This window comes from Echiichthys vipera (assembly GCF_963691815.1).
Source record: "Echiichthys vipera genome assembly, chromosome: 15".
NCBI classification, from domain to species: domain Eukaryota; kingdom Metazoa; phylum Chordata; class Actinopteri; order Perciformes; family Trachinidae; genus Echiichthys; species Echiichthys vipera.
In genome coordinates this window covers 23,399,123-23,543,301 of record NC_139840.1, presented here as the reverse complement: position 1 = coordinate 23,543,301, position 144,179 = coordinate 23,399,123, and the positions used below count along the sequence as shown (strand labels likewise).

The following is a 144,179-nucleotide window of genomic DNA, read 5'->3' as shown; positions in this document are numbered from 1 at the left end:
ACATCAGTACCATTAATGGTGAGGACAGTGAATCACTTATCAGGCATCATTTGCATAAAATGCTATTGCTCTGCAAGCACTCTATTATTTCTTCCAGTTTTGAACAGAAAACACAGCATTTGGGCACATTTTGATCCTTCAAGAGCATGTGTGCATCCCTCATTATACAACATACACCGTATATCCACTACCTGGAACACAGAACCTGAGCTGTTCCAATCTATTGGCTACCAAGTAATTTGCTTTACAGAACTAGAATTATGAGCAAAGCAGCCTAAGGCATTTACATGGAAACAAAAGGTCAAACACATCCCCACCTGCTTGCACCTACATCCACACAGTGCACAGATAAACACACAGATGCTAATGGTATTATTTAGCTTTCTAACAAGCAAACATGTGCTTCACACACATCTGCTTCTTTGGCTTGTGATCAGTCTGACTGCCTGTCAGGGCAAAATGAAAAAGCAGATGGATCAATTAAGATGCAGGGGTGATGAATGAAGGGAATGAAAAGAAAGACAGGGAAGGGGAGGGGCACAGAAGTAAGAAGAGGGGACGTCGGAGTACCTTGCTCTGGTGGCTAAGTCAAAACCTGATAATAGGATGAGGAAGCTTAGAGCAGATGGAATGCTGAGTAAGTGGGTTTGTTGTTTTTCTCTCACTTGCTTTCTGCTGCACAGAGACAGAACTTCCCCAAGGAAATATATTACAAAGGCCATCTGGCCAGCACTGGCTAGCACGCACATGCACACACACACACATGCATAAGCAGAGCGAATAACGACCACAAATGACCATATCATCATCAAATGGTACTATTGTATACCATGACCACAAAACACCTCTCTCTCTCACACACACACACACACACACACACACACACACACACACACACACACACACACACACACACACACACACACACACACACACACACACACACACACACAATGAGTGTCCCTACATGACCCAGATTCAGGCTTTAAAATTATGGCAGGTGGAGCCCCCGCCCTGCTGAAGTGGTCAGCAAATCCCTGAATCCCTACCGGTTACAGGGATTCTGTTATGTAATGTCGCCGACCTCTGACCCCCTATGGAGGGAGGATAAATGAGGATTTACCTCCAGGACCCAAGAATCACATTAAGTTATTAACATTTTCTGCCTCTTTACCTGTAGCCTTAAGGCTCTGTGACTGAGGTTGAATGAGCTGAAGAAAACATGAAATGGTGCACAATCAAAATTTGTGAAACCTGAAAATGTATCTTTGTATTAAAGTCATTGTGAATGACACTTACAGCTGACAGTTAAGTTGAGAGACATTTTTAAAAAAATCTTTCATGAGCTTGATGAAAAGCTGATGTTTATAATTTGCTAGCATGCTAGACAACTAGCTAATGAATGCCAGTTGTACAGCTCTTGCTCAGCTCAATCGAAAATAAACAACCAAATACTCCATTTAAAATTTGAACTGGATTTTGATATCTATTCCTGCAGTATGTAGCTTTTCCATTTCTTGATTTTGGTTCACACAGTATTCTACGCACAAATTAATTGAGCAGTGACTCGCGGCGGGGACTAAAGCAATCAATTTAAGGTATAATAGCTTATGTGGATTGAAGCGAGATACTGGAAGTAGTTCATAACTTACATAAGGCTACAAAACAGCAAAACAGGAAAGAGAAAAATGTCCAGGGAAAGGAACCCACTGGAGGCAACGCGGCAATCTGTCTCTGTTCCAAGAACTGGACGGTGGAACAATGTTTTTCTTCGCTCCTAATCGGGCAAAAGAATGTGGTCAAGCGGCAATTATCTTCTCCCAAATTACAGACCTTTTCTCTAATTTGCTTTAACATAATAAACGATCCTGTCCTCCGGGGGTAGCAGCAAATTATCCTCACTGCATGCTGATAAATACACACATACATCACTGGCCTACATTTTTACAGGCCTCCGGCTGCACCTTTTGGTTGTCTTTGATAAATATTTTAATTTCAAGCCATCAAATAATAATGGAAACTCCTAGAGTGGCTCGAGTTCGGAATGAATTCAGACACATGCGCTGACGCACAAACACTGAGAGAGATAAACTCACATTACGGGAAAATGGGTGAGAAGGCCCCTCTGGTCCTCAGTGACCTCAATTTCCTACTAGGTTCCCTTCATACAGAAGAACCCAGGGTTGTTTAAGAGATGCATTACACAACCAATGTCAGGCTAAAGGCGAAGGGCAGCATGGTCCGGCTAGGTCAAGGCCAAGTGTGCCAGTGTTTCTATTTTGGGCCCATGGATGACTTATTTAAATCATCCAACCACTGTGACGTCAACAACACTCACTGCGTCCCAGCGTCTGGCTGAGCAGACTCTCAGCCTCTTGTATATGTGTATGCTGGAGTGTGTAACACATTAAACAATGCCCATGCAGCATGCGCACGTACACACACACACACACACACACACACACACACACACACACACACACACACACACACACACACACACGTCTATCAGTAGATATACAGTATACTCAAAGTAATGTCTACCTGCAGTTTGTCGTGTGCCGCTCCCTGCACTGCAGTTGGGAAAATTACAGCTCCAACTTCATGTGTCAATCAGCTGTGAGTCAAGCCAAGAAATCACTTGAAGGAACAATCGCTGACTGTGAATGTGACAGTTTTTCATCTTATTTGGCAGTTTGTATTGCAAGGGAAAGGATGATTGGCCCGGCCAGAGTACATAAGAGGCCCCACAGCCCAAAGCCTTGGATGACTGACTGACTGTTCTAGTATGATCTTATGTGTGGGTGAGTGATTAAGTCAGCCCTGTTTGTGCGTACACAAGTGTATGTATGTGTGTATGCGTGTGTGTGTGTGTGTGTGTGTGTGTGTTGCTATGGTAACTTGGGTGTAGGTTGGGGTGCCCCACGGAGAACACTTGCAGCCTTTCCTCCTGCCACTGTTCATGCTGTGCCAGTTTGAGGTCACAACACACGTTAGGCAGCTGGACAACATCTGTCTGCACACCTGACTCTGTTTGTGCAAGTTTGTATCTGTATGTGCATGTTTTATCCATTGGCATTACCAGAGAAAAAGCCCAAAAACATGAGCATAAATTGGCAGATGATTTGGGACGCTGTCCAGTCCTCTCTGCCTCCCCGCACTGCTGATTGCCCTGGAGTTATTCCAAGCTTCCCGCTGGCCTGGGTCTGTTGCTTCAGCCTTAATGCCCTTCCTCGTATTAACACGCACAGACCAACAAATGTAATTAACTCTCTGCGAGATTTAACCATGGCAGAAAAGGGCCAGTAGAGAGAGGCGAGCAAGCAACAAAGAGCGCGAATGGACAGGGAGATTTGGAGATGATGACAGCTGCAGGGAGGAAGGGCAACGAAATTGGGGGTGAGAAAGGGAGGAGAGAGCTCACAGAAAAAGTGAAGAAGTGGAACTCCCCAGAGCTAAATGTAGCTGTGTGTGAATAATTTAACCTTAGGGGGAGAGCCCCTGAAGGCCGAGTGGACATCTGGAATAGGATGCATTAGAGATGATCCACCCTATACACAAATTAGACGCTCGACCTTTCCATCACATCATTAATAAGCATCAATTACTGCATGCCTTTAGATTTGGCAAATTGTCTTCAGTGTGACGAGGAGCTTTTTGACATGTTCTTATTGCTCTCAAGTTTTTCCTGCTCAAACAAAAACCATTACCACAGGGTCGTATTAACTCACTGACACTGAAAAGGTTGATGATGCATAGCCGTGGCAGTTTTAGCCCTTGCCAAACTGTTCTTGTTAACTGTAGATTTAAGGTTAACAAGAGAGTGATTTCCACTTTTCCCGAATGAGAGAACTTCAAAAAGGCTTGAGTACAACGAGCACCACTGCTTCTGCAGGATTGCCTGCGCAGTGTACACACAGTGACACACTTGTACGCATAAGAGCTAAAGTATGTACATCTCTTTACACTTGGATACACACAAATAATTTGCCCATCACAGAAATTGAACAAATGGCTTTTTCCATTTCTTGTGGAGAGGCAGTGAACCTCAAACCAAAAAGAAACGAATGGTGGCTTAAAAAAGGTGGTCACCAGAGCATAAAAAGACGGGCCGTCGGTCTAAACTGTACAAGATAAACAGGACAGAGTGACTGAGGCGCGAAGCTGACAGTCAGCAACTCACCTGTTTCCAATTGTCGAAAATTATGACTTTGCTGTCCTCGTCATCGACTGTCACTGAGTTCTCGTAGCCTTCACCTGCAAGCAAATACCCGTCAGCACATCAGAGTGTAAGGAGAAACACCACACTGCCATCAAATATAAATTAAAATACAAATATAGAGTCAAGACTGCTGCCTGGAAATGTTGACAAGTTAATCTATGTCTTACAAAATGTCCTTGACCTACTCTAGACACCTTAGATGAGATTCGGGAAGATATTTAAATTGGGTTATGAGGCCATGACATGTTTGGAAATTGTTACCGCAGCCCATTTTAGACATCTGCTGCTTATCTTTATGCGTGCATTCCTACCTAGACTTTTTCATACTCCAATTTCAGGATATGCCTGTTGACAAAAATTCAATACGTTCCGATTTCCCTAACCTATCCGTAGCATTCAACTGATGCCTTTTGCTACTGAACATGTAAATCATTTCAAAAGGGAGGAACAGATAAATATTTTTATCATTCAAAAATACTGGGTTCTTTTTCCAGTGGTGGACAAATATACATCCAGTAAAATATCGTTTTTTTCATGTTAGCAGAAGAGTGCACGTGGGATTGACTCAAAACAATTTACAGTAGCCATGTTTGTCTTAATGAAGGAAAACATCACTCAGTCTAACATACTGGCTCAGTGTCATGTCCAATAATATATCAGGCTTCACAGATAATACTTACTTATGTTAATGGAATCATTTTGTTGTTGGTTGGGACTTTTCATGGGATTTGTTGTCAAAGATAATAATAATAACACTAATTATAAGGACTCGAGAAAACTGGTAAATTACAAAGACAATCTGTAGTTAAAAATAAACAAAGATAAAAATGGTTGTTGACCATTTGACTGCATCGATAAAATTCAAGAAAATACACTACCTTTAATTGCATGACAGCTTTTAAAATACACATTAACCCAAAATAGCTTGAAATAGACTGGAGAACCTAGCTGATAAATGACATCTCTATCTTAAGGTACAAGGTGTTAATCAGGTCTTGCTGTCCTTTACTGGTAATTAGTTGGTGAGGACACATATTGATTGGTGAGGTGCTAAGCCACTCAGAGCTGATACGCTGCTAGAGCATCTGGTGTAAAAAAAATGTTAATTAAAAAGGTGCTGATTACTGTTTTTTTCCCCACTTAATTTTGATGTGTAACTTATAGAATTATTTATTACTTTGATCAAAATTCAGGAAAAGAATGGCAGCGCCATCATGGAAACAAGCTGTACAGGGTCTTTTGATGGAAGTGCTTTTTTTCTGCATTCATGATGCATGAATACAAGTGTACTATATGGGCAGTAATGAATACTGTATGGCCTGAGTCAGGGGCAAGTCAGCTTTATGCATAATGGAGAGAAGCTTCCTACTGATGCTAGCTCGACTGGCTGGTTGAGAACCAGGGCTGTTCGTCCTCTGTGCGTTGCAGTGAGCTGTATGACAGACTGAACTAGTGGCTGACAGAGGCCAAATACGGCTAATTTTTGCCATTTTAAAGGGAGATGTAAGATTGATTCCTCTCTCATATATGTCCATTAAATACAAATAGCAGCTGGTTAGCTTATGGTGCCATTTACCTCAATACCAGCTGATAACAATGTTGCTGTATTTTGTGCATTCAAACACTGTAGCAACATGTCCACAGATGAAAGATGGACAGCACTGTGTGTACAATTATGTGAGACACAAATAAGAAACAGTGTATTCCTATAGCTTTAACTACTGTTGATGTTGGCTGCCGCCATGTTGGATTTTTCCGAGGGGCCGTGCCTGCTGAAATTTCTGACTCCGAAATTCTGAATTCGGAGTTCAACTGGAACGCAGCATTAGCTCAGCATTTAGACTGGAAATGGGGGGAAAAACTTGACCTGGCTCCGTCCAAAGTTAATGCAAACAATCCAACTACCAATCATTACCATAACGTTACGTCTACATGCACTAAATAGCCTAACCTGTAGCCACATAGCTTAGCATAATAGCTGCAAAAGGGGATAAACAGCTGGTCTGGATCATCGTGACCATTTCAACTCCACACTTAATGTCTGAATGAAGTTTTTCTAAAGTTGAGACTCATTTTAAGAGGTTTGCCAGTGCGAAAACAGGTGGCCACAAAAAAAATCTCCATCAATCCCTATCAGTCTTTACCAAATGCTTGTGTCTCAGAGTCTATTGAGAGGGATCTGTCCGACTGCCCGGCCAGCGATAGGGCCAGCGATGACTTGCCCACGCCGTTCTGTCCCAGTAGCACTATCCTCAATGCCCCGCCGTGGCTGTGGTAAGCCGACTGGGCGGCTGTTGATTGGCTGAATGACTCATCCCGAGGCACCGCTGTGTCACTTATAGGCAACGTGGCAGGCGCCTCTATGCCCGGGATCCAATCGCAGTCCTCCGACACAGCCTCTTCCCTCCGCAGCTGGTGTTTGAGAGGCAGGGGTGTGCTTCCACGCCGCAGCGGGGGAGCCGTGGTGAGAAACATACTGTACTAGAATAAAATTGAGACAGATGACAAAATTACGTAAGTAAGTCACGAAAGGAGGACATTACTTGACCAAAGAGGCTGCAGATCTACCTGTGACACACTGTCTATTCTGGTCAGTGTTATCACTGAGTAATGGGGGAAGGGTGTTTCGACCGTGTGTGCGCCTATGTGTGTAAAAAGGAGAGAGGAGATAACAGCGGAGGTAAGTCAGATAAGTGGCAGTGTGAAAGAAAGATGCTGATGAAGGTGCAGATGGTGTCAAAGGGAAACCTACGAGAGGAGGAGGGGGACAGTGTGTGTGGGTGTGTGTGTGTGTGTGGGGGGGGGGGGGGGGGGGCAAGAGTAGCTGCGGAAAGAATGACACAAGAAAAGAAGATGCTAAAAGACAGCAGGTTGATAAGGACACAGACTCACACATACAGAGAAGAAAAGAAAGAGGTACATAGAGAAATAAACACAAGGGAGGGGAAGAGGAAAAGAGGCTGCAGCTGTGTGTAATGAGGGTTTAAATGCTCTATAAGGTGGCTCTATACTGTACAGTGTGTACATAGTGACTTCCACATGGATTCACATGGAAATGGGTCAGAAACAGTCCTGATCTCCATCCCTATAGAAAAGATTGAAAGCTGTCAATGGTTTTCTACAGGACAATAGTTTGGCTGAGAAAAGTGTGTGTACGTGCGTGCGCATAATAGCGTGTGTGTTTGCAGCCACAGGTCAACCATAGACAACCCTCATCAATATTAATACATCAATTAATTTAGCTCCAGCAGCACCCCTGGGCTTCTGTTTCCCAGCGTGTGCCTGTGGCTAAGCTAAGTACAGTATTGGTGCTTAATTAAAGGTATTGGCCCAGTTACAAGAACACAATAGAAGAAAATGAAATGCAATTCAGCACCACCACGGAGGAGCATGGACAAATTACTATGAGCTCAATGAGCACATCGTTGACACAGTGTCAACAAAAACACTATACGGTTCACAGATTTAGGATTTATCTCAGGAGGACTGTATTGGATTGTTTTATTGTACGGGTGTACCTAATAAATTGGCAACTCTGTCCGCCATAGAATAGACATTCGCAGCTTTTGCTTTGTTTTCATAGCATCCTTTACATACTGTATGATTATCATAATATAGCATTCATACCAATATACTGTAAAATATATGCAGTAGAGTAATTGCACTTCAGATAATATTTAGTATAATGTGTAGTAAAATACAGTATTGTGTAGTATTGTATAGTACAGCACAATATTGTATAAAATGTGATGTAGGGAAAGAGAACATAGCATAGTATAATGTAGTGTAGTATTGTACAGTGTGTAGTGAAGTATAGAACAGTATATGTAGTGTAATGTGATGTACTGTCATAGTCATATGTTCTTTATTGTTGTATTGTATAAGTATAGTAGAGCATATGTTGTGTAATATAGTAGACGATAGTGTTGTGTATGGGATGTACTGCAATATAGTATGGTGTAGTGTTGTGTAATGTATTGTAATGTATGTAATGTAATGTACAGTAAAATATCTAATAGTATAGTTTAGTATAGTATAATAGTATAGCAAAATACAGTATAATATAGTATAGTATAGTACAGTAAAATATAGCCTGGTATACTATAATACATTATAATATAGTAATAGTATAGTGTAGTACAGTAAGTGCCTAGTATAATACAATACAGTATAGTATAGTTGTATAGTATAATACAGTATAATAAAGTATAGTACAGTAAATTATCACCTGGTATACTATATTATAATATAGTAATAGTAGTGTACAGTAAATGCCTAGTATAACACAATACATTACAGTATAGTAGTAGAGTATAATAGAGTATGATAAAGTATAGTATAGTACAGTAAAACATAGCCTATAGTACAACACAGTATAATATATAGTAGTATAATATAGTAAAGCATAATAAGGAATAGCATTGTACCGTAGACAATAGAGTTGTGTATGTCATGTATTGCAATGAATATAGTATGGTGTAGTAATGTGTAATGTATTGTTGTGTATATAGTTGTGGGTATAGTACAGCAACATGTATATCTATGTAAGTGTATGCATGTATATATCTATCTACATCTATAACACGCAGTCGAGGTGTGGCTGCTTGTGTACAATAGCTGCTTACACACACACGCGCACACCCATACATCATTCATACAGGCCCACGCGGGAAGCTCAATTAGGTTAATTGAACGAGCTAATCAATTAAGCATGGGTCCTTTATTGTCAGGGCCGCTCAGGGGAGCTATACATGCAGAGACAGGGCATTCTGACCGCGGGCTGAGCCGGTGTGTCAAGGGTTAATCTCCTTCTCTCGCCATGCTGTCGAGAAACTAGGGCAAACAACAGTTCACAATACAAAATTAATACTACAGGCAATGTTTGGATTCCTTCGTCTTCTCAGGCCAATGGCACAGTCTGCGGCTTCTTTTCCAGCTACAGCCTATTGTCTGGTGTACTTTGATTCTTCCAAACTATTTTTCACTGTACGGCTTATAATAATGCAATGTAATAAAGTAATTAAAAAGGGAATCAATGGGATTATGGGCCACTGAGAGAGAGAAACAGATATACATTTATGGAGAGTAAAAAACACTAAAGATTACTATGAAGTCAACGTGGAGCAGCACCGACACACTGGGGGGAAATATCCTGCGAGTAACGGTGAAAAACGCTCCAAATCCCCCCCCCACACACACACACACACACACACACACATGATGTGACAGGGAGAAAGTGTGCTGCACAAAACAAGGATTAAACCTCGCGCTGTTCACATCAGAGGGTGTGTAGTGTACCTGTGTAGTCTCTGGGCTTTTGTGCAGAGCGCACAGGCTTGGTTTAGGAAAAGGTGGAGAAAATATGTGTGGCCTTACCTGGTCAGCCATGGTTCAATTAGTCTTCTCTTTATGGAACAAGTGCTGCAGTTGCAAGCGCCTCCGTCTGCTTCGGTTCAAGTCATCTGTGCTGGGCGCAGACCCGGCATCACACTCACAGCGGCGATAACAGACGGCGCACAAAAGAGACGCGCCACATCTCATTTAACATGCTGCTATTCTTCCCACTCCCGGCGCGTAAAATCCTCCTCCGGTGACTTTAAAAGGAGAGGTGCGGCGCACGGAAAGCTGGGATAGGTAGTTGGCTGGACAAAGAGGCTACACCTGCGTCTCCGCTTGGAACAAGAAACGAGTTCTTATGGGGAGAAGAAAGAAAGCCATCAGCACAACAACATCCCCTCTCGCCCTTTTGGCGCTCCAACGGTCAGCAGCGACTGCGCTTCCCTCCCCACCTCCAGTTTATACCTGCATCTCTCTCTCTCTCTCTCTCTCTCTCTATCTCCCCCCTCTGTCTTTCTCTCTCTCTGTAATGTGTGTATTGGGGGCGCGTCCTTGAGTGGATGTGATCTTCCTATGGGTTGGGTGGAGGTGGAGGAGGAGGGAGGGTTGGTGAGGGTGGAGCAGCGCCTCCGGTGTAAATGTACAAGTATGTGTCAAACTGTTCCCAGGGTGTTTTTATTTCAGGTTTGACGGCAGAGGATCCGTTTATCGTCGCCGTGAGGTGGAGCAGGCGAAGCGGCCACCAGAGGGAGGCAGAGAGACGCGTCTCGGAGAGGAGGAGAAGCGAGTGTTCGTGCAGTGGAATGAGGTTTTATTGTGCTGCCACTACCTCAAATGACCGGAATAAGTTGCCTGTGAGGATTTAAAGGGGCAGTCTGACTTTTCACTGAGTTTACACACGAAGGGCTTGTTTACTTGTCGTAGTTGGATAATGTCTACTGTGGGACTACTGGGGAGGAGCTGAAATCAGAAAAAAGGATGTTTTTTTGTTTTGTTTTCAAGTCCATCACCAGTGCTGCCAACATTACACCCCTCTGTGACTAACTGGAACTCTTAGTGGAAAATTCATTGGTTCTTATTCTTTACAAACCCCCTCTTGAACCAACAACATCACAGGCCCAGATCATATCTGTGAAATATGTGAGGAATAAAACCAGCGTCCCATAACACATTCAGTCCCAGACTTTAAACCTTCTTTGGTCATATCTCCCATCAGTTTTCTACTGGCTCTGACTGGACTCTGATAGCGATGGGGGGGGGGGGGGGGGCATCTGTCATTATACTGTATGTTGTAGACTGATTGGCACAAACGTTGTTAAGGTTGTTGTCTCCAAGCCAAGGTTGCAACTGCACTGCTATTACATTCACAACTTTATTGCTTTCTGTTGCCTTCTGCATGACATTCCTCCAAATGAATCCCCTTTAAGACGTTGTTTCCTCTCGCCATTCATGTTGCAAAACCTGTTATTATTCATTTATTCGTTGTATTAAAGACACATTGGTGTTCAACTCCGGTACCACCTGGCCTGACTGATGTTCACAAGGAATGCTCACATCTACTATCTTTAATATTAAATGAATCCAGCATAAATTAGAGCATCCTATGTCTTCTCTAACGGAAAAGCCAGGTGCAGTGAAATGCTGCTTGCCCTGTCTCCTAAAGTATGTTTTCATACATTCTCAATTAAGGGAAACATATTTACCAGCGACTGGCACACATTGTAAAACAGTCACTGTTTTAAACAAGTGGCTAACATTGTGAATTAAAACTACTTGCTTAAGTTAAGAAGACCATGATGATTCCTTAACTCTACAATAAGCTTTAACATAATGATGCAAGGACTTGGCGACCAACTTGACAAAATAACAACTAAGAAGTTCAAAGGTTTATTTTGTCTTAAAGAAGGGAACATGAAATAATTTTAAATCAAGTGTTTTAACTCATTTTTAACAAAGACACATTCAAAGCATAATCACAAACTGGTTTCAAAAAGTTTTTACAGCACATTACTAATAAGTGTTTGTCTTTGAAGTAGGCACAGGTCGCAGTGAATGAGCTTCTTAAAAAGAAACAATGGAGTCAGATGAAAGATGCATTCACACAGATAAATAATGACCATGCTTTAATATTTCTACTCCGTGAGGAACTCGGAGTAGAGCCGCTGCTCCTTTGCGTTGAAAGGAGCCAGTTGAGGTGGTTCAGGATCCTCTAGTAAGGGTGCCCCCTGGGCGCCTCCCCAGGGAGGTGTTCCAGGCACATCCAGCTGGGAGGAGGCCTCAGGGAAGACCCAGGACCAGGTGGAGAGATTATATCTCCACACTGGTCTGGGAACGTCTCAGGATCCCCCAGTTAGAGCTAGTTAATGTGGTCCTGGAAAGGGAAGTTTGGGGTCCCCTGCTAAAGCTGCTGTCCCCACGACCCGACCCCGGATAATCGGTTAAAGATGAGATGAGATGATGCTTTCTGAAAGTTTCTGAAAGGTAGCATTTGAAAAACACTGTGTTCCTCTCACTTTTTAAAACAAAAAAATTGACACATATCGTAGGTCTGTCTAGTGAGAGGAACAGTCATTCATGATGTGTGAACATGCTGGCATGGCTAAAGGCGTATTTGTAAATTAGTCTATATCTTGTTGTATTAAACAGATGTCAGTGAACACTATTCAAATCCCACAGGGAGGGTTAGATTGTGTTCAGTGACACTCTCTTAAGGCTATTAAGAGGTAAGTGTTGGTCTTTGCTGTCACACTCAAAGAATCAATACCTTTCCGAAATACCCATCTAGACGATAAAAAGTCCCTCAGTTACAATCGCTGTCCCCTGAACGCCTCAGAGGATAATCTCCTCTCTCACTTTGTAACTCTTTCTGCTCACCACTGTTCATAGCTGGCTGATCTCACTTCAACAGGCCTCCAGACACATGAGGGGCTCAGTAAACACACTGAATGGAAATGGGAAGGATCCTCTGACTGGGCCTGCTGAGCATGACTTACATTTTTTTAGGATTCACTAATCTGCAGACTTAATGAAGTCTCATCAGGACATCAGAGTTCACTTGTGCCTTTCACTGTGTGAGAGGATCACGGCGCACAGACGGATGACAGAGATAAGTGCTCTCATTAGCCGCGAAGACGGTATCAACGAAAAGCTGCCGTCTCCCGCCTAAGGGAAAGACTGTGTCATTATAATGTGCCACGGTGCAGTCTGGGAGATGTCAGGAGGTCAAGAGGTAACCATGGTAGAATTTATGCCTGTCAATTAGATGAGCACAGCAAGGTCTGAGAGAGAGGATGTATTTATGCCTGTCATCCACAGATCATAATGACACAACTGGGAGTGAATTACTTTTGGCCTTCTAGTTAAATTAAACTGTTGTAAATGAAAGATTACTACAACTTATTTTTGCACGTCTAGTTTTTTTGGACAACTTAGGTGTTTCACTATTTTGCTCTCTGAGACAAACTCACAAACAGAAGCTGCAGGAAGTCACTGCGCCCAGCCAAGAGTCTGGCACATAACCCACTGTAAAACCACAAGCTGTCATCTTAACACTTCATTTTTTTATCCTATTGATTTATTTATGAATTAAACAAACAAGATACAACACGTTAATTAGTGAACTAAAAAAGGAACTGATTTTGTTACATTCAGACAGAGCCAGAGAAGCCTGAGCTAACTATCTGCTGGCTGTAGCTTAAGACATCAGAGTGGTTTCTTTAAATTGAGTGCTACAGAGGTGGATTTTTTTGGGGGTCTACCCGGAAGGATGTTAGCATTGCTCTTGTTTCCTCAACAAGTAAACAATGGGATTTTTTCACTGGATTTTTGGGGATTATTGCAGAGAATATGCTCTGTGGTTTACACGTTATGTCAAGTTAGATGATCTTAACGGATGAAATGTGATTTTTGAAGCGTAAATGCAATCCCCAGAAGTAAAAAGCTAATGTTGGGCTATGACTGAACTACAACACCCACTAGCTTCCAACTGATTTCACTTGTATGGAGTGATGGATTTTGTAGTCTCATTTAGCCACTTGTTAGCTACCGCCTTTTTAAAGACACTTACAAGCTTCAAAATTCACAGGTATTGACTGAAGTTTTTTTTATTTTGTGGAACAAAAAATGTGTTCACCACAGACCTTATTTAAAGTATCTAAACAAAAACCCACTCAAAAAACCTACTGACCTCAAGACGAGGGAACTGGCAATCCAATAATTCTAACTCATTTCTGTGTTTTAGGACTTTTTCCTGCAGCTCTCTATAGAAAGTGAATATGTTTATTTCCCAAGATGTTGAACTACTGCTTTAAATATGTCTGTCTTGTTTTTCTGATTATAATTTCCATATTAGTTGCAAATCCAGCCCATTTTATAGCCTAATGCTGCAGGGTGGCTCCAGTGATTCCAACTTCCAAATACAGCAATAAATTGAAATCACTACTTCACATCTCTCAACATGAAGCTCGACAACAAAAAATCCAATTACTCGTCCGCAGTCAATTTGTCAAAAGAAGCAAGAACATGACATACCCTTTACATTATGATATTAAACCACTGCAGATGCAGATGGGCTCCACTTGTTAAGAAGTTATTTTCCCCATGCAGTCGTCTTTTGATGTGATTCTTTGTGTCAAATCCCAATTTAATAAGCACCTCTCCACGTTCAAGCTCAGAGCAAAACAAGACAGCTTCTATTAAAGCTTCCTGTGTCAAAGAGGCCTCTTTTCACAAGGTTATTGAGATGACACTGAATTTAGATATCGCAACCAAGAGCTTTACAGGGAGGCAGGCATTGCCCGTATCCCCAGTCTTTTTGATCTGTCAGACAGCTTAGTAATAGGGTTACAGGGTTAGGCTGGCTGTAATCTATTAGATGCAATGTATGATGTCCTACAGTAGCCCCATGAAACAGCTAAAGCTCTTTTCAAACTGTGCACATGCTATCTGTCATATTTATTAGATGCTCTTTTTTATTGCAGTTAGGGCATGGTTGTTTAAAAGCTCAATTGGGAATTTGATTTGTTTGCTTGGATGGTTTATGCCAGCCAATGTGGGCTCAGTCGATGTCCTTCAGCCCCTGAAAAAGGCTGTTAAGATTGGAGGTTCAGGTCCCACGTGGGGGCTCTAGAGATGTCTCTTTGAGTTCAGTGACCTGAATTTTTTAATGGACGCTTTGATATAAACTGTAACTCCTTTGTAAATTCCTTGTGAAATGTTCTCTCCAGTCATTTGAATTGCAGGTTCTCTTCCTCTGCAAGCTGCCTGGACAGTGATTTGCTTAGTGACTCTGGCATTGTGATGAGGAAAATAAACCGTGTGTTTTTATGGTACATAATGCATTCTGTTTATGATTCACTGTGATCCATCTGAGAGGCTCACACACTGTTGCCTAGAGCCTTTTTTTACATTTACTGTAATGTTGCACAAGCAAAGAGGACAAACACAATAGCATGTGTATACAAAGCATGTTGCGATTCATGTATTCGGCTATACAGTGTTTCTTGTGAGGGGAAACATGAATAGTTTCATGGGGGGCTGTGTGTACTAACTTTACTAAGTCAATGTGTGTGTCAGAGTATGGTGAGTTAGTGAGTGTGCAGAGGGCTGAGGGTGTGGCAGGCGTGGGGGAGGAGCAGGAGCAATACGCCAGCGCTGCACAGGGTTTTTTCCTAAGTGCTTATGAAAGAAGGGGGGCAGTAGGGCTCGGAGCTGACGCACAGCCGGGCGGGACAACAGGAAGTAGAGTGGCGGGTTCCAGCATGGAGCCAGACACACCAACAAAATGGCAGTCAGAGACCCCACCTCCCACAGCAGGGACACCCTTGTTTCTGTTTCCTCACTTGGCCCGGGAGAGGTGGCTGAGAAATATGATGATGTTGAAGATAGCTTACGCCCAAAGCTGCTGATGGGAGAAGCTGCTGAGCTAACATAAGGGGACATAACATTGACAAATTCAAGCGCATAATACGGCAACCAGCTTATTGCAAAAACCAGTGTAGAACCAATCAGCAGAGCGGTAGCTTTCTTGTTGCGCCTGTCGGCAGCCAGAGTGCCCCTGCAGCCGTGGAGGTGAGAGATGATGAGACCACAGTTGACGGCAATACAGAAGAGGGGGGCCACGTAATAAACCAGGAAAGCAGGGACCAGGAAGAACAGCCACTCCTCTTGGCCCACTGCCCATGTGCAACCCCCGTCAAAACTGATGTAGGTGACCTTGGGTAATGCCATGGTTACAGAGACCAGCCAAATGGCTACAACAGTGCATAACCTGTGGAAGAGGAAGACAGTGCATCGGTTTGTTTGTTGTGCAGGAGGATCACGTGTGTCAGGAAAAATAGGTCACATATACTTTAAGAATAGTGGCAGTTTGATATGATTGAATTAGCCAACAATTTGTTGATCTATAAAGTCTGCAATGACCTGTGATAAAGAAGAATGCTCATGTTTCTGCTTTTTGTTGGACGTTTTGATTTAATCCTCCTCTTTACTGCCTCTGGGTTGTTGTTGGTGAGCAGTTGACTCTGGCAGGCGACTGACTACATGAGACGATCACTTAAGCAACTGTTTGAGACAGTTGTCTCCTTTATTGTATCAAAATCAGATTTCAGGCTGTTAAATCTTTAAAGCTATTGTGTGGAGGATTTGAAAAGGGCTCTTTAAAAGAAAAAAAGGCTGAATAACTCCCTCAAACAGCTGGGTACTATAGCCGATACTGAAGTAAATAGCACAATTACTTCAAGACTATTTTCAGCTGTGAATATTTATCATAGACTGCCTAACTCCCGGCTAATCAAAAAATGGGCGAATATGTAGATGGATCCTTTGTTAGCCATCTGTGACTGCACCCAGAGCAGCCATCTTCTTAATTGTGCATAACGTTAAGCCTTAATTTAATTTAAATGGATGAGTAATACTAATTTATATTAATCTGCTCTGGTAGATACGTCTGGCCCCTCTCCCGTTCAGACAGATTCCCAGTCGACCTGGCCCTAGCACCAGGCTAGAATGAAGCTACCAAACAGTTACTAATGTTTACGGAACTGGTGTTGTCGGACCCATGCAGCCTATTAGGCTCACGGAACTCAGATCAAACTATGCAGCGCCGATCAAACATAAATCAAGATTCTGTTACTCTAAACACATTAGAGATTCGCTCTAATCCGAGAAGGTTTATGACGCAATTTTTTTCTTGCTTTTAAATGGTTGGTGGTTTAATGGAATATGTTGACAGTTAGAAAATAATATCGGCACTCTTATCTTTTAGGATACACACTCACACTTGTGTCAGGCTTGCAGGTGGTCTCGTCCGCGGTGCAACAATACGATACCTCAGCACCGACAACGCCGCCAGGCTGAAGATTTCCACTCCCACTGTCACAGAAGTCATGAACCCCAGGAGGACACAGGTCCCGCCACCGAGCTGCCAGTTCTGGAAACTAGCACTCAGAAGGACGCAGGGCAGGGTGAGCAGGGCGCCCAAATCTGCCAGACTGAGGTTGAGGAGCAGGATGGAGCTCGGTTTGGAGCGACTGCGGGGATTCCTCACTAGCACCAACCACAGCAGGAGATGACCTCCGACCCCCACCAGAAGAGAGACCAGGCTCACCATGGGCAGCACCACGGTGAAGGAGATGGTGGTGTTGGTGGAGACGACATTGAAAAGGAGATTGACTATGGCAGGCATGGTAATGGTATGACCATACAAGATATCACTGGGAGGAGACAGATTTTGAGACAGTTGGGCAGACGAGGAAGAAAGAGAAGATGGTGCATCAGTACCAGGGGAAAAAATGTGAGTAATTCTACGAAATAGGATTGAGGATGAAGAGGAGGGGAAAGGCTGGATGAAGGGAATGAATTTGCGGAATGAGATACAGGGGTCAAGAGGAGAGAATGCAAGAAGCAATGTGAGAAATTGCAAATGAGATGAGACAGGCGAGAGATGCACATTTAGAGGTGAGGAGAATTACTAACAACTGTGAGAGCAAGGTCGACAAAATCAGGAGTTTTTAGAGACACAAAAATTCTAAAGTCGTTTCAATCAACCATCTCTTATGTATTATTCATGCTTATAATAGTTGCAGCTCCATGGGTGCCTAATCACCTGTAATTCAGAGCTCACCAGGCTCTGACTGACAAGCCTGATGATCCAGACAGTCTAGTCCCCGCCCTCCTCTGAGACTTCAGCAGCAAATACTCTGTGGCATCAGCAGGTCAACTGCATCACAACACAAACAAGACAACTCACCTCGGCAGCACATAGTACGGGCAGAGACTTCTCTTAAAAAAGGGGAAGTGAGCTTGTGTGTTCCCAGGGGGATATAGTTTTAGGCTGAGCCCCCACAAGTAAACAAACCATTCATCCCCATAAGTAAACAAGTCACTTATTTGCTGCTAGAGACTTTGGCTGTCTACAAGCTGACATTTGGGAAGGTTTTCTGAATAATTGATTTTACATCAATGTCTGAGCAGAATGTGCAACATTTGCCCTGAATTTCAACAGTGTCGCAAACAGTTTGACGGATTGATTCAGCTGCTCCCTGCTGCATCCCACGACAACAACCTGAACAAAACAAGCCAAAACACTTTGAAGATTGATTAAATTAAAGGCTCTGGGAGTTGTCAACTGATACATGCAGGTGTTTCAAATGTCTAGACTCACATACAGTATCCAATTTGTATGTTGACACGTTTTCTCATCAATTATTATATGAGCAAAGTTAATGTCTAATTAACTAATGCTAATTATGTCACGGCGAAGTAAGAGTGAATCAATAAAAATAGTTCAACACATAAATGAATTTCTAGTGCAGCAATTTACCAAGCATGGTATCTTATCTGGGTGGCACGGTGGTGTGGTGGTTCGCACTGTCGCCTCACAGCAAGAGGGTTGCAGTCCTGTCCAGGGTCTACCCCGCCTCACGCCCATCGAGACAATTTTTTTCGTGTAACAACTATTAACGGAGAGACCGGTAGAGTCGACTAACAACCGAGTGTGGCTAACAGTGATTATCCACTTATACTGCTCAAAATAACACCAAACCTCTGCAGTAGCATGAGAAGAGTCCCTACACATAAAACAAAGCACCAACAACGTAGTTAGTGAACTACTCTTTATTAAAAGAGTGTTTTAAAGACTTACCTATAGGCCCAGGTACCAGCTCCTCTCAAAGTAAAGTCCATTCAAGTCAATTACCAAAGTCAATCCAAAAGGAAGGAGCCCATTGATGCTTCGGTTAATGTGACTTAACTGACGATGTGTGAAGAGAATTAACAGTAAACAGTCAGGCTGTTTTCTTGTAAATCCCACAGGTTTAGGTAAATAATTTAAATCCAGTGTGGGAAAGGCAGACTGCCACTACCTTTAAAAACAAGAGGTCATAGTATCAAAGGGATTTTAAGGATTATACCTTTAAGCCTCAAATTGTGTGTTTAATGGTGTGTGGTTGGTTGGTTGTAAACATAGCGATACAGTGCTATGCAACTAATCTATAAAAAGTTAAAACCCTGCATTCAAAATTATTCTTCAGTAAAAGAATAGAAGTATTGAAAATAAAAAGTACTCAAAGTATCAAAAGCAAAAGTATTACATTATTGGATTATTATTATTATTAATGTGTAAGTGGAACATTTTGTAGTTGGTTGAGGTGAAACTAATTTGGATGATTTCATACCATCACTTTTGGCTAGTTTAATATGTAATGATGCATCATATTATAAAGTGATCACATGTTGTGTATGTTAAATATGACTTAATATGTTGTAGCTAACACTGTTAAAGAAATGTAATAAAGTAAAAAAAAGTCCCACTGAAATGCTGTGTAGAAGTATACAGTACCTCAGAAGTGTCCAGTTACTTTCAAGAACTGACGATAGTATTTTTTATTTTTTGAAAATGAGTGTGGTGGTGGGACGCCTCATTACTCCCACTTTTGTCAAACCCTGATCAACTGTGTCCTCAAAACTGTGTGTGAGGGACAGATGGATGAACAAACGAACAAACGATTGTTCATTCCTTCATCCATCTGTCATGTTCGTGCAGTAACTCACTCACGCTTTACGTCCCTGTACCAATTCATCATCTTTGGGGGCGGGTGGTAATGTGAGCTTTAAAAGCAACAAGGTCAGCACGGCAGCTCAGTCGGTGATGTGATCAAAGAGTCAGCACTAACGATTAACTGTTGATTTTAAAATACAAGCCTTATATGAACAGGATTTGAGGAAGAAAACAAATCAGCAGCCTGCATCCAGACTTACTTTAACAATTTATAATATTGACGATGGGGCTTCATTGTGTTTATATTTTTCTTTCCAATCTGGTTTTATTGGTACAGCTGCAGCTGAATGAGGAATGAAGAGCTGAAGTGGTAGAAACGGCTAAAAGGGAAAGACGTGACAGATGAGAAGAGGCAGCCAAGAACGAAGAAGTGATGGGAAGTACAGAGACACAAAGTGAGCAACATGAAGCTCAACTAATTGCGTATAATTTTAGACCCATTGACCTCCAGCTGTGCAGATTTTCTGATTCAGAAGTTGTGACTTGTTGTGTGGCTCCGGGCTATTTCCAGTCCCACCACTTTCCCTCCTCGGCCAAGTATGGTATTTAATGCAGTTGAAGAGATCAGCTGAATCTATGGAGAGGAAGCTGTTGTGGCTCCAAACTTTACCACGACAATGTTGTCTTTCTTAAACCCTATTGGAAGGATTGCCATGATATTTGGTACAGACACTCATGGTCCCTGGAGGATGACTCCTGATGATTCGAATGATCCTCTGTGAGGTTTGTGGCTTTCAGTGAAATGTCTTCACAACTATCGGATGGATTGCCAAGACATTTCACACACATTCATTGATGAACCCCTCAGGATGAATTGTAAAAACTTGGCTGGTTGGTGTTCCCTTGGTTTTCAATCTAGCACCAACATCAGGTCGAAATTGTCCAATTCTCCGGTTGATGATCAAATACCTGTAAAACTGATGGTATTCCCGTCAGCCTCAAATGCACGCTGAACTAAAGACGTTGGTCCACAACTAACAACAAGCTCACAACACTAATGGTGATACAAGCGCAACACTCACCAGCAACAATCAGTGTCCAGTCGATCTGATCTGACAAATGGGCTTTTCTGCCTGCTGCTCAAAAAAGGCGGGGCGCCCGGAGAAAAGATGCTGGGTCCAACGCTTTTTATCTAGGCGGCAGCTTAAATTATGCTCTCTCCTTATTGGGAAAATTAAAAAACGGCAGCATAGCAGCATCATTTTATATCTAGTATTTGAAACCATAAATTAATTTATTTTTGAAAGGGTCAATTAAAAACCTAAATAGACAGCTCAACTACAGTGAACAATACATTGTTTGGTAAGGGTAGTCATGGGCACATCCACTGAAAAGTTGCTCACTCGAATCAGACCTCCCTTACCTTTATTGGCAACATTTCAGCCTCTTATCAGGGAACTCATATAGTCACGTCATAATAACTAAATCACATTCATATGTGCTACAATGTCCTCATCAAGCAGCCTTGTTAAATGGCACACATTAATATGAATAACGTAAGTAATATATACGGTATATATATATATATATATATACACACCATTTATATATTTATATTTATATATATATATATATATATATATATATATATGCGTGTGTGTGTGTATAAGTAGGTCACAAGAGAAAGCACTACAAATATATAGCAGAATACAAATTCCATCATAACAGAGTAACAGAAAAAAGGTCAAACCTCAAGAGTGTTCAAACAGCAGAAACCCAGCTGTGGCCTGTAGGCAGAAGGTAAAAGTAAAATACAGAGGTCTGAAATTCAAGCAGATCCAGGGGGAAACACAAAGAGGTTAAATGGATGCGCCTCACTTACTGTGTAGAGTGACCTGCTCAGGGGAAAAGCCCTCCGCTCACCAACAGCTGATGTGCTGTAGAAAGGAGAAAGAGAGGGCACACACCTGCGACTGTATCCCCTCCTCTTCTTGACTTCCAGTGCTGACCTTTGGACATGATAGAAGAGAGACTGCACTTTTTTTCTCTCCATCCATAAACATAATGAGCAAACCCAGTGCTGCTGACTATCTCAATGGGAGGATATACGAGTTCCACATCATCCATACACATTGAAGTATGTGGACACAAGTTGTGCTTTTGGTATGGTTTAAACCGTAGTTTGCATATTTATACATTTTATTTTTAAGGTATCTTATATATATTACTGTTTTGATGTGTCTGTGTAATGCTGCTGTTACACTTTAATTTCCCAGCTTGGGATCAATAATGTATTTCTATTCTATTCTATTATTTTATTCCAATAAAGAGGAATCTTAAGGCTGAAGCCTTTTCTTCTTTAAACATGACTTTGACCTTGGTAACACTTGGTTTTAAAACGCATTTCAGGGATTCAAACACAAGTCGACAGCCAAGACAGATTGCAGTTCACACCTGTGTCTATAATGCATCTCCCGCATTGCAGTGCACGGTGCTAGCTGGAGGTCTAGGCTACTTTATGCAAATCATGGGCGTCCAAGTGCGACCCGCCGCCTCTCGAAAGCCCTGAAAGTCTTTGACACTAACCGTTGTTGATCTAAAATGAAGACAGGTTCAACTGTATAGTTTATTTCTAGAATTAAATGTTTTTAGAAAGACATTCTGATGAACTATTTTTGTAGGGTTTCAAAACCAGCCGCCATGTTGGTCGGGTTTAAAAACGAGCAGCAAGCAGCCCACGGAAGAGAGTGTTCGTCCAATCAGGTGCAGCCTAGGTGCAGGTTGCAGGCAGGTTAATTTGTCTGTCAGTGGTCACTGAAGAGGCAAAGAGATAACTGCTAGTGACAAGCCCATCAAGGGTCCAATGTGTCCAATGCTTGGAGCAGCCTCCCACTCAAGCTTGCAGTAACTGTCACCAGCGTCATTTAGCGATTAACCAAACTGACGGTGAATATTCACGCATCTTATGAGCTTCAGAGCTTAGTGTGAAAGTCCCCAAAAAGGGGGCGTGGCCTTGGTGATGAAGTGATACTGGTCTGTTCTGCTTCATCAGCAGTACTGGAGCAAAACTGGAGTGAGAGATTTAGTCAACGCTTCAACTTTTTAAAAAATCTACTCTGCAATCCATCCAAAATCCTTTCACTCACATGCTCTGATGTCTGCATATTTTTGGCCAGTTTATCTTCCAGATGCAACTTCAGTGCTTTAAGTCTGAAAGTCCCCCCTCCCCTCTGTGGCTGGGTTACTTCTGCTTCTCTCCTCTAGGTTGTATATTCTCAACAAAATATCTCTACTCCTACTGACCTCACTATCACTCTCTTTTCTCACTCACACACACACACACACACACACACACACACACACACACACACACACACACACACACACACACACACACACACACACACACACACACACACACACACACACACACACACACACACACACACACACACACACACACACACACACACACACACACACACACACACACACACACACACACACACACACACAAACACACACACAAACACACACACACAAACACACACACACAAATGCAGCTTTAATCTCACTAATAGCTGGCAGTAGGTATTATGAGTTCCCAGGGAAAACAAACGGTTGTATAGTAGACAGAGAGCAGGGCGGGGAATAGGGTGAGAGAGCATTTGGAGTGATGCAGAGATGAGGAAGGAAGGATGGATGATGAACGACTGCTTCCACCGAGGGCCTACATGGAAGTGTCAAACACGCCTCCTCAGATCATAAAGATGGATGCAAACTGAGCAGAAGCCTCCTATGAACCTGAGAGGGAAAAACACAGCAACAGCTGTGTCGGTGGGAGATGTCTGAGTCGTGCAGAGTTCAGGATGGAGTCAGAGGAATGCAAGACTGTGGCGCGTTGTTACGTCACGTTCATTCTTTTAAAGGAGGCATAAAGTCGTTAATCGGAGCTATAGCAGGGAAATGGAGGCTGTAAAGTTTATGGGTTTACTTGAAGCTCTGGTGGTTGCTGATTTACAGCACAGCGGGGTTCAAACCAAGCAGTTTTACTGTGTTGGTCTGTTCATGCAGTTTGTCTTTGTCATATGTTTTGATTCATGAGACACACCTTTTTTTAATCAATTTGGTCAGAATTGTTGTTTACTCTGCTATTCTATACTATATACTACCATTTAGCCCACATGTCAAAGTACTATGCAATTACCAGACCACTACGATTCCATGGCTGAACCACCTATGAAGCAGTGTTTGCTATTTTGATAAAGCTATGTCTTCACTTTTTTGTTCACATTAGACAGTCTTAGCATTAAGCAAAGGCAGCTGACTACTTCTTTAATTTATCAATTGATCAACAACAATTTTGTTATTTAATTATTCCTTTGCGTTGAAAGGAGCCAGTTGAGGTGGTTCCGGCGTTTAGTAAGGATGCGCCTCCCTGGGGAGGTGTTCCAGCCACATCCAGCTGTGAGGAGGCCTCGGGGAAGACCCAGGACCAGGTGGAGAGATTAAATCTCTACAGTGGCCTGGGGGTCGCTCGGGATCCCCCAGCTAGAGCTGGTTAATGTGGCCTGGGAAAGGGAAGTTTGGGGTCCCCTGCTAAAGCTGCTGCCCCCGCGACCTGACTCCGGATAAGAGGCTGAAGATGAGATGAGATGAGATTTTCAATCAGATTGCAGAACTAATCGGAAAAATAAACTTGTCAAGTACGCCAGTGGTCAGAAAAAGTCAGACTCTGGATCAAGATAGGTGAGTCTTAAAAACTTTGCACTGTTTTGAGAAGTGATAGGCTGAGGAATCGAGCGGCCATTACTAGATAATTGGCACCAGCTGATGTCTGTGCTCACAAGGCAGATTAACAAAAATGTCGGCAGACGTCAGTATCAGGGCAGCAAGTCTTCAGCCAGCTAAACTATCTTACAGGCTCAAAAAAACTATCGTATGGGCGTCTACAGACACCACTCCAACTCTCGACTCTTGAGTAAAACATTGATCAGATTTGTCATTTGGGATGGTGCGGGGACAGTAGGCAAGTGTGAAGCCTTTTGGGGGCTGTACACACAGTTCTGAAAACCACGTGTCACATTAGATACAGCCAACTAATAAACAGAGACAATGCAGACAGAAATAGTTACATAAATGTTCATTTAAGTTCAGCAATTTTGCGTTTCATTTGTTATTACTCTATTATTTAATCTGCTGCTGAAGACCAGGCAATATGTTCAAAAAGCCCCCAAGGTGTGGCACAAACAGTGCAGCATAATGTCACATATGGTCTTTTTTTTTTACCACAACATCCAAATATGATCAACGGTATCCGCAGATATCTGTCTGTTGGTGCATTTTCCAAGTAAAGGCATTGTCATGTAAAAGCTGGGAGCATTTCTATGACAGGCACAGCTCCACTGTTGCATGAAAAACAAAGCATTCTTGAGTCCGCTTCCCCAAACCTTAATCACGCTGCAGACTACTTTCCTTGACTTCAAGCTTAATCTTTTTTCCACAGCACAAACTGCCACATGAAAATGAACGAGCAAAGCTGCCCAAGTGACATAAACAAAAACAGAAAATTGAACTTTTCCTTTACCCCCCGAAAGAATCTAGAGCAGCCAGTGTGGCTGCTTACAAAATAACCACTGTCTTCAATTGCAAGTATCGCAATAATGATCTAACTCATGAAGGTTTAAGCTGCACCTCAGCTAGCCTTTACATCTTAATGCTTTACATTGGACAGAAAGTGAAATAGGGAGCTTGTATGCATGCAGGTATCCTTGGTGTTTGGAAGGTGATATGGTACACAAGGTACCATGTTTATTATTGTGGTGACACGGGGATGCAATCCTTTTTTAACACAGAAAGCCACTAAAAATTATATCTTCACATCTTACAGTGGAACCCCTCCTGTGTCAGGCTTTGATACCTTTGATTGTGCTGCTCAGTAGGTGCACGGTGGAGCACACTGGCTCATACGAGCTCATTACTAGCTTTCCACTGTTGACACAGCGAGTCAAGTGGCTTGCTGCTGACCCATCTGCTGGTGCTGAACACACACGCACACGCACACACACACACACTTGGAAACATGCAGATAAGTGAGTGCACCCCTCACACCATCTGATACCCATCAAGATGAATGAGCTGGAATACACATTGTGTTTGTGCATGTGAACCATTTACGTTCACTGCAATGAAACATTCAGCGGGGCATATGGTGCGCATGACTGTGTGGATGGATGGAAAGAAAGAGAGAGAATTAACCCAGCTTATCCGGTGACCCAGTGAATATGAATGCAGTACCTCCAGGCTGTGATCTGTCCTGGCAGCGTGGGAGATCAGGTGACTTAAACGCTGCTCATTTTCACAAGACAAACAGGCTCGTCATTGTTTGGAACAACTGACAGGCCTGATCTCATGCCGGCCTGAGACAGAGAGCATGCAACACAGAGTGAGAAGGCACTGTAAACTGCTGTTTAAATGCCAGAGGTAGGAGTAATTAATGAGCGCGTTTATAGCCACAGTTAAGTGCTGATCTCGCTCATTACGGGTCTCTTCTAGACGCTCAAATGATCTCATCTGCAAAAATCAACATCACAACAGTTGTACCCTCATGCATATTCTGCCATCATTACTGCGGCAACAGTGGCTCAGATCCATGTTTATGGTAATGACAGTGCATGATCACTTGGAAATGACATGTCATTGGAACAGCAGGAGGTTTCAGGTCGAGGAGGAGCGCTCAGTCTCTGCTGCCATCTGCTGCTCAAACACAGGAAGTCAGTCAAAAGCTTGAGCTGGAGTTCTCACTTCATTAAGAAATAAGTCTTTTTTCCCTCATTTTAACAAAAAAAGAATCCTCTTTACTTTTAATTTCTTATCCCATATAATCATTCTAAGAGACATATTTGTCTTTGTTTTAGTTTAAAGAGTGTTCCATCAATTTAGTGTTGCACTTCAATAAAGTTTGGGCGACTGTGACTCAGTGTAAGAGTGGGTCGTCTTCCATTCGAGAGATTGGCGGTTCGATCCCCATCTCCACCGGTGCACATGTCGAAGTGTCCTTGGGCAAGACACTGAACCCCAAATCGCTCCCCGTGCTGCGCATGGGTGTGTAAATGTGGTGTGAATGGTTACATTAGATTAGATGGTATGTAGATGTCCACTGCCATCAGTGTGAATGTCAGTGTGAATGGGTGAATGTGACAAACTGTGAAAGCTTCTTGATTAGCCAGAAGACTAGAAAGGCGCTATATAAGTACTTATAAGTATAAGTCCATTTACCATTTACCACAAGAGCCACATCTTTAAGCAACAAAGAGTAAAGGTGACAAACGCCCACCTTTCAAACTCTGCACATCCAGTTTTCAAAGCATTAAAGTGCAAGCAGTTTGAAGCGAAGGCGAAAGTGCAGCCAAACTAAAAGTTAGGGATAGTTTAACTTTTGCGTGTACGTGTGGCCAGATCAGCCAATCAGTAGAGTCCTGTGACTCCTGTTACATGTTGAATTTCTTCCCGCTTGAAACACATCAACAAGGCAAATGAAAATCCACTGCTGTTAGGTGGGTTTTTGCAATAACCACCGCATGGCCACAGCTCCATACTTAATTTTCTCATCTAAGGGTCTGCAAAAAAGCAAAATAGTGTGATCCCCAAAACTGCCAACCATTCCTTTAAAAAACCATGGTTACCATGTTCAAGCCAAGTGAACCCTGAGTCCGTATTTTTTTGTCAAAAATTGTTGCACGTTTAAAAGTAAGTATGACCTCAAGTTCTGGCAATCACGTTTACACAATGACTCCATAACTTTTGTCCATCATTAAAGTTTTTGAAACAGGTTAAAGTTTCTGTGTTTTTTCACATCCTTAAAATTTTAAGTTTTACAACAAATCAGAGCCAATATCCACGCAAACATCGTCTGAAATACGAATACAGGTATTAATATGCATTTACAAATATAGCATGTAAATGTATATGCCGCGGAACACTTACCTTGCACAGCGGCTGAATTCTGGTGATAACACAGGATCACGTGAGAATTGCAGGTTCACGTCACGCTGAAACAAACCATCTGATGAGTCAGGTTAGAAAAACGCCTCATAAACATAACTTTCACTCATCCAACTGCTTTTGTAAAGTCAATTTTATTTATTCTGATTCATAGAAGCATTTTTAGAAAATATACTCACTTTCAGGCCTTCAGATTAAAACTAAGTGATCTACTGACGGACTTCAATACTCTTGAAGAGATGGGAGTGCTAAGTGCATGATAACACATTTCTCAATCATCAACATCAGCACACACCAGAAGGCATACTTACAAACACCGTTATCAAATGACATGTTATCACAAATAAAAACATGATTGTTAACTCGTAGTTACCACAATGGTTAGTGCAGTTTCATGTTCCGTATTTACATCTCAATTCGAATAAATACAGTACAAACTCACTTTTAGTAGTCACAGATTGTCAGTTAAAGACAGTGGGAGGAGGGGAGGGGGGCTGCTAAGAGGACAGTATTTTCAATATTAAATGATTTTGCACAAATGCATAAAACAGTTCATGATGAGCCTACTGGAGAGACATTGAACTACTGTTTGCTTGCAGGTCGGAGCTTCCCTTATGTCTGAGAAAAACCATAGCAAGTGCAACCAGTTAAAAACAGTGAGCGTAGCAGTACATGCATTTTTAGCAACAAATGTGCACACGGTTTAAAAAGGGAGGGGAAAAAAAGCTGCGGTTGGAGCTTTTTGTCATTTGAGTCCACAGTTTTAAAAGCTTGTCTCTGTCCAGTCCTCGGCGTTCCAGTCTTCCCTTCCCAGCAAAGTCCTCCTGCTCCTCTGGTAATGTCATAATGCATCTCTGTTACCAAGCTGGGGACTTTCATAACCTAAAGAAGCAGATACAGTGTCAATACGTGACTTTAAAGCTACACTCATTCAACTTTTTTCATTCTCATTCAATCAAGTGATTATGTTTTGTATGAAAGGTTACGATAGTAGTGACAAACCCGACTTTTTTTATTTTTATCACAAAACTCCACTTTCCTCAACTGTATTTCCATCAGCAGTAACAAAAACCCCATGGGACGCTACCTGCTCAGCCCCGACATGACAGACAACGTTAACTAGTGAGCATAGTGGACAGCATCTAAATGGTAAATCAGGAATTGAGGGAGACCAAAACAGAGCTAAAGGGAGAGTGATGTTGCACATCCATCATTTGAACACAAACACAACCCCAACTGAATGCTAATGTTGCTGTCAACGTCTGTGTGCTGCCATAATAAATGTATTTTAATAAAAGTGGATCAAATTACTAGTATGTGTGATGTGAAAGGGGTAACCCGTAGCCTTTTTGTCTGTTTTGGAACACTGTTTTGGATTTCTAGCAGCAACTCTGCTATGGACAACCTTCTTTTAAACCAAAGCAGACAGCTATTCCCAAAAACCTGCCACCTGCTTAGTACCAAACAGCAGAAAGACAAAGTTGGCATGAAGCTGCTAAATGCTAAAAAGGAGAAGGAACACTGGAAACACGACTCCAAATGAATGCTAATGTTGTTCTGTCTGCTGGATGTGTTAACAGCTCACCGTATCACTTTTATAAAAGGTGATAATACTGCCCATCCGTTTTTAAGCTTGTTCAGGTGCCCTCAAAGTGGCCACAAAAAAAATCAATTGTCCTTACACTTCCAGCATTCAGATTTGATTATTTACAGGAAACACAAATGTGGCCATTTTCCAGATGATGCAGTCTCATGTGTATCAGCCTACCGGACATATAAGCAGACAGGGCACAGAGGACTACTTAGCTTTCACACTTTCTATATAACTGGTTTTTATGCCGTCACTTGTTACATGTGGGACTTTTTCATCATTCTCACAGTGATGGTTAGTGAGTCCCATGCAGCCAGGGTTCTGATATACAGTTCTGCATTACAGAGGTAGTAATAGGCAGTGGTTTTTCCAAGTCATTAGAGCCCCTGCAAATCCACTGCCATGAGGTTTTCATCTTTGATACCAAACTGCTCAGTGTAGAAACTGATGATGAATCAGCTGAACAGGGCTGCCCATTATCGCAATAATGCAACACACTATCAAGAAGGAATCAGCTCAAATTAAAGCAAGGGGTGCTAAAAGGTCATTATTTGCTAAAGGGTGAGGTCCTTTCTTTAATAGCACACTTATCCGGGCAGTGTCAGATCCGGCTGCCATCTGAAAAGAGACGTTTCTGGAAAACAGCCAAATTGCATCTTTAAATTGTTCTATGATCTTTTTTCTTTGGTCAGCCATTTATAAAATACTCAAACAAGCATGCATTCAATATGTTAGGTATGACTCCTCCATTTTTTCTTTGCTTTTAATGGACTTCATAAAGATTTCTTACTACTTTTAACAAAATTAAAAATGGACTTTATCAGACAAAAAGATATTGCAATACACCTTAAAACCTCTGGGTGCAGACTTTTTCCTGCAACATGGCTGTCATACCAAACATATTGGCAGGAAGTGAAACAGATACATACACCCGGTCCCAGCAGGGCAGTCCAGAGATCTGTTTCTGTACTGGGGGAAACAGGGCTTTTTCACAGGGAATCTGCGATCTGAGGACCTCTCCAGATCGTAGGGGCTGTCCCGTTCCATGCCTGAGGGGAAATGGCATGAGACACACACAGAGTGGGGTGTGGGAATTGGAAAGGGTTGCAGTGATGTGGTACCACAGCCGAGAAAGCTCTACAGGCTTCGGGAGCACATCAAATAAGAGACTCTAGCTACTTTTATTTCTTCACAAATAACAAAGGCCTTGAGGCGTTGTTATGAATGATGTACAAAAGCAGCAAGATGGAATCTGTGGGGACATCAGACATCCATGTGTAGAACTACACAGCATGCATGTTGTGTAAATCATAGTGTGTACACAACAGGAAGGGTGCTGTAACCACAGCTTTAGACATACAGTACCTATGTCAAGTGAGTTGGACTTCCTGGTGTGACGTGATGTTGCTGGAAATCCATTACGACCTTCTTCCTCATCTGGATGGAGAAACAGTCGTCATCATCATCATTGTAGCGGCATGGATGTGTTGCTTGTCACTAAGAGGTAATGTGCGTGTCTGGAGGTCTATGTGTCTATGTGTGGGTGGAGTCAAGGGTTTGTGTGTGTGTGTGTGTGTGTGTGTGTCACTGGAGCTGACTGATTGCTTGATGAATGCCATCTGCGTCTGACTGGGAAATTGTTTGCTTGATGCAGAGAGAGGAGAGGCAGGGTGCTTATATTTCTGTTGACGGCTAAAACTTCTAACAATCATATAGTCAATTGCTGCAAGTTTATCCTTAAACTGTATGTAAAAAGTACTTTTCATTGAAAGGAGAAATACACCCACAAACTGCAGTGACAGCTTCACCTCTCCTCTTTGGATAAAGTGCGTCGGACAGAACTCTGTGTTCCCCTCTCAGTGACTAATTTGGGTTTTGATAGTCACAATACAATCATCATGCACAGTTATCGTTATCATCCAACTGGCCTTACCGACATCAGCCACTCTATTCTACTCAGATATTAGCATTAGAGCTACCATGACTAGACAGAAAAGAAAAGCATCTGAAACTTTTTCAAAAGTAACATTTTCCGACTACTGTCACTCTCCTTTCCTGTAAAGTAATATCTTTCCAGCACCTTGGCTGACAGGATGTGCTGCTTCTATCCCAGGCTCGGCAGATGCTGGTGGGCTTTCCCTCTCAGTGGTCCCCTCCTCTAGAATGATTGGCTGAGCAGGAGGAAAGCTCCTCTGGTCATTGGTCAATTCTTCACCTGGACAAACAGGTGAGCTTTTGGGAGGGGTCTTGGCCTTTTCCGGAGAAGTCTTGTCTCTTGTGTGATCGAGACTGGGCTGAGGGAGGAACACAGCATTGGTGTGTTATGTCACGCATCAGTCTGCTGCAGAAAAGTTAGCACAAAATGTGTGTTTTCTTTCTGTTTTTACGGGTTGTACCTTATTGAGTAGAAGAGGACGCTGGCCCTCTAGCCCGCGCGTTCTCTGCTTCTCTTCGTGCTTTCTTTCGCTCTGGTCTTCTTCTCCCAGCAGCCTTCCTGCCTCTTCTGATGAAACACAAACACAGTCATCAATCAGCCTTTAGGGCTTTGTAGCAGGGGCACACATTTACTGTCCAGACTGAAAACACAGACAAGTTAACGGAAAACAACAAAGAATCTACGATTATGGACGGGGCTACTTTACATTTGTTTCTACAACCTCGAGAAAAAATATGCATATTATCCTGGCCCCTTGTTTATATGTATATGCACATACATATGTTTATATGCTGATGGGTCGTCACTGATCATCTCCAGTTAACGAGGACAAAAAAGCAGCAGCTATTATTTATTAATTTAATGCTGTGCACATTTAGTACTAAGATGTTAATTCATGAGAAGATAAAGGTTTACTTTTTCTCCATTTTAAATGTCAACCTTTAGATTTTTACATTGATTTCATGGCATGACTGCGTCTGGCCTCGAGCTATTGTACAACCTCTTAATTCCCTTCTGTCCTGAGTGCGGTCTATAGCTATTTTTGTAACAAAGGAGGTTCTGCTCATTACAAAGTCTAGACTTGAAAGAAACCATAGCCTTTAACAATGACCCTCCCTCTGAAGTCCCAGCGTACCTTTGGGATGAAGACCATCAAGTCTCAAGTCTCAGTCCACTTACACCGTTATCTTTCATTAAGTCACCGTGACTTGCTTGAACAAATTTTTACCACAATCTAATTTTTGCTTTTTACAGCATTTTACTTTTGCAAATGTTTATATGTTTTTTTCTCCCAATATTCAAGTATAAACAGAACAGTGATACATCTATACATACATTCACAATTCATCATTAAAGCAACATTATCGCTGGTAATTATCATCAATTCAGCAAATGGATTTTGTTAAAAGCGTATAATTACATAGAGCAGTCCAGCTGTCTCCCTCATTTTACAGAAATTATACCATATACCATAGCTTCACAGTTTATCTGACGATTTTGTGTTTATCATAGTGCTGTGATGCTCGAAATTTAAAGGATTGCTTTATTTTAAAATAAAATTGTATTAAATATCAAATACCGCCATCAACAGTATCCAATTCTCATCGATACAGAATGGGCACTGATCATTTATTCAAGATTAAACAGAAGAACAGTCACTACATTAATCCTACATTTATATAAGATGTATCATTGTGAATGTACGTGAATGCATCAGTATTTAATAATTATGTTGCGATGCTGCTAACCAGGTAAAGTTTTAAAAATATGTAAACAAGATCACATTTAATCCTGTTGATGATCTTTTTATCATGTTGTTATTTTGTTGGATTCTGTTTTTACTTTGGCTGTTGTGAAGCACTTTGTAACTTTGTTTTGCAAAGTTTACTGTCATTTTTAATGTAATAAAGCTTGACTTGCTGTCTACGGTGCGGTACCTAAACTCTCCTGCAGGTGTCTCTGCCTCATGACAGCCAGACTGGGCTTTGTGCACTGTGGGGGTGGCTCTGGCCTCTGTCCGCAGGGGGCCACGCTTCCACTGCCACTATGTCTGTCCTCCTCTGTGTCGATCCGTGAGTCTGTCAGGGGTACGATCCTCTCCTGCCTGCCTGTCTCCATCTGTCTGTCCGTCTGTTGTTTGGAGGACACCACGTGGCCGTTAGTCCGAGTATCTGCAAGGACATCTGAGACTGTGGTTGATCTGTCGGTATCTTGGTCTGTCTCTTTGATGTCACAGTTGCTGCTCGCATCTGAGTCCTCGATTTCTGCTCCAATGCAGCTGTACACCATGCTGACCAGGTCTGTGGACTGGACAAAGGTAAAAAAAATAAATTAAAGCGAAAGGAGTATTCAAAGAAACACAAAAGTCATATATGTAGCTTATCATTTACTGTCTGGAAACAACAGAAGTGGGAGTGAAGTCTACAGTTGTAATCTATAACTAGTCTACATTTTGTAATTGTAGTGAATGAAATTTTCTACAAAATTAAATTAGCCGTCATTTTCCTGGGGATGTCCTCAAATCCCCTCAAGGCTCAGTGAGGATCCATGGGCTGCTTTGAGAACTAAAGGGATTTCGGTGTGTGTGCTTGTGTGTGTGTGAGAGAGAGAGATTTAAAATAGCAGATAGAGTCCTCCACACAGATAAAGACTGTGAATAGCAGGTGGTGGGCGCAGCATGCATCTATGCAGGTTGCTGTGATGTGAAACTAAACAAATAGTGAGGACAATGCTCCCCATTTTTGAGTTAGTTTGGAAGCACACAGAAAATATGTATTAAAACACGTTTTACTTAAATAAATAAATTGAATTAAACTTTTTGTTTTGCCAGATTGGTGCACTGTTCTAGTGGAATAATGCAACTTGTGTCAAAGGTCACAGTTAGCTAGAGCGCAGCACCCATGGAAACTAGTGTCAGTAGTTTCTTGCTGCCATGAGAGTTTGAATTTCTAGTTGAACAGTGGTCACATCATACTTAATGCAACTGTCCCTAACACCGTACCTGTCTTTGGATGAGGCAGGGGGGGCTGCCAGCCCTCAACCCATGCACAGGTACGCCCTGCATGGGCCGGGGTGAAGGCATGGTCCCGTTTGCTCCAGGAACAGTGCTCTCTGGCCTCCCAGCCTCCTTAGGGTGCTGAATCATCGAGTAGACGTTCTCTGAGGCGCTGCTGGAACAGACGCACAGAAAAACATTTTGATTGAATTATTGTTACGCACAATACGAGAATGCAGGCACTTTGAGATACGCAAGATTGATTTCAAGTGTTGTTGCATTCTGGAACGTGTCACCTGATAATCATAACCCAAAGCGAGTGTGAAGTGCAGTCTGAGCGTTGCTGCTGCAACATAAACCAACAAGAGAGCACTGACTCCTTTTGTTTGAGTTCACTTCTGCTCAAAATAACCACGGCTGACTAGTTTGATGAAGCTGTAGCTCAACACGTCTGTATCCTTATGATACTTTGTCACCTTCATTCAGACACACATCACATTGTCTGTTTTCTTGTTTTCTTTCTTCTGTGCAGAAAGTACGTGTTCCTCCGCTGATGCCAGTGTTTGTTTATGGAAAAGCTCTGATTAGCTCTTTATTGCACCCTTGAGGACTAACGTTTGTTACCTTCACACCTTAACCAGGAAAATGTTTTTGCCAGACAGCATTTGCATTAGTGCACTTGCATGGACCATGTTTTTGCCGGTATGAGGATGAGGTCTCTGAGAGGCACGGGATGATGTGAGAAACTTTTTGGTCATCTAACTTGTCGTTAAATTGACTTACTAGCTATATTATTACTATACTGGACATTAACAACCTGGATTTATCCTTAATAAATATAGATTTACTTTACACGACAAGCTCTCACTTCTTATATCATCAATCTGAAAATGTTAATGAACACATCCTTGGCCCAGATGCTGTTACCCTTCCCACACACTGTTCTGATGTATAAAGAAATAAAAAGACGAAAGAAATGGGTGCAGAGGGCAGCAAAGTGAATGCAACAGTGAACTCTCTCTTTGATTGCTTAGAAAATCTGCAGGTAAAAGACTATTTTGTTCTTTTATTCTCCTCTTTCAGACTGCTGTAGGCTGCTGCGAAACTAGGCCTGTTTGAGAGTCTAACTCATGTTGCTGCAGCACAGCGATTGCATCACCAGTTTTTTAGCCTCGCACAATTCCTTTAAGTTGAATATTTAAGAACCTCTGTCAGCTGTAACAAGCCGGAGCTCTCTGTGCCTCTTTCTCCTCCATTTTGTGTAACTAACTCGTCTTAAAGGTGAAGTTTACAAAAAGTGCCTACTGGGTGAATTTCTCTCCCCACAGTTATTAATCAGTGTAATCATTTTTTTTTTTAAATATATGCGTTTCCCACCTTGTACGTTCTCCTCAAGCAATGCTGCTGTCTACTTTTTAACTATGGTGCCCTTACGTGCTATAAATGCAAAGCCAAAGGAGAACAGTTGGAGACAGCGAAATATTTTCTTCCATTGAAATATTTATGAATCTATGAAGGGACGTTAATGCCCGGACTGGATTAATTTAACCACCATCTCATTCTCTCTAGGTCTGTGCACTTAAAAAGGTTTCAACTTTCATCCCCTCCTTCGACTCAGCCCCTGTGCAGAGATACGTACTCCGAGTCCTGATAAGAGATGGTAGAGTTGCGGTTCTTGCGGAAGCCGGAGAAAATGGACAACACACTGCGTCTTTTCTTTCTCCTCAGCGACTGGCCCTGATGGAGGGATGACAGCTGACTGGAGGGGAGAGAAAGAGGAGGAGAAATGAGAGCTTTATGGTAAAGACAAGAGTAAAAGAACGATTGGATATATACAGTAGGATCAGAGTGAGGGGTCATTTTGGTGAGGTTGATTATTGGTTTGTCGTGTTAACAGCAGACACCATTACGTGTTACTTATGCGTAATGAACCATTTAACAATTACACTTTTTTTTACTATTCTAAGTGTGTCTGTACAGATGGTTTAATTTATTTGACAGAAGGCAAAGTTTATGCTGCCTCGGTGAATCTTGTTCATGCACTGCTGGTGAGCATTAAGCAAGCATGTGGTTTGGATATAATGCTGTTTGAGTTGCAAATATCTGAGCCATGTAAAATGATCTTACAATCTATATCATTATTTTAAGCTAAAGTATGTACCCAAATAAATAATGTTTTTAGCTTAAGGACTGAGCTTCAGTGTGTCAAAGTCACCAAATGATTATTACACAAACCAAAGTCTTAGAGAGTCCCGTTACCCATTTTAATCAAGGTCTGTGTCACAGCAATGTGGGCTTTGTGACGGTGTTTGGTCTGTCTCTGTGGCGGAAGTTTCCACGGGACGAAGATCTCGACTTGGTCTCGACTTAAGTGTGCCGTTGGCTCTCAACTACAACTCATACTATTATTTTGCTGCTCTTGAAAACTGCATATTTAAAAGAAAACTCAAGTTCAAATATGATTTTTCATGCCAAAGAGGAATAAAAACACTTCCGACTCATAAATCACGCGTGAAAGCAAGTAGTTGTTTCTTCAATACATACAGTAATTGCTTTGCCACATGTGTATACACAGACAGTCAGTAGTGTCTCTTATAATACCTCTTATATGTGAGTCTTTCATGAGCGTTCGTGAGCCACTAACCTAAGACAATTTTCTCTCATTGCGTGATAGACAAAGTTTTTACTCTTGAATATAGAGAAACCCCAGAAACTGTTTTGCGAGACATCTGTGCAGTTCCAGTGAAAATATAGCAGTAAACAGCCGGCTGGACTGTGACAGTAAACAAGATGATTTATTTTATATTATGGAATATGTTCTGATTACTGAAAAAGGAGAGCTATAGATGAGGCCTTAATTCAGTGCAAATGGAACCTCTCTATCTGTGCCCAACTGCTTTAGGAGCATGCTGTTTTAAATCCATTTAGTATGAACTGTAGCATACAGGAGGGATATAGGTCTTGTGCAGGCACACATCAATATGTTGCTATTTTTAGAGCAGAGGGTTGATTTCATTTTGTGTCAATGGCAGATGTACCTCATAGTAAGACTTTCTCGTTTTATATCGTAATGTCGTATATTGTTTAATTATAATTATAGATTGTATTTCTCATCATTCCAACTCAGCATCTCATGATTAGAGCTTAGCATCTTGTAATTACAACATCTTTATGTGATAATATGATAGAGAAGACTATCCCATAATTATGATAAAAACGAGGAAACAATCAGACAAAGTGTGATGCCACGGGCTCTCTGCTATTGTTCCCTTCTTAGTTTGAGGTTTTTGGAAGTGCGCGCAGGAATTGAAAGTTAGTGGAATTGTTAAGGTGAAAAACAGATTTTGATTTACTTAAAGCTTCTACTAGCAAGCAAGCAAGCAATCTGTCAGATACTGAGCATCATTGGCATTTGTTTGGAGTTCTGTTTGTGAGCGCTAACTGGAAGTCTAATATTCACTCCCCTTTGAGCTCGGTTTTTGGTTTCTACTAACTCTTGAAGAAAATATCTTGCTCTTTTGTTGCTAAATGCTCCACTACAGTACGCTCACATCAGCTACTTGCTAACTTTGCTGTGACTCACCGGAACCAATTATATGCATTTGTAGGTCTAACATGTATGCCTGGTTTCCTCGTATAACATTTGCAACCTTTGGTGTTGCATTGTTTATTGACCCACGCCCTGTTGATCTGTGGAACAGTTAGAAACCATTGGCTAGAATGTGAATGGACCACGCATGATAGAAATGGGGACACAAAGACAAATCGCTCCACAGCGCCACTAGTGATCAAAAACTCCATAGGGTACTTTCAAATGCTGGGTGAGTTTAGACATTTTTTCACTGAAAACTTCTGCCTGCTGCAGCTGGAAGTGACACTGATGAGAGCACTGAGAGTGAACCAGAACAGTAATATTGTGGGTTGTACAACCAAATCAATGAGCTGAAAGATGCTGAAATGCTTTGTAGAGCTGAGGGAAACTGCAGAGTTGTGTGATAATATGTCTCACATGATTACATCAGGTTCTTGCATGCTTGGTTGGATATGCTCCTAATAGATGCTACAGAATAAAATATCAGGTTTCACTGATCCGGCCGATTTGGAGTGCAGTTCCCTTAATGTGTATGCTGTCCTCAGGGGGCCACTGTAGTATTTAATATTGCATTACTTAATGATTGCAAAAAGTGATTCGGCAAAATACCTGTCAGGTAGAACTCGCTTGCTGTAGAAATCAGGCAGTCCATCCTCCAGCATATTGACTCCTCCGTTCTCTGAGCCATGCTACACACACACAGATACATATATACACACACACAACAGGAAATGGATAGAATAACAGGATAACAATGATCAATCCGCCACGTTGACAAAAAGTTGAAAGGTTGACAAAAGGTATTATCATGTCAAATGGCTGGCTGTCAGAACTAAATCAACTGCCAACAAGAAGTCTGTTTGTAAAACAACTCCTCATCACGCTGCCCTAACTGAGTTTGTACCGATTTAGAAAAAGCTTTTCACAAAGTCTAAAAACAAACAAGTCGCTAAGTTAGAGGCTGCCCTGCGGTACCCGGGGAAATGACTGTGCATGATAAACATTTGAGTCACAGAGACAATGCAAAAGCTTTCTTACTTTAAAAGGAACTTATTTTTGGAAGTGCCACTGGCATGGAAAACAACATAAATAAATAAAAGTTCAGACAAAGCAGACAAGAGATTAAAAAAAAACGCTGAAACTATCACCTCTACACCCTTCTGAGCTCTTCTGTGAAATCACACAGATGTCATGCTGCAGCAAACATATACGGTGGGGCCGCTAGAACAATGAGGACTCTTAGGTTTTAGTTAGCCATAAAAAGTGCTAGCTGTGTTAGAATCTGGTGGTTTGAGATACTCAAACATTTCTTTGTGGTGTAGAAACTACCCGTCAGAGTTTTCCGTCACAAAAAGCTTGAGGGAAAGGTGATTCCTGCATACTGAAGCTCCGAATGAGATCAAAGGTTGCGGCGTTTAACAGCAACTTACAGATTCTTGGGGAGGGTGCCCTGCTCTGTGTCTCCGCGGTGGACGAGGCCTGACGTGGGTGACGTGACGCAAGGGTGAGCCGTTGGTGGGGAGGGTGGACAGACACTCCCATGACGCCGAGTGGGTGAGAGGGGCAGAGTGCGGTGGAGCAGAGGGGGTGGGAGATGGACTGGGCTCATCACCGAGACCTGCAATGAGACCAAATAAAAATGCATTTTCATATCACATTTGGGCCTACAGCACACTGCATATTAATCTGTTTTAAGGTTTGATTCCAATTAAATAGACTGAAGTTGCAATCAAATAATACCTTATGAAAGAGTTCTTACGTTACATTTTTCTAAACTCAAATATGAGAAGACAAATATATAAACCTTGTATGGCCTTTATTTACACAGACACGCAACTGTAGCTGCCCCGTGAGGCAGAAAATGGAGGGAAAATAGAGGGGAGCTGTGCCTTTCTTACCCCACTAGTGGGGCAAAAATGTCAAGTCTGGCCTGAGGGCGGTGTCACAGAAAAGACCATGTTATTTCTTAAAACGGGCTGCACACTGTCAATATTAGAATAAGCACAAGCGTGGGTGAAAAAGGTTAAAACCAGACTTGATCACCCATTTCTTTGGGGTGTGCAGCTGAAGTAAGCACAACACTTTCTCATTTTATTAACAATAGAGAGTCAATTGACCCTGACTGCTATTAATGTAACTATACGTGTTATGTGAGCACTTGAGGGCAATTAGCTGCCAGTCGAGGCACAAAAACTCACTCAGTCTGGTGGAGACGGGACGAATTCTTCTAGTTCTGGAGCTCCGCTTCTTTATAGCCATTGTGTCCTTTTGTCAGAGGAGATAAATGTCTCATGAGCAGTGGCTTTATTTTCAACACTATACCCAAACAAGACAACAACACACACAAAAAACAGAAAAGAATGAAGGGGGTTCTGTCTTGCAATTCAACATCAATCGTTTATTATCACCTCCAGTACATTTTAAACCATTAGCGTAAGTGTCCTTAACAACCAGCAATAAAGTGCTTTGACTTTTTATGCAGAGGAAGTCAGTTTGGTTGCTTTATAGCTGAAAACAGGAAGACGGGACTGTTCTTCCTGAAAAAAGCGAGGCAAAATTTGGGACAAGGTGGAGCGAATGAAAAGCTGATGAAGAAATTACTTTCAACATGTTTGTCCTCTTCAGTAACTGCACTGCAATATATAATATATACGTATTAAAGTGTCTGTATTCTGAAAAGTGCTATAAATAAAATGTATTATTATTATTACAAACACAAAGTGTTGTGGGACAGAGGAAAGTGCTCATTCTGACCATGGACTATTTTTACAATGAAAATATAGCAGCGCACAACAATAACTATAAATTAAAATGCCTGCAACAATAAGACCACACAGATCACTTATTGCTCTTTAGTTTGATCAAATGATTCTATAAATCTAAAAACTGTCTGTGAAAAATGGCCATCTCAAGTTCCAGGAGCACAAGGGGACATTTTCAGATTGCTTACTTTCTCCCTTCAACAGCCCAAAATCCAATAGTTCACAATGTATTATTTAGCAGTATTCAATTTATAGGATTTGCAACAGAGGAAAAGTAGCAACCAGCTGAAACTGGTGGAGGTTTTTCCCTTTCGCTTGACAAATGACTTCAGCTGATAATCAATCCACCTTAATTGTTGTCTTTCATTTGGTTAAAATAAACTAATAATGTAATTAAAAAGCAATTTTTTAGTGAGCCTACTGACTCACCGAACATACTCATATTATCAGCACGTCCTCAGACACTTACTATTCCCAAGTTCACGCCAAAGTCCTCATCAGGAAAATCCAGAGACTCGACTAATCTGGACTGTCTGATTGTGCGTCTGCCTGTCCCAACATCATCCCAACGCTTCGCCTGAGACACCTGCCGCAGCTGATGTAACACACAAACCAAAGCACAGACACACATACACAGAAATACGGTGTGATGACACCTGGAACAATATCCTTCAACACAATCTCAGAGGAGAAGTGTGTCCGCCTTCGTACATAAGAAGCTCACAAACAAAAGACAAGGCTACTTTGCGGCGGTTTGAAAATCCCACGAAGAATATGAATAAAGTACAATTTCGTGTGGAGTGATGCGTGATAGAGGACGCACTTGCACTGCAGAAAAACAAAAAAAGAAAATGAGATGGAACGGTAAAGGCAGTGAATGGAATGCAAAGCAGAGCTGGGCCGGCAGTGTTATTGCCAGGAGTCTATTTTTAAATCTCCTTTTCCACTGGCTTCATTTTAAACAATTGCATTTTATGGAAAGAAGGGAACCTGCAGGGTCTTCTCATGCCCTTAACAGCTCAAATGTGGTTGTTATGTTGTTTTGGAGTGCAGTATTCTTCTGAAAAAGCTGCTCTACACTTATAACCTGCATCCTGATATGGTAATGACACCCAGCGGCTCCAATACAGTGCCTACTTCGCTTAGAGGTACTGAAAATTAAAAGATACACAACCTCTTTAACAGCATGGGAGATTCAAGACTTTTAATGAGTCCTCCATGATACAGAAAATCTGTCATAAGAGACCAATAATGAGCTTTTGCACTTCACATCAAATTCCACTTCTGCAATTCTTGACTCATTAAACTGAATTTTTAAATAAATGTTATCATTTTGTCGAGTGTTGACTTTGACATTTGAGTATAATCTAGAGGCATTTCTGGGCAGACTCCTCATCGCTACTCCAATGTAGCTGGAGGCAGAGTTACTTATTAGAAAACATTTTATGTGTGATCTGAGGTATTCCACAGCAGACAACATGCTTTTAAAATTCACTGTATTCAGATTTAATCCATGAGTCATCTTACTGTCGAGAAATATTGACTCACAAGATGAAATGAATCATCATGTCGTACACGAACACTCTGCACAAATCAGTGAATGGTTTTGTTGAAGCGGCACTAAATTGCTCATGGATTATTATTCATACAGAAGCAATAAAAATAAACGTTTGCTTTTGGTGAGCAGCAACGAGATATTACTCAGAAACAGCGATAGCCCTTTTTTCAAAGTGTGGAAACAATCCAAACCAACAAACCAACCGAGAACAACACTGAGTTGGTTTGAATTTCCACAGATTTGAGCTCCTTCCAGCCAAAATGACACTGCAGATTTATGTCAAGCTTAAAGCTGAAGTCAGTAACTATCTCTGAAATGTGTTTTTTTTTTTACTCTGATATTTGGGAAAACTGTGACTATATCCTGACAGCAACATGAGACAGATGATTTGAGAAAAAGAAATGTGTATTTCCACCTCCACCTGCTTCTCCCTGTGTGCATCTGCAAGATTCCATCGCGGCAGACCTAAAATAGCCAGTCAGGGCCGAGCGGTCTCTGACGCAGAGTCAATGACTGCTTGTGAATTCTGATCAAACTGGGAAACTAGCGCAGCGCTGATCAAATAAGAATCAAGATTCTGTTACTGTATTGAGTATTTCTTGCATTAAGTGTTTTCAGAAACATATTATGGTGTAGCGGTTAGCTGTAAAATAAGAAACTTTGCCTAATTTCACAGTTAGCTCAGAGTTCATGAGAAGTTATTGACACCGCGTAAGAGACTGCTTGGCTCTTAATGGCTATTTAAAGTCGTTTGCGGTGGAATCTAGCAGATGCCATTGGAAGCACACAGGGAGCAGCAGGTGGAAGCAGTGTTACATGATTATCGAAACCTAAAATGTTGAACTATTCCTTTCAAAAATAATTTTAAAAAGTTAAATAATGTACTGTTTTGTGAATAAATAATTATTTGATCTACAGTTATAGTAAAGTGTGGTAAATCATTTTAAAAATGGGGCCATTGGTGTGTTTTGTACCACCCTGCAATCTTTGATGAGAAATGTGAATCACATCAGTATCATTCAATTTCATCATGTCCATAAATAATAGATTTGTTGTCCCGTTTCACATTTCAAGGTAAAAAAAAAACAAACAAACCTGAAAACCCCCACACTTGATCCTAAATCATCTTTGCTGTGAAGTTACAGATTCCGGCTTTAAACATGGAAACATGTTGTTCTACATGTCTACAAAGAAGTCATGCAGAAAAGGGTTATTACCAGTACCAGGGTTTTATGGGTATTGTACAGCTCTTGCAGAATCTGATCCACTATGGAGTTGGTCAAATAGGAGACCACAGACAACTTCACCTCCCTGAAAAGAGAGTAAAGGAAAACAGAGGAGGGAATAACAATTAAATCAGTATCTCTGCTGAAGTTCTTGGCTTGAATAACTGTCTGAGCAGCTCTCCTTCTTACTCCAGGGCTCTGTTGATATCCTCGGCCGCTCTCTCCATGAGGGCGTTGCGGATGGCTGAGCGAGGGATCGAAACTTGTTCGGAGATGGACGACAGAGGCGGGCTGAGTCTCTCAGCGGCTGAGCAGGACATTGGACACAGCTCGCGGCACAGAGACACCATCGAGTCCACCACCACCTGGAGACAGAGGATCCCGAGACATGCATCGCTACATTATGCAAATGTTTTATACATCTTCAAAAGATACACATTCCAACATATTTCATTATTCATGCACAGCGTTTCTTTATGTTTGCTTAGATTTTCATGCAGCTCCTTTTCTCAGACCTGTTGTCATCTTTTATTTATGTGCATTACAGCAGTCCACTCATCCATGTACCACCCGCTAACAGTCCATATAATCTGTTCGCCCTCTTCCACATGTAGCTTTACCAACTCACACCAAAGTTGGACATTTGTGCATGACCTGAATTATTGCAATTTAATTGAGTTTACCTTTGCAAATAATTAAAAATGTAGTCTTGTGCATGACAGCAAAATTGGAAAGCTCAAACAGAAATGTAAATTATGCTCAAATAAGACGAAATTCAGTAGAAAGAATCCCAGATTCCTCCCCGGGGTGTGCTGCTTTTTATTTATTTATTTTTTTTATAACTGCTCTGTGTGCCTGAACAGAATGGAACTTAAAAAAATGTTATACTGCTCCAGCCCTGTGAATTTAAATGCCACTTTTCTTTTGAAGTCAGCATACCTGGACCACACACACACACAGTCACACACTATTAATGGGCAATTTTAATGCAACTAGTCCAGAGCTCCACTACTTTTTTAATACGGATGCATCGGGGGAATGGCTGTTGTCTGAGATTAAGGTCACTGTTCCACCACCAACCAACCTGCAGCTCTTTGTCGGCAGCCTTGGCCAGTTCTCCAGCCAGGGTGTCCAGTCGCTGTCTGACAGGGCCGTCCACTGACAACACATGGGCCAACTCACACAGAGAGGGATACAGCTGAAACACACACACACACACACACACACAAGGACAGGGAAGAGAAGAGGTTAAAATCAGTGGGGGAATGATCGAGAATCAAAAGGAATGTTATATCACTGTATTCATTATAGTGTCGGATTTTTCTTATTATGAGCAGAGGATGAAGTCATTCTCCCTCTGTGTGTCTTGTAATCTGTGTTTCTCTGTTGTTTCTTGTGATGGATGGTCCGTGTTTTATCACGGCCACATGCACTAACGTGGCCGTGATAAAACATTGTTATTTCACGTATTGGGTTGAGAGCCATCTGGAGGCAATCCCAGCCCACTTTTAATGTATTTTAAGTAGAGTACCTTGAGACAAAACTCAAGACATACTGTACATGTTTACAGTGGCCTTTGGTTCCTCGACCACCTGTGCTCTCTCTATCGCTCTCTCTGGCTCGTTGAGCTCACATCGTTGTGGGCTGGAAAACCAAAGCAATGAGCCTCAAAAATAAAGCTGTAAAGCTCCACAGAGCTGAGAGGTACTGCAGAGTCAGGAGATAAATATGTGAGGGTTTATACTGAGCCTTTCACAAGAAGCCCAGTCATGTAAAACTGTTTATTAGAGCACCTTTAAGTACAGCAATTGAATAAAGGTAAAGTTTAGTTATTCTCCATCACTGGTTGGAATGCGTAAGGAAACAAAAAAAGGAAACTGACTAACGTAAAACACACTTCCTTCTAGTGTTAATACCTTACATACTTTGTGTGAGAGAGACATTTAACTGTAATAACACACACACACACAGACAGACAAAAGCGGTAATCTACTCACAGCTCTTGAGTCCCTGGCTTCTTTGAGGATTTGTCTGGCCGTCTGGACCTCCTCTCCTTCCTCACAGCCTTTCAGGACACACACCTGCTGCTGCACCCGCACACACAGACGCTCCATCACCTACGCACACACACAAAGGCAATCATAAATGAGTGCATGTAAACCTAAAATAAAGTCTTGACTTTTTCACCACCATGTGCACAAATGCAGACACACCTGTTCCGCAGTGCTGGTGACGAGCCCTTGGTGCAGCCTGAGAGCCTGTTTCTGAGAGAACCGCTGAGTCTGGTTGTTCCTAAGCAGTGCACGTTGTATCTGTGACACACACACACACACACACACACACACACACACACACACACACACACACACACACACACACACACACACACACACACACACACACACACACACACACACACACACACACACACACACACACACACACACACACACACACACACACACACACACACACACACACACACACACACACACACACACACACACACACACACACACACACACACACACACACACACACCAAAAAGAGAGGGGAGTGGAGCTGACAGGTGTTTACAAAGCACAGTGTGCAGGAGACAGGAGACAAGTCCATTTGCATGGTAATAAGGAGACTGAAGAGGGAGTTCTGATCCCCAGAAATAAACAGGATGCCTTTGATTTATTTTCTCGACTCAGCAGGTGGATGCATTCACTGCTTAATCATCTTATGTTAAAAAAAAGAAATAGATGGAACCAAGGGTTCCTTAAGGAGCCCGGAGCTTCACAGACAAACAAGGACACTAACCCAAATACAAAAGCTTCATACGCTGCATATGCACCAGAAAATGATCCATTAGCCCAGTTCCACAGTGGATTCATTTCTGACGGTAGAAAGAACCTACAGTAATAATATATAAAACTGATGCAGATATATAAGGTTAATATAGTTCATTTATGTTTCTGGAGCTGTATCAGAAATGCTCCTTTAGCCTCCAAGCCTCTGAGGTGAGATATGTGTGTGTGTGTGTGTGTGTGTGTGTGTGTGTCTGTGTGTGTGTGTGTGTGTGTGTGTGTGTGTGTGTGTGTGTGTGTGTGTGTGTGTGTGTGTGAATGACTGACAGCTCAGTTGCCAGGGAGATGGAGTTTGACATGCGATGTAAGTAGACTTGCTGTGTGGTATTGACAAAAGTGACCACACTATTCAGTATCTAAAATGACAGATCTTTAGATTAGCCATCTCTTCTTTCTTGCAATGGTTAAACGTAAGAGCTATAGCTAAAGGCAGAGCGTGTCATCCACCAATTGAAAGATCAGTGACTTCGATCCCTGGTTCCTTCAGTCCACATATCAAAGTGCCCTTGGGCAAGATACTGTACCCGAAATTGCGGCCAACAGCTGTGCCATCAGTGTATGAATGGTTAGATTAGATACTGATGAGCAGATGAGCACATTGCACGGCAGCCTGTGCCATCAGTGTTTTTTTAAATGTGTGTCTGAACGGGTGAAAGTGGCATGTAATGTAAAGTGCTTTGGGTGATCCAAAGACTAGAAAGGCCCTACATAAATGCAAGTCCATTCACCATTTAACATAAGTACAAATGAGAGGAGGTTACAGCTTGAAAGTAAATGTTTTGATTGGCTATATGAGAAGAATGTCTCTGATAACGACACATCAACACCTACACGAACAGACATGATCAAACAATGTAAAATGCGAATGGAGGATATTGATATTCACACCACATCTATGTGGTGCAGCGAGGAAAAGCATCATGTTAGCTGTATAAAATAAATCCATCATTTCCCAGGTTTTACAGTAACAGAACACACAAAGGTTAAATCGCTGACATCTGAATTGCAGGTGCATCGGTTCAAAAAATCAACAGAAGGTTGGTGCTACCCACAGGAATGTCTGGAAAATCTTGATAATATGCAATGTGGCAACTCAGACAGCATAAATTAACCTTCGATTGAATACACTTTTTCTATGAGAAAGTCTTAACATCCTTGTTTTTACCAAGCACAAAGGACTAACCTGAGTTTCCAACACAAAGTTCCGCTTTATGCAAAACCTGCAGCTGTCAAGCCTTTTACACAAGCAGGTATTGGACATGGTTCTTGCAGTGAGTTCAGGGCTGCAGCGCAGTTATTTTTTCATAACCGATTGATCTGCTGATTATTTCCTCGATTCATTGTCAGAAAATTGTGAAAAATACCAATAATGATATTCTAAAGCTGAGTCTACATCTTCTTTTTTATTTTGTCTGACCAACAGTCCAAAACCCAGAGATATTCCATTTATTATGACATCAGACAGAGAAAGCCAGCAAATACTCACATTTGGGAAGACTGATCTAGGTAATGTTTGGCATATTTGCTTGAAAAATGACCAAAATGATGACTTAAGATGCTTCTTCAGCTCTAAGTGCATTACATAAATTGGTGGTCATTGTCTGATGTATACCTACACTTAAAAGGTCCCCCGAGGAATACGTCACATTTATTTCAAAGGTAAATCTTTCACATCCTTTAAACCGAAAGACAATAAAATGATTGCCTGCAATATGAATATGACATGAATTGAAAAATTTAAATAAATTGATTAAGTGGTTCAGTTTATTTATAGGCATTTCTAAACTCTTCTGCATTGTACTGGTTAGAAATTGCAACCCAAATATTCAGAGGGCATTAGGAAGTATCTGACAAGTATTTGTCTTCTCATGCAAACTTCTTTTTATGGCACATATCCCGTTCAGAGTTTCCACAACAGCAATATAATAATTTATCAAAGCATCCATATTTAATCATCACTTCCAATGCACAAGCAAATTATCTTGAAAGTCAACCAAAGCCATGAATCAACATCCTGATCCTGCTAGGTGTTATTAACCATCTGCATTTTTATAACACGATGCAGCAAATTCAGACATCGCAAACTGAAAGAACCAAGCTTGTCTCACCTTGGTCAGGGCGTGATCCGTCTTCTCTGGGGCACTGCGGTATGCCTGAGTGACATCACCGAGGGGGAGGGGCATGTACTGAAGGGTAAAGTTGCTATTCATTGGAAGAGGAAAGGAAGTGAAAGTGGAAAGAAGGAAAAGATAATATTACCTCTGCTATAACACACTGGACGGATCGTGATGTTAACAAGAACAAACAGGAAACACCCGGGGCACTTAACAGTTTGCAATTCCTTCATACATAAATGCACCCACACAACCTTGTAAAAGCAAACTTCACAACCACACACACAGAAAAAAAAAAGACTGGCTGGCACGTCAAAGGACTGATGAAATGCTGTGTAACAGTAAGCATCGTACAGAGATGGTTATCTGCTTTTTATATGTGTGTGTGTGTGTGTGTGTGACACGCATTTTATGTGTTCCTCTTACTGCTCCAGTGCCCTCGCCACATCTTGCAAGCCGGTCGCAGTGGTGTTGTTGCGATCCCACGTCACACTCCTGAGAGAGATCAAACCACCAGGAGAAAGAGGATTTACAAACGTACAAACTTTTAGCCACATGCATAGAATGAGTCCATATTACAACATTAAGAATGCATGAACAACTGCCATGCACAACTAATGAGCTTCTGTTAATTCACAGTGCAGATCCTCCACCTACACTCCACACTGTCTAACTCCTGTTTTTAATATATCAGTCATTTCCAGCCCAGCATTCCTTTCAACCATCCTCCCCCTCCATCATCTCCATCTCTCCTTCCCTCGACTCACGCTGCCCTAGAAACTCTATCATCTGAACCCAAAATCTTGCTCCTTAGGTGGTCTCTCTCTCCGGTCCCCTTCATAACTTTCTCCATATCAAACCGTTTCCCCATCCTAACACTTGCATCCAACCCCCCGCCGTCTCGCTTCTGTTCTCCTTTCCTCTTGCTCTTTCTGCCTATCTCAGTTTCCATCTGCTCCTTTCATTCCTCCACCTCCAAAACACACACGCACGTCTTCACGTCTTTCCTTTTCTCTTGCTTAAGGGAGGCGCAACACATTGTATGCCTGAAGGCCATTTTCCCTCCCTTCACTGACTCAGTCTTACCTTCTTATCTCCTACATGGTTTACTTTCCCCCTTCTATCTTTGAAGCACTGCATTGAACTCACTGGTGTCTCTAAGCAACCTCAGTATACCGTCTCCTCAATCCATACCTAACACATTTATTTCCTCTCTGACCATATTCCTTCATCTGTCCTCTCACACCTTTCCCCATTTATTTTCTAATCTGACTTGAGGAAATCCCTCTTTCGCTCCCATCAGAGTACTTTTTTTTTTAAAACCACACACCTGAGTGTTGTGTTGATTTGCAGGGCTTTGCTGAGCATCTTGGCCCCGGAGTCCTCCAGGAGGTTGCCGCTAAGGTCGACCTTGCGTAGGCAAGTGTTGGAGCCCAGGGCGTTGACCAGCACCGTGCCCCGCTGGCGAAGCCTCGAGTCAGCCAAGGAGAGCGACTGCAGGGCCTGTAGGAGGCAGGAGGACACAGGATGGTAAATTAGGTCAAAATAAAGTGAGTAGTAATGTGTTAAAAAAATCAAATGTAGATTATAGATGGGGCTTTTATTTTCAAAATATCTGGAAATGTTTCAGTGTTTTAATGATTATCACAAAATACTTTAGGTTCTTGTATTATTGATTCTGAAAAATCAATTATACAAGAACCTGATTTTAAAAACTATTTTCAACTCTCTCCGCAGTTGAATCATTTATTGTGTTTCTGCTTGCTTCGAGGGACCTTGTGAATGATAATCAACTGTTATTTGCACTTTGTCACCTTTCTTTTCTCTTACTTTTCGAGCATGACGCTTTGCATTAGTACCTTATCAACAATACTCAGTGAACTTGCTTAAAACTTACAGTGAGACCCCTCTGTGCCTCCGTTAGTGTGCTTGCACACACACATCAGACCCTACTCGGTGCTGGAGCATCGTTGTATGCTATCACTATCAACAGTGGTAAATAATTGAGTAAGCTACTTGTCGTGCTGGATTTGCAGAGCAGAGAGAGCCCCGGGAGCCTCGCAAATACACTGAGACCAAATGAATCATTTGCCGAGCCCAAATGACTCTGGATGTTCGCACCTTGTGTGTGAGGCAGGTGGGAGATGGCGCTCAGATGCACATGAATGATGGCACAAGAATTTAAACGGCGACAAGTGTGTGTTTGTGTGTGCGCAGGATGTGTGTGTGTGGTTGTGTGTAGCTAAAGATCTGTTGTTGCATGCGTAGGCGTGCATCTGTGCGGAACGCCACAGAGGATTTGTGTACAATATGTTACATAATCCAACTCACACACTCTTCTTCTTGCACCAAATAAACCAGTTTCTGCAGAATTTCATCCAGCACCCTAAGGAGGCAGAGAGAAGAGGAAAACATTCATCATCAGTATCGTCTTCACAACCATCTGTACTCCTGGATCCCCGTGTGGTCCGTACCTGCCCTTGATGTTGAAGTTCTTCCCCAGCATCAGGTGTTTGAGGGAGGGGTGTCTGGAGAACGCTGGGATGACAGCCAGCAAGTCGGCATCCAAACCTGCACACAACACAGATCACACATCAATGAGTATGAGTGCAACACCAGCAAAACTACACTCCCTGGAGCCCTTGTGAAAAAACCCACTTCCAAAAAGATGTTTAATTACGTGTTTCTAAGCACCGAAGAGAACAGGCATGAAACTTTAAAGGAGTAAATCTTTAACACAAACAAGTAGAGACATTAACTCTCATATCAAACTGAAAAAGGTCAGATTTTTTAATGACACAAAATTTCTGGGCTGTCACACCAGTGACTCATCATTTACTCTGCCAGGTGCGAACATTTCTGCCTTTCAAAGCTCAATTTTTTCATCTCATGGTCTGTTTTTGGAACAAGATCCCACTGCCTGCTGAAAATTCCAAAAATACTCCTAATTAACCCCCACACTCCCACCCACTCGCACACCACTTTCAAAAAGCTCAAGGATGAAGGATGCTGTTAAGAGGAAGTTGTTACCATGGCAAGGTATTTCAGAAACAAAACTGCAATGCCTAATTCAGGGAGCAGTACGTATCGATGGTTAAATAAACTCACATGCCTCTGATGTGAAATGACTTTATTCTTGAGGAATTAAGGCAAAGGTCATCACATTTGCTATGTTCTTAGAAGTGGTTATATGAATGGTAAAACAGTTAGGTTTAAAGAGAATGAACTTCAGCGGTAGCAGTAGCTTCAAATTTCAAGGCCGTCCACACCAAGAACAAGGACTATAATGATAACTACTGTATAACGATGTGAGCATCGGCACTGATGAACTATAAGACTTTAAGAATTTCAGGAAGTATGTTATTTATTATTATATAGAGTTTGGACGCGATGCCCTGTAAATTCGGATGGATTTTGATTGGATGTGAGTGTTTCTATCATTCAGCAAATCACCCTGAAAGTGAAGCCAATGCTATCATTAGCCACTGTCGTTGTAGAGGCGTGCCATTCACTTAAGAAAGAACAGTTTTTAAAACTATGTAATTATATTTATAGTTAGCATTCACGATGTGGACTGCCATTAATGTACATTCAGATTCAGCACATGTTATGAAATGGTGATTAGAAATAAACTCTAAAAATGCAACAGAGATTTTACTTCATCTGGCGGATTGCGACAAAGCACGATGATGGGAAACAACCCGGTTTCCTCCATTTGGCAGATTTCGGTAGATCATTGTTCCTCGGGGGAATAATGCCCACATTGCCATGGTAGAGACCTATATTCAAATGGGTAAAGCATCCCTTTAAGCACAGGGCATACACAATACTATGTAGGAGTTGCAGTTTATCCTCAGAAGTCCAAGGATCAACCAGCACAGCCATGCTGGAATAATACTACCAAGTCTCAAATTTTGTGTGTCAAATGGTTTGTGGTCTTTGTTTAAACACAATGTAATGGGGCGGCTCTACCAGACAGGGCTAATAAAAGACCTGTCTTAGTTGATGTTGTACTTTAGACGTACTTTAGAAACCTGCAATTAATAAAATTAGTAAAAACCAATTGGCATGCAGTGAACCTGTGACTATTGGGGTCCCTGATGGTCTGGTGCACCATGTCTGGGTCTTTGCTCACTTTGCCCAGGCAGTTGGTAATCAATGACTTGATTGTATTTAATTGGCTGTGAAGCCCTTTTTTACTGGCGTCTGTAAAGCTGCTATACAAATAAATGTTGCTTGCTTGAAGGGGTGACCCCGAATCGTCGCCTGATTCGACTCCCAATCTCACAGTCGAATCATCACAAAATGTGCAAAATGTGGTTCTGAAACAACGTATTATTCCATTGTGGCTCCGGTGGTGCTGAATATCTGATTTTACATATAGATGTTTAGTTTCTCCCCAAAACATGATAAATAGCCTATTAGGGTATAAATATAAGCTTATTAATAAATACTGTTGCTAAAAATGTGAAAATAACTCATGTGCTTTTAATCTGTCTCCTTAGTGTGCTGGATTAACCCCCTCCCCCTCTTAGACTAAGTTGTTCTATCCAGGATCCAGCACCGTCAGAGTACATCTTGGCTGGGCTTTAAATCTATCTGGGCGTCAGAAATACAACAGTCTGCTAATGTTTAATCATCAGTATCATTTCATTTATACCTAATATCTGCACATTTGTTGTTTTTTATTAGACGCTCAATTTGACAGTCTGACACAACAACGCTGTAAAAGTGAAACTACAGTTCTAAATATACCGTCAGCTACTGTCAAAGAAATATACAAACAAAACACATTTATGTTGAAACAACAAATACTTTTAATAAGATGCTTTTATCAGAAATCACTCAGTATCTCTCAGTACCCTCTGCCTGACACGCGTGACTGTGCAGCGCTGGACTCACATGAATCCGCTGCTGTCGGCACTATGTCCATGGCTCGCCACCCCGGATCAGGGTTTTTAATGAGCGAAAAAAACAAAAAAAAATCTGATTTGACGATTAGGCGACTATAGACAAGACGTGACGAATCAGATTCAACTATGAACATTTTTAGTCGGGGACACCCCTACTTGCTTGCTAATGCAGTGTTGAATATACAAGAGAAATAATAAGTTTCCTTTTGAAAGTATGCATCATTGTTGTTTTATGGAGCACAGTGTTAGTTCAGAAGACGGCATCAGCTGTTTCATTCATCTTTCACAATCACTGGCTCAATCAAATTCATGCAGCTGTACAACACTGACACTCCCATTATTCCATCTACTGATATATTAATGTGAACACTTGGAAGACATTTGCTGCCATAGTTGCCTGGCATCACCAGACTAATGCTTATTAGTCAAGAAGCAGGGAATCTGTCTGAATGGGAGAGTGTCCAGACCTATCTGCAGAAAAAATTAAACATGAGTTTGGCAGATTCGTCTGGTTTCCAGGCTTGCCATAACTCCCTCCACCATCCAAACCTCCTCATGTGATCAGCTTTTGGTACTGTTGATTCAACTAAACTTTAATGTTCATGTATGTTTATTAAGGGGGATTAGATAGCTACTTACACCATAGTTAATAGATTAGCTCTCCCAGAAGAATCCTAATGGCTGCACTTATTAATTTGAGCTTCCTCCTTTTCTGACATAACTCACTGTACAAGCATTTGCTATAAATGATCCACTTCTTGACACACACATAACTGTCTCTGACTGAATCTTGTTCTTGTTTTAGTAGAACATTTCAATAACTATGAATACATCTTAACACCCGGTGGAACTCGCATGTACAGCCATCCTTTAGCGTACAACAATAACTTAGTATTGAACTTCTTTAAAGAAGGCGTACCACAAAATAAAAAAGAAAGCTCAAATGCAGCCGAGGCTGAGATATCTTGACATGTAGAATCTATAATCCTTCAAGCTCCAAAATGCTGGATCCCACAATTACTAAAATGCAACTCAGTAGCTTTCTTTTAAGCTTATGTAGCCGTGTGCTTCAGCTTTCTAATTGCTTATTCTGTAACTCACTTCAACCTGTTAAAAATGTTAAATCTTAAACCGAGTCGAGATAACCCTGATGACATCATCAGGGTTATTTTTTTCTCTCTCCAAATTTTGGAAAGCTCACTCAACAGCCGACGAAGAAATTACACCACTGTTAACACAGGAGGAGTAAACCGAACTTCATGTGTAAATACAGTGGAACGTAAGTTCAAATGCTTGTAGCATATAAGGTCAAAATAATGTTAAGACTGACAGGGATTCACTGTCAGTTAAAAGGACGAATTTCTAAAGGAAAACTGCACATGTTGGTGTCCTGACCTTGATGGACAGGATCAAATACTCTACATCAGTCAAAATGTGTCTTAGTCTGAAAATATACAACAACAGAGCATCTAAGTCTATCCTATGTAGGTGTGAGCAGGCGTGCTTCTCACCGTTATCAGAGATGTCTAAAGTCCCCACGCACGAAACTCGAGGAAACAGCTCCTGAATCACCCCGGCACCTGCTGACCTCAACTGTGGGAGGAAGACAGAGGAGTGAGTCATGATGGGATAGCCTGGAGCGCCTATCTATGAAGAAAATGAGTGAATATACCTACAGCACAGACTAACAGAGCGTACCTCACAGCTGCTGATGTCCAGGTGTAAATCAGTGATATGAGGGTTATTGGACAGGCCTAGGAACAGAGCCCTGAAGGAGAACACAGGCAGGGTAGGGTGGGAAGAGAGAGAAAGAATAGGGGTATGCAAAAGCAGAGAGAGAGAGAGAGAGAGAGAGAGAGAGAGAGAGAGAGAGAGAGAGAGAGAGCTTAATGAAAAAGCAGATAAGGAAAGAGGTAGAACAGAATGGTAGGCAGATAAGAAGAAATGGGGGAGAAACAACAGGCAATTGATGGATAAAGACAAGGCCAACATAACAAAAAGAAAAATGGAAAATGAACAGACAGAAAGATCAGTCCCACATAAATGCATTTGCTTCTTTTCCTCCCAGTAACAACCTGAAGAGATCATCCAGCCCTCCACGCCGACCCACCCTGCCCCACGTTCTCCTCTGCACACCTTAAAGTTTTTGAGCCATCTTAAAAGATTTAGAGAAAAGTAGCTTTAAAAAAAAAGGGAAGAATCACAGCTCACTAATTCCCCACTGGAAATCACCTTAAAAGCCAAACCTTCAATATTAATTCGGGAGAAGTGGCCAATTGTTGCTCAAGCGCTCACATACACACACAAACAAGCCCAGCTGGATACAAAAAGAACTGCATTTGCACATCAATGCTCTGCTTGAGGTTGTTCTTGTGCAACTAATACACATTTAAGACTTATGCACCACGAGGAGGTAATGAGAAGAAGTGCTAAGTGAGGTGACCGTTCTATCCTTTTTGGCCGAGATCCATCATGCAGCACAATATCATCTCAATTGTTGGCAGTTTGCTTTGTTTACTCTGCTATTGATTTTGTTTTTGGACAATGAGTAGCTAACAGCAGGCTGCACACCTAACAGAGAAACTGTAATATTGCAATATTCCTTTTATTCCCTCAAGGAAACTTGTTTTTTGTTTGCCTCGGTCTTTGAGCTGGTTTAGCTACAGATCTCCTGAGGCTGGTAAAGATACAAAGTCCTGCACAAAGAAACGTCAGCATGGTGGACACCAACCAATACAGGGGCTTCAATCTGTGTCCTCTGATTGAAGGCCATTCTAACAACATAATAGAAAATGGCTCCACTATGAAGGAAAAGTGTTTGAGACCTAATGTGAGCCTTGGTGATGGAACCTCACTGATGGTTTGGAAGCACACTACACTCCATATGGTACAAACTACTTTTGTGATCAAGCCTGACACGATAAAAACTCCTCTCAAAAGGTTGGATTTAAAATGTAAAAAGCCTTCAGCGGTGATGCTTCCTGTGCGTATTTTTGACCATGCTTTAAACTGAAGCATCTTACAGCATCAAAAGTGGACACATTATTAGTACGTGTGGGCCCAGTGGATATTCATCCTTTACCAATTTTAGGTTTCAAGTTTGACTAAACATTGAGAGCAGTACAAATGGTTGTTGACATAGAGAGGTGGCATCTGTAAAACTGCTAGTGGAGAGTTAAAAATGATAGGCTACTTGAAATGTCATACAGGCTACTACTCAACAGATATGTAAAGTTTCGGTTCCGCATAAGTCTCCACATTTATCTGAGTATACGGCTGCTGGACCACTGGATCTGCGCACGCACGCACACACACACGCACACACGCGCACACACGCGCGCACACACGCGCACACACGCTTACACATTTTTGCAGCCCTGTATAATACCCCCATAATATCCCAATTAGGGGTTTGAAAGTATCTTGTGATATACATTAAGTTAGATATCATACAGTAAAATATACTTTGAGTTTATTCATCTTTACCTCCACCTAGGATGCATTTGTTTGTCTGTTTGTCCTCAGGATTACAGAAAAAAACTACTGGACATATTTTATTGAACCTTGGTGGAGGATGTAGCATGGGCCAAGGAAGTAGCCATTACATTTTGGAGCGGATCCGAATCACAGGGAAAATACACTAATTCTATTTCACCTTCATTAACTTTGCGAGATAGGGCATTTGTGCTGCATTCATAGGGTGTCAAAAATAATCAGAAAAATTAGTTCCTGACCGGGAAAATTCACACTGCATTAACATAGGGCATGTCGTGGTTTGTGCCCTTCTAGTTCTCACATACTATTAATATAATTTTACAAAGACTAGAATGTGCATCCTCTTGGCTTTTATTGCAGTTTATTTTGCCAACTCGTGTACACATCCCGTCCAAAAGTCCTCTGAATAGAGAGGAAGATACTGTTTGCCAATTTGGCTGTCACAGGCAGTGATACACTAGTCAAAGCTGATCACTGCTGTCAGTAGAATATTCATGACATAATCACATCAGGAATGCCACGACGAACGCAGTGGCAAATAAAAACACTGACACAAGATGTGTTTACCAAATGAGTAAGTGCTGGGCATCCAGTGCTTATACTAGCCACTACTATTGTCAATGAGATGAATCAATCCAAACTTTTGTCCTGCTAATACACATTGAGACTTGAATTAAAGGTATTTGAGTACCTATTCGATACCAGTGATCCGTTTCACCAAATTTGAAATATTTAAAGCTTATTGTGTGGAACTTCAATCATTTTAATGTAACATGAGATTAAGGTCAGTATGCAATGTGGATAGATTATATCATGATCACACTATTTTAAGGAGGTCAATTTCATACATCCCTTTGTCAAACTAGAGGCCTGAGTTTTGCACTACAATAACAAATTAACAAAAATGCATTGATTTCACATTTAGAGCCTCTGTAAACTGCATATTTTATTATTTAATGTATCGCCATCTCAACCAATGAATCCTGGGCAGCGGTCAGTTTGTCTTCTTCTGCTAGGGAAGGTTTCAAACGGAGTGAAATGACCTAGAAATATCGTGGCAGCCGTGATAAGAGCTGGTTGAATTCTCTAAATGCCACAGAAAGGTGCTTCAATGCATCCTTTTCTTATCTCCTTTAGCATAACATACACTGGACCATCCTTCAGGAAAGGTAAGGAGAAATGCCGTCCAACAGTTCCTTGAGACAGCGACATTAAAATAAACCATTTGGAGGACAAACATGTCTAGCTTAGTATAAATTTAACAATTATATTTATGTGAATGTGTACCTTGACCCCCCATTTATATATGGATTTTACCTGCTGCCTGGACTTAGATGGGGGTTTGGTACCTTTATTTATAGTTGCACCTGGCATCGAAATTGATTTTTTTTTTCCACTTGAGAAAATGCAGAGCTTACTTTTCACAGGTCACTTCCTCTGTCAAAACTGGCCTTAAAAAAAAGCATGTGAGTATCTTGCATCTTTGAAAGTTGGTTTTGATGTGTTTGTTTTACTTTGCACTTATTTATTTATGTCTCCAAGAGATGTATTTAGTAAGTACCGTGCCAATATGCATCTGTTATCACCTACCAAAGTTGTTTGGGATATAACATCTTTGATACATTTCAGTTGCACTTGGATATGAATTGTGTTTGTACTGTTTGCAGAAGGGGATTGTAATCTGATCATCCTATATACTGATAAACAAAGGATACAAACTGAAGTAACTTTAAGACTTACAGAAGCTTATAGTTCATCTATTTGCAGTTAAGACCATACAAGTGAAGTGCATCTTACACATGTTTAAAGGGAGGGTTTGGACTTTTTTTATAGTGGAGTCGTACGAGGTACTTATCCATAGTAAGTGTACTATCTACAGTAGATGGTTGTCTGCACACCACTCAGTTTGGAGAAGCAGACAGGAGTAGCAGCATGGAGGCATGGAAGCAACGTACTGCTGTGGACAAAACGTCAAATCAAAACAGATTTTAACCAGCTCAAAAATCTCTACCTAAAATAATCAATATCAGTTTAAGTGTAGGCTATATTTAGAGCATTTGCACAGCTTGACCTTGCCTTCATTTAGAAGGGAAACTGAAGCCATTATATTCATCGATGCTTTCTTTAAAGCCACCGGACTCCATTGACGAAAACAGTCATTTTACCTCGCAGAACACGGGAGTTGCTGGTCTACCGCTGCTTCGATCGGTTAGTTTGCTTGTGTTAATGTGTGACTTTTGGAGTCACACAATAATATAAACAAACTAACCCCCATCCACAGCAGCACATTGTTTAACCCATGGTGGGACTGCATGTTTCTCCAAACTGGGGCGTGCAGACCTCCATCTACTTTAAGTAACACACTGACTATGGATAAGTATCTCATATAACCTTACCTCAAAAAAAAATCATTATTATCCCTTTAAGAATGTTTTAAAGGACCTTTTAAATCATTGTCTGTGACAGTGACTCACCTCAGTGAATCAGGAGGGACTTTCACAGAGGCCAGGCTGACGTGTGTCAGGCTGAATGCTGAGCTGAAGAACTGGCGGAAAGTTGGAAGAGAATCTCTTGCTTTCCTGGAAAAGAACAGTGAAGAAAACAAAAGAAAACATTTTAAAGCGTGTAGGAGTTGGAGAGAAGAACATGACGGAGAAGGAGCATAAAAGATGGACCACAATCAGGCAGTTAGACAGACACAAAATGAAAAGTGGCGACCAAATGACGAGCGCAAAGACTGATCGATACAAGACAGCAGCAGACAGAAGGAGTTGATGTGCTGATAGGAAGTGACAGAAATTCTGCAGCAGACGAGTGGAGATCAGGAGGATGGAAGGAAACAACAGGAGCGAGAGTGTGGGAGAGAAAGGAAACTCAAGTAGACAGATGCTGCCTGTGATATTTAGGTCAGTATTTCAAGCAGACAATGATAAGGTGAATTTGGCATTAATTACCGCCGCCAGCTGAAAGGTGACACTGACCAATTATCCAACCATCTGCTTGGTATATACCATATATTAGCCTATCATCAGAGGGGGGACAGAGAAATGTCTGTATGTACAACCCTCATCTGAGCCATAATACATAAGGGGATCATGTGTTGCATTTACAGGATGGATGCAGTACTCTGGTTCAGATCTGTGTTAAGAACTTGTCAGAGCAGCCAATCTCCCATTCAAGCCCCCAGCTGTACAATAAAATCCACATAGGAGAGGATGAGGAGGGGGTCTGGAGACAGCGGGGACAAAGTGATGAGAAGCAGGGGAGTAGAAAGAGAGGCAGAGGGGGGAGAGGATGCATTCATCTTCCAGAAAAATTAGGTTTAATTTTTCAGGGAAGGTTTACCTGCTACCTCTCTTTAGAGGTAAACAGCTGATATGCTGTTGAATTGTGAAGCACAGGCAGCTTCTTTTGGTGCTCAATTTTTTCACCCTCATCCTATTAAACGTTTTTTTTTCAGTGACAAAGCACTTGGAGTCGCATGTTTGATATAGCTCATCAGTGTAGTTACTCACAAACTCAAAATGCAAAAGCCACGCTCATCAGGAAAGCTATGAGCAGTGAAACAGAGAGAGAGAGAGAGAGAGAGAGAGAGAGATGAGATTCTGTGGAATTTCATGTAAACCTTTTTCATGGTGGGCGTTTTGACTCACAGTAGCAGGAAAAGCACAGGTGTAACTAATTTGGTTAATGAGGTCTCACTTCCATAGATAGAATGCCACTGTTATTATTTACAGCTGTCAAAATGTCTGAAAACTCATGCAACATGTTTTTTTTCCCCTTTACTTTGTTTGTACTCATTTTCCTTTGCTACAGAAGCAAATACCAACAGATGGTTGAGTCAATCATATTCTTTCTAAATGAAGTCACACATCATAGAGTAGTGGAGTAATAAAGAGAAACAGCCATGCTAACGGCACTGTGAGGCCATACTTAGACAACAGTGCTTTGAGTTACATACTATGTGTCTCTCTCTCTCTCTCTCTCTCTCTCTCTCTCTCTCTCTCTCTCTCTCTCTCTCTCTCTCTCTCTCTCTCTCTCTCTCTCTCTCTCTCTCTCTCTCTCTCTCTCTCTCTCTCTCTCCTCTCTCTCTCTCTCTCTCTCTCTCTCTCTCTCTCTCTCTCTCTCTCTCTCTCTCTCTCTCTCTCTCTCTCTCTCTCTCTCTCTCTCTCTCTCTCTCTCTCTCTCTCTCTCTCTCTCTCTCTCTCTCTCTCTCTCTCTCTCTCTCTCTCTCTCTCCCTCTCTCTCTCTCCCTCTCTCCCCTTTTGGAAGGTATAATGCTTTCCATATGTTCATTTTCTTGATTTAGCATACAACAGTCTGTAATTTGCATCGAACACAAAGTGCAGCAGCAGTTGATGGGAATGCTGTTAGTTTTGCAGGTAATTTGCCACATAAACTAAAGGATAAAGTTAAATCGAGTGAAAATGTTAACCTCATGTTGGTGCAAGAGTCATAGTGTGCTCTGATTTTTATCACAGAAGAGTATTTTTGTAGATTAGATTAGTAGATTAGTAGATTTTTAGAAAGCCCCTCCATTATGGAAGAAGCTTCCTTCAAGTTAAGAATAAATGATTGTCCAACCCTGCAGTATGTGACCAAAACCCACTCATTTCTTGTGCAGATTTAAACTGATTATAGTGGGTTTAAAATGTAACACAGGGTGCAGTGGTGCCTATGGATTTTGCACATATTTCAGTTCATAACTAACTACTAAATATTGAGAAGTTTCTTTTTGACTAGTTAGTGACTACAAATATTATATGTATTATTTGCTGTGAGTGTTTGTACAAAATTCTACAACAATCCATCCAATAGCTGTTGAGCTTCAGCCAGGCTTATGTGCTTCAGATCATTAAGTTATTTCTTTTTCAGCCTCTCTTGATCCCTAAACTGTCAATGTAATTCAAACTAACACTTCAAATGACTCCAGCAGTTGAACAAACACTTTCGTTTTACTGAAACCTGGATTAATTTCAGTCAACCAATCCGCCCTTGGTGCTTACATTTCAACTTCCACTGACACTTGGAAAACTTTCAGTGTTTCCACTTTAACTGTCACTTCAACTGACACTTTTCATTGCTTCAACTTACTCCCATAAAAAGACACAACATGAGTAAAGACTCAACATGACAAGTAGTATTCTTATCTCCAAACCTTACAAGGACAATTTCTCTGTGAAAAAAACGGTTTGAATCGTATCTTCAGAACAGTGAACAAAGAGGAAAACAAGAATCCCCAGGGAACGGTGCCGGGACTGACACTCTTTAGTCTAGACATAAGCGGCCATCCTGAATCATGTCTGGGGGTTGAAGAAACAATCATATACACTTATCTAAAAACAGCTTTTGCAGTTGGAGACCAATTTCAAAGCACCTGGAAGCAATCGCCTGTTTGCTTGAAGACTTATGTTTGACACTTGATTTAAAAAGAAAAAACAGTCTGTGGAAGACAGTCCTCCTAAACTGAGCTGGATCACTCACTTGTTTAATCAATTGATCAAGTTTCTGAGGTCAAATGTTTATGTGTAATGTCGGCACCTCACTTGAAATTTGACAAACATGTTAAAAACATTAGAGAAACTGTAAAAGCCAATCTGTATTTAACATTTGATGCAGCCAAAATATATATGAACTCAGTTATGCAAATTGTGGATTAAAAATATTGGACAAAATGCAAATAAGATCACACCACTGTCACAAAAAACGCTAAGAAACAAAGAAATGCTAAGTTTTGACATTTATATTGTATTTGCAAACTCCAATCGTATCTAAGTGTTGACATGGCCAGGCTCCACAGGCTCTCTGTGACACGGTGCATCAATTACAGCTGTTAGGAATACCCCCCCCCCCCCCCCGGGAACTTTTAAGGATTGTACCGGAATAACTCATTTGACCAGAGGTCCTTTTCTTTTACTTTACATTAACTGGGTGGGTGGTATATGTGAATAATAGTTATAAATTGCATTGTAGAATTGTTGTGCAATCGTCTATGTAAACTGTATCTGTCTGTATCAAATAAACATTAAATGATAGATATGTCAATTTCAAGTGTTTCAACTGCACATTTTCAGTTACAAGCACCCAATGTTTCCTCAGAAAAATTAGCCTTTTGTAGTACAATTTGTCATAATTACTAACTTTTAATCTTATTTATTTGCTACAGAAATAGTTCACTTTAGATGGAGGGTTGTATTTCAAAATAAAACCCAACATCATTACACATTAGATAAAACATCAACGTGACCTGACTTTCAATATCTCCACTGATGAAATTCAGTCTAAAACAACATAGCACCTGCCTTTGGCGGCATATTTTTATTGTCTGAACCTCCAGGACATCATAACTGAAAAAGCTGCTCCGCACTCTGCTCTTCGATTACTGAGCCAACTTTCTCGTATGCCCATGTGTTTGGCACAGCTGTTTAATTGGTATGACAGCAGTAGTGTGACTGGCTAAGAATATAATGAATAATCACTACACCCCACCAATTTCTATTCCACTTCAAATCTTCCTTTGTGCATATTGCACTGTGAGTATAAGCCAGTATTATCCTTGTGCATATTACCAAGTGATTTACACTTATGATTGCACAGTTGAAGAGTGATGATTCATGGTTTAGGACTTGCCAAGTTGGCTTGTAATTTGACAATTTGTAATTTGATACCTGCCATAAAGACCTTAGCTGGGTGTTAATTTAAAGCTCTACAAACACGCACACAGATAGTAGGCAAAAAAATGATCCTATTCCTTGAACTATAGTATATGTTTTTTTTCCAAGAGATTCAACAAATGTGCCGTTGACAGAGTCACATGTCTTTCATAATCCTGACATTCAAGGATAAAACCATTTTGTTTAAAAGATAAAACTGTACGTGGCTAGAGGAAAGGAATAAAAGAAAATGTGAGATAAATGAAAAAGTAGGAGAAAAATGAGTTATGAAAAGTAAAAATGGAAAAGGTCATAAGGCAGTGAGCAGGAGGCGGCACAAAAAAAGACCACGATGGAGACATTAAGATAGCAGTGAAGGAAAACTAGGCAGCTGCATTACAAGCCCCTGTCATTGCTATTGTGATGACCTCCCAGTGTGTGGGACAGCAGCTCCTCTTTGACCCATTTGTAATGATTAGCATACAGCCTGTCAGGACTTCACTGATACAGAATGGCTTCTGTCGCATAAGCAGATAGTGTCATTGTCTAACTCATAAAAAAACTCTCCAGGGAGCTGTATCTGCAACTCGTACAACACGTGTAGCCATGTGTGCCTGTACACAGACTGCTCATTTATCTCAAAAGTGCTATATCTGTTTGTGTGTGTGTGTGTGTGTGTGTGTGTGTGTGTGTGTGTGTGTGTGTGTGTGTGTGTGTGTGTGTGTGTGTGTGTGTGTGTGTGTGTGTGTGTGTGTGTGTGTGTGTGTGTGTGAGTGTGTGTGTGTGTGTGTGTGTGTGCGTGTGTGCGTGCGATGGGCGAAGGAAGGGTCTGGGGCACTTTACTCCATATTTATGAGCGCCCGTCGGGCAGTTCTTATCAGCTCAGTTCAGCTTTGTGGCTCCGTGTTGTGACCACAACACCGCAGCCGCCTGACCGGCAGCACTGAGCCAGCATGCATTTAATACCAGAAGACCCGGCAAAGGTGGGATGAACTATAAAGAGATGGAAGCAGAGGGGAGAGGAGGAGGAGGAAGAAGGAGGGATGGAGGGAACAAGTGGGAAGATTTAAGGAGAAAGATCAGTGGTAAAGGGAATGAAAGTTGGAGGATGTGGAGAATACAAGCAGACGATGAGGAGGAAGGAAAGAGAAGAGGAAAGGAAGTGAAGAGTGAAAGATAAAAAAAGGACAAAGAAGAAGGATGGAGCATGGATGTCTCTTGTAAAAAGGAGGGTGAAATGCTGGGAAATTCAATCTTGCCATTAGAAATGAGAGGGTTGTGTGGACAAGAGTTTTGGCAAGAGCAAGAATCATAAAAAATTAAGGATAAAGGAAGAAAGGTGGAAAAAGGGAACAAGCAGTGCAGTCAGACAGTTAAGATAGATTGATACATTAGATACAAAGAAACAGAAAGAGAGAGAGAAAAAAAACTGCAGGCATGGCAGCCTGGGGATTGGAACAATAATTCCCATCTAAAATTAGACTCATTTTTCACCGACTTCTTCCTCAGTAATTTTGTAATGTAATATGCTGAGCAGGGAAGCTCCTGGGCTCCTGGGGGACGCAGCATTATGAGAGCAGAAACTGCTTCTGCATGCTAGCTTGGTAAACAAAGACACACACACACACACACACACACACACCCATACATTTCGTAGCACGCAAAAAAAATGCGTGGTCATGCAAACAAGTGCTTGGTGCTTGACAGACAGAGACGTGTACATTAAAGATGGGGAACACAATCTGCACGCACACACACACACACACACACACACACACACACACACACACACACAAAGTGCGTGCAATGAGCCGGAACAAATGAAGGAGGCGAGCCGGGTGTGCACGCTAATTTTGTCACTGAGGTCCAGGGCTAAACACTAATCTACAGCAGAAAATAAATGATGATGATGATACTCCACGCCTCCTGACTGGAATTCCTCCAGAGCTTTTTGGCTGAGTCAGAAGAAGACAACAACTGTGTTGTTTTCTCTACCCAAAAAAAAAGAGGAAGAAGAAAAGCCATGATGGGGATTTACAGTCAAGGGGAACGCCCACCTGTGAGAGAAGGAGTTCTTGGAGAGGTTCAGGTAGGAGAGGTCAGCACAGCAGCCTCGCAGCAAGGCCCCAAACAACTGTCAGAGGAACAGAGAGATAAATGGGTTGTTATGGTCATTACAGCGAATGCGAGTGTGTTGTATAACAGTTATTTTGGCTCTTGAACACTGCACAAGTTATTATAGCACAGATTAAAGCTGACACAAATGCAATTTGAACACCATAAAAGAATAATGCTGCTGTACTGTGGTTCTGTCTTGAAGCCTCTTCAATAACAATGTCCCTAAATGTATCTTGATAGAATAAGATAGCTAAATAACAGAATTTCACAGGAGCATGACTGGTGCAGAAAAAAAAATACGGACCAGAACAAGATGAGATGTTACTGCAGGTCAAATCAAGATAAAGCAGTCTTTGCAATTTGTTATAGGATTTATTTGATCATTTTTGTGCCATAAGGTTAGGGTTTATACAAGATAATACAACCTTTGTCATTAAGTGTATTAAGCATCTAGAGTATGTAACAGCCAAGTGTTTCTGAAATGGCACTTTCTACAGGTGAAGACAGACACATATTTAACTGTTTGCTGTTTATCTGTTATGAGTACTAATACGTTGCATCATTAATGTGTGCACTTAAACTAGGCACTGGACCCAAACATGTTCTTTCGTTTGAGGCACTGCAGTGTTTCAGTCTCAGTAGGAAATGCTGATTGGGGGATTTGGCTCAGCTAGTCATTGACTTGATGCCTACACTGGGATCAGCTGAGCACAGTTGTGGAAATTAGCATTCACTCAAGTACAGTGAAGTACCACTTAGAGATATTTCCAGTTAACTGTTATTTATAAACATTGTATTTTTTACTCCATTACATTTATCTGTCAGCTTTAGTTAATGGCTACTTTTCAGATTCATATTTAACACAAAACAGCACATGAAAACTATGTTAAATATTAAACCAATGGTTTTGTTCAAGGCCTAATGACGAGAAAATTATCTTACATTTCACTAAAAAGCAAGCATTAGAGAAAAGTCAGAAAAATTAACACGTTTGTGCAGCAGAAGTTTGTTTCCTCTCCCATTCATCATCTCACGGCTCCTCACATTTATATATCCCTCATTTATTTCTTAGGAGGTGCCCGACCCCTTGGTGAGAAACAACTGGACTAAACTAAACTGTATATAATAGACTTTGAGTTAGCTTCACCTTGAACTGTTGCAACACCAAAATGCTGCTTATGCATTGATGCCTCAGTTCTACCAAGCTGATAATTTAATATTCAACGATATATCAGTTTCATACAGAACTTCTCAACGACAAATCAATTATTTTAGTTATTTTTACTCAAGTTGGATTATGAATGCAGGGCTGCACTATGTCAAAAACAACACCAAGAGTCATGCTAGCAGCTCTCAACGTTAGTTATATGTCAAGTTATGTTTACCGGTTAAATTAGCATGTTTGCATGATACAAAGGCTGAGGTAATTGTTATCAGTGTTGCAGATAGTTGGCCAAATTATTGGGCCGATCAGACAACTGATGATGGCACTACAGGAGCAGTTAAGGGTCCAAGTGCTCACAGTTCATCCTGAGGGGGACATCAATGTGCGTACCACATTTCATGGCAATGCATCCAATGATTGTAGAGACATTACGCTAAGTTGTTAATTTTTTTTAAAAATCGATCCATTATTGGAAAATGACTAAATGACAATGAAAACAAGACATATATTAAAAAGTAATAGACATGAATCTTGGTTATTTAGGCCCTAAAAGTTGAAAACTTCATTTCCTTGGCCATTTCAGGGTTAAAGCCCACCCTCAGCTCCAGCAGCTGACTGAAATATAGCAGACACTGTATTTCTACCAATCTTTCAAAGTGTGTACGGAAAGTGCTTATCTGTCTGAGAAAGTCTACGAATTTCCGATAGCACGACTAAATGGGCAATAAGAAGAGTAATTGTATTACACTGATTTAGAATCAAGCTGAAACCATACCAGCGAATACAATTCATTACTTACATTTTGCATGCCATACTGAATATCCATCAAATGACAAGTTTCCCATTAAATATAGAAAAAAAACACCACTGAAACTTGTGCAGGAAATGAATAATGCTTTGCCACCTTAGGTTGCTGTGCTCATACGGTCAACATAAAATCGTGCAGCAGTACAGCCAGTCATCTAGCATCCATCAAAGTGCATATCCAATCAAGCTCTCATCTTGTGAAGATATGGCTCTAATGACTATTCAGGAATCTGTGACTCAATTAATCTTGAAATTAAGATGATAGATGTGTGTTTGTTAGAAAGGAGAGAGCTCCAGGAAAATCTGCTCGGCATCAAAACCTGATATCTTGTAAGACTTTGAGTAGCATCTCATTGCTTCCAAGAGGTTAAACCATCAGACAAATCCATTTTCCCTGGCAGTGTGATCCATCAAGCAAATTGACTAATCGGCCGTTGCCGGTACATCAACGCAGATTAAAACGGAAACGTATTAATAATTCAATCCAACAGGCAAACACTAAAAAAGACAAATTCTCCCTCAACAGTTCCTCTCTAAAAGGATAACGACAATTAGCAAAACAGGACACGAGGCAGCCGTCACACAGAGCACTCTCTTAGTCTCAAGGGGAGTTTTAAAGACACAAACTTTGAGAACTTGCAAATAAAGCAGAACAGATGCAATGACTTCCACTCATGCACATAATTCAATACAAAATTCATGGCCCACGTTTACGGGGAGGGAGGAGGATTAGTTTCATGGGGGGACCGTTCGCTCCTGAAACAGATTCCTGCCTGACAAGCTGCCTGCTCCCTGGGGTTTAAAACACACGCAGTAAAGTGCAAGGCATTGTGGAAAGGACAAACCAGGGGTGGAAGTAGCATTAATATTCAGATCCTTTACTGAAGTAAAAGTACTTAAACAACATAAAAGAAAAACCACTGCCTCCAAAACCTTACTGTACGTACAGCAAAAGAAGTAAAAGTATTATCAGCAAAATGTACTTCAAATGACAAGTAAACGTACTCATTATTATGAGTATTACCCCCCTGTTATAGTATTACCATTGTTGCATTAATGTGTGAGCTGCATTTTTGTTTTTTAAAGCTATTTCATAAAGTTTGGAGAAGTTAAATGTTCTCATCCTTAACAGTGTCATGCAAATAAAGTTTGTTTTATATACTATTCATGATTTGCATTTTTAAGAAATAAACATTTGATGTATTAACATTCGATAATTACCTCTTTAGAACTCGCCATTTCCACACTGGATTCAGAGTTCCTTCACACATACAGGGGACTCAAAATCCAACATTACTGTTAATATTTTATCTCATTCATATCAGCCTTACTGTTTTACTGTTCACTCAGCAACAGCTGGAACTGTATCAAATTACTGCTAATGCAAACGGACACACTTTGGCTTTTATTGCCAAGTAGTCACAGGAAACGCAATGTTTATGTCACCAAGGTTAGTACTAATAGTGATAGTCCATCAAAAAAGTTAAATATGGGTCGCAGCACTGGAATTAGGAAGAATTGATGTTAGAAAATTCTTGAAATAAGTTTTTTGCAACTTTTTTATAATTTAATGAAAATTCCAGACTAAAGTGACTTGATAAGACTTTTTCACTGAACAATGCATCATGTTTTAGAAACTAAACTAATTATATGTTTTGTATGAAATCTCAAAAATATACAAAGTAACTACTGTAGTAACTAAAGCTGCTAGATAAATGTTAAATGCACAAAATTAGTATAAAATGGAAATGCTCAAGTAAAGTTCCTCAGAACTACACTTGAACACAGTTTTAAAGTTGAGTAAATGTCCCATTCAAACAAAGTATTAAATCAGCAATGAGATCATATCAAGTAGGTGAAAGTGCAGATCTAAAACCTGCAGACCAGCAAATATGCTATTTTGTAATATGACGAGGCATCATAGCAATATAGGGAGTGTGCTGACACCACCCTCCAAGCACCCACCCTGCTGAGGTGTCATTGGGCAACAGCGGAGCTCAGAGTAGATCTCTAGCTGACTTGGACCTCGTACCTCCCAGCAGCAAAGAACACAATGAAAGGATATTTATGTCTGTTCCGCCAAGCACCAGCGACGGGGCATAAACAATAAATGTGACCTCCCAATCAGCCAGCACTTTTCACAAACCTCTACATCTTCAAGAGGGACTCACTAAAACACTAAAAACATCCTGAGTACAGTTGTAATTTTCAACATTTTTTCCACCGAGTCTTGTAGAATCACAGTGAACATGGAAGAACTGCCATCTCAGAAGTAACCACCAGGGGCAGACACATTCAAGCTTGGTGACTGAACTCTTTCAGAGAGAAAGCTCTGTCATCCTTTCAGTTGTTGGCGTATCTGCTAATGCGTCAAGACACCGTTTTGTCACACTGGCAGACAAGCTAAATTTAGACACAGTAACAACACAGACAAAGTCATCTCTATGAAGTGACGATGATGGGAGTAAATGCATGATACTCCTGTATGCTATGCATACAATGTTTCATTTTGTATAATTCATAAGGGGCCATACATTTCTATTGTTTCATTCTGAGAGCTCTTACCAGCACTCACGTATTATGCACAGAGGAGCTCTAAGAAAGACTGTGTGTCTGCTGAGGTAACAATGTTTTTGTGTGGTGGGCGATTCATATGCAGGATAGCACCCACTTCTGTTTCTTGGCCTGATTCCCATCCTAGAGATGAGATCGGACACCAGCGGCTGGATAGTGACTGTAAGAGAGACAATGAGTACAAACCGAGTCCACGGTGCAGTCTGTCCCAGACAGGTCTAAATGGACCAGGCAGTTGGGCTGGGCAAGGAACAGGTAAAGGTTCTGCACGGGAAAAACAAGTGTCTGTTAGAGAACGATGTGAAAAATCTGAATCAGAAACAGGTTTACACATAGAAGTGAGTTTTTACATACAAGGGATTTGCCTTGTATATACAGATATACATACAATATATTATGGCTGGCTGATTAAAGATGAGAAGATTAAATATGATAATCTGTCATCTTTCAATGGAATCGTATCATAATGAAATCATGTACAGGTATTGTGATGTATAATCATGTTATTTATGTCATCTAAATTGGCACATTTACACAAACTTGTCAAAAATATGTATGTTTGTATGTATGTATATGTATGTATGTATGTATATATGTTATCTGAAATACCTGAGGGAATATCATGTCAAAAATGTGGTTTAGGTTTTAAAACCAAATCGTCATATCACCCAGTAGGGCGCCCAGATATATATTGTTCACTCAATATAAAAAGATCTATTGGATATATCTTTCTATAATGTCTAAAAACTAGCAGCCTAAGTGTATTACAGCAATATTTACGAAATTCGGGCGACACTCTGTGGCATGTAATGCTCATTGTGCACTCGAGTTTTAAATCAAATGGGAAAATAGTCAATAATTTTTGCAGGAGTAAACAAAAATAGGCTTTATCATGTGGTTATTTATGGACTATTTATTTAATGAATTACGAGAAAACATGCTTTACAGTGATATGTCAGGACAGAAGATTTGGGCCGTATTGCCCAGCCCTACAATACATGTACAAAAAAATGTATAACATGCATTCACATCCTTTGGATGTTTTCATGTGTTCCAAAATTAAATTGAGGTACGTTCCCGTCACTGTCTTTTTCTGTTGCCCCATTACATTCCCAATGATTAAATGTCGTAAAACAGTAGTCAGGTCTCCATCAAAATGTTTCAGTCAACACCATTATGCAAAATTCAGGAGTTGGTTCATCGAGAAAAACATCTGTTGGTGCAAATTCTCCATTAAGGTGCCATTAAACTATTACAAAAGAGCGGCAGACGAATCGCACACAACAGAAAACCATGTAAAAACATGATGGTAATACAGTATTTCTGTTTGGTTCACAAATTGATTTGAGTAAGGTCACAGTCTCCTCATCGCTCCACACGGATCTGACGGTTTCATCTGCAGCAATTTTTTGTTATTTCAGTGGACGATAAAGTCACATGCTTCATTTACATCATGATTTATTCGGCTGAGGCTGTTTCCTCTGCAATTTTTCGTTGTGTTTTGATGATGCATCAAGTTTTCCACCTCAGCCAAGCGTAAAAACATTTCCATTGCATTTTCAATGCTGATGGAGTAAATAGTTAGTAAAACATTAAATCTTCCATTATCTTATGTGTATGTGTGTGTGTGTGTGTGTGTGTGTGTGTGTGTGTGTGTGTGTGTGTGTGTGTGTGTGTGTGTGTGTGTGTGTGTGTGTGTGTGTATCTCACTGTGGCGTCCTCTCCAGAAAGAACTCCAGGATTTTTGCTGAGGTCCAGATGCAGCAGAGAATTGGAGTAGTCATCGCTTGAACACAATGCCTGGGACAGAGTTACCACACCTAATGGGGTGGGGTGGAGGCATGGAGAAGGGATAGGGAGTTTGGATAAACAAGTTATATGCATCTGTGAGTGTGTAATTATCTTATAATCATCTTTTTTCTTTCTCCAATGGGCCAATATAATACTCTGGACGTGACTTGTTAGCAATTAATGAATACAAAACTACATAATGAAAGAGGCTGAGCAAGCAATGTGGCAAAAAAATAATTGAGTAGACACTAGTGAGCTCATATGGCAGGCTGAGGCTAGTATCAAAAGAGCTTTTGGAAGAAGCCAGCCACTGTTTTCCCTGCATCCCAGTATCCAAGTGTACCCTGAAAGCAAGCCGAAAAATAAATAAATAAATCATTCTCTCAAATCAGATCACTACACAATTACACCCACAGGCCCAATAGAAGCACTCATTAAAATCCTCACCCTGCAAGAGTGATGCAAAGCACAGCACGCCATGGCAAGTTGAGGATTAAGTAGAGACACAAATAATAACACAAGAGAAATATCTAGCAGCGGCAACAAATAAAAAAGGTCTACAGCCATCATTAATCTGTGTGCTATTCACTCGACCATATATCATCAACTATAATACCCAGCAGTTGTAGCAAGGGAGTGCACTTTCTCCTGTTCTCAAGCATTGGGGAGTGAGTGAGAAAGAAGCCAGCTACTGCATGTGCTGCACTGAAGCTGGCAGGGCACTAAGCTCTTCATCCCTAATTTGTAGCGATTAGGAGCGAAATGAGGGGAAGAGGGGACAGGGCGTCTAATCCCCCCCTTCAACCATCTCTCAGACTTTTAGAGGCCATCCGGTCTGCGTGACGATGTACAGTGTGTGGGAGAAAGTGTGTAAGAGCATGAGTGAAAATATCAGCCTATTTATTTGCATGTCTAATCACATCTCAGAGGCAGCGTATGCATGTGTGTGTGTGACGCCTAAGTGTGGGCATGTGTTGGCATACGTGTAAGTGTTTTTAGACACGGAGGGAGGGAGGGGGAGAGGGAGAGAGATCTATAAATATTCAACAAAAAATGCTCAGCCCCTGCAAAGTCATACCTACACCCACCATTCAAGGTCAACACCATCACTGGATTCTTCCTGAATGACTGTCAACCCACTGTCTTTTGAAATCACACCTATTGTGGTTTTTCCATTCAGAACGCACACTAACATTGTATCGAGGTCATTGTCTGCAGCATATACACAACACTCAGCTTTTAACCATATAATTACGCTCAACACCTCCTCAGCCATATTGCCCAACAAAGGAAGAGAACAGTCAATACAAACACAGAGGTGTTAGGGTAAAAAGGGTTTAGTTTCCAAGCTGGCCAGCAAACCGTGTAACAGACGTTTTCATTTCAATGTTAGGCCATATTGAACTGCTAATTTTAGCCCCCAAAATACTGCCGTAGAGCGTATGGAAAAACGTTACTGCTCTGTACAATCCTTACAGAATGCAAGGGGAAAACACAGTATCTACACAACTTTTAGCTTTCTTGTCCATTTTAACTATATTTTATTTGGCAAGATAAACTCTTTTATTTATATAGCTTAACCACACCAAATCACATGAATAATTATCTACAACATCAAACGGCAGTCAAGTTGTCATTGTTTGTGTCAAACAAGTTGTGAATCTGTTGTAATGTCAAGTAATGTAAGTGATGCTTGGAGCTCTAAGATGGTTGTAGCAGAATCACGTCACTAATTCCAGGTTTATTGGTTGTTGGGTTAAATCTTACCCAGATACAATAGTACTATTTTCTGATTGGCTATTGTGTAGCCCCTTTCTTTTTTTTGATTGGCTGGTAAGTGGCATTTCGACTAAACTCCAGGGGAGACGCGCTTGATTCCTATCGGTTCCAGAGAAATTTTGGGCGCTGCGGAATATCATAAATTGTTTTTCGTCATGAGAAATAAAATGTGTGGAGGGAGTGCGGGACCGATGACCGAAAAGAGTGAATGTCACGCTCAATGTGTGACACTTGAGAGGCCTGCATTGTTCTTTCTTTATCTATCTCTTTATCTAGCTGTATCTCTGCAACAGAAAGTGCAGTAAATGCGAGAGTGTGTGTGTGTGTGTGTGTGTGTGTGTGTGTGTGTGTGTGTGTGTGTGTGTGTGTGTGTGTGTGTGTGTTTGTGTATATATTACCAAACCAGATCGCATTTACTGCAGTCTGCGTGTTTTTTGGCTTAGTTGTGTAGTTTGCAAAAGACACAGTTTGCGTTTAATTGACACACACAGACTCCCCCTGAAAACTGTCCTCTGAGATGTGCAGACATTTTCACCTCCATTTTATTGGAGGCAGAATAGAATCTCCCCCTCCAACTGACAACTCTGTATTTTCACAAAAAAAAGTTACCTATAGTTACATATTCTTAATATGTAGTAACTATGCTTCAGTTTGTAGGGCAGCATATTACTTTTCTCCAACTTAGTAAGAAATTAAATCATCAAATGAGATAAATCAGATAATTCAGAGAACATCATATCCCATAAATGCGATAAAACATCAGAAATGCTATTACGGTCAGGCTATTAATGTATGGATTTGCATCTGTATTAATATGATCCTTTTGAATCTGCTGTAATACTACTGGATGGCTGTATTGTCTGATATAACAGCAATAGAACTGGGACACTGCACTAATGCCTACGTAGGATTTTAAGGGAAACAAAAACAGATCAACGACTTATGATTTTGGCCTGATTATCTGGTAGATGGGTCACACTGAACATGTATGGGTCTGTTTCTGTGTGTAAGTCAATACCATCCCAAATAAAACTGCATTTTGGGACAGTATTATGGTTTATTGGTTCAAAGAACCCAGCTTCAAACCAAGATGCACAGAAAGCTTCCACTCTGCTGAAGTGTCTTTTTGTACCAGTTTAAAAATGGTCCACCACTCCAAAATGAATTAATCATTAATTCAATTGGACATTCATTTAACTTCAACAATGTTGTGTGCTGGCTCAACCCCTAGAGGCTGCTGTGTGTAAGAGGAGCACTCGTACCCTTGGAGGACAGGGAGGTCTTGGAGAGATTGAGGAGGCGTAGTCCCTTGTTGAGACGACACACTTGTTGAATCAGGTTGGAGACTCCTTGAGAGAAGAGGAGACAAAGACAGGAGAGAAGATAAAGGCCTTGTTTAATCATAAAACGCACACATCCACCCATCTACAGTCCAAACAATGAATTGTTTAATTGATGAATAGTTAAAACATTGACTGGTTTTCTGAGATGACTGTGATAGTGAACTGAACATTTTTGAAATGTTGGTTGAGCAAAACAAGCAATTTGTAGACACCACTTTGGGCTCTGGGAAACTGTGATGGACATTTTTCACTGTGTTGTGTTATTTCACAGCGGTATGGTGTAATGTTTATACTTGTAATTGAGATAAATGTGGGTTCACATGTTAGTTTACCATTTATTTTATTTATCTACTTTTGTAAGATAGGGCAGTGCTGCTTTTCACTCATTTGAAAATAACTTATTCATTTATAGCGGACCATCAATCTACTTTTACAGCTATGAGCCCAAACAGAGATTTGCCACAGAACATCAAGCTAAAATGCAACCTGTCTCAATACAACCCCTCCAAAACACACTGAACACGGCTTATCCACAAGTATACCAAAGCTGAAAAAAATATCACACTACCATACTTGACATTCTCACTTTCTCCCACATACCCATATAAATACCATATGCCATTCAGATTACATAACACCCAGTTTCAGCCCAGCAATTGGATTAAACACACTGCACCCGTGATTATAATAATAATAATGAAAGGCTCGGCTTTACTAAATATGAAATATTTATAGTGCTGAACCTTACTTTGTGGTTCTGGCAGGAATGTGTATGTCCACAACACTTACCAACATTAAAGGCATAAAAAAAAAACAGTGTAAACATTGTAAACAGATACAGCATTGGAGGTCATTCTTTACTGTGATTATGGGTATTATTGGGAAGGTGGTTAATGCTGCAGCACAATTGTGGCTGTAGTCATAATAAAGTGAGTCTGTACACTTTAAATACACACACAAACAAAGGGTGGCAAGTGTGACCATAAAGATTTTATTAAAGCGAGTGGAAGTGACATGTGTCAGACGAGTGGACAGAAATCAGCTAATGAGTGATACTGGCATGTATGCAAAGCCTGACCCTGGCAGACAAGCACATGAACACACTTTTTTTTTCTTGTACGTAAGTGTGAGAGAGGCACAGGAAGAGAAAAGCGTTTTGTGGTTTATATTTTACATCAAAGACTAAGACACATTAAATTATAATGTAATTTTCTCTGTATAGAGTAACAATAATAAGAGGTCCAGTTCGTGGGCGAGAATGCAACAATTAAAGCATTTCTCTAAAGAGCAGGACTACTCATAGACATATAGCACGAAAGATAGATGAGAGTGAAACAAAGAGTAACAGAAACAGAAAATAAGGGTTTCTGCGAGGAGAGTCATTGATTTTGAATTCTTTGAGGGCAAACGAAAGCGGCAGTGAAGTAAAAAGCAAGAGAACAATCAGCAGTGCCCTGAGAAAGACAGCAGGAGGAGGCAAGAGAGAGAGAGTTCAGAGTCCAGGCTCGTACCTTGGTTGTCAAGCGTGTTGTGAGCCAGGTTGAGAGAGTGAATCACAGAGGCCGGGTTCTCCGAAAGCGCTGACGCCATCTTCTGCGGGAAATCCCTGGAGACAAAATGTTAAAAGGGAAAATTACTTTTTCAAAAATTACTAATTCAATACTTGCCTCAAAGACTGAGTAAATCAGATTCCCCTAATTCAATTGAACGGGCCTGATAAAGTTTCACCATTACACCTCTTGATAATGAGTGCAAAGTATTCTACTCAAGCAGCAGTGCTGTCCCTTAATGTGAATTGAATTTAAGTAGGATTGTGCTGTAAAGGTAGAATGAAAAGGAAGTTGACACACAAGTGGTTATGTTGAGTTAGCTTTTAAAACATTAATGTCCCCTTCTGTATGACATGGGATGAGAAGACAAGTTAAAGCTCAGACTCAAACATACACATTACTGAGTACTGACTGATATACATATGTAGCATCGAAGATTTAACATGATTCCTTATTCGTTAATATTTCCTGATTTAAATACGGTAGAAATTTTTCCAACTGCAAAAACTAGACAAAGTTTATGTACACTAACTTATTTGAGTTGTCTGTACCAAAAGTATCCCAGTGGCACCTGTATCAAAACATTAGAGGTTATATTAAATTTGTTTGTTACTTTGAGATCTGGAGGTTTTTTTAGCATCTTTTAGTTCATTGTTTTGATTTCAAATGCTGCAAATTTTACTATGTTGCTTCACCTTTACCGCTCTAATCGACCTTGTTCCAGCAGCAGCAGCACTAAACAACATTCCGATTAACAGTTTGTGACTAGCTGGTAAACATAAATTATTGAGCACTCAAAGAGTCACATATTTCCCCTCAGGAGGTGGTGGAGACCAAGAGCAGAGCTAATAGGAGACTGAATACAGGACAGGAACACAATGTCAGTGTTTCTTTTTAATACCAACGACCAGGGTCAGACCGGGGTTTTAGGACCCTTATTCAACGCATCCAACCAAGCAAGTCAACACGGGTTAGTCCCTGGTCATGACCTCTTGGCCTCAGTTGCGAAGCAGAGTGATACCTTTCACACTGAGGGCTCAACACGGGTCGATTTCTTGTTTAATACCCGTGTTGACTGACATGCGACACAGGTCGAGAGACGTGTCGGACATGGGTTGGACAAATGTCAATTTCAATGTGAGTGGCGCACTAGCAGGGTCGCTCAATACCATGTAGGTTGTATCTTCGTCAATGGTTTGAAAGAGGTATCTTGTGTATATTGGATGTGTAATAGGCAACTTAATGAGATGATAACACGCCACTCTTATGTTTACAAATTGTTCTACTGCCCCAAAGTGGACAAAATGAAATCAATTAAGGCTGTTTTTTCACATTGAAAACAAAATTTACTGTAGTTGACGACTGAGATTTATCTGGTGGGAATCCCCCTTCACTTTAATAATAATCTCCTCTGATCACGAGCGTCTGCAGGCAGGATTAGTAAAACTGACTTTCTTCTGTACTTGTAAACAAGTGTTTGGAATAAAATGCTCATGAATGCAAGACTAACATTCTTTCTTTCTGTGCTTTAGTTTCACATTTGTGCCTGCAAATTCCTTTTAAATCTGTTAAATCACATATTTAAGATGACGTAACAAAAAGTGTATTTCTATGGGAACTTTAAAGTCCTGTACTTTACTGGGGATAAGGTATTTGGGTGTTTGTTTTCACTTCACTGTTAGCGTTTGGTGCAGTGCTTGTGGAGAGCCTCTAATACAAATGGCCCTCTCTATTGGAAGTGATTTAACACTGGGAAAGTATAAAAACTTGGTAACCTCGTCATTATGCTGCAGTAAATGATCTTGCCTCGAGGCAGCCAATTCATCTCAATTAATACTAAATAAGGAAACTGCTCCGCTAAATGATACTAGCCATGCACAGAAGGTGAAAAGCTTTGCCAGGTGAAGCCCAAGATTTTACTAATGTTTCCGCGGGAGGACAGGAGGGACCTTTACTGGCTGAAAGAGTGAAAAAGGAGGAGAGACAGTATTGGAAAGGTTAAGACAGCAGAGGAGGGGAGGAGAGTGGGGAGGTGAGGAGGAGTGGAGAGCTAAGATGAATTAAGGTGAAGAGGTGAGGCGAGAGGGATGGAAGTGAGAAGAGATTACAAGCAAAGCAGAAAAAGGAGGGGAGAGGGAAAATACTAAAGCAAGTATAAAAGGACAAAAGAGCAGAGGTGGAGGAGTAGTTGAGAGGCAAATGTGTGAGGAGAGGAAGAAAAGGGAGAGGAAATTAAATTAACAGAGGTGACGGATGATTTCAGGGAAGTGGAAACCTACGATTTGAGTCCTGCATTCTCTAGGGTGAGCTCCTCCAGACTGTTGGACTTGCTGACTGTGTGCAGGACCTGGTCCACCACCTCTGACCCCTGGAGATGGACAAAACAACACGTCAACAGAGATTTCAAAATGGAAGAGAAGAATACAGACGGAGAAACGACACAAGGACACACATGCGCATTCATGCTATCTAGGCTGTAGCTGTCCACCCTCTGGACTTGCAGACTGAGCCCTTGTGGACTGAAGTCGGACATGCTGTGACGTGTACACCGTCATCACGTCAAGTATACGAGGAGAAGAGATTGCAAAGCCGCTGACAGAAGGGCACCAAGTCTTTTTTCAATTGTTTCTATGGAAACGTTCAAGCAATAACTACAATTGTGTACACTGGATAGAATTTGCCTGTGGTTTTCCGATCATTTGGCATTACACTGCATAGCTTTTATAGGGCAGACTGCAATAATGAAATGCATCTCGATGACATCTATAGGCTATTATTCTACATATTTCTATACCATGATGTTGTTGAATATTATTTCTGGCCTACTTGGTTCATGTAATGTTTTAAATACAGTTATTGTTTTGCACATCATGATATATTTGTGGGGGTTTTTTAATCAGAAATTGGAAAAACGACAATGTCGCATTCATATTGCAATTAATTTTGGTCAGGAAGTCTGCATCCCAACCTCCTCGTGAGTACCCTTGTGGATTGGATGCACCGTGGATTTGGACAGCCCTCAGTACAGACTTCCCAGAAACGCGTTTGCAAAGTCCAGGAGACTGTAAGTGCAGTTAAGTCCACACATTTGGATACAGCCATACACACCTGTTTTTACACTGTTTTATTTCTGTTTCACCAATCAACACGTAGCAGTACCTCTCAAAGAAGCTATCAATGCACCTGACAAACGCAGTGAAGCAGACTGCTAGCAAGTAAACATGGATGTAAACAATTCAGGATTTTATTTTTTAAAATCTGTTTTGCCAATGATTTATGAAGAAGGAAATGCATTTGTCCTCTAATGCACCTTATGAATATTTATACATCTATTTATTATCTATTCTCTATCTATTTTCATTTAGTATATAATGATGATTTATGTAAACAATGCATTGGTCCAAACCAACAGAACATTGATTCAAGTTGACTTAGAAAATCGTTTCTTTACACACATTTGGACTGCAGTCAGGTGATCCTTACAGGCCCCACCACTGCCCTCTTTACCAAAAGGTCAGCTGGCCTTATTTGGCTGTGAAACAGGACCAGCATTGTTTTTTTTATTCATCAAGAAAGCTTTAATACAAAAGTTTCCACACTATATTTTACCTCTTTAACTCTGAACTCTCACAATCCTTGTACTCGCTCGTATTTGCTCTACATTCCATTAATCAGAAGTGAACTAGGACAAATGTCATTCTCTTACAGTGCACTTGTACATCTTTCTCCTATTTTATGATATACTCCATGGTGTGTTTATTATCCTGTATTTTACCTTTTAGCTGTCATACATTGTTGTTATATTGTTTGCCGTTTTGACTGCAAGCATTGCTTTTACATCTCGACACCACAGTAAGAGTATACCTTTTCAACAGTCTTTCGAAGTAAAATAAAGGTTGATATTAATGAGCAGATAAAACAGATGATTTTATATTATTAGTGTAATCTGATAACACACGGGATAGCAGAGGAATGCGAAGAAAAGAAAACAACAAAAAGGAAAACTGATTTGTAGTCTAGATCTGGCGAGAAGGTTTACAAGTGAAGAAAAGATAGTTACTATGCGCATGTCTTTGCAGTGCAGCTTGGTGAACCAGGTGTTGTACGCAATGGATGCCACGATCACCGCCAAGTCCCTGAAATAAGGACAAACACACACGCACATTAGAGATAAAATTCAAATCTTTAAATTAGCAAACCCCATCTGCTCAAAAACATTTGATGTCATTGATCCATAAATTCACATTATCGTGGGCCAAACTTTTTTCTTTGCTCCCTGTTTGGTAAAAAGCAGTTCATCATTGTGACAGGGAGTACACTAGGGGCAGGGCTGCTTTCTAAAAGATGACTGATACTGCGGTACTGCTGAGGAGGAGAAGCAGGGAATAAGAAAAAGAAAAAGAGAGAAAGATGTGAAGATCGATGTCAGGGTCAGTGGATTATTCAATAACGCCACAGTTTGATCCCAGCCAGACCTCAAACAGTGCTATATCCACTGTTACACATACGGACACAGAGCCCACAGACCAGCCTGTGTGTTTGTAAACAAGAAAGAAGGTAAGAAAGGGAAGGGAGAAAGAAAGAGATAGAAGAGAGAGAGTTTTAGAATCCTCCAAGGTCCAACTACAGCCACACTGATGCTACACCTGCTATACATCACCCCACAAACAAGCAGCTACAAAGAGAGGGGGGGGCAAGGAGAAAGAGAATATTCCCAGAGAGAGGAAGAAGGAAAGAAAGAGAGACAAAATACAAAGTGGAAGAGAGAAGAAGAGAAAGTGTAATCTAGTCAGGGAGGGTCTAGTTGCCAATAACTGCTGTAGCCGGGACATTACAGTATATCTCAGAGGAGTAAAATGGCTACAGGCTGTGTTCCTTTTTGATTACCATGCCAGCCATCACCAGTCCACACTGACTGACGCAGCTGAGTCTGTGTGTGTGTGTGTGTGTGTGTGTGTGTGTGTGTGTGTGTGTGTGTGTGTGTGTGTGTGTGTGTGTGTGTGTGTGCGCAGATGATGCACATGTCAAGATTCATCATCGACACTGACTTTAGATTCATGTTTTGACAGCAGGACATGTAATTGACCTCTATGATGTCTCACTCAGTCATGCAGCGTGTTGGTGTTTATGTGTTGTCTTGTACTTGTACACGATGTTGCAGCGGGTCAATCTGTCGCTGGTGACTCCTTCAAACAGATTCAGGACTGGAATCCAATGTTAAGATTCAAATTGTGAATGAAACTGTAAATTTAGTCTAGGGTTAGATTTAGGGTTTAGAATAAAAACAGGGTCAGGGAAAGGGTGAAGATGAGTTAGAGGAGTCTTTAATTTAGGTGGTTCTTACAGTTATGGAAATTCATGTTAGTTGGTGTATGTGAGGTATTATATAGTACAATGGACACAATGATCCTACTTCTTAATTTGACTCCCATTTACAGTATATGTAGGCTCCGAATGGATTTGCCACTGGATTCATTCAACATGTTGGAATAAATTCTAATACGCTGTCTTGTAGAGAGTTAGATGAGAAGATTCATACCACCCTCGTGTCCGTACATTAAATAATAACCTACAGCTAGCAACCTTTTTCAACCCTGTATTTAAACTGAAGTGTGAGTATTTCTTGGCCGTCCACAGTGACCATAGGTAGTAATTACTGAGCCTTAGAGGTGCTGGTAGACCTATTTTGTTACCTTGAACATGGTCAGGCTAGCCGGTTCACACCATTTTCAGTGTTTATGCTATGCTAAGATAACTGTATTTCTCATACAGGCACGAGAGTTGTATTGTTATCTAGCATAGCAAGTAAGCTAATAAGTCAATTTTCAAAAATTAAATTAGGCAAATTCTTTAAAAAGCAGTTGTATTCGGTACACATACCATTCCCCAATATGTGAAATACCAACGTTTTGTCACATGCACATAGATACACAGAGAACACAAAGAACAGAGAAGCTCAGATTCCAACACACACACAGAGGGAAAGTGATTTCATTTTCTGCTCAGGACGCCATTACTCTACTATATCTTTACATAGAAAAAAGTTGTTTGCTGTTATATTAAAGTTTTAAATGTTGAGCACAGCTCTTTTAAACCCCCAATTATACTCTGCAATGTTGTATAAAAAACACCATGAGGCTCCATTTATTACAGCCTAATTTACAGACAACTGGGATTTGGGATTCTAAGACCTTCCCAGGTAAAGGATAGAGTTTCTTAGAAGAAAAGGTCATGGGGTCCTTCAAATTAAAGTCCCACGGGGCGCATGATTGTGCCCAGTAGAACATTTCATGGAAAAAAGCAGATTCAATTATTAAATAGCTTTTGGGTATATTTGAGGGAAGGACATTAAGTGTCCACAATAAACAGTGTTCATCCTCTCTAGGGTGCAGGGATCTTCTCAGTGAATTTTATGGCTGAGTGCCCATATTTCTTGTTTACAGTAAAAGTAAAACATCTTTCATATTGTAGTGATGGACAAAAGGTCAGTGGCAGTCATCAAAAAAATTATTATTCACCTTGTGGGAACAATGAATATTTACAGTATAGCACTTGAAATACTCTGACCTAATTGTTGGCACTAGAGTCTGAAAGGTCAGAAATCATTAGGAGTCATCCTGTGGGGATTATAAATATTCATATCTAATTTGACAGCAATCTGGCCGATTGTTGGATCAAACAACCATCACCGCCAGTTGGAAGATGGTTGGATTTTGATGCACCAATACACTGTATGGAAATACATCAATGCTTCAGTCTAACCCCGTACAGACCGTGACTCAGGTCCTGTAACAGTGACAGGTGAGGCAGATGGTAGCAGTGAGCTGTGGAGCTGCTGTCCTGCTTCAGTAACAGAAACAACTAACCAGACAGAGAGTTGGAGAAGAGTTGGACACTTCATTCAGACTTATTAGCTAGTATGTGTGTGTGTGTATGTACACAGAGGAATGACTGTCAAGCCAAGAGGTGCCCCAACAAGTTCTTGGGGCAGAAAGGCGTAAATCTGTCTCTCTAACACAGACACAAAACAAACAAAATGGAAATATATGCAAGCACAAAGTCGCCTAAGTGTAATTCACACACACACACGCGCACGCGCACACGCGCACGCGCACGCACACGCGCACGCGCACGCACACGCACACACACTGTCACAGTCCCCTCTAAAACATGGTGTCAACCTGCAGAGGTCAGACAGAACCAATGTGTGTGTCTGTGTTGGTTTGTGAGGTAGGGAGTGATTTAGAGAAAGAGAGCAGAGAAAAATGAAAAGGGAGAAAACGCAGGAAGTGGATAACAACAGGATGAGACAGGGCTAGAGGGAAAGGTGTCCGCTTACAGTCAGGAGGAATGAATGGCGAGACGGTGTTTTGACGGACAGCAGTCAGCAGAAAAAGCATTGCCCCGTCACTCATGGTAAGGGTATATGGGCTCAGTCAGGGGAGATCAAGACGATGGAAATGTGGAAGGACATGGAGGGGAGGAGAGTAATGCACTGTAAATAGTTTCTGGCACATGATCATGGAAAGACCAATCCCTAAATCCGTTCTTCAGTCATTTGGATCCTTTCTTCATCGTCTCTGCATTGTATTTTTGTGATACCTAGTGCACTTAAACCTTAGATTCCTGTATCAATTTCGATTTGATACAACTAGCAGGGAGGGAGTCTTTAGTATTGGATTGTGGGCTCAAGGGAACAATATTTTAAAGTAAGATGTTAAAAAACAGCACGGGCAGGCAGCTTCCCCTGCAAAGGCTTTCTCTTTATCACACACTATATAAAAATACTGGAGGCAAAACAACAGCGATGCAGTAATTTTGGCTCTCAATATGAAAGACATTAATATATTCATGAGTTGCTGCTGCAATCATGCTTCTATGAATGGCTTTTTGATTTACCAGCAAAGGAAGGCTTCGCTCCTATGATGAGAAATGCATTTTTAGGTGTGAATGCATCCTATCCAGTCAGGATTGTTGGTTCTAAACAGGAAAGTAGAAAGAATTCCATAGGCCTCTGGGTTTACTCAGGACAAAACATTCCTCAAATAAAAGACAAGTCAGCTAGGTTTTAATGCTGCATTTGCATGTCAGCTGTCAAATCTTTTTATGATCGGCAGCACTCGAGCGACACGTACACTCTTCCTCAATATGTCTGGGAAAGGAAATGAGGGACTTAAAAAGATACCAGCGAGGGGTAGGGGAGAAGACATATGGCATTTTACAGCTGTTTCCCACCTCCTGATTCTGCCTTTGACAAGCTTATCATCCCCCTTCTCTATGATCTCCTCAAAGTTCTCGCAAAACTGAACAGAGACACAGGACACCAAGTGAGACAGAGAGAATGTGACAGACTAATACACTTAACATTTTACCCTGGGTGGGTCTTGTTAGACAAACAACCACTCTAATGTCAGATAAGAACGGGGCGGACGGATGATGACTGTACCGTCTGGGAAACATTTTTGCAAAACATCCTGATGCAAAATGAGGACAGAAAAGAGTAGTCATAAAGTATTGGGACAATGACATGAAATGAGTGAAGTGTAAGTGCTGCATCTCAGCTTCAGTTCAACGCGGTTGACTGGCGACACCAGGGACTGCTAAATGGATGTTCGGTTACACGTGCCATGGCATGTGCAACAACCACCAGGGGCAGCTAACACTCCAGCAGCTACTCTGTCAGAAATGCAGTAGAAGAGCGTGCACTGTATCATGTGTCTGTCTACAATGCACCCAAACAAAGGGTGGAGGAGTTCATGATCAAGTTACACCGGTATTGGTTGGTGTCTTCCCCAACATGTCCAGTATGTGCACGCTCATTTTTAATGCCTTAAGGGAGGGAACAAATCTAATCACATTGAAACATGACAGCCTCCTCTCGCTATGCAGACAGATCGGAAAAGTCATAACTGTGCCACAAGAGCGAAGTGCAGCCCCAGGACTATGCGCTATGTTTACACACTGCAGTTAGCCTTTTGGGCACATTCTCAATTGAATAATTCCCAGGGAAGAATTAGTATGATATGACTCATGCAATATGCAAGCCTTGCGAGACGAAGGTGAAGAGTTCGGGGAATGCTGCACACTAGAGTGGTCACATATACCATCACCAAGAGAGCACCATTTGCAAAATGTAGCACTAAATTTCATTCAACACTTTCAGCTTACTCTGACGGGGCAAAGAAAATTACACTGGTTCATAACCATAGTTTAATTTCAATATAGACTGTGGCTGAACAGTGTTGTGGATGATGATGGGTTTTCCCTGGTACTAGCCGTGCAGCAAGAGGGTGCTGGGGACATTATATTAATAAAAAGCACAGTGGAGCACCCTTATCCAGAACTTTGGAAACCAACTTCTGTTTCTACAAAGTGAAAAGGTGGAAATGGATGGATATTGCTTAAAAAGCGGTTTCAATGGGTCCCCCTCCACTAGAGATGAACCGATCCAGTTTTTTGCGATCCGTCACGATCCGATACCAATACGGCTACCTGGGCTGAGCGTATCGGCAGTTACCTGATCCTACTGTTGAATGAATGAACTGTATACCTTGCCATGTGAGTGAAGGCATCAGGCTTGAAATAAACATCTAGCCATGTTAAAAAAAGGTAACAGATTAACACAGATATAAATGTACTAAATATTATTTATTAACTAATAAAGTGTTCATCACCACCCCTCGCAACTGCAGATATTGCATGCTGCAGTCGGACAAAAAAGCAGACTTGGCTAGATCTGGCGCTTGCTCCATGTTGCGCTGTGTTTGCTGTGTGTGCTCTGCTTGATGAGGTAGCCGGTGGTGCAAACGAAGAATTAAAGTGACTAAATCACTGTAACTGTATTGCGGTGTATGATATTAATGAAAAAAGAAATGACTGGATCAGAATTGTTGGATAGGTCTCATTCATCCAATATCCGATACAGCCAATTACTCAAGATCGGAGCCGTTATCTGATCATGGTATGGGTTCGGTGCATCTCTACCCTCCACTCAAAAATGTGTTTTCCTTATCTTTGCTTGTCTTTTCACTTGAAAGTTTGACCTTGACTGTGCAGAATGATGTGTGAATGAGCAGTTTGACAATAGAGTGTGTGTTTTCAATGGGGAAATTTTCTCTCAGCTCATCTGAAAACTGTGTACATGCTACCAGAATGTAGCACCGCTAGTTTAGAGCCAATTATGGTCCGATATGACATTCACAAAAGTATAATGTGTAAACTTGAAACCTCCAGTTTACATTGAGAATGTAGGAGACATCTAGCGTCCAGCATTTAAACTTTTGAAAAAATACCCATCATTAAACTAGTTAGGGAATTACATCTACATTAGTCTGACTCACTGGATGTAGGTTGTTGGTATAAAGCCTGCCATTGGCCTCTAATTTCAGCCAGCATTCTCCTCCCCTTCAGCCATCTCTGCTACCTGTTTTGAAAAAGCACTGTTGCTGCATTCGGGGCTCAGCGCCATCCTAGACGACTGCGATTGGTTTAAAGAAATGCAAACAAGCCAGAATGTTTTTTTTCTCTATCAAAGAATGTTAACTTGTACAGCCAGGCTGACAGAGTGCTGCGAGAATAGGTCTGGCAACTCAAGACTACATCTACACTGAGCCAGCCAGCTCCTGACTGGCAACATCAAGCACCAAAAAACCCCAATGCAGCTAAGAAGGTTTTCAATATCTGAAACCAGAAAAAATTCCAGTTAAAAACATGAATTTATTTTTAATTGTTCAACGATGGCTGTGGTGCAGTTCTAGCAGTGGGGAACCTTCTACGCCTTCAGAGAAGGCCTAAATAAATAAGAAATAATAATAAATTCAATAATAATAATAATGAAGTATTCAATAAAAAAAATATATATATATATTTTTTTTATTTCTATCGCATTTAATTTAATACAATATATTAATACATTTTCTCTCATCTTTGTTCTAAAATTAAGCTTTCTGTCAAGTTCATGTCCTGAAAACCTGTTATCCAATCATAATCGTCTGTCTCTAAAAAACGGAAGACCAACTCCAGAGCTGGAATTAAAAGAAAAGGTTAAGAAAGTGGAAAGGCATTTCAAGACCGAAAATTATCAGCGGTATCCATGGATGACTGGCTGTAAGGAAACAAACAGGCTGTACTGCTGGAGTTGTTTACTTTTTACAACTGACAAGTCATCCACCTGGGTCAGCGGTGGATTTGTCAGCCTTACAAATCTGACAAAGTCAGCCCATCGACATCAAGATTCTGCGGCACACCTGCAAGCGATGGTCAATTTGAAAACTTTTGGGGACACAAGAATTGATCTTCAGCTAGATGAGCAGCGCCGGAATCATACAACGGCCCACAACAACAAGGTCAGGCAGAACAGAGAAATCCTGAAACGTCTCATCAATGTCGTCACATTTCTTGGAAAGCAAGAGCTGGCATTTCGAGGACATGATGAGAGTAAAGATTCTGAAAACAAGGGGAACTACTTGGAGCTTCTGGAGTTTTTTGGCGGGGTATGACAGCCCTCTGCGCTGTCATCTGGATTCGGCCACTGTTTTCATCGGCACCTCCAGCAAAATTCAGAATGACCTGATTCAGGCACTGATGTCCATACTGTTGCTTTTTTCCGCGATGATTTTTTTTCTTCTCGGCGGTGAGGTGAAGGCCCAGCTGTAGTGCTCACGGTTCGCCACTGAGTTCTAGTAAAGCCTCACAAAAGACTGTCTGCTGATGTCTGTGGGTTACAGGCAGCCAACTACTTTCTGTCCCCTAAATGCCCCATTATGTTGATGTAAACACCCTAAATTTAACGCAGAAAGTCAGCACTTTACCCTCATTTTCACCGCTTTATTTCAAATCTAATGTGTTGGGAGTACAGAGCCAACACACATACACAAAGATTCGTAACAAGACCAGTTGACTCTTGCATCTTCTGATAATGTGCAGGTCTGCAACATTCTGAAACCTGCCAGTTTACACCAATGCAAATCGACAAACGTGTATCATTATCTAATCTGTACTTCCATACTAAATTCTGAGGCTTTTTTTTGAGTCTAGATATTATTTGTAGCATCATAAAATATAAATAAATGAGGACAGAGAAAGTGAGATACTTCTACAGCTGCATTTGTAGTGATAAAACGGGCGAAGATACAGTTTTATTTCCCTGATTCACTGCTTTGTTCTGGATTAGAGCACTGCCTCTCCTTATTTATTCTATAGCTCGCTCGACCCTCTCTCTTTCTATGTCTCTTTTTCTTTTTCTCACGCACGCTCTGTGAGTCTCTGTCCAAAACTGTCATTTCGACCAGCAGACAGTTTGAAGCTGACCTGACCAGCGGAGTTTGCTACGAGTTAATTGGCTGTTGAAACAGGTGATGTGCCTTACGTTCTAAAACCAGCTGCTGGCGACCTGACAAGCTGAGTCACAGGCGACACCATCAGCTGGTTTGAGTCAAGGCGAAATTGACCTGTTCACACCGCTGCAACTTTAACTGCCATGTTGTATGTTCTTTCGTCTCATCGTGCATCTTTGGTCTGAACTAGGCTTAAGGCTGCATCCACATTACTAAGTTTTTCATTCTAAAACAGCGTTTCAAAATGATAGAACCTCCATCCACACACTGTGTAGAGCCAGTACTACCAGACTGGCAAGCAGCTTCATGCACCAGGGTGTCTGCATCATCGTTTCCAAAGGTCTCCGTTTCTGTCCGTCCAGACAAAAAAGAAAATGTAACTGTGTGTATGTAGCCTAAGTTACATGTGTCTTTCTAATCAGTGCATGCTGGTATATTGTTATCAGCCTGGTGGTGGTTGAAATGTCAATAAAATATGTCACCTGCTGTCAAGATGGCTGAAATCCAGTAAATTGAACTCCCTGTTGTCCTGAGAGTGGTAAATGGTGTCAACATCCTGGAACAGAGTAGGGGAGAAAGAGAGGGATGATGAGAAAAAACGGTGTGTTACTTACAGACAGATTAAAGAAAGATCTTAATTTTCTCAGTTGTACATAACACGAGTATCTTGAACAACACAATAAACAGGAGCAGCTTAGTAGAGCCTGTATAGTGTCCTCACCCACTGCACCTCCTCTTTGCAGCCAATTCCATTGTAGTCACAAAGGGCTGCATAGGTCTCAGAAAAACCTCCTGAAAAGGTGGAGAAGACTACGAATCAATCCAAACCAGGCCGGAACAGATCAGAAATGGAAAGGATATATAAAGCAGGGTTAAGGCCAAATATATGGATGAAAAGAATGCAGACAGATGAAAGAGGAAGTCAGAAAGAGAGAGAGACAACTAGTCAGCACAGAGAGAAATAGAGAGGGAGAGAGAGAGAGAGAGAAAGAGAGACAGAGAGAGATTAGCTGTAAATACTGAGGTGAGATGAAAGTATTGCAGCATGAAAGAGCAGTTCTTGTAGATTAATGGGATTACTAGCAGAAAGGGAGTGCATCCAGCAACTTTGGTCTTCTGACCCACTTAAGGATGAGTCTCCGAACATGATTTGGTGCGTGTCAGTGAGTCAGCGAGTGGATGGACTCTGAAGTGCAACTGTGTATGTCTGTATGCATGTGTTCTGTATGATAGACAGTAACATAGACGACTCACCACATGTTTTCTGGGGCTCTAATGACGATTCAGAGTTTGGTGAAAACTTGTGACTTCCTTCAGTCAGGTCTCCTTCTGCCCGACAAATAGGAGGACTGTAAGACGAAGGAGGAGAGAACAGTTTGAAACAAGACAACAGCTACAGCCATTTTAATGCTCAAAATTACAGCCTCCGCTTGTGGGTTGACTACAAGCCTACTTATTGTCTATTAGAGGCTGTAGCAGGCTGTTGTGACCTCTAGGATAATGAAAGCCTCATAAAACTTTACAACCACAAACTGGAGACCTTGGGCATTCAGAAAATGGATGACTTTCCTGGGCATATTGAGTAGTTTCCAGAACAGGGATAGTAACAGGGTGCTCACCACCCAATCGCAGAAAAATGCAATTCTTCCAGAAATCTCCAAATGTCAAAAGTTTTGACACTGATGTTTCTCAAGGTCTTGGTTTCTTAATGTGGTATTTTGGAGGGATTTTTGACCATTTTTTTCATCAATTCCTGAGAGTCTGAAAATGGTTAAATTGTGCACCAAATCTGTCCAACAAATGGTATCAACCCTGCAACAACTCATCAGACATACATTAGCATGATAATGGCCTTCATAAAGTTAAATCATAATGTACTTAATTAATTTCTTTTACAGATTAATGACTGGAAAACCTTGACACACGGTGCTGAGCTGCATCTCAAATTAATCTTCAAGTTCTCAGCTTTTATACGATGTATACCACTTCATGTGGCATCTTCTGTTGACCTGCCATCTCTCCCTGATCATCCCCTACCCCTTACCCTCTAGAGAAAGGGGGCGGCTAGGCAAAGGGTTAAAAACCACTGAGCTAGAGGTAAAGTCATGGGATTGCCAAAGTCATTACAAAGTCAGTAGGAATTTGTTCAACCACTTTGGTCCAGGCTAGAATATCTCTAGTTATTAGATGAATTGCCCTGAAACTGTGTACAGACATTCATAGGGTCCAGGGGACACATCCTAATGACTTGCATGATATTTCAGTCCAGACCAAAGTGGTCTTCATTGTCTATCATTTCAGGAGGGACTCTATCCTTGACTTTTGAGAAGCAGTGTTGGTTTTAGAAAGCCTCTGGTCCCAATTACAGGTTGGGTAAAAAGTGGATGGTAAATATTATGCTTCCCTCTCCCTAAGCTGCTCGAGCCGAAGTGCCCTTAAGCAAGTCACTGAACTCCCAGCTGCATAAGTGGAGCACTACAGTGCCCAGGAGAAGGTACACTGATACAAGGCTGCTTCCAGGTGTGAATGATTAAATGAGTATAACTCTAATGCTCCCTGCTAGCACTTTTCCTGCAAGACATTGTTAGGTATAAAAAAAAAAACATTCTCAGACAACTAAGCAAATAAAGCTACTAAAAGGGTATCTGACAAAAAGATTATGATGTAAACTGTGTCATCTTTGCGTTCAAGTTTTAAGTCTTATTTGCATTGGCAGGACGCACATTTGCAGCAGACTTGCTTTTCATTGATTATAGCTGCTACAGTCAGAATTAAGATGGAAAGCAAATGACTGCAATGTTGAAACAGCTTATGGCATTGCTTTGGTCGTGAATAATTTGAGTTGCGTTTTGAAGCTGCCGTCGCTCCCTGCTGAAATTACATAAAAAATAAGCATATTCCTCAGCATACTGATTGTTTTCTTTCAAATATTCCTTTGACAAAAGCATCCAGTAAGCAGAAAACAGCCAGGACTGGTATCACTAAGTAAATATTGTGTTCGTACAGAATACTGTGCTCTACCTACGTTGGCTTTTTGATAGGATTACAGCACTATACTGTTGCATTCAACACACACCATCCTTAATCCCATTTGTCAACAAATCACACACAACACCTAACCACATCCGTGACCTTAATCCCCCACCTTATCTCGAACAATCACCACCCACCCCTGGAGCGCGCGTGTACTGTATGTGCCCGTTATCTTGATAGTATCTGCATTGTATATTTCAATACAGCGGCACCAATCAGTTACAAGGCTGCACAATCAGACCCACAACAACTTCCCTCCTTCTGTCCTCCCCTCTATCTTTATTCTCTTTAAATGTTCTCACCGGAAGCAATCATCTGCCGTGGCCCTAATGGAAAAGAGCCATTCTGAAAGATGATAGAGTGCGGAGATAGCCTTGTGCAGGTCAATAGTCGGAGCACAGTCAATCCCATTGCTCTTAAAAATTGTAGATGAGATCCAAGGGAGAGGGGGATACAGTCTGCCTTGCCTGTCGGCTCACCCATACATTCACATGATCATGGGACCAAAAATTCCAGGGCTTGAACTTAACTCTATCTTTTCTTTAGTGTGTGTCCTACATGCTTTCCTCTTTAGAAAGTGCAGAGGACATACTCTACACTTCAGGATTTTCAGCTGTGTAAGAAGAATGGCTGATTGACTGCAGGTCCGATTCTATTTCTCCGTGAGTGACTGTGTGTTCTGATATGCATTGATTCGACTAAATAAGCTGCTTTAACAAAGAAAAAAAGAGCCAACACAATGCCTTAAGGTAAAAGCCTACTCAGTGTCAGCTGGTTGATATAATCTCACTGATTGCTGGGTGTTAAAGTCTACCGTGACACAGAAATGGGTTGGATGAAAACTACAGCAAAACAAGAAAGCATTTGGCTGCTGAAGAGGAATGCTGCCCGAAAGTGAAGCTGCCAACTTGCCGACGCACTGTCGAGTGCTGTTAACGTCGGCCAACTTGTCTTCGCTCCTCAGCACATAGAACACAAAAGCACAAAGGCTTGTCCATTTGCTCGTGGCAAGGATGCTCAAAGATGCTTACGCATAAATGGAGTTGTTGAAGACACGGGAGAGGGCGTAGTTGATGTGGCTGACCATGTGATCCAGCTGCTCCTGGGTCTGTAGTCTGAGCGAGTAGGTGGTCTTGTCTGTATCGATGATAACCTGTAAATGGACATGATAGTTTTCCAATTGGAACGCTTAAGGCCGTTATAAAAAAAAAAAGGTTCAAACATAAGGAAGATCATTTGGATTTGAGTGGATCACCTGGTGTTCTGGATAGGTGTTCATTGCTCGGATTTCCAAGAAGTTGAAGGTGACCTCCATCTGAAAACAGCAGAAAAGCATTATTGTTGTCTTTAGAGGATAATTATCTCTGTAATCTTCTTACAATATGGGGCTTACTTTTTTGGGCCTCATTTTAAACTATTGTATTCACAAAAGTAACTGCTGACAATTGGGACTGCATCAACATCGCTTCAAAGAAGTCAGATGGGGCAAGAAACTCGGTGAACTGAACCGAAATGAGGCTAACAGTAAAATGATTATCCTATTTGTTGTAAACATCCATCACGGCGGACCTACTGTGCTTACTGTAGTTACATAACAGCAATGAAGGATTATTAATATTTTGTGCCCTCAGTTTCAGTTGTTGGTTTGTTGACTTGCAGTCTAGCTGCTGACAGGTAGGCAGCAACTCAGTATCATTCTGTTAAAATCCTGACTAAGGCCATGATCAAATTTGGATATTTGTATTCAACAGAACAGGATTCTGGAACAACCAAAAATGTGCGTAGAGGACCAACAAAACGATGGAAAATAATAAAAATGCTAGCCCCATCAGTGCTACGCATGGCTCCAAAAAGTGCCATAACTGCCCAACTCTCTCAATGTGCCACTCTAAACCAAAGAAAATGAGGCACTGGCACTGCTGACTTACTCACAGCCCGTCTGATGTTTGACCACTCGTGTTTCTTGCTCTGTTATGAGACTTGTTATGATGTTGTCACAGATCGCAGCAATTATTCCGGTGTGTGCACTGTTATCATGACTGATAAAAGAAAGGTTGTCAAGATAACGGAAAATAGGCTCATTTGTTTCCTTTAAATTTTTCATTAACATCATTCTCACAGTGCTGGTAGAGCGAAGTCACTGAGCACATACCAACACACAGTTGATTTTTTTCCCGGCTGTTTCACTTTCACTTGTTTTTTTTAAAAAAAGAAAAGCTTTGATACTTACAATACCATTGAATGTGGATATCGCATTGTTTTGAAAAAATGTGGCATTTAAAAGTATTAAAGTATCGATAGTTTTGATGAAAGCGATGGTAAAAGTGATGATCCTTTAAGGTTTGGCTTGCATTTGGGAAATATGTTTATTTGCTTTCTTGCTTAGAGTTATAGAAGAAGATAGATTCCACTCATGTACAATATGAAGCTTAGCTTTCGAAAAAGGCTGAAAGCATGGAGAAACAGCAAGCGTGGCTCTATCCAAAGGCCACAAAATCTGCCGACCAGCACCTCTAAAGCTAAGCTGTTTGTTTAATCCATAATCAAACGTCTAAAAACAAAATTAAATCAAAGCTAACCAACTACTGTAGCTTGAAATTAAAATATGAGAGTAGTATTGATCTTCTCATCCAACAAGAAAGTGAATAAGCATATTTCCCCAACGTCATGCCAACTGCCAACGTATCGTCTTCATTGTCATCATTATCATTCAAAAGCATCATCACTGCAGTCATCATCGTTATCTCTCCCCGCCCTGAAAGTCTGCTTCTTTTTTGTCACATCTCTTGTGAATTAGCATGAGATCAAGGCTGGCAAGTGAAAGCCATAAAATTCCACTGAGAGTGGGGGGAACATTTACCTTGGTGGGCACTTTGACAGCAAAGAGATACAGCCTCCATGTTGCCAGGACCTGAGGGGAGAACACATTCATTTTTCTGTCACAGAGCAGGAAATGCAAATCACAGCAAAAATAGCACAGCACAAACACCCCATAAAGAGAGAAAATCATCTCTGCGGCTCGTCCCAATGATTCGTAAGTCATGCTAAGCACTCCAGACATTAGCAAGCTAATGATGATAGCGCGTGTGTAAGAAATATTATGGCGCGATTGAGAGTCATATGACAGTGCGATTTTTTGTCCCAACTTGTGTTGATGGAACTAAGAAGCCCTTATTCAACAGATGCCTCATTGCATCAGGGAGGAAACTAACAAAAAAATTAAAAAGGGAGAAAGAGGACAAAGAAGACGCAAAGAGCAAGCAAAAACAGAGAAGTGCTTTTAGCCAAAGAAAGGCATTACCATTTAAAAAGGGGTCTGGGGTAAAGTAAGAGACAGAAAATGTGAATATATGCACATCTGCCTATGTAATTAATCTCATTCATAATTCAAAAATCCATAATTAACATACCACATGCATGCCCCGTGCATCTATATCCCTCCCTGGCTCTTACTCCAATTCTTGGGCACATTTTGGTTTTGCTCTTTTTCTGGTCTTCAAATTCCCTCCTTTGCATTCAGTCAGTCCTCTTCATCTCCATGGAAATCTCTTCATTTTCCCCATCTTCTTCCTTAATCCCTAATCCCTCCATCTCCCTGCCCTGTCTGGCCTGCTCCCGCCTTAACACCTCACTCCATCCCCACTTGCCTTCACCCCTCCTTCCTCCTGCTCCTCCTCCGCCCTCCACGCAACTCCCCTGTCTCCCTTCCCGTTTCAGATTTTCTTTTCTTTTTCTGCTCCGTCGCTTTCAATTCCTCAAGGCCTCTCTGTGGTGAATGGCTAATGGCGCCCCGCTGTGTGGCGGTGAGACGAAGAAAGAAAATGAAACATACAGAGAGAGAGGAGGCGATAGAAGGACAGGGACACCAGATTTCCCTCCTGATAATGAAGTCTTCAGATACTACACCTACTACCGACAAAGCTGGCCTCACAGATCAACCCTGTGCCTTAACTATACAGACAACCGGAACAGACTCCCACAGAGAAGTGGCAAATTAATGTAAAACATGAGAGTAAAAAGGAGGAGATGGAATAATAAAATCTCCACACTAAGATGGTGGAGGGGTCTTCGCAGAAGATTGTTAGTCCAATCACAGCTCCTTGACAAGTTTGAAACTCTGCTACATAAATCCGGGTAGGAGAGAGGGTTGTGTGATGGGACCTTGAGGCACACAGAAAGAGAAAAGAGAGAGGTGAGATATGGTGAGAAAATGAAAGACAGAAGCATCTTCTCCCTTCAAAAGTCTTGCAAGCTGACAGAAGATCTCATAGCGTTCAGAGGCATCAATAATGTAGGCTCTCTGACGGCTTGACTTGATTCTCTGATGCTGAACAAGACCTCTTGTATAGGGTTTGTCCTCTTTTGATATATCATTTACAGCCCATTGGAGTATCATTAGAGACAATCAATACTCTAGATGGTTATTTTTGCCTCCTTAGATGGGGTATGTGCAGCAGTGAAGGAAAAAATCTAAGAGAAATATTTATTTTATATACGAGTTGTACCAGATACAGTGTTTGAACCAGAGCATGCCACTGTGACAATATCTCCCTTAAAAATGTCCCTTTACTGCAGCATCCCTGCACCCAACGGTCCCCCATAATACCGAGGGCAGGATCCATGCTGTTAGGAAGCTTCGAATCTTTACTGTGTGTCAAAGCATGCGTAACTGCCTGTGTTTCATTCTGAAACCTGAAGCATATTTCTATACTTTAGGTATATTTTCTTCCATTTTAAGTGCATAAACTACAGTGATTGTGCGTTAGGTTCTGAGTTCTGTCAAAACACTGGTGACCTGAGGTGTCCAGTGGCTCAGTGGTAGAGCAGGTGCCCCATAAAAACCGGCTAAAAGTCCTCACCACAGTGGCCCAGGTTCGACTGACGGAGGACTGTTGCGTTAAAATTGAACAGCTGTATCAACATCTATTCGTAAATTAGCCAAATTACAAAATATACTGTTAGCTGTTTTCTGGTGCACTTGCATTGCAAGCCAACTGCTGTAGACACTGCCAATTACATTTTTGGGGAATGGAATACCACTCAGAATTGTTTTGATATAAAACAAGCTGTGACTGACTGCTATTGCCAAGAAATAGTAAATAATAGTCAGAATCCCAGGTTCTCATTAATATTTCAATCACTTTCATCATCATCTCCAGATATTCAGAGCTGAGCAGCATTTCGTCCTGTCAGTCTGTGAAAATATAATGTAAGCTAACATTAGCTCAGCTGCTAAAGGGGAAGCGGAGATGTCAATGATCAAATGATGTCTGATTTCTTAAGCGTTAAGAGTCAGACATGTGACATAAGTTGAAAACTAGACAGCAGTCGTGACCAAATAAAGTTCCATGGGATATAATGACAAGAGGAATGAAAAAATAATTTCTACTATCACATTATTATCAATGAGAACTGCAGTAAATTGGTCTATTTTTCTAGAAACAGAGGAACTTTGCAGTTGTCTTCAAGTAAAGTGCCGATGAAATATTTCACACAGTCGAGTTCTGATGAAAGGAGAGACTCCTTAAAGTCTAATTTTAGAGTAGTCTAAAACAAAATAAGTCTAAAACAATGTCTAATATAGTATTTTATAGCAGTCACAGGGTGTACATTGTCACTTTTCCCCTTTGAATGGAGCTGTAAACTTCCTATTAAAGTACTGCTGGGCTCATTTAACCCCCTCCTGGACGATCTTGGATCAATTACTGCATCCGAATGAGCTGTATAAAACAGGCGAAACAAAAGTAAAAACAAAATGTTGCATTCTGAAGCATCAAGCCATAAGGATAAATTACTTTAATATTAATTGGAACAAATACCAAAAGTCAAGCATCACCAGCCACAACCAACTTTTTCCCCCTGATGTGGCATTCTGGCAACCTTCTCCTCCAAGGATAAATCGAAAATCCTAAAAGCCCCTCAGAAATTAATTTTCCGCCCTGGAAATACTTTAAGATGAGATGGTGGATTTTTTTGACCTGGTCAGTCAAGACCACAGTCGGTGACAAGCTGAGAAAGTGATGAAGTGGCTAGAGATAAGGACTGGTAGGCGAATAAATGGGATGTGAGGGTGCAGTGGTGCCCTTGCTGTGACGGCACAGCGTCAGAAGCACTAGTTCAAAGAACCAGGCAGCCATCCGGCCCCTGGAGCAGACTGCGAGGGCACTGCCAGGGTGGGAGTGTGTGTAATGCAATGGGAGTGTGTATACAGTACGTGCATGAAAACAACAAATGTATCTCTCTCTCACACGTGTGTGTGTGTGTGCGTGTGCGTGTGCGTGTGCGTGTGTGTGTGTGTGTGTGTGTGTGTGTGTGCGTGTGTGTGTGTGTGTGTGTGTGTGCGTGTGTGTGTGTGTGTGCATGCACACGCAGCTGAGGGCAAGAGGGCGGGGGCTTATATTAATCATAAGCTGTCAGGCTGTGGGTCTTGCACTTCAAACGAGATGGTGCAAATCAAAGTGTGTCTCTGAGTCGCGTGTGTGTGTGTTGCATACAGCGTTGCCTCTGAGGGAACAAGCTGAGGATCAGTGCCAGATTTGGTCGCCTGTGGTATTTCTGGCTTGGACACAAGGGCATTTTAAAGTACACACACACACACACACACACAAAAATCAGAAACATTCCGATGCAGATATTTGCATAAGTCCGGCATGCTAATACGGCACACACACTCCGTTTGGACTCTCATGCACGTATAATGATGCACAATAGCTTTCTAAGCTGGCTTTGGACTACACTTTCCTGTCTCTCCCTGTCACACACACATTCACAGTCGGCTACCACCACTCAAGTGAACTCAGCATCCCAAGAACACAACCCTGCCATCAGTCAATCTGTCAGCTTACGTGTGTGTGTGTGTGTGTGTGTGTGTGTGTGTGTGTGTGTGTGTGTGTGTAAAGTGACAGGGGGTTTGAAGGCACAGATGCCCCAGGTCCTGCTTTATAAGTGGACTTTAGAGTGGTTCAAAGAGAGAGAGAGAGAGAGAGAAAGAGATGAAGCCAAATGAGAGTAAAGAAATTTAAGGCTCAAAAACACTTCTTGTTCCAGATTCTCTCATAAAAACCAACCAGTCCAATGCATCAAAATCAAAGAGATGGCAAAGAGAGCGCTCTGAAACCCAAAGGACCTCTTGAAAAAAGAAAAAAGAAAAGGGAAATGGAGACAGATAATGGGAAGGGATTGCAGGGTTGTACTATGGATGGAAGTAAGAGCTGAGATATAGTGTATATGAGGAGAAGAAGGGGCTGGAGATTGGGATTGGGCGAATGGACTGAGAGGGAAAAAAGGGTGAGGGGGAAATCAAAAAAAGTGAGCAAATGGGAGAAAAAGGAGATATAAAGACAAGCAGTGAGTGTGGGAGAGGCCAAACGGATGAGGATAGAAGAGAGGGAAAGAGGGAGAGGAGGGTGAATACAGGAGGATCAGGACAATTAGAGTGAGGGATCAAAGGAGAGAAAGAAAATGAATAGGAAGAAGAGATAAAATAGAGGAAAGAGATACTTTGAGATGCCTCTCAGCCCTGACAACACACTCACACTTTCTCTCCTTCACATGGGAGGAAGAGAGAAGGTCAGCAGTCACACTTCATAGCCCTTTCTGCCATGGGCTACGAACATGTGTAATGATAATCAAAAGAAAGCGCAGCCCTAATTACAGCACAGAGAGCTCACCATGCACAGTGAGATGGTAAATCCTGGACACTCGCAGAGAAGATTACTCCACGCTGAGCATCTTGTGGGGAAAAGAAAATTGCGGATGATGCAGTGGTAATGTTTGCCATAACATAGAATATGGAAGTGTTGTGTTGAAAGAACAGAAGATTCTGCTGCCAGCGCGGGCTGTCACTGCTTTATGGCTTTGCACGGCTTTCTTTCACAGTCCAATGCACAGCTGGAGTCTGCAAAAAAGTGTCTTTGGAGCTGAAAGCAAGGCCTGGTTTTCGCCATTTAAAAAAGGTACGAGTTGATTATGTAATTCAGCGAGCGTCTCATGCTTTGAACTTTGTTTTCCACCGCACATAACACCCTAACCCAACTTAAAAAACAAGTTTATTCAAAAGTGGGTTACACTGTGGCTCAATTTTAGCCTCAGTGATGATCTACTGTCCTGCAGTCTGAGTTGTCTTAAATACGAACATGTAGGGTATAATAATCCTGGTTTTAATCTGAACTGGAACCATGAGTGTTCTCCTTCCACAAATCTTCTATTCTTTCAGGCTTCATTGTGCAATTTATAGTGAAAAAAACAACAATAAAGGATTACCACCTATGGGGTTGGATGTATGCCTCCACCAGCCAGTCAAGTTTACTTCGCATCCAAACTGTCCAGGTTTACATAATACTATATATGCAGGGAAGGCTTTGAGGGAATTTAATAAAAAGGTATTAAGATTATTTTTGGTGAAACGTGGAGGGTTCACACACCATCTTCCACCTGAGAGCACAGACGGTTTATACAATCTCCCCAGCTTCAAGATTAGTGTCACTGATTCAGTATCCGACCAAATGTCTCCCCTTCTGTTCCTGAGTTGAATAATGGACAGAAACAGGATGTCACAGTGAAGTTGACCTTTGAAGTTTTGGATAGAAATTGTCATCACTTCATCATTGTATCCTGTCAAACTTTTGTATGAAATGTTGTTATAATAATAAAGCGTAGGAATTCTTGTACAATCTTATACAAAAAAAGCATTTTGTTCTAAAATCTAATGGTTACATCATTGAGTGCAAGTGGACATTTGTGCCAGATTTGGAGACATTCCTCCCAGGTGTTTCTGATATATCGTGTCACAAGAATGGGACAGACTGATGTACAGATGGACAGGCGAAAGGACAACCCGAAAAGAGAAAAGCCTCTGGCTGGTGCAGAGGCATAAAAATAAGACTTTGGAAATCTTCTGGGTTATTTCTGAGCAGTTTTGCTGCTTGGCTGTGTGCTGTATATCTTTCTGCGCCTACAAATCTAAGTTGTCTAAAGGTATTCTGGGAAATGTTTGCTTGAATTGCCAACTAGTTACACTCCATTTCCATCAGTCAACCAAGACAAGGGAAATACATTTCAATCAATCAGTAATTGGATGAAATGAAGCAAGATCCCGGAAAGTAGACACAAATCAATTAAGATTATTATTGTAATTATAGAGTATACAGCGCAGGTTTGGGCTGCAGGTTTATTTCATTCCACAGTGAAACATATTGATGCTAACAATACAACCAACAGTTTGATCTACAGTCATTACTGCGGTTTAAGAGGGCATCATGGACACAGCTCTCCTGTCTTTATCAATGGTTTGATTTTGATTAGACACAAGAGAGCATCACAAACAACCACAGCAGGGCCAGTGAATAAAGATCCTGCCTGTTTAGCTCGAGCTACTCTGGCCATTACTTTCTATGCTAATTGGATCCTACATTTCCCATAATGCAACCAATAGTTTCACTTCATTAACACCACCTCTGCCTAGTAAATGCCAGCTTTCCATGAAAACTCTGGAGCCTCCAAGCACAAGACAAGATAACCGCGAAAACATCATCTGGGTTATTCCAGAGCCACAGGAGACGCTATACAACCGTTTTTACCGGCTGAGTGGTACACTTGTGGTCTAATATGAGAAATCTAAATAAGTAGACTTCGATTAACATGACCACCATTGAATCACTTCAGTTGAGCACAGGTCAGTGATGTAGTTTACACTGGATAGAGCACTGAGGAACAGAGGCGATTAAACAATTCCAAAGAGCGGTAAGACTCAATCATTTAAAGGATGCACTGCGAGGAGACTGAAAACGGTAATTCAGGCCGATGAGGTTTAAAAAAGAATACGTGGAGGAAAAGAAACATACTGTAGAAGCTTAACGGATGGGGAAACAATAAAACAACAACAAAATTACAATAACAAGCAAAGACAACTGAATTCAGGAAAATGAGATTCCTGAGGAAGAAAGATGATGATGCTTCTACGGACATGAGGCAGACTGTGCAGCCAGTGAGCGTTACACTTCTTTTATTTACTCGTATTCCCTCTTCCATGAAATGTACAGAGTAGATATAAGCAGCGGTTGGGATTATAATATGGTGAAAGAGAAACAGAATATTAAGAAAGTAAAAAGGATACAGAGAAGTCCTCTCAACCATTAGTAGAGCACATTTTGAGCTCTGATATCTCGCTGAAAATTGATTTGTACATTTCTAGCATTCGTTTGTTCCCCGGGTGAACTGCAGTTTTCAGAACCATCATGCATCTTTTCAGGTGGCTTCCTTGTAGGAAATTAGCAGCCGAAAAGAATAAAAAAAATCACAGTATGTGTTAAACTTTCCATGAGGAACACACAGTTAATAGCACCAAAAATCTGATGACTTTGTAGTAAGTTATCAACTATCTTACGTGATCAGAGGGAATATCTATCTATCTAAATGTTAAATTGCCTTACTAAATATTTTATTTTTTGTGTCTATGAATAGTCCAGAAACTCAGATGTGTAACAATAACGAAAAACAAAAAGTGTAGTTTTACTGTAAATGGGCCTTTTTACCAGTTGGTAGAGGCTCATAATAAAGCTATTCTTGATTTTCTGTTGTTGAAGCCCAAAGAAACTAAAATGTTTTTTTCTGGGTTAAGTAAATAAAGAGGTTCATGCATAATTTATTGAGAGGATTAACGCAACTTTAAAAAGTGACTGCTGACTATAAATCATAATTATTTATAGTTAAGTACTTGCGCCACCTTTCTAAATAACAGCCCTGCTGTAAACTTCCCAAAACATACACACTCAGTGAGCACACAACCACAGCCGAGTCTTTAAATGCTGCAGCACACTCACCCTCAAACCTCAGTTCAACCAGAGTTTCGTGAGTGGGACCTCTGCATAACTTAAGCGCAAATAAGTGTCTGAGTACGCTTTGGACTGTCAAACAGTCGCAGTCTCAGCCAGGAATAAGCCCATTATTAGGTGGGAGCAATGGAAACGCAGAGTCAACAGAGGATAAAATGGAGCGACCGATCGGGATAAATAAGTGGCGGAAGACCCAAATCGGCAACTGGGGCATCACAACACATCAGAGATTTCCTTCCCCCTCCCTTCCAATACTCCTTCCTCAATTCCCTTTCCTCTTGTGGGGTGCCATCCCCTCCCTTTCCATCACAACCACCCACTCCTCCCTCCTGACCTCCCTCCCTGTCTCTCTCCACTTCTCTGCCTTTGAAGATTCTTTGTTTTCTGAGTTGCTTCTAATCTTCAAATAGTGCGATCTAATAATGACCGTTGTTGTGTGTATGCAGGCAACTTTTGATGCACTGAACCATGTGTGTCTACTTATATGCCTCCTGCACATGTCAAACTGTACACATTAGTGTGCGTTTGTGCCTGCATGCCCCGTGATGGAGACATGAATGTTGATGCTCCCCAACGCATTGCCCTGGGTGCCGTTTGGATGTCATGCTGAGTCCTCCCTGCGTCTGTCTGAGATGGGTTGAGGGCCCTGTGTGTGTGTGTGTGTGTGTGTGTGTGTGTGTGTGTGTGTGTGTGTGTGTGTGTGTGTGTGTGTGTGTGTGTGTGTGTGTGTGTGTGTGTGTGTGTGTGTGTGTGTGTGTGTGTGTGTGTGTGTGTGTGTGTGTGTGTGTGTGTGTGTGTGTGTGTGTGTGTGTGTGTGTGTGTGTGTGTGTTTGTGTGTGCGTGCGTGTGTGCGTGTGTGTCGCAGCATGATGGCTGGTACAGGCAACACACACAGACAGCTGTATACCAGCAGCCTCCGGAGGAAAAAGGGAGGCAAAAAGAAAGAAAGATATAGAACAAAGACTTGTGTACAGTACAGTCAATATAAACTCAATGTAATGTATCATTTTAAAAAAACAAGTCAGAGGAATCACAATGGATGCTGTGATCCTGTTGGATGAGGGATCCACATGAAAGGGAGGATGAAGGTAAAAGAAGGCCTCACCTAAGCCTTTAGGCTTAGAAAAAAGACTAAGTTTCATCTCTGTATTAGAAAGCAATCCCAAAAATAGTCCGCTTTCCCCAACTATCACATTGATATTTTCATGCATGAGTGACTATTGTGTGCACAATACCCAGAGAGTGAAACAAACAGTCTATTTACAAACTCCCTCATCTGTTCACCCTTCATATATCCAAACAAATGTATCCATTAGTGAAAAGATTGTCTTTTAGAGGAGCAGACCTTGACAACAAGCTACAATGAATGCTCAGATCCACCACCACCACCACCACCACCACCCCCCTCGTCTCCCTTCCTTTAAAGAATGTGGAGCAGCAGCAGCAGCAGCCAAGGCCCATTTGGATAGTAAAAAACTCTCATAAGGCAGAAGCCTAATTGAATTGCTTCTGATGGAAAGAGGAGCTCTATACCCTTTTACAGGTTTGAGTAAAGATGGAGGGAGGAAAGAAGGGCATAAAGGGGAAAGAGAGAGAAAGTGAGAGGCGACTGGCGTGGGGGTGGTGGTGGTGGGAGGAGGGGGGTGATGACGGGGAGGAGAATAATCGAGATAGACAGATAAGGAGGGAGGGAGAGGAAACAAAGAGAGGAGATGACAAAAATAGAGGGGGGTGTGCTAATGATGGAGATAGATGGAGGTCCGGGGGGTAGATGGAGAAGAGAAATAATAGCATAGAAGGGAAAACTGAGAGAAGTACTGATTAATAGTTTTGATTCACTTATCAGCTTGTCTTCTTTTTTGTCTTTAGGGGAGGAAATGAGCCCTCTCCTGTGCATAGAAACTGTATGTGAGTAACTGATCAGTCACTAATGTGGCTGACTAATTGACAATTTCTCAATAACAGAGGTGGCCTTGGCTAGCACAAGCTCCTTGAACACATCTCAGGCTGCCCACACACCCTCTGGCATACAAGCTTCTTCTTCAGATATATTAAAAAAAACAATAAATGATGCTTCTGTATGTCAGGCTTACACACACACACACCAAACCCTTGCCTTTGGCATTAAGGCCATCCTGCCACATCTAATAAACTCTGAGGATGGACTCGGCAGGCCATGTCCACTTTGCTCTGCTTAGGCATCTGTCTTAAGCCTGATTTTCAACACGTCTGCTGTGTGTCTCTGGTAATCTGTGGCTTCTTATGGCTCATTCAATTTGTCGCAATTAACTTCCATTGATTTCTGTTTGTCTTCAAGGAGTCAGTTCCATTCTGTTTTCATATTAAACACCTAACACGTTGAGACACTGTCACTTTAACAATGAATATCTCTTCCAGGTGACCTGGTGTGACAGGGGGGTGGTTGGGTGTGAGAGTGTTGGCGTCACTCACCAGGATCCTGTCCTCTGTTTTGCCGCTCCTGGTGTCCTGCTTGATGGCTCGCACAAACTTAATAGCCTGCTTGTCCAGCATCTTCCTGATGCTCTCTGGAGAGAAGAGCAGAGGAAAAGAGTGGTAAAACAGGAGAGCCACTTGCATAATGTAAACACATCACAGAATGAAATGTGCTGCCCTGAGATGCACTCGCAGAAACACTGTAAAAAGCTTTTAGGCGAGCTAGCTATAAATTCAAAATATACAGCTGACACATACAGAAGAATGAATGATGGAATTTTAGAACAGCATCGACTAAAAAATATATTGTAATGTTGAGATAGCAAATCTGCTTAAAAAAGAATCTGCATGAAGGGTCACTGAATGGTTTGATTTATACAAACAAATGCTTTGATATGACCTTCACAAATCACCAGAACACAACCCATCTGAACATTTTGTCAGGCAGCACTCTCCACCATTCTCACATCACAACCCCAAGAGTGGTTGACTTTTTACACATGGTCTTCATCAGCACATTACATTTGCTTAAGGTCAAGAATGAACTGTCAAGCTCAACATTCAAGCCAACCTTGATGATCCTAAAAAGTGATTAGAATCATTTATCTGCAACCATTTTGATAACTGATTAAAATTGTGATGGGCACTTTTCACCATTTGCTTCCTACTTTTACAAGCCAAGCAATGAAGCTGTAACCAAGAGATAAAAGAAAATAACTTCTGTTGCAGACCGCATCAATAAAGTAAGTAGCCATGGAGATGAGATTGTTTTGTCAACCAAGAATAATGTTCATCCCTCTAGAGTCCCCGACTTTCAAAGTTGTCAGTTCTCTGCATTGTCACACTACACAACTTGTTTTCTCACTACCAGTCTGACCAGCGACTGGCAGGAATCAGGAATCCCTGTGCCTGGACTCCAAACTACATCTTCTCACAAAAGCAAACACGAAACTGACACAGGACACAATGTAGTATTATGAGACAGGATTTTTGGATGTCCACCAGAAACAAGCGCTCCAAGCTGTTGTTCTAAGACAAAAAGTGTAAGCGGGTGGTGTTGTGTTCACAAAATGGCCCGTTTCCACACGTCTTTACAATGGAGCCTGTTCCTCTAGGTACAACAACAACTGTGGTCCATCACAACACATACAGTAAAGTTCCTACTGTTACACACAAGCCCTCCTCCCAGATGTCCTCTCAACCTATCTTGTGCTCGCTCACATTGGCTGTAGCTCCATGACAGACTCCCCTATATCTAGAATGTGTCTGCCAGGCACACCGATGTGTGAGCGCCAAGCCAACGCCCACTTCCCTCTGATCTGGGGATTTTTTTAGGGAGCTCCAACAACTGTGGCAAAATGGAAAATCCGGGTCAAAATCCCACCGTGTGAACTTGGCACTAGGGAGAACTACTGTGTTAAAGACAACACGTTGTATTAAGCCTTTTGTTGCTCCAGAGGAAAGTGTGTGAAGTCTGATAAATAACCTTAAGTGTTGTCACTTGAGGTGGCATTGGTTGGAGTTGAAGTCTACAGTTTGCCAATGAAAAAAGATCTGAGTTGGTGGAGTAAAAGAGATGATAATTCTGGATCTGCTGCATCTATGTGTATCCTGTTTGTTTCCTTTTTAGAATCAATTGTGAGTCCAACAACACTAAAGGAATGCAACGCTAAATAAGTGGAATACTCTTTGCCAAGCAGCACTGAAGCTGTTCTAGAGGAATAATAGTAAAATGTACTAATACAGTGACATTTGATAGTATAGTAAACTGGACATCAGAGTATTCAGACTTGATTTAGGATGGGTTTTGGACCTGTTCATTTGGAAATTAATTAGTGACTGTTATTGGTTGGGATGGGGCAAGAATCATTTTTATTGCATGGTTGATAAAACACACAATAAGTTAAACATTGTCAATTTTAATTTTGGGAATATCATGAATATCCTCATGAGTGACTTGACTAGAAATTTGACTGCAGTTTACTACATTTTTTCCTCTGATCATAACATTAATTTGACCACAGGCCAAGGGTAACAGTTCAAATTAAACAGTTAAAGTGTTTGTTGCATGTATGATTTACATAGCTGATCAACAAGAAAAATTCAAAGTTTGATCGTTTCATAGGCTCTCTATGATTGCTGCAAGTGTGTTCACCTTATTTAACATTGTTTGTTTTTCACCTTTGGTTTCTTAACCAAATGTAAGGTGAAATGATTTCAGTGTGGTTTAAGAGATAAAAGTATTTGTTGATGATCATCGGGATAATATCGGGAATTGCATTTATTTTGGACAGGATAATTGTGACATGAAATTTTCCTATCACGCCATGCCTAATTATGGGGGACCTTTTCTTTGAACCCTTTCATCCAAATTAACTCTGCAGTATTTGAATATAGTGGCGTATGAGAAAATGTGCCCATATCTCAGTAGAATCACAAGTTGATGCTGATGATGCTGTCGCCGTGTTCTGTCTTTGATCTTCAGCTTAGGGATAGAGTGGTGGATTATTCCTTTAAAGACAGCCACACAGGGGTGAACAGTCACAGAGGCGAGTAGACAGCTACAAAGACACAAACTTGAGGACGAACACACACACACACACACACAACCTCTAGCTGAAGAGGACTCATAACTGGGCTATTTTTAGCCTCAGAGAAAGAAGCAGCCCAGCTCATCTCAATGGAACCGACCACAAGATCCAGAGCTGCAATCTTTAGGGGCCTCTACACCGCTCCACCCCACCACACCACACGGCCCTGCCGAAGCTCACTGAACCGCAACAGAGACCTCCTCCATTTACATACCCTCCACAATAACTAACATGCAACCTGCTATTCACAGACACAATGCCAACCAATATTGTCAGACTGCAAACACGCACATTTTCCTGCAAGCTGCGTGACATTCACAGTCCACATTTAAAGCAGGGGCCACCTGTGCTAAATATGAGCCCACCAGATTGGAGAAACAGTGCATCACGCTGTGTCAAGATGCTCCATTGTGTCGCAATCTCCCAACTCTCACTAACTGCACACCCCTAATTCTCACTTTCCACATCCAGCAACAACCATGAAGTTGGCTCTCACACTTGAGTGAGCGGGGAGGACGAGGCAGGGATGGGGTCGGGTGGGGTCGGGTGGTTGCAGGATCAAACCAGCAGATCGAAGGAAGGATCAGCCGAAGACAAACAGAGAGTTATTGACGTTAATCCAATCGCTTAAACCTTTTAACACACTCGGCGGCGCCCCCAAGGCCTGCCGGTGTGACCTCAGCATCTGCTCCCAAATTTGTGGAGAGGGGCAGGAGGGGTGAAGAAGAAGAATCAAGATAGATAGATCAATTCCTTCTCGTATCCCCACTGCCTTTTTGACACTTTGATGGATCTGGCCGCTCACTCACACCCCCCTCCCATCTTGTCCTCCATTGGCAGGTGTGTTAATGGCCTAAAGCCGCCTGGATCTTATCACCGGGCCAGACAGATGGGGCTTGACCAGGTTGAGCTGGTAAACAGCAGAGATTTAATTTGCCTCGTCTGGGTAATTAGTAGTGAGAGATACACCTTACACCATATTATCCAAACATGTTGGTGTGTTTGTGTTGTTCTGCCCAGTCTACCCAGCAGAGAGGATCAGTGTGTGTGTATGTGTGCAGATGAACCCATGCTGCCTGCTGCACTAAAGCGCTCCCAGTCGCACAATAACTCCCACGCGCACACATGCAAAAAGAAAAAGAAAGACACGAAAAAGTCCTGGTGAATACACATGAAAGCCACGACGCGCTCACATCACGCACGACAACACTTCGAATATAACTCTGACAGCACTACGGGACCCCTGTGCGCAATAAATCCCTCGGTAGATCTTTATGTCGAATCAATCGGAAAGTGAACACTCCCGCTCCGATATCGATGAGATTACAATCTCCACCGGCTCCAACAGCCATTAACTCTGACTTTGCCTTGGGAGGCATTTCCTGCGCTCGCCTGCAGCGATAACTCCCGCGCTGGTAAACTGATTTAAAGAGAAGCTGAGTAAAAACAAACTAACCCCACGCTCCCCGAAACACGCCCTCCTCCTACCTGAGAGCTTTAAACACAAACTCATTCTCGAGCTCACCTGTGATTTCTCTGCTGACGTTGGCGAAGCCCGCCGCTGTGGTCTCCTTTGAGGCCATGGTGCGCTCCTCACGCCGGTCCAGCCCCTTCTCCTTCCTCCACTCTCTAATGTCCCCTGCTCACTTCAACTTCGACCCCCCTTTTTCCCTCTCCCTCCGCGCCTGCAGGTGCTACGGGCGCAGCAACAGTCCGGTCCGTACAGCGTGATGTGAGGCGACACTGTGGCGCGCACTGGCAAATACCCGAGGAGCGCCTCCGACTTCAGCAAAAGAGGGAGAGGGAGAGAGAGAGAGAGAGAGGGAGAGGGAGAGAGAGAGAGGGAGAGAGGGAGAGAGGGAGAGAGGGAGAGAGAGAGAAGGAGAGAGGGAGGGAGAGAGAGAGAGAGTGAGAGAGAGGGAGGGAGGTATAGAGAGGGAGGTAGAGAGAGAGAGAGAGATGGGTGGGAGGTGGATGGATTAGATGTTGTACCATTGTAGATTTGTTAGAGAGTGACATTTATTGTTAAATCCATATTTATTTAGCCCAAAGAGAGGGATTGAATGCAAAGGGGCGAAAGGTCAAGATGCATATCATATCTACCATCAATTTGTATTGCTTATGAAAACTATTGTTTGGTTTTACTGAATATGACAGAAATCTCTGTTCACGATTCTAGTTATCAATTTGCTTGTTTATTCACTAAATGTCATATTCTTAAGTCCAAAGTCCAAAATTCTGTCAAAGTGGAATTTTGTAAAAAGCTATTTTTTTTACTGTGCTTTTCAAACATTTCCTCTATATCTGACTACAAATAAAAAATGTTGTTCAAACATCTAACCGATGCTTTTCAAGATAAAATGTACTAATACAGTGACATTTGATAGTATAGTAAGCTGGACATCAGAGTATTCAGACTTGATTTAGGATGGGTTTTGGACCTGTTCATTTGGAAATTAATTAGTGACTGTTATTGGTAGGGATGGGGCAAGAATCATTTTTATTGCAAGGTTGATAAAACACACAATAAGTTAAACGTTGTCAATTTTAATTTTGGGGATATCATGAATATCCTCATGAGTGACTTGACCAGCAATTTGACTGCAGTTTACTACATTTTTTCTTCTGAACATAACATTAATTTCACCACAGGCCAAGGGTAACAGTTCAAATTAAACAGTTACATCTAACCGATGCTTTACAAGATACTTTTATTTATTTCATTATTGTTTTTCCTTGACAACAGCCCCCCTGGCATGTTTATTGTAGACTATCCTTATATGCACATGGTCTTCAAACGTGTTGTAAGATTTGCTTTAAGACAGTTGATTGAATAGAAGAAATGAGGGATCAATAGCATAGTTGGTACTTACAAAGTGCAGAGACTGTTTCATCGATGGTCACTGTGAATTAGTCCTTGAGGAGTCCATGTTGAGCGGCTAAAGGGGATCTGAGATTGATAAACAATAAACAAAACTGATAACCATTGGCAGCAATGAATCTCAGAAAGATCCAGTTAGTAAATCAGAACGACAGTAGCCTAATGAGAATAACCGGTGAAACAAACAATAAGACACAAGAGGGTTTCAGCTGCGAGAACTATTACCCCTCAAGATGTCTTCCGAACATTACACTGACACACTTAGGCTCTAGGCTAACTGTAGTAACTCCCGTTTGTACAGCCTATTTATCACGACGCCCGAAAACATTCAATATTAAATAAATACATAAATTAGTCATTCTAAAACTAATATTACCAAAAAAATGTCTTAATTCATAGTAGCCTTTTCCTAATGTAACGTACTCATGACAGACAGTGGAGTCGTCACCTGGGCCCGCCCCCTTCACCTTTCAGCCAATCACTTAGTAACCTCACCGACCGTTACCAGAATTAAGCTAGCGGCTAGCTCTTAACAACAACAACAGTGCACATTTACAGTACAATTAGCTAACTTTCCGCTGCACATGTTACCTAACTAGCCAGCTATCTACCTTGGTTCGCCTGTGAGCTTGGATTTCTAACTTTATAACTTGGAGTTCTACCTATAAAATCCCAAGAAAGTGATGGCGACAGCAGCCGGTGTTCACCTTTGCAGCGTTGTGATTCTGAAGATGTTCTGAGAGAAACGTGATTGGTTGACAGGTGCGGGGGCGGGCGTTGATGACAACTCCGGTGGCATTCAATTAAAAAAACAGACCTTTCGACTAAAACCCCAACGACACTTAATATGAAATAAGTTATATTATATAATAAATTATTTTAAAATTGTGATTAAACTATTGTTATTTTGGGGGGTTATTTATTTATTTATTTTACCTATTAATGTGATTAAACTATTGTTTTTTGGGGGGGTTATTTATTTATTTATTTTACCTATTTTCAGTCTTGTTTTTTATTTAACCAGGAAATCCTCCCAAAATATTATATATCGATATGGATTTGAGAATGAGCAGAACACCGCCATCTAGTGTATCAAGATCGTAGTGGCAACAACAAAATATAATTAAAAGCAGTCGGGTTGCCAGGTTGGTCAGACCCGGCCCAGTAGCCTACAGGAGGCCGGAGTCTGTTTGAGCCTGTTTGAACCCGTCCCCTCCGGCAAATCACACCATAAAAACAAGGATTAGAGGAGTTTGACTAACAGTTACCGTTAGCTGTTACTCTTAAGTAAACATTAAAGTTAGCTTACCGATCAAGTAGAAACGTAGCCATTTGGGCGTGCGTTTTAATGCCTCCTTTATCTCCGTCCATGGAGTGAATGCTTGGCCTATATTGACTCTGGTTTTTGCCCCTCTGTCACCACTCGGCTGCTTGGACAAATAAGCAGCTGCAGGATCTGCAAACTCGCACAGTGCCAGTCTAAAGTAGCTGCACCGAACAACAGACAACCCTGGCAACCCACAATGCCCAACGCTTAGTGGCTGGTAAAATGTAAATAGAACGTGACAGAAAGTCATTGTCAAACCTGTCAAAAATTTAAAATATTATTTTAGACTAAATATATTTTTTTATGAAAAAGCAATACTTTCATTCTGTGCCCCTCAAAATGCACCATGGGTGTATTATTATTTTTTTAAATATAGCTTTTAATAAAGATTCTACATGTTCAACCTTAATGTTGTGCATTTTGGGGCTTCTTTAAATGGACCTTTATCGAGATTATAAATCTCTTCTACAAGATTGTCCTGACCAAAATAGGCAGAATTATCATTTAGGTTCATTCAAAAAGGGCATACTACAGACAACAGACAAAGATTTCCATCCTTGAAGCACACCTTAAACAACCCAAGCCTTGTCTAAATAAAAAATACTTAATGAAACTCAAGGTTAACACATCAAAATACCTACACACTCTAACAACAGCAGCAGCCAGAAGAGCAGATTGTCTGAAACAGCTATTTTCCAATTTTAGATTCAGTTGCAGAAACCTCCAGGCAGAGGCGGGCAACATCTATAAAGCACCTTTACCTATAGAGTTCTGTAATTTAGACTATGTGACTTTTTTTTATTTCCCTCTGGACTACTGATAAATGATGACTGATGACTGCCTGATAATAAAAAAATGGTCTGAATCAGAAAAATCCTAACACACAAATATCCAGGATTCGTTCATTAGAAAGGCTTTTACGTGTTAAAGCATTCACTTTGATTCTTGCAGTTTTTTTCTTGGAGTTATTTATTTGAAGAATGTTTAAATTATAGCTCTTCACAGAAAAGTAATGGTTTTATTATGTCACGGCAGAAAGTTGCTTTGATGTTTTTGATAAATGTGTTTTCATGGCAATACTTCTGTAATATGTGAGGACACTGAGGGAAAAGAGCCATATATCAAACAGTTTCATTCAGCGCCTTCTCCTCAGAGTTGCCAGATCACCACTCATGGCTGTGATAGGATTTGGGATGGAGAATTGGGAAGCCAGGTTGAAGCTCAAGCTGTATGTAACAATGATATATGATTCACCCACTCATCTGAATGGCTGCTACTTGTCAATGTCATTGCTTATGCAACACTGTTCAGCTGCTTTTCATAGATGCAGCCAAAATAGAGCATGATTTTTTAACCCCTTTAGTCCCATACATCTCTTCCTAATATGACAAATGTGCTCACAAAGACACAAATGAATGGGTTTTGGAGGGCGCAGCTGTGGTGTCATTTACAAAAAAATTGTCCCCGCAAAGCAACAAAAGTGCAGTGTCTGCTATATGCGTGCATGCTTCTGTGTATGTTTGCGCATGTGTGTGAGAGACCTTTGTGTCTGCGTCTCACTGATGCTTCACTCTGATGAAAGAAGGCCCAGTGGGGGGCATTATGCCAGAGTGAGAGGGGGTGGGGACGTTGAAGGAGAAAGGCGGGGGGCAAGACAGTGAGAATAAGAGGTTTATAGTCTGGGGGACTGTAGCTGTCTCCAGGTTTCATCGGGTTAAAAACTTCAGCACTGTTCAAAGATGCACTTGAAAGGACGTTCCATTACTTATTCATCAATGCTGCAACTCAAAGACATGAGTCGAGATTCTCAATATGCCCTCGATTACTTGTCTGTTGAGGTATATGTGCATGGATCAGCTTGCACAAAACAATGCTGGGATAAAAGCTTTTTACAAAGGCGCTGCTACTCAGACAGCAGTGTGTTTAAACAGGAAATACTCATTTGTTGAATTTCTGTTTGTGCTCCTGCTACTGCAGACATTTGGTAGTCATTTGGCAGGCGATGACTACACAAGACGACACAACATCTGTGCATAGAAGAAGTGAGACAATTGACAGAAACACTTAGTGAAGGAGAGAGAGAGACAGAAAGAAGAATAGGTGTGTGTAATAATGCACTGCAACCACATCTAGTCCGTAACAGCCAGCGGATATGAAAGTGTTAGCACCTGCCGCATCACTGTTCTTCCTGATGTCAGTAATAACTCAAGATGATGCTTCAAAGCAGGTTTTCCATTCACTTTCAACAGTAACCACCACAGGCTGGGTTCTCCTCAGTGTATGGAACGTGCTCGAGTACCACACAGCTCTAAGGCTGAGCAGCAGAGCTGTGACACACTGCCCTCATCTGGCTGAACACAGTTAACATCAATCCTATGGAAATGCATTTAGATTTCATGTAAGACTGTAGTTCTTTATTGATGTATTCTGAACTGCAAGGATGGGTCAGTCAGTGACTCTATCACTGTATAACACTAAACCATATTACTGTCACCACACCACAGTGGTGGAAGAAGTGCTCAGATCCTTTATTTTAAGTCAAAGCACCAAAAAAAACACAATCGAAGTCCTGAGAACAAAATCCTATTTAAAATATATATAAAAAATATATATTTTTAGATTGCTGCATACTTTTCATTATGTTGATGTGGTAGTTGGTTGAGATGGAGGTAGTTTTAACTACTTAATAAGATGTAGATTTTTCTAGTTATTTTCATTATACAGGGATTAGTTTTGAGGGGCATCGAGCAGCGTAATCCCTGTCTCAAACCCACCCAATTATCATGAATGATAAACCCGCTGGAATTCTTTACCTGTGGAAAAAAGTAACAACTCAACATACAGCTTTGAAAAAACAACTTCAAATCTGATTCAAATCTACTCAGATATGTTTTTATAGATAAAATGTTTGTATTGTTCTAAGCTTGTCTGATTGTATTGTTTGACTCCTCCAGACTGTTTTACCTTTCCTTTAGTTTCTTATCTCGCTGATTTTCATTGAACTTTATTTATGTAACTTTATTATGTATAAAAATGCTTTTTTATCATTTGTCATCTTTAGCTGCATCGGGACTATGGGTGCAAATTGCTGTGAAGCTATAACCGCAATACATTACACTGATGTTGTCAATGTCAATGTTGATTAATGTGCACCGTCACATTTAAATAATGTAAACAAAGCAGCCCAGTGTTTATTAATGCACACACACACACACACACACACACACACACACACACACACACACACACACACACACACACACACACACACACCAGTATAAACAAATCTATATTCTGTGAGAACAAGTCCTAAGATATGCCTCTAGACTTCTGTTTTATAGAATTATTAGCTTTTAAAGGTGCAAGGCTTTTTTTTTTTTGAACATGAACACAAATAATATCTAACATGTACGAAAAGAAGTAGGAGGAAGTATATAATATATTTATTAAATATATAGGCAATATAAAAAATGGTTTCAGTCACTGTTTCAGTCTTTTAAAGTCAGTGCCGGACAAATTGTGCAAAAACTCTTCTCTGATCACAGCCACAAACGGTTATTTAAATGAAACCATCTCAGGGGTTTAGAAGGGAAATGTCTCTTTGGTAAAACAGCTAAAGGCTGCAGCATATACTTACCCACAAGTGCTTCTCAGACGCTCACACACCAACACACACTTTTCGGATGTCAGATTAGGGGCTGCGTCTGACAATTTCTAGCTTTCCAAAACAAGAGACTGTCTGATATCAAGTAAGAAGTTGAGTAGAAAGTAGAAAATGTCCCTCTGAAAAGAAAAAGTATATAGTAGTACCAGCTCAAAATATAGTGCTCATTTACAGTTTGAATAAATTCCATCACTTCTAATCGTCAAATGGACTCTAAGGTTTGAGACAATCTATGTTTCAATCCTCTCAAGGTCATAACATCTGTATTAGTTGACTTTTACACCAATGAATACATGAGATAACCAAATCCACAACCGTCAGTTGCTAAATGAGCTGGCATACAGATTAAGAGAGAGTGTGAAACAGCTGGTTACATGGACAGACAGTTTGACTGCCTGCATGTGCTGCACTCCACCAGAGGCTACACACTCGCCTTTGTCGAGTTCCTGCTCTTACAAGGCTTTATATTGTCTGATTCCTCTTTATACTACATTGGCGCCTCAAGAAGAAAAGAAAAAATAAAGATAGTGAGTCAGTAACTTATTGGAAGTAATGCGGAGGATCACAAGACTGGAGAGTGGATAACAGCATGAGCCCAACTCTCTGGCTTTCTATTTCATGGCTCCACTGATCTGTTAACGCCACTCACCAAACTGCTGAAAAGAGTATTGATTGGACATGATGCCTAAAGGACTTCACTGTCATTTTTCCAGACATCTTAAACGTCTTAAATGTCTCATAACAGTCAGGATCTGACATCACGGCAGAATGTGAGCGGGGATGAGACCTTCACTCGAATAATTTTCCGTCAAGACACTTTCATCAAGGTTTTAACCATTTATTACAACAATCACTTTGAGTTTGGTGGTGTGGCTCTGCCTTAAGGCTTGACAGAGACAGAGTCTCTGATCTCACAGACCCTCCGGCACAGCCTAAGATACAGAACATTTCAATGAACATGAACCCATTGAAAGAAACATCCTGAAATCACACAAATCTAAATTAATGCTAATGCAGGAAGAGGCTGGAGGGGTGAAGGGAGTATAACAAGGCAGTGCAAGGATCAGTGCAGAGCACTTGACTATGCAGAAGGAATGAGGGCCCAAGGTTATATGATTCTACAGTATATAACTTATGATATTAAAAAATAAAAACATTAAATGTAATTCTAATTCTCAATCCTGAAAACAGTTGCCCTCGTGTGACATCTGAGCTCTCTTTATGGCATGGTATGTCTGCTTATGAAGACTGTGAGCTCCAGTTGAAAGCACAGGAAAAAGGTTGGTAAGCTTTCTTTAGTCAAACAAACTGTGGCATCCCTGGAGAACAGTAGTCACTCGAGGATTAGTTCATTTCCTAATCGAGGGATTTTTAAACATTGTTGTATTTTGATTATGAAAAATCAGAAAAAAACTATGAAAGATGAAATCACTGTATTAAAAGCGCAATTGCATTTGTCTTAATGTTTCATGTGTGTGGCCAGCTAATACAGAAGCTAACTGAGAAACAAAAACTTATAATATGACTTGGGCTAACGTATTCTATTATGACTTCTTTCTCAAAATCGGTGGCACTAATGCTATTTTGTAGTTGACAGACTAGGATTCGGTTAGTTATTATTCTTGCTCTAATTTGCAGCTGTATCATAGCTTTTTTGCCATGTTGATTTCATCAAAGTGTAACAACATCAGCATCAACATCACTTCTTCTTTCTGTTTAATGGCAGATTGGAATCTATGTTTCTGAGGTTGCATACTGCCCCCCACTTTACCGGAGGAATTGTTGCATTTATGAGTTGCGCTCTAGAAGTTCTTTAAAACAAACGTTCATGCTACTTTCTGCTGCTTTCATGTTTTTTTACGATGGGGGACACATGCACATGCTCTCAATATTGAGATCTGCCCATGGGTGGGGCATCTTGAAAAGAAATCACTTGGGGTGCTTAAAAAGTATTTGTGGGCCCCGGAAAGGGAAGTTTGGGGTCCCCTGCTAAAGCTGCTGCCCCCGCGACCCGACCCCGGATAAGCGGTTGAGGATGAGATGAGATGAGATGGTTTAGATTACCACATGGCTCTATTAAGTTGCCATATAGGAGAACCAGGTCACATATACTTACACAGAGATATACTGTACGTAGCAACAACATTACTGAAAGTCACATATGCAACATGTGACCCAAAGGGGCAAACCTTTGGATTTTAGGGCAAACGTTTGCTGCTTTTCCTTGAAGAGAGACAATAAGAATGCTCATTAAATCTGTCGTTCTCTTGCTGAATCTGACAGAGAGCAGGCTTCTTCAGTTGACCATGCAGCAGCCAGACTGAAACAAGTGCTTTTATCCACAGCAGGAGAGAAAACTGCTGATTCACATGTTCTGTGCTCTTCTAGTCCAGAAAAAGTAAACACTCTTAGCCTTGCTTAGCCTTAGTTTGTCTGCAGAGTCGTCTGAGCTGAAATACAGACAGCCTACAGAACACAGTAGAATTTCTGTGCTTTGGGTGAACAAAAAATGGATCCTTCTCTATGATTTTATCTATGTTACTCTGCCCATTAGGGTTTCTGATTATTTCTGTCCATCTGTGTTTGCTTTCTTTATCTAGGATCAACATAGTTTAAAGGCTAATGACTGAATTGGCATGAAATCGGTTGTGTACATTCACACCAGAAATCCCCACCATCAGGCCACTCTTTTATAACTCATATGTCAGTCCACCTGGCTATGACAGTAGTAGCTACACTAACTGCTATCACACTGTTGACTGTATTCCTGACTTGTAATTTATCTTCCTCTACATACTCTTAACTTTCGCTGATAAAACCGTAGCTGTGGTGACAAACACATTCTCACTTTTGTAATGTTAATTTGAAGAAGACCCTGGACATTCTGTAGCCTTCGTCTGAAAGCAAAATGTTCTGACTTTGTGGTCCTTGGCATAATAGGTGAAGGTTTTTGAAAAATATGCGGTGCAAAGGAAATGAATCAAGACACAGAGTTATAAAGGATGTAAAAGTTAATAAATATTCAAGCAGCAGGTTTTTTTAAAAAGGGATTATAATACAAAAAAATTACAATCAACGTTAATGTTAAGGGCGAGCTTTAAGAGCGTCATAGTTAAACACACTCCATTTAATTCAACAGTATGGTTTTGGAATAGCTCAAGCAGAAGATTGTGCATATGTTTATGCTTGTGTGTTGCAGTGCTTCTCATTGGAATGTTTAGCACGTCCCCCACGGTGGGTTATTACAACACCTGCAGTATATAAAAGATTGCAATATAACAGGTTGCAGCTATAGAAAATTCAATAGCAAGACATCAATAATACTGTGACTGATGCAGATGTGGTTGTGTAACAAAGATGAATACCGCACACGTGTACATTATGAATGTATCCAGCTTTGCCTTTGTCCTTCACTGCAAACAGACACTTTAAAGGGATAGTTTGGATCTTTCGAAAAGTGTGACAAAGAAGAAGAATTACTTTTATTTATCCGCAAGGGAAATACAATTTTTTCACCCTTTGATTATTATACAGGTTACACACACACCGGCCGGAAATACACACATGCACAAACAGGACCTATATACATGCAATTAATGGAGAGATGTCAGAGCGAGGGGGCTGCCAATAGCTCAGCACCTCAGCAGTGCCCAGGAGACACCCAGCCACCACACACTCCATTCATGGTTCACACAGTGACTCGAACTGATGACCCTCTAGTTCCCAGCTGAGTCCCCTATGGAATGAAATATTTAGACTAGAGAACCAAAATCACTTTAGCCACCTAAAGAAATTATATCTGTTTAATTGAAGAATATATTTAGAATATTTCACCTGTTTACTTTGCCGTCCAGACTGTTCTCATGTATTTTCATACATATAATAACAAAAAATAATGTGCAGTAATTCCTGCATTTCCCAAAGCAGGAGACGTAGTATAAGATGGGGAATTTTAACTTAAGGAGGCAGGTTGGGGGGGTTGATGGGTCCCAAAACACAGGACTTTCATCCAGGTGAGCAGTGTTTGCTTCCTATCGCCGTTCATGTCCCGGACATACTAAACCAAACCATGCCATTTTTTTTCTAAAGTTGTTTTGATACTAACCCTAACTGTTAACTTTTGTTGGCTAAAAAAGGTTACAAAAGGGTAGTTTTGGTTTTGTTTGATTTTGTACAAACCTGTTCATGAAAATACTTTGTGCAGTCAGACAGTGCCTTAATGACTAATGGAACTAGCGCTTTCTTCAAAGCCACCAGACACTGTTGACAAAAACACTAATTTTACCTCCCAAAACACAGGGGTTGCTGGTCTACCTCTGTCTCGATCGGTTAGTTCGTTTATTAGTTTTGGTAGTTCCTAACCCTTTTTAAAAACACCAAAGTCACAGAATAACACCAACAAACTAACCTATCTAAACAGAGGTAGACCAGAAACCCCTGTGTTCTCTGAGGTTAAATGACTGTCTTGTCAAAGGACTCTGGAGGCTTTAAAGCCACCAGAATATAAAGGAATATAATAAACACTTATACTGATATACTGTTTTTTTATGGTGGCTAAAATACATGTATGTTCAGCTGTTGCCCCCATCCACAGCAGTACATTGCTTAGCTTCCATGTCAGTACTCCTGTCTGTTTCTCAAAGTGCCGACTGCCATCTTCTGAAGATAACGCACTGACTTTGCATAAGTACCTCAAACAACCCACTTCTAAAATATAATTTCTCAGGGGTAACAACAAAACAGATTTTTTTCTTCAGTATTTCATGTGACCTTTATTTTATAACATACAGTATATGCACCAAAACCCTTGCTCATGTTTTCATGATTACAATTAAAAACATTTGAATACATTTGATTAAATTGGATAAAAGATAGATACATTTGAAACCATTAGTGCTGAAAAGCAGTATTCCTTCAGATCGTCAGAATCAGTGATCAGCAGGTGTGCAGGCTAGTCAGGCATACCTGCAGTTCCTCATTCATTTACTCATTAATTTTCTTTGCCCATCTGTTCCTTCTCTGTGGCAGGGGGGCTGGAGCCCATCCCAGCATGCATTGGGATGTGAAGCAATGCTCGATCAGTAATACTCAACACAGTATAATCTGTGAGAAAATTAAGAGTGCAGTTTTGTGTATCTGAACTAATTCCTGGAAACAAACAAAAACCTTTATTGCATCAGGCAAAAACATAATCATGTTCTGTACAAATTGAGCAATGTGGTTTGATTCTCCACGGATCTGGATATGCATCCTGAGCATATAAATGAACTAGCACGGCAATGAAAACTTAATTTGGTGTGTAAATGCCAAATCCAAAAAGTTGACTGTATTACCATAGAAAAGCATCAGTGTGCCTCCTGATAAAAGAAAAGAAAAATATAAACTGAGACTGCACAAACAGGTCTACATTTTTGATATAAAACATTGTGATCAAAGCATTAACATCGTATGGCAGTGTGAATCATGTGCTTCTAAAAATGGAAATACACAAGTAAAGTGTATTTTCCGCACTATAAGGCGCACCACATTATAAGGTGCACCTTCAATGAATGGCTTATTTTGAAACTTTTTCCATCTATCAGACGCACCGCATTATAAGGCGCATAGAATAGACGCTACAGTCGAGGCTGGGGTTACGTTAAGGACCGCCTCTAAATTCATTGATGTTAAGTTTGCGTGCTAGTTCCTGTTGCCTTCAGTCGAATAGTGATTGTACTGACACTTGTACTTGTCGCTCAATGTTCAACAACCCAGTGTTGGAGTTTGTCCTCAAGCTGTAGCCATCTCGCTCTGCTCCCTCGGAAACTCTGTTTAGTCTTCTTTACTTGACGCAGGTCATCTTGTTGCTTCCTCCACTTCCGCACCATTGATTGATTCATGTTAAACTCTCTGGCTGCTGCTCTATTCCCGTGTTCTACTGCGTGACTAATGGCCTTGAGTTTAAACTCTGCGTCGTAGGCGTGTCTCTTAACAGGAGCCATTTTGGGCTCTTTACACAAACACACACATGGAAATGAAACGGCACGCTTCACGCAGTCGTATATCTCAACATGCACCGCGCGTTACTTCTTCTACGGGGGAAAATAGAGTCAGCGGCTGCTTACCGTAGTTGCGAGACCTATTGTGGCTCAATATTGGTCCATATATAAGGTGCACCGGATTATAAGGCACACTGTCGGCTTTTGAGAAATTTGAAGGTTTTTAGGTGCGGAAAATACGGTACCTTATAATTCCATATAGTAGAGTGCTAGGGCAAATGTGCTTGATTACTTTACTTTTTCCAGTCCTGCTATTCTGCATAGACTAAGTGCTTTGTGGTTTTGTTTTTTGGACTTGACTTTTTTTTTATCATGATGTTAAAATCACGAGAATATACAAAACTGTGAAGTGTGAAACACACCACCTGAATAATTATGCACTATTTCAGTTTTTAATTCTAACCATTAAATCAATGATCGCTTTTAAAAGTCATTTCTAAATTAAATATACATAGATTATGCAATTAAAGCTCTATACGTTTTTCTAATCCCTCTTCGTGTTTTTTAATCCCTTTGGCTGTGGTCTTTATTTTAAGACATACAGCCAGTGTGTGTCTACAGAATAATAGCCAATCAAAGCTTCTGTTACAGCACTGTGGGATGCTGTGTCTTTGAATAAAGGCTGCTGTATTGACGTTTATCCACAAGGTCGCAGAAAAACTGCAAAACAAGCAGGCAGACACATATCGCTGACATGCAGGTATGCGTACAAAGTAAAGTTGTTATGGCTAACGTGTTAGGAAACGCTTTCTGCATCCATGCAACACGAAGCAACATTAATGTGTCATAAGAATTATGTTTCTGGCCACTAAATATCTCACAGTCATACTTCTTTTAGCTCTGTTTTGGTCTTCACCAACTCCTGAGGGAAATATCAAGTCAAATCACATTTGTTTGTGTACACAATACACAACGCAACCTGCAGTTACATGATTTTGTGCCTAGCTCCAGAGAGCAACTTACAAACAGTTAAAGTTCATTCAGAGAAATTAAATTACACTGTGAAACAATGAAAATCGAATAAGTTTCAGAGAACTGAAACAGCATAACCGTACACAATGTATGACAGGTGGGTGGATTATATTTTAGAGATTATAAATTATATGTAGGAAGTGATATGAAAGTCAGTGGTTCAGGATCTAGACAGCCTAAGGGAAAGAAACTCCTCTAAATCCTCTCTGTTTTGAGCTTGAAGCAACAGTAGCACCTTGCTGACCGCAGGAGTGTTGTTGGGGTGATGGAGGTCTTCTATGATCCTCTCAGCCCTCGTCCCACACCTCATGGTGTATATGTCTGAGAGTTCACATTGGACGTTCTGCTGACTGCACCACCCTCAGCAGGGTCAGATGATCCCTCTTGATGATCCTTACTGTACCTGGCTCCACTATGTTCACAAGCTAGTCAACAGAGACAACATAGACATAGACAACAAATAACTTTTCAACCACTCAGTGTTGGGAAGGTAGTGTACAGTGGCTTTTTTCTGGTCTTTTTTGCTGGAGCAGCTGCCTGCTGCTGCTAGAAAAGATGTTGATGAAAGCACTGAGACTGAACCGGGCCTGTTGCCAATGGGTGGAGGGGTGGAGGGTAGGGGGGGATGGGCATTGTGCTTCAGTGCTGAGGGTACTGCTGTAGGTGAGGTATATTATGCACATTTTTTTTCTGTCAAGTCTTTTACACCCCACCTCTCCCATTCCTGTCACCTTCCATATCTTTTGTTTCATTTATTGCAAGCAACACAAGCTTTCTTGCAGGTTTCCTAAAATAAACTTTGTACAGTGTTCTATAGTCAATTTGTCTGTGGGCCTGTTGATCCGTTGTGGCAGGAAGGTTTTGCCTGGATTCAGACAGCCTATAGCTCTGTTTCCATCTAAATGTCAAGCAAAGTTTAAGGGAATTTTAAAAATCTCGCTCAACTTGGTCAGAAGTTGGAGGCTATGCACAGCTTAATTTATTTAAACAAGTTCTACGTATGAATATAATTTGTAGGCAACAGGACATGATTTGGGTAGCTGAAGTGCTCTGGTTTCCGTTTATAGTTGCCACTGAGAAGAGGAAGTCTTGGCCCAGGCATCTGATGGCGACACAGGAATGCCCCCAGAGGCTAATTTGTCAGCGGACAGATAGCCAATGGGTTACACCGTTGGCTGTGATCTGCCTGTAAACAGAGTAGAAAAAAAATGTAGTGAGGTCTTCAGGAATTGATTTGAGTTTTATTAGTACCTTCATGTCAGCTGGCATTGTCCATGTTTCATGCTTTCAGACATCCACATGGATAGAATTTTATTATTGAATGGGCCCAGGGGCCCAGGGGCCAGCAGGGTCAGAGGCCAAAGTCACAAAATGTTGCAGAAAAAAACACATAACGATAACAAATAAACACTAAATGACCAAACATCACTACAAATAACTACAGGGATGCTAAATGAGCACAAAGAGATGCTAAATGGTTGACACAAATTGATTAAAAACATCAATCAAACAGACTAAATTAGATACAAAACCAAAACAGATGTATGTAAAAAAAAAAAACACAAGGAAGTGCAAAAAAAAAGCTAAAAATATCTGCAAAACACAACAAAAAGATGATGAAACGACTAAAAACAGATGCAAAACAATCACAAAATGACAACGAGGAGGTACAACAAAGGAGGTAAAAGTAGACTTTGACTTTGGGTGTCAAGTTCAGGGTGTTTCCATATCCTATTTAGTGCATCAACTTTATTTCGAAAAAGGTAAAAACCAGCTCAAACTAGAAAAACTTTCATTCATAATTTGTGGAGGTTCTATTGCATTCTGACATTTCCATATATAGTATATACTGTGTCTGTGTGTGTGTATGTGTGTGTGTGTGTGTGTGTGTGTGTGTGTGTGTGTGTGTGTGTGTGTGTGTGTGTGTGTGTGTGTGTGTGTGTGTGTGTGCATAGCTATTCACAAAACTGTTCCCTTTGTCTCTGAACTTCTGTGTTACTTTATTATTGTGTGCTTAATTTGCTCCTATAATCACAAATCCTTTTTTGTTGTTTTCATGTTTCTTTACAAGCTGACTCACGACCACAGATCGTGACCTTTATCGGATCTCACGCACCGTGATTTGGTCTAATAGACTCTAGTGGTTATGATAGAAAATCCACAGGTGAAAATATAAACCACAGGAGTTTTGATGTTGCAAAAAAAAAAGAAAATCAAAGATAACAGAATTTTTTTCTGAGGATAATTCAGTTGCACGCCCCTGCCGTGATCTGCCCTTCAGACTCATCTGTTTCCCCAGAAGGAGCTGAGCGGTGGAACGGTGGGTTTCTTCAGGATGGTAGTCAGATTGGTCAAGCTGAAAGAAACAGGGCTGGAGAATATAACAGAGCTGTCAACAGGACTCAGAGATTTGTGTCACGGATAAAAAAAAAAGAAGAAAGAATTTCCTGAGTTCAAAAATATGCCACTCAAGAGAGGAAAGTTCAAGGAGCTCATTGCACAACCTTGAACAAAATAGTCATCTGTCTGACTCAAAACAACTTGAAACGACATGAAAGAAGATGAAACTGCAATTTCTCAACGTATTTCTCAGGGGTAATTTAGACTTATAACGGAATAACTGATTTATTAAGGTAATGTTTTATATGCTGCGCAGCCTTTGCCACTTACTTCAGCATCAAAGTAAAACAGCTGAATGAAGGATTAGGTAGTTTGGTAGATGATATATCATCACTGTTTCAGGATTACTAGCATAAGCAGAAATACCACATACTGTGACAGAGCTCATTTCAAAACAGTTGTACCTTTTGATTTTCGCACTAATCCAGGTTTTCCTACACTTAAGGACGCATCGGCCCAATTTGAAATCGTCTGCAGCCCACTCAAACCTTTCATCACAACTCTCATGGCACTAAGATGAAGTACTTTCTCCATTCTGGTGGATTTGTTATGCACTAATGAAAATATCAAACTATAAATATCTAAATATTGAGGGGGGTGTGTCCTCTGTGGCCCCCTGGGATCTGCATGTGCACCCATGGCGTCGTTTTCTTAGTTCTGATTACTTTTTTCATTTTTGCTGCGGGCGGTAGTAGCTCAGTCCATAGGTGACTTGGCTGGGAACTGGAGGGTTGCCGGTTTGAGTCCCTGTGTGGACCATGAATGGAGGTTGGACTGGTGGCTAGAGAAGTGCCAGTTCATCTCCTGGGCGCTGTTGAGCAAGGCACCGAACCCCAAACTGCTCGGGGCGCTGGTCACTGGCAGCCCCCTCGCTCTAACATCTCTCCATTAATTGCATGTTTATAGGTCCTGTCTGTGTGTGTAACATGAATAATAATAATAGAGTGAAAAAATTGAATTTCCCCGTTGGGGGACTAATAAAGGAATACTTCTTCTTATTCTATCAGGGTTGTCGTGTCCGGTAACCCTAGATTTGCAAAAACTCGCCAAAACTTTTATAAGACTCGCTTCCCGACCACCTATCCTAACCTTACCATTCAACTTTGATGCACAACCATTATCATAACCATAGCAAGACTAGACACAGCCTTCACCATTTGGCACCACTCTAAACTGCTTTAACTGCAGCTTTTGTGAAACCAAAAGGCAGCGTTTTTTAAGGTAACTTTCTTACATAATGTTCTTTAGAATTTTAACCAAAACCACAATATTTTCCTAAACCTAAACACAAATTCAAACAGAACAAACACGTAATGTTTGTTTTGTTTGAATTCACAATGGAATCCAAGGAATTAATCAAAAGTGACGCCCAACAGCACCGTTGCCATGTGAATAGATAACAACAGCCATCTAATGGAGTGATAACGTCCGAAGTTGGTGCCAACCTCCAGCACCTCATAGCCCACCTGGTGGCAGCGGCCCACACTTTGGGAATCACTGCAGTATTCAATCAAAGCCTCCAAATCAAATTACTTTTCAATAGACAGGAGGCAACAGAGGAGGAATTGTTCTCCAAGACTTTCTAGAAGTGACAAATGTCCTTTCACATTATTTGAGTTTACCAAGGAGAGAAGGAGGAGAGGTGTAAAAATAATGAATTCATGTGTTTTATTGATGGTACGATGACAACAAAAGAAAAAACTTTTCAATAATACCTTTTTTTCAAGGTTGTTTTTAGGACTACTTCTCTCAAGGACACTATTACAGTAAGTATTACTTCTGCACCTTCTTTCAGCATGTTTCCAAAAAAAGAGGTATGGATGATAAAATGTTCCAGGGTAATTAGTTTTATTCTTGGAACTAAAATAAACTAATTATCTCATACTGTTTTGTGTAAGTGTGTGTGTGTTAGTTTGTGTGTGTGAAACCCCCTACTTAAATCTAGTCATCATTAGACTAGGGTAGTGTTTTATTTAATAATAATAGTCTACTGTGCCGGATCTGACCAACCTGGCACCCCAAGTGCTGAAATTATGTTTTGTTGTTGTGACTATGTTCTTGAGGCATGAGATTGCGGTGTTCTGCTCATTCTCCATATTTAACCTTTAAGTTTAGATTTTTTTTGTGTATGACAGGACATTATGACCTGATGGTGGTACAAAAAATAGATCCGTGGCCTACAGAAGTTCTCAGACACATCCTGTGGGGACTATAAAAGCTTTGTACAAACTTAAAGCACATTGGTGAGGTGTTTTCCTTTCTCAGGGTGTTTTTTTTGGGTAGACGACAGACTCTCTGGGAACCATGAAATTTGGATCAAATTTTGAAGAAAATGTTCCATTATATTTTCCAAAACTTTATAATGGACAGAAATGTTGGTCAGAGGGAGATTTTAATGAGCCAGTGTTACTCGATCAAAGGTCAGAAGTTCATTAAAGAGAAGAGAGAGCTTGAAATCATGTTTTACAGGCAAGGAAGTAACAGCTGCTGCGATGTTCACATTTGTGATACTTGTGTGCCACGGTACGCAGGCTGGACCTGCATTTAGGTGATTCGCTTAAACTTATGGTATGTCCAGGTTAATTCATAGTCAATACATGGTTAAATAATGATTGGGAGGAGACATCCTGACAAATAAATGTATGCTAATTAGGGAATTCAAATGAAATGACTGCTAAATTTCCTGGGGACCATCTGGAATTCGCCCAAGGATCCCTAAGTGTTCCCATTTCCCCCACTTTCAGAGGAAATACGTTTAAATATCTACTTTCAAAAGATTAATTGTGCCCCTAATTATGTACTGAGTGCTCCACTTTTATTCATCTGTGCCATTTCTTTATTTAACTCCGCTGAGCCGCTCCATTCGCGATTTCCTCCTTCTCTGCCCTTAATTTTATTGACAGCTCTGTTTGCCCATCCTCCTCAGCAGCCATCAAGAAAGCAGCTGTGGTTTATAGTTTTCACCGCTGCATCAGCAGGAGACTGATGGCAGCGATCAGATAAGAAGGATTTGAGACAGCTGGGTTATAAAACCTACTGAGTCTATAAGTCTGGGAAATATATTAAATTGTTATCTGGAGACTGAACGGGGTTATTGTCATCCTTTGTCATAGTTTCTTAGAGTCATAGTCTCAGAGTTTATCTTGACCTCTTGTAGATATTGCTCAATGGGGAATTAAAGGCAAATATGGGAAATCTAGTTGCTGTGGATTGGAGTTGGAGGAAAGTGAGTAGAATAAAAACGCCTAAAAGTAAATCTCTAATGACTGAATCTCTATTTATTTCATACAGAGGAGGAATGTGTACATGAAAGAGTCCAAATTTTTAGTTTTGACCAAAGACATGAGTCATTTAGATCTTCTGTAGGTGTGAGCAAAAAAACTCATGCCATACACACCGTTACTATTTCATGTCGCTTCAAGCAGTGAAGATATAAACTGAAACATGGCAAAGTGCAAGAAGTTTTCTGTATCATGTTGCAAAATGCCTGAGGACACACACACACAGTTGTCTCTCAGCATGCCTCAATTTATCTGGGACAAAATATTGAATCTGATTGTCTGAGGTGATGTCTAAAGCCAGGGGCAAGAAGTAGGAGGCAGGCAGAGGCTTGGTCTTAGAGCAGATTGATAGTCGTATGAAAGAGAATGATCACTGACTGAAGATTGTGAGGAAGGAACCCTGAGAAAAAAAACAACCCATGGTGCGAAAGTGAGTGGACAAGGGAAAAAGTACAGTGCATTCAACTAAACAACCCATTTCTTCAAGCTGAGCGAATACACTGAAAGAACAAACAAAACAAGTGTTGAAAGGTCCATGAACTAAATGTAAACTGATCTGAAGATTAAAACCGTTATCGCTCCCAAATTGATTGACAGGTTTTCTGGCACAAAGACTACAACTTGATGGCAAAAACTAAAAACACATTTTGAGGTATTTTCTGATGCAGTCTAAAGTTGAATAACAGCAGTAGTTTTCTTTAACTAAAAGTAAAAGATGAGATAAGACAAGCACAAAATTCACGTTTTTATCTGTTAGCCAAACTCTCCAACAGATTTGAATTTGCTGGGGCCCTTCTGTGTGGAGTTTCCATGTTCTCCCCGTGTTTGCGTGGGTTCTCTCCGGGTTCTCCGGTTTCCTCCCACAGTCCAAAGACGTGCAGGTGTTAGGTTCATTGATGACTCTAAAATTGCCCGTAGGTTTGAATGGTTGTCTGTCTCTTTTCTACTCTGTGCCCTGTGATAGTCTGGCGTCCTGTCCAGGGTGCACCCCGCCTCACGCCCAATCCAGTCCACAGAAAAGATGTTGGAATTGTACGTTTCTACAAATCCCAGATATTTTGAATCTCAATGTTTCTGAAACACTGAAACCTGGTATCATTTTATACTCGTCACAATACTAACACAAATTCAAAGAAAACTATTAATGTTACTTAGGTTTAGGAATCAAAACTACATGGGGAGGTAGAGAAAAATGGTGTTGTTTGGGTTAAAATAAGTTTCACATGTGTTTGTCCCAACCATCCACCCCGACATCCTCCCTAGAGTTTGAGACTTGTTATACTACGTCACCTGACACCTGACGTCAACTGACTGCATGTCAGAGAAGCGGCAACAAACGTGTCATATTAACTTTTCTGTGGTTTGCGGAAACGTACAGTGTAAAGCCAGCATTTTTTGTCTGCTGTCCAGGCTGGATTAACTATAATGTTCCATTTGAGTTCCTGGTGACCCGTCTTTAACACTTCATTAAACATACAGAGCAGTTTCATCAGCTCGATACTTAATGGCTCTCTCTCTAATCTCATGAAAGCTGCTTATAAACACCTTTTGGTCCACTATAGTCATTTCCGTTTGCCATCTTCTCCAAATATACTAGCCCAGTTTGTGGAAGGTTTATCACTGCAATACGAGTGATCACATTGATATCTTTATTTTATTTTGTACACATACTCCCTCTGTGTCTCTGTCTCTGGGATTCCAAACGATGATCAAGTAAAGCAAATGTCAATAAAAGACAGGGGTTAATAGTGGCTACATCTTGTTACATATGAGACAGACAGTAATACAATCATAAACTATTATCAGGGTTTTTGTTTTCATGATCCGATCCATAAATTCAGTCCAAATACATGATCCCTGTATCAGAGTAATGGCCTCAAAGTACTGAATACACAGTCACAATGTAAAGACATCTATATTATGCTATAGTCATTATTACTTGGGCTCTTTGAATAAACATGACCTTACTCATATTACTAGAGCTGTCGTCATGCACACATATTTGAACTTTAAGTCAGTTTTACAGTGCCATAGCAGGAATACAGCTCCTCCACTTCATGACTTCCATCCTAACTCCAGGATTATTGAAGTGACACCAGTTGCATGAACTGTTTTGTTCAGCTGGAGGGCGTTGTCATTATATCCAGACAGTGCATACTGAAGATCCAACAAACACATTTATTCTCTAAAGCAGCATGCAGATAGAATCCCTTCCTTCACCTCCAATTCTCTCTCTTTGATGAATGCAATAAATAATTTTAACAAGCTATTCAACCAAATTGATATTCCTTACATTAAAGCGTTCTAGAGCTCAAACCCCCGGTGTGTTCATCTCCAAACAAGAAGGTTTTTGATTTCTCAGCCCAACATGCGGGTCAGGCAGGCTGGAGAATTTTAAATGACCAAAGGTGTGAATGTGGATGATAGTGTGTACAAATGAGTTAGCTCTGTAATGAACAGATGATCTGTGAAGGATGTGCATGCTGTGATAGGCTCCAGTCCAGACAGCCTGTGAATGAATATAAGCAGAGTGAGAAATCCAATGTTCTTATTTAGAGGTTATTATTCCAGGAGGTGGCAGCAGACACACATCCATACTGTATGTAGGCAGCTGGGCCTGTTTATGACAGCAGTGGCTGGACATGCTGCAGTTTCAGTTTCAGTGGAACTGTCCATGCTTTAATAAAGCTCCCTACATTCACCACAACATGGCAGATCAGTGCTGGTCCATTGTTGTAATTGTCAGAAGTTTCAGAAACAGTGTGATGCTGGAAGAGCCCACACTCCTGCATACACACACGTAAGCTTTATTCAAGAGTAACTTACAGTAATCCCAAGCTGAAAGTTGGTGTTTCAAGGACCTCTCTAGTCTGTCTGTTCTATTTCTAACCACACCTCAGTGATGGGTGTGACCATGGATGGATTACTGAACTGGCCTACCGGGCACAGGCCTAAAATGTTGCTGAAAAATAAAACCCACTAAATGATGACAAAGAGATGCTAAATGACCCTAAGTATACACAAAATGAACAAAAAAGAACACAAAGAGGAGACAAAAATGGCCATAGGGATGCAAAACGACCACAAAGAAATGCTTAATGACTGAAAATAGAAGCAAAACGACCACAGAGAGAACAAATGATGAAAGACACACAACATGATTAAAAATAGATGTAAAATGACCATAGAGAGAAACAAAACAACAACATAGAAACACACAATGTCTAAAAATAGATGCAAAACGACCACATGGAGACAAAAAATGACTATAGGGATGCAAAAGGACCACAAAAGATGCTATATGACTGAAAAATAGACACGAAATGAACACAAGAAAGATGCAAAACAATCACAAATGAGCACAAAGAGAAACAAATGAGCACTAAGAGACCTAAAATGACTGAAAGTAGACTTTTTGAATTTTGTTGTCTTGTTCCTACTGTAGACAGAGTGGGGGGGCTCTTACATGTCTGTGCCCAGGGGCCCATTGTCTCATAATGTGTCCATGGGTGTGACTCTGATACTCAGATCGATTTGTATATATCAATTACTGACCAAGTGCTTCCTTGAATTCTCAGAGAAAAATGTGTTTTTCTTGCACGTCTCCATGGTGGAAAAAAGAACGAAGAATTGAAATAATAGAGGAATATTTTTCTCTGTTGTAGGATTCGCAGTTGACTGTAACACAGGTTGAGTAACTGGGATACAAATGATAATTTTGAGGCCAAAGTACTCCTTTAATACTTTCTATCCTTGGAACTTGAAAAGAAGGGTGTAAAGACTCAATGTCTCACCATTGATTCAACATTTGTTCTCTTTTCCCTCAAACTTTTGACAAAGATTGTTTGATGTACTTTAGATTCTGATTCATGGGATTACATGTTTTAAAAATGTTTGTTCTTGACATGTACTTGTTCATTGTACTCTATTCTAGCATAAGCCTGTGAATATTCTCACTTGTCCAGGTCATCGTAACCCTCAAAGCAATTTCAGTCAAAAGCAACTGGACTTGGTTATTTGTCTAGGAAGACGTTTCACCTCCCCTCCAAGAGGCTTCATCAGCTCATGTACGCATCTGACCAGGCTGGGACTGGACCAGATGAGTCAGATGAGTCCAGTTGCTTTTGACTGAAATTGATTTGAGGGCTATTGTAGCATGCACACCCATAGGCTGACAAGCTCTAATGTGGCAGGTGTGGTTCAACCAAAATGATTGACAATAAAGTACATTAAAAAAGTACATAAAGTACATGTCAAGTGCAAACATTTTTAAAACATTATATAATCCCATAAATCAGAATCTACATCACCTACATTCCAAAAAATGTTAAGTTTGAGGAAAAAAGAGAACAAATCTTGAATCCATGTTTAGAAATTGAGTCATAACAACCTTCTAATAAAGTTAGCTAAAAAATGTATTGTTTTTAATGAAGCACACCGGCCATCAGAGATTGTCATTCTATTGGTGTGCATGATAGAATAGAATAGAAAATATAGAAATACCCCAGGAGAAAACTGGTTTTCTATATTTGCTCCGTTCTTGAGTAAAAAATGTTATATAAAGAAATTATAACAATGAACAATAATACTGAACAATAGAAATAACGAAAACAATAGAAGAAGAAATATTAATACACATATACATGCTGCTGCAGTAAATATCAACTTGCATATGTAAATACAAGCAAGGAATAGGTATTGTAAATGAAAAATAATAATTATTTTAATTTATTACTGCAGAAATTACGTCTAGTATAAGACTGCTAAACTCCACGTAGGGAGGTCAGGGAGGTGGACGTGTCCCAAAACAAAGGACTTTGGACCGGAGGACCAGTGTTTGTGTCCTGGCGGTGTTCGTGTCCCAGAACTACTAAGAAAAACCAAGACATTTCTTATAATCCTAACCAAGTCGTTTCGATGCCGCGGTCCCCTTCTGGTTGGCATTTCATAGAGTTCAATATAACTTTTGTGCATAACTTTTCGTAAGATAGCCTATATACAAACCAGGTGAAATATGACCCAGAGCAAAGGACGGTGGGGAAAGTGTGCAGGAGGCATTGATACTATTGTAGGCTACTACATATTGCAAACTCAACCAGTACTGTGTGAACTCCGATGGACAGATATGGTTTATTTTGCAAGGCTCTAGGGCTGCATAAGGAAAAAACAGCAGCCAGATGACAAAGGAAGCCTTAATGGTCAGACACACTGTTGGAGTGTCTGTTGGTGTTTAGTGAGTGGGCAGTTGACTAAACACTAGCTCTGCCTTTTCTGCAGCCCTCAGCTGTTAACTTCCCTCCATGATCTATGTAGGACAATAAGAGGCGCAGCTGATGAGAACGAACATTCCACTAATGGCGTAACATCCCCCTCAACTTATTATTCCACTCACTTCATTGAACAATTAACCAATCTGACACAGACGGCTAATGAACGCACTTAACTCTCTCTCTCTCTCTCTTTGTGTCTGTAATTGGTTATCATGTTCTATTTTTCTTTTTGCCTCTAATGATCATTTGTGTAAATAGACTCTGTCACCTCCCAACACACACACACACACACACACACACACACACACACACACACACACACACACACACACACACACACACACACACACACACACACACACACACACACACACACACACAGACTTCTCTCTTGAGTCTTCCAACAACATTACAGCCGATATGATCACCCTGTTTGGAGCAGTCGACCGGCTCAGCTCCCAGGGAAAGGCGCAGAGCAGATAAACAAAACGAAGGTCCAGACACTATCTCCTGCCCTCTCCATTCAGAAATATTCTGCGGCCATGTGTATCTGTATCTGTTCTCTGCAAAAAAAAAGGCAGCAGCTGGACAGCTGAACAGATACTCTATTCTTTAGGGGGAAATACAGTCTCACTCAGGCCAGGTTGATGTGCTGCCTTTGTGGGCTTCCTGTCACAGGATTAGGACCTGGGCTCTGTCCTGGTTTCCCCTTAGGTAAAAATCTCTTCTCCTCGGCTCATTGCTTCCACAAAGAGGACTGCAGAGGGATTTTGATAGATTCTGATAGAGTAGAACTACAATAGAGCTACAGCAAGAAGAGACACCAGCCGCTGAAGGAATTGAAAAGTAGAATCAATAGGTTGGTATGATATCTTACTAAAAATGACACTCTATTTAACAATGGTGACTGGAAGTAGACCGTGATGGATATGTTTTGGCATCAAAACCACTTGGTTAAAATGAGAAAAGTATTGTGGTTTGTCTTAGTACTTCCTGGACATGAACACCGGTCCCCTGGCTAAAAGTCCTGTGTTTTGGGACCACCGCCCGACCTGCAGCTATACACAGAGTTTTGAAATCTTATACTACCATGCATGATTTCATTCTTTGCTCAGGACATCATTTCTACTAAAATAAATAAAAAATATAATGGTTTTCTGACTTTGTAACTGGGACGTGGTCAACCTGGGTCTGACGTCATTCCCAGTTCCCCTTTCTGACTTCTGAAGGTATATGGAACGCACCGGGAGAACAGACTGTGATGGAACATAATTATTTACCCCCCAATCTCTGCACACAGTGGCTAAATAGTGTGTTGTACTATGTAAATGTGGATAAGAGAGGGAGCGTTGGACTGCATGCTTAGCAGTGTCTTTGAATGATTACTGTCTTGTATTAGGCAAATGCTCTATGCTTATGGGAGCATGATAAGGGATTATGTCGCCTCAAGTAACGCCATGTCGCCAAAAAGCAAGACAAGAAACAATTCCAGTGAAGATTTCTGACTACTAATGGCCCCTTTAAGCCCCGCTCTGCTCCCCTCCCCTCCCCTTCCCTCCCCTCCCTCCGTCCCACTGAGCCCTAGCTTGCCAACAATGCAGAAACAAGAATTGCACCTACTGTACACCTCACACATGTTGGACCTTCATTCCAGTATCCTCCATCAACCAGCAGGCCACTTTAATTATCCACCTCCTTCATCCATTCCCCCTGCCGTTGAAGTGTAAATACCTCTTGTGTAATTTGCCCTGAAGTTCCCATTCACTAATCCTACCCCCCCCCCCCCCCCCACACACACACACACACACACTCCCCCCCTCCACACACACACACACAAACACACACACACACACACACAAACACACACCCACACACAAACACACACCCACACACCCACCTTGCCGAAACCAACTCCCGCTCCAGGTCTCCCCCTGTTACACTATGGATTCCCTGTCGGCTTACTGTGGGGAGATCGAACTCTAATTAAGATTGTTAATGAAGATTTAATTTTCCACTTCAAATGAGCCAGTGAACTGTGAGAGCGCGCCAAGCGAAACACATGAGCGGGAGAAAGTGCGAGGAAAAAACAGGGGAGACAGACAAGAGGAGACATATTCACTTTTCTCTTGAACCCTCGGACAGTGACCAGTGTTTTTGTGTTTGGGGTCTTATTTGTCATTATTATGCTTATCATAGTTTCTGTACATAATATCCACACTTCACCAGCCCCAACTTTGTGTTGTCATGCCATCTGTTGATTGTTGTTGATTCCATGCCTCATAAGAGCAGTCTCTCTCGACTCAAAATAATGCAGGCTCAGTTTTTATGTGCATTGTTTTTCCACTGCATTTATCTTTGGTTGCATTTTCAGTGCTTTTATACCTAAAGGTCCCATATTATGTTCATTTTCATGTTCATTTTGCTAGAACATCTTTACATGCTTTAATGTTCAAAAAAGATTATTGAACAGGATTTTTCTCATACTGTCTGTCTGAATATACTTGTTTTCTAACCTGACTTTGTTGCGCAGAACCATCTGAGAAGGCGTCACTGGAATTGTTTGGAAAAATTGCAGGCACTTCCAAAACATGGCAGGTGATTGGATGAACCACCTGTGTGTCAAACTGAAGGGAAGTGCTGATTAAATGTGAACCATGATTCTGTTTCTGTTTTCCATATTCCATACTTGAAATGTTTTCAGTTGTGTTGCTGCCGCCAAGTTGAAAACAGTAAAGCCAAGACCAAGCACCGCATACTAGCCAGAGCCAACCGGCCCGTCTTGGGTTCCGACATATCTTTCCATTAGTTTAACGGAGTTGGTGGATCTCCACCATCACAGCCACAGGAGGAGGCAGAAGTGCTCCCACAAGCATGAACCCGGCTCTAGAGCAGGCAGTGAAATTTGTACACATTCATACAAAGAACGTCTCTCAAGTACGACTCGGTTTCCTTTGCTCATAACAGAGAGCCATTTGAAATAACCTTTTCATTCATGAAAGTCACATCACAACCACAAAGTTACACTTTGCCTTGAGTTCTGCTGCTGTTGAAATTCACCTTCTCCTACACTTCCCTTGTGTTTCCAAGCTGCCTTTAAAGCCTATATGTACTTGAAATGCAAAGATGCACAGGCACAAGCGCAGACACACACTGTACACACTCCCACACTAGGACTCACTGTGCTGAATAGCCAGAGGGACTCTGTGTTCATAAAGGTTCAAACAGAATGAAGAATTTCCATGTACTTGAATTCTCTCTCTCTCTCTCTCTCCCACACACACACGCACACGCACACACACACACACACACACACACACACACACACACACACACACACACACACACACACACACACACACACACACACACACACACACACACACACACACACACAGATTGGTGTGTGTGATGCAATCCTGCAGCATGTTGAGTTTGTATGTAGCTCCCCGGTACAGTGTAGTCACTCCCCGGTGTATGACTTTAACGGAGCTCGTTTTTATCTCCAGCGCCACAATTATACTATGATCAATTATGCATGCTGTAATTATTGACAGTGCCATGACAGCAGCAACTCACCTCGAATTCTGCATTGCGGTGTTGATGTTTGAGGCAGACGGATAAACGCACACATAGGAGTTGTAAATCAATAAGAACGTTGTGTGTCGGTTAAGGTGATGGGGGGTTAAAACCAGTCAAAGCTCTGTTTTTCCTACAACTTACTTAACATCCTCTTCAGATACAGGATGTTGCTTCCGTGCAGGGGGGCAAGCCAGCTCCACAAATTTCATAATTTTGAGAATGCACAGACACACAGGAAACAGCAAGGGCTTTTTCCTCAGCGCTCAAGAGAATCAGCTCTAACCCAATCACAAATACAGTTTTATGTAACGCAACAGACTTGCATATTAACTGCTAATATGGTTCTCTCTATCTGTTCCCTCTCCCCCCGTTTCCCTCCCTCTCCTGACTTGAGGCGGGTATTATCATTGTAATCAAGCGGAGACCCAGCTAACACGATCATTCTCTAAACCATCATGTAGAAATAATCCCCTCCTTCATATTTGATTAATGTAATAAATCTTTTTAACCAGCTATTCAGTCACACAGTGAGGGCGCCTATCTTCCTGTTCCATCATTCAGCTGGGACGAAGTCTGCAGAATACAGGAGAGCTGCAAGGGCTGGTAAAGGGGCCTTGTAAGGTCGGCCCTATCTGCTCTTGAGTTGTTGTTTTTTTTTGCTTCTTCTTTTTGCTGGCAAAAAAAACAGCGCCCCCCCCCCCCCCCATCTGAAAGTGTGATTGCTCTCTCCGTCTGTCCTCTATTACTGACCTCACATCCCCCCACCGGGCTGGATCAGACCAGACAAGGTGTTCCTTCATCCTGCAGTCAGACACACTCACACACACACAAATTTCGAGGGGCCAATTTGACGAGGCACAACCACCTACTCACAACAAGACACATGCTCTCAAGGTGTGCACACATTGGTATTCACTGCACAAAACATCTCTCAATCGCTTTCTACCTCGTGTCTTTTCTCACGCGCACGCACGCACACAAAACACACACACACACACACACACACACACACGCACACACACACACACACACACACAGCAGAAGTCTGATTATCCAGAAACTCAGGAGACTGCAGAAAGGAGCACAGAGTAGGTCTGACTCATCTTTTTGAAATAATTCCTTTTTTATTCAAATTTACAAAAAGAAAAAGTACAACAGAAATAAATACACTTTGTTCAGCACGCAATTGTGGAATTGTATCAACTTCGTGCAGGAGTAATGAAGTCACCTGGGGTGAAGGGAATGGGGGAGGGTTTGGGGGGCACAGAACCGATCTTCAACCTGCACCCTTCAGCTACATATCAACATATCTCAATGCTGAGATACCTGCTCTCATCCTTTGATCCTTTCACTAAACTCAGTTTGTAGGGGTTCTTTGGACACAGGACATGCCAGATGGCCTGCCAGGAAAACTGCCGTCTCTCACTACGAGTTGGTGCATCTGAGCTAGCCGAAAGAGTGAGAAAGAGCTGTGGAGTGCTGCAGAGACCGCAGGCTTTTATTCTATTTAAAACAACTGATTCAACTAATCACACTTTTGATTGAACCAATTTGCCGGGCTCAGAAGGTGGCATAATCAGCTCTGTCAAGTGGTTTAGTCGGCGCAGCACTCCAGAACTCTGAAATAAGACAAATCAGGGGAATCATCACTTTGATTTTGACCAATCAGCCACAGTAGAACTTTGAATTATACCAATCAGCAGAGATGAAACACCTGGAGTTAATCAAGACTGTAGAATAAACCATATAATTGCGATGGCAAGAAAGGTCACTTTTTGGTATACCATGATAATAGCTTTTGCAATGGCTGCCCCAGAATTGGCGATATTGTTATGGAAATCAGAGTAGAGTTTTTGTGTGTGTTGAAATACAGAGAGACTCAGAAAGTTGGCACATTCCACATAGATGCTAAAGAAAACGTTGCCCAGAGGATGGATTGGCAAAGCAACGCATTAGTGCTCTTTACAATGAAACTCATTCTCAGAAAGAAATGGTTCCAAGTTCTTTGGCAGTCATTGTAGGATAACCAGTGAAGTTATCATTGAAGACATCAATTCATTTAGTTCACGTCTGGTTTATTACAGCTTGGGTCTTGTTTTTGTAGTTTTGACCATCATTTCTATCAGTTATAATGATAGTGCACACCCCTGACTGCTGAGAATAAGCAACATTGCTGACCGATGGAAGTGAAACAGGGCATGAAAGACAAGGTCAGGTCAGTAGTTCAGTGAGATATGGAAGAAAATCCCGGTACGAAACATATCGGCATCATAGCTTCAATGAGAGATAATGTTATGACTTCACTTGGGGCTGGAGGATATGACTGTAGAAGACGGTATATATCATCAGAACAAGTGTCTATCATATATATTTTTCTATATCGTTTTGTTTGTTTGTCTGTAAACTTCGATGTTAAGGTCATCTAAATGAAGCATATCATTTAACTTTGTGATCATATTTTACGTTTATGTTAAAGGCCTCCATCCTAGGGAAGGACATTGGAAATTCGCAGTAGTACTGTCTCTATCAAATAAACATGAAATGGAGCTTTGCGGCTGGATGGACGGACATGGAGCCCGAGCTGCCAGCCAATGGAGCTAATGTTAGCGGCCTGCAAATAAGTTATAGTGCACTAAAATCGGCGACTAGCAGAGTATCAGAATGTAAAGTGTAGTTATCATTTTTTATCAGCTTCTGTTGCTTGCTCGCTGGTCATCTTGTAACTGTCAGTGTCTGACAGCTATGGCAGTGTGTTGTCTCTCTGTACTGACAGTCCGCTCTGAGCTGGAGGTTTCAGGTTTTTTTGCTGGTGTTGTCTCAAAGTTGTTTCCTCATCGAATTGTGTTTCACGTATTGGACAGCAATTGTTTTATAAGTTAGTAGTTTATTAGTGAAGCAACACCTAGAGCTGATTTGAATCTCAGATTTCAGGGAAATGCGCAGACATCTCCTCCTTCAGGAGAGGAAAGTGAAAACACCTCTCTAGTGACAAACTTTGCAAAGATGAAGACAGAATAGTCAATATCATTTTAGAGGCCATAAACAGAAGAAAAACAGATATTTGAGTGGAGGCGGACTTTGTGACCTATAAACTTGTGTTACTTGCCCCATTGGACTTAAAAGTATGAAAGTAAGACCCACGTTGTAAGAAACCAGAATTATTCTTTAAGGTTGGCACACAGTATATTGCTCTAAATGTCCAATAGCCCACTTGGTTTCATGTTATATAGCTGATGAAAGGTTTAAGTAGCTTTAGGGTGTTGAGGTATTGTTGATCAGCAAAATGTCTCATAACTCAAATCCTCCGCTGGGGTTCTGCACCCCCCACCAGTTCTTGTGCAGTATTTGTACATTGGTCCTGATACCATCCAGTCTGCACAGTGCCACTGTATGGACAAGTCTGGGCTCAGGTAAGGGGTACAGAGGTGCATGTGGGTTTCATTTCAGTCAGTGTGTAGCACGACTTCCTGATTGGTTAACTAAGTGTGAAGCAGACCTCGACAACAACATTATGGTGGTAAATAGCAAAGCTGGCAGCTTGAGTCATGTGGGTTGCTTTACAGTGAACCAGTGACAAATGGTGACATTTCTGTGATGGCACAGCAAAGACGTCCACATTCAGGGAAGAGTAGGATTTCTCTTCCTCCTCCAGACTCCAAAACTTCAACAAATCTGACTATAAGGTTATTATTTTACAAAATGAGAGAATTTGCTTGACTTTCCATCTAAGCAGTGGTCAAGGCAAAGCAAAATTCAATATTAATATGGTCATTGAGTTGCATTGCCTGAAATGTATGAAAGATGACATTTGATGGACAGTCACTTAACCGTACTTTTATTAGAAATCTTACTTTTAAATGTACAGTTTATTATATTTCTAGAGAGAAGTAACTATCTTTAAAACTTTCTTATTTCTCAGGCAGTGCAACAATAATGACAGGGACGTCCTTGAAATTGATTAGAAATTCCATTTTAGCGGATCATTCTACTTTCGTAGAATAATACAAATTTTTGGGAAAATACAGATTTTTTTTTGTTGTATGCCCTTTACGGGGGATTTCTCCTCACTTCATTGGAATCTCATCCCACTGGGACCCTCGGTTCTGAGGCTTTCTGTATCTCATATTTTGCACAACAAACTTCTGCCAAGAGCGACATGTATTATTAAATCCTGGCTCGTCAATCTCAGCCGAGCTCTACCACAAACCGAACCTGTTCACTTATCACACAGGTGTAGAATACATGGTGTTGCTTTCAGTCCAGGAGGCTATTAAGTCCAGCTCGGTTAATCCATTTCTAATCTACAGTACATACAGATAGTCCCAACATCGCTCCATTTGGACAAGTTCTGTTGTCTTTTTTTCACATGTTTTTCAGTTTATATACTCTCTTTTAGCAATAATATTCAGTGGTATTTACATTTGAGATTTTACATACAGTCAAACATTGTATCTTTTTCTTTAATTGACATCATATAAAACAACTGTAATCTTTGACATTATTCATTATCTATTATTGAACATCACACAGTATAAAAGTGCATTCCAGCTGAAAACTCTCATCTTCCTCCTGACCTTTAACAAGAAGAACAAAAAAGCCTTTTGCGGGAGTCTCTGTGGTGCTGTTCATCTCAAATTTCTTTACAGACCTATGGACATTTTTCATTTGGGAAGTGTTCAAAACAGAATTGATTGCATTTTTAGGTTTGTTTTGAAAAAATCATGCATACTATGTCGTCGAGACGTGTCAAGTGAGACTACAGTGGGGATGTGCATAAAAAATAGGAGACGTCTTCCATAAAAACATTTAGGAGATGAATAAAAGAGCCATCATCACTCCTTATACTGGAGTAAATAGAATACTTGTGGATGGTTTAGCTTTTATAATTTACTGTAGTACAATCAAAGCCTTATGGTGTTCATCAGTCTTTTTGTGTCTCTGTGTGTTTGTGTGTGAATCTTTGTAAACATACCAACACTCGACTACAAAAAGCTAGAGGGATGAGAGGGTTGTGGGTAGGGGGGAGTTGGGGGATCACATCCCTTAATCATTTAAATTTTTCACAATGTCTGTTTTCCTCGTGGGCTGAGAGGAGGGAGAATCTTTTGCAGGATTTAAATGATTCATCATTTTCATTTGGAATGAAGTAGTGAGCTGAATAATTCACTTTTCTGCCGCTGCGGATGGAATAAAAAGTAACAGTTTCTGTACAATCGTCTCACTTCCCCCAACCATTTCTCTCTCTATACATCTCCCATCCTGTTCACTTTATATTCAAATACATATTTCATCCTGTGTGTTATCCTAGTTTCCAAACCTCCTCGTTGAATGTTTACACTTTGTATCGAAAACTTATATTGCAGTTTTCGTATCGTTAGTCATCAGTCTCTCTTTAAAATGTGTCTGGGTATCGTGGGTTCTCCATGACGCTACTGCTCCGTCTTTGATAAATATGCACACGTACAGTATGCGCTCACGCATGCGGGTATATGCCTATATGCACTTATGCTCGGACATCCCTCGCATACTTTTCTCACAAACAGACACACACGCTAACACAGAGAGCAAACCGATACACATCAACGCCAAACGTTTTTCTTCTCGCTTCCTGCTGATTCTCATTCCATATGTGGGAGCTGAATTAAATCGAGTCTTGGATGTTTGGGTTGTTTTTCTTTGTCCAAAGCGTTTAACAAATTGTTCCTGCCCCGAGGAGAAGCAGTTTCTGCATTGTCTCAGTATCTGTGCTCAACCATATCAGCGTTTCAACACTTATTGCTTTAAATTACATCAATCACTCCCTCCCCTGCCCTCGCGCTCTCGGCCCTCCCTAGGCTCATTTTTCTCTGTCTCTTTTCATTACTTTGCCTCTTCATCTTTCTCTCTTTTAACTTCTCTTCACATTATTCTAGCTCTGGTTGCCTTTTCATCATCCTCCTATTCCCCTTTACCCCTTTGCCCCTGTTTATTTCATTTTTATACTTCCTCAGTCTTTCCCCTCTTCTCCAGCCTGCTCCCCTCCCTCTTTGTTCTCTCTCTTCTCTGGCTCCTCCTTCATTTCCTTCTCCTTGTTGGCACCCACTTCATCTTTCTCATTCTCTTCCTTTTCTTTATCCCTGTCTTTGAAGAGTTGAGCTAATTTGTGGAACTGGGGACCCCACTCTTCCAGCCCCGCCCCCCACTCCTCCTTCTCTGCATCCTTCTCTCCTTCACTCTCGAGTGAGCTGAGTGATCCGGCCCGGGACCCTGTGCCCTCTAGGCCGTACACCTGCACAGAGTCGTATGGTGGCTGCGACGGGTCAAAAGTGACCTGGGCGAGACGCAGACGTAGGAACTCACCCACCCTCAGTGCCAAGGAGGGGCCGCCAGGCCCTGGAGGTCCTCTCGCAGCCTCCATTCCTGGAACCCAGCCGGCCCCAAAGCCCATAACACCGCCGTATGCTCCCCGAGGCTGCCCTGGGAAGGGAAAAAGCTGGGGTGTCATATCTCTTCTGCCTAAAACGTATCCTCCCAGACCAAAACGATCACGCCAGTCCCCAATAAAGCCAGCTGCTTCTGGGTAGACAGATGATATCCCCCCGCCCTCCCTGTCTGGCCTTGCCACCACAAAGTTGCTCCCCATCTCTAGTCCTCCTCTCCCCAAGCTGCCGGGGTAGTCCCTCTGTCCAGATACCTCCCCCTGCAAGACAGTGGCATAGTTGGGTCCACTGGTAGGTTGCTGTTGTCCATCTGTGGAGGTGCCCCCATTCCCATTTCCATTTCCCCCTCCTCCACCTCCACACCCCCCTCCTCCTCCGCTGGATTCAGATTCAGCCTGACCAGAGCTTGTGCGTTTTGGGGACAAGCCGGTGCGGGAGGCTCTGCGTCCCGCCAAGGGGAGGGTAGCAGAGTCGCACACCCAGCCTCCTGCAGCGTGACCCTGGCCCATCATGGAGCCAGATCGGGTCATGACGAGGTGATGCTCCCTGGGTAATGTCTCCGACTGCACCTGGAGGGGACGTAGGCGAGCACGAGTGGTTTCAGTTTGGGGTTGGGGTTGGGTGTGGTACTGTTAGGTTTGGTTAAAGTAACACAAAATGGGATGAAGGATTGTTTAATGAGAGGAATAATAAAAGCAGAGAGATGGGGGAGTGTGATGACAAAGTCAC

The 144,179-nt window shown here is 41.3% G+C and overlaps 4 protein-coding genes across 4 annotated transcripts in view; all 4 read right to left on the bottom strand.

Annotated features, from left to right (window-relative positions):
- Positions 1-6,697, bottom strand: part of rem2 (RAS (RAD and GEM)-like GTP binding 2) — a gene marked incomplete at its 5' end in the record, with an annotated part of 23,195 nt that extends 16,498 nt beyond the window's left edge. The window contains 2 exons of the mRNA XM_083928999.1: positions 4,184-4,257; positions 6,367-6,697. Of these exons, the coding sequence (XP_083785125.1) occupies positions 4,184-4,257; positions 6,367-6,697 (405 nt within the window). The remainder of the gene's footprint in view (positions 1-4,183; positions 4,258-6,366) is intronic.
- Positions 6,698-15,112: 8,415 nt separating this feature from the next.
- On the bottom strand, positions 15,113-17,243 carry LOC310958226 (putative neuropeptide Y receptor type 6; the record flags this gene model as incomplete). The annotated part of the gene is made up of 2 exons (XM_083929075.1): positions 15,113-15,827; positions 16,837-17,243. 2 exons carry the CDS (start codon positions 17,241-17,243, stop codon positions 15,113-15,115), a joined length of 1,122 nt encoding a protein of 373 aa, XP_083785201.1.
- A 10,984-nt stretch (positions 17,244-28,227) lies between these two features.
- Positions 28,228-109,237, bottom strand: carmil3 (capping protein regulator and myosin 1 linker 3). The gene is made up of 40 exons (XM_083928998.1): positions 109,145-109,237; positions 105,026-105,120; positions 94,603-94,653; positions 92,998-93,057; positions 92,774-92,895; positions 89,964-90,058; positions 89,431-89,501; positions 89,192-89,265; positions 80,435-80,510; positions 78,654-78,742; positions 76,336-76,430; positions 74,744-74,830; positions 71,622-71,731; positions 70,098-70,175; positions 65,305-65,381; positions 59,069-59,173; positions 54,798-54,867; positions 54,611-54,692; positions 50,661-50,757; positions 50,518-50,572; positions 49,517-49,689; positions 48,613-48,681; positions 48,181-48,274; positions 45,434-45,532; positions 45,218-45,337; positions 44,305-44,418; positions 43,410-43,585; positions 43,218-43,305; positions 40,906-41,031; positions 39,873-39,939; positions 39,105-39,292; positions 38,284-38,363; positions 35,722-35,841; positions 34,089-34,257; positions 33,025-33,394; positions 31,548-31,654; positions 31,232-31,445; positions 30,517-30,588; positions 30,081-30,200; positions 28,228-28,442 (listed from the first exon to the last, which is right to left on the bottom strand). Exons 1-40 carry the CDS (start codon positions 109,200-109,202, stop codon positions 28,402-28,404), a joined length of 4,254 nt encoding a protein of 1,417 aa, XP_083785124.1. The 5' UTR covers positions 109,203-109,237; the 3' UTR covers positions 28,228-28,401.
- A 33,780-nt stretch (positions 109,238-143,017) lies between these two features.
- Positions 143,018-144,179, bottom strand: part of cdh24b (cadherin 24, type 2b) — a gene marked incomplete at its 3' end in the record, with an annotated part of 92,107 nt that continues 90,945 nt past the window's right edge. The window contains exon 13 of the mRNA XM_083929074.1: positions 143,018-144,019. Within this exon, the coding sequence (XP_083785200.1) occupies positions 143,018-144,019 (1,002 nt within the window). The remainder of the gene's footprint in view (positions 144,020-144,179) is intronic.

Excerpts from the sequence above, each read along its gene's own strand:
- carmil3 (XM_083928998.1), bottom strand. The coding sequence starts at position 109,202 with ATGGCCTCAAAGGAGACCACAGCGGCGGGCTTCGCCAACGTCAGCAGA. Across the intron at positions 93,058-94,602 it reads CTGTCAAAGTGCCCACCAAG|ATGGAGGTCACCTTCAACTT; the intron begins GTAAATGTTCCC and ends TGCTGTTTTCAG. Across the intron at positions 35,842-38,283 it reads AAGCGAGTTCTACCTGACAG|TCAGCTGTCATCCCTCCATC; the intron begins GTATTTTGCCGA and ends TCTCCCCTCCAG.